Source organism: Artemia franciscana, chromosome 12 (assembly GCF_032884065.1).
Source record: "Artemia franciscana chromosome 12, ASM3288406v1, whole genome shotgun sequence".
Lineage (NCBI taxonomy): Eukaryota > Metazoa > Arthropoda > Branchiopoda > Anostraca > Artemiidae > Artemia > Artemia franciscana.
The window spans coordinates 16669607-16813785 of NC_088874.1; the positions used below are offsets into that span (position 1 = coordinate 16669607).

Here is a 144179-nt window from a genome sequence, read left to right on the forward strand (position 1 = left end):
AAGTCAAAAATGCCTCTTTTTTCAATTTTTCTCTCTATCCAGCAACCCGGATGGTTGAATCGAAGAAACGACTGATATCAAGTCAATTTGTGCGGGTCCCTGACACGCCCAACAATTGTCATCGTCCTAGCAGGTCCAGAAGCACCATTCGCCAAAGCACTGGAAATCGCCCCTCCAACACCCCCAAAGAGAGCGGATCCAGCCCAATTATTCCAATCACGTATCTAGAATTTGTGCTTCTTCTTCCCATCAAGTTTCCTCCCGATCTCTCCACTCTATGCGTTTTCCAAGATTATCAGTTTCCAGCATTTCTGTTTCCCCCTCCAATCCCCTTTGTCTCTGGATCCTATTCGAGTTGAAAATGAAGAATCTGAGGCATCATGTATATATCAATATATTCTATATATCAAGTTTTATTAAGGTCCGATCACTCAATCATAAGATAAAGATACCTCAATTTTCACGTTTTCCAAGATTTCTAGTTTCCCCCTCCAATTCCCCCTAATGTCAGCGGATCTAGTAGGGATTTAAAATCAAATCTTTGAAGCACAAGATACTTCTAAATATCAAATTTCATAAAGACCTCATAACCCGTTTGTAATTTTTTTTTTATTTAAGAATGAACGACGCTTCTTGACTACTATGGTCCCTGCGTCGGCCCTGCAGTGCATTCCTGCAGCGTGATTCGATCTCTGGGTCCCGTATTACCAAGCTAAGGTCAAATCCACTGCGCTACCACAGGACTAACCCGTTTGCAAATTACAAATACTTTATTTTTTCAATTTTTCTCGAAATATACCCCCCTCCAACTCCCCCAAAGAGAGCCAATCTAGTCTGGTTATGTCATTCACGTATCTGGAATATATGCTTATTCTTCCCACCAAATCTCATCACGATCTCTCCACTCTAATCGCTGTCCAAGATTTCCGGTTTTCTCCTCCAGCTCCCCCTAGTGTCGCCAGATCCAATCAGAATTTAAAACAAGAGCTCTGAGACACGAGGTCCTTCTAAATGTCAAATTTCATCAGGATCCAATCACCCACTCGTATATTTAAAATCCCTAATTTTTTCTAATTTTTAAGAATTACCGAATTAGCCCCCCCCCTCCAACTCTCCCAAAGAGAGCGAATCCGGTCTGGTTATGTCAATCACGTATTAAGGACTTGTGCTTATTCTTCCCACCAAGTTTCCTCCTGATCGCTCCATTCTAAGCGTTTTCCAAGATTTTCGACTCCCCCTAACTCCTCCCAATGACACTGTATCCGGTCAGAATTTAAAATGAGAAATTTGAGTTACGAGGTGCTTCTAAAGATCAAATTTCATTAAGATCTGATTACTCCTTCATCAGCTAAAAATACCTCATTTTTTCTAATTTTTCAGAACTAACCCTCCCCCCAACTCCCCCAATGAGAGTAGATCCTTTCCGGTTATGTCAATCACGTATCTAGGACTTTTGCTTATTCTATCCATCAAGTTTCATCCCGTAAAAACACACACAAAAATCAAGAATATGCATAAGAACTTAGGACAGTATTAATGGCGCAACGTTGCAATCAAACAGTTCGAGGTAACGAACTGTAGTAAGGAGCGACCCGGCTCAATAGTAACCAAAACTCTAAAAAATTGCATTTTGATATCAATAGCTACATCAAAAGAATCGCATTTCGATGCTTATTTTAAATATATAAGTTTCATCAAGTTTAGTCTTACCCATCAGAAGTTACGAGCCTGAGAAAATTTGCCTTATTGAAGAAAATAGGGGGAAACACCCCCTAAAAGGCGTAAAATCTTAACAAAAATAGCACCATCAGATTCAGCGTATCAGAGAACCCTACTGTAGAAGTTTCAAGCTCCTATCTACAAAAATGTGGAATTTTGTATTTTTTGCCAGAAGACAAATCACGGGTGCGTGTTTTTTTTTCCCCAGGGGTCATCGTATCGACCAAGTGGTCCTAGAATGTCGCAAGAGGGCTCAGTCTAACGGAAATGGAAAGTTCCAGTGCCCTTTTTAAGTGACCAAAAAATTGGAGGGCATCTAGGCCCCCTACCACGCTCATTTTTTTCCCAAAGTCAACGGATGAAAATTTTGAGATAGCCATTTGTTCAACATAGTCGAAAACCATACTAACTATGTCTTTGGGGATGACTTACTCCCCCACAATCCCTGGGGGAGGGGCTGCAAGTTACAAACTTTGACCAGTGTTTACATATAGTAATGGTTATTGGGAAGTGTACAGACGTTTTCAGGGGGATTTTATCTTGTTTGGGGGTGGGGCTGAGGGGAGGGGGCTATGTTGGAGGATCTTTCCTTGGAGGAATCTGTCATGGGGAAGAAAAATTCAATGAAAAGGGTGCAGGATTTTCTAGCATTACTATAAGAAAACAATGAAAAATAAACTTGAAAACGTTTTTCAAATGAAAGGAAGGAGTAGCATTTAAACTTAAAACGAACAGAGATTATTACGCATATGAATAGTTCTAAAAATACTTTAGCATAAAGAGTGAGGTATTTAGGAGGAGATATATACCTCGCTCTTTATGCTAAAGTATTTTTAGTAGTTTCAACTATTTATTCTACGGCCTTTCTGATTCAGGGGTCATTCTTAAAGAATTGGGACAAAACTTACGATTTAGTGGAAAGAGCGAGGTATTAACGAGGGTACAAACCCCCTCGTATACATAAAAAAAATATAAGATTATGAAAGTTTGTTACGTAAGTTAATTCTTAAGTTACGTATATTTTTTACTAATAAAAAAGTTCGTTAAAAATTAAAAGTTCTAGTTGCCTTTTTAAGTAACCGAAAAATTGGAGGGCAACTAGGCCTCCTTCTCCACCCCTTATTTCTCAAAATCGTCTGATCAAAACTAAGAGAAAGCCATTTAGCCAAAAAAAGAATTAATATTCAAATTTCATTTTAATAATTTATGTGCGGAGAGCCAAAACCAAACATGCATTAATTCAAAAACGTTCAGAAATTAAATAAAAAAAACTAATTTTTTTAGCTCAAAGTAAGGAGCGACATTAAAACTTAAAACGAACAGAAATTACTCCGTATATGAAATGGGTTGTCCCTTCCGCAATCCCTCGCTCTTTACGCTAAAGTTTGACTCTTTGCCACAATTCTACTTTTAAAAACAATTAAAAACTTTAACGTAAAGAGCGATGGATTGCGGAGGGGACAATCTATTTCATATACGGAGTAATTTCTGTTCGTTTTAAGTTTTAATGTCGCTCCTTACTTTCAGCTAAAAAAAATAGTTTTTTTTATTTAATCACCTAAAGGAATATTCAGTTTACCTGTTCATTAGGAATCATATTACCTGTTCATTATGAATCTGATGGAAATCTTCTTAAAAATACATACTAAAAAAATACTAGTTGAAAAAAGGTCAAAAAACTATTGTTCACCCAATAAAAGGAATGCATCTAATTATGACATAATATAAATTATACCAGCCCATTATATTTATTAATAGAAATTACAATTGCTTTTTGTGAAGCATCTGATTATGAAGCACAACTCATTTTAAAAACCAGGCTTATTTTTTTTAACCCTGTGAACTGAAGCAAGTGGCTTGAAATAAATTGTTTCTAAAAGAATGAAAACAAATCTGAAATAAATAATGAAAATTGGCTTAAACTTATTAAAAACTAGCTGTTGGGGTGGCGCTTCGCGCCACCCCAACAACTAGTTGGTGTGGGCACTTCGCCCCCCCAAGCCCCCCCGCGCGCGCAAGTCGTTACGCGCCATATTAGTTACGCGCCATTGTAGTTGTGTCCCCGTGTCCCACCTGTGAATATATATATATATATATATATATATATATATATATATATATATATATATATATATATATATATATATATATATATATATATATATATATATATATATATATATATATATCTATATATATAAAAATAAGTTGTCTGTGGATCGTGGATCAGGTGACGTCATGTTTGTCCGCATATGACGTCTGAATTATTTCACACTAATACAAAAGAAGAAAAAAACTAAAAAAGGTAAAAACTACAAAAAAAACTAAAAAGAAAAAAAAACTAAAAAAGCTAAAAAACTAAAAAAAACTAAAAAAAGGTAAAAATCTAATAACTAAAAAAAAACTGAAAAAAATAAAAAAAGGCAAAAACTACAAAAAAAATAAAAACTAATAAAAAAACTAAAAAAGCTAAAAAACTAAAAAAACTAAAAAAAACTAAAAAAAGGTAAAAAACTAAAAAAAACTAAAAACTAAAAAAGAAAAAAACTAAAAAAAAGGAAAAAACTGAAAAATAAAAGAGAAAAAGAAAACTAAAAAAATATGAATAAATATATATAAAAATAAGTTGTTTGTGGGTTATGTCTGTCTGTCTGTCTGTCGAGTGACGTCGTGTTTGTCCGCATATGACGTCTGAATTATTTCACACTAATACAAAAGAAGAAAAAAAACTAAAAAAGGTAAAAACTACAAAAAAAACTAAAAAGAAAAAAAACTAAAAAAGCTAAAAAACTAAAAAAAACTAAAAAAAGGTAAAAAACTAAAAACTAAAAAAAACTGAAAAAACTAAAAAAAGGCAAAAACTAAAAAAAAACTAAAAACTAATAAAAAAACTAAAAAAGCTAAAAAACTAAAAAAACTAAAAAAACTAAAAAAAGGTAAAAAACAAAAAAAAACTAAAAACTAAAAAAGAAAAAACTAAAAAAAAGGAAAAAACTGAAAAATAAGAGAAAAAGAAAACTAAAAAAATATTAATAAATATAAAAAATATAAATATAAATATAATATAAATTAGCAATCAACAAAGCACCGAGACACAAATGACGACCGGGACACAGGGAGTATAAATGACAACCAGGACATAAGTAAAAAAAAAAACTAAAAAAACTAAAAAAATGGTAAAAACTACAAAAAAACTAAAAACTAATAAAAAAACTAAAAAATCTAAAAATCTAAATAAACTAAAAAAGAAAAAAAAGATAAAAGGAAAAAAATAAAGGAGAAAAACAAAACTAAAAAACGAATGTATATACAGACCGGGACACCGGGATACAAATGACGACCGGGACACAGGGAATATAAATGACGACCGGGACACAGGGACACAACTACAATGGGGACGCCAGGGGGCACAGGGGGATATAAATGACGACCGGGACACCGGGACACAAGGAATATAAATGACGCCCGGGACACTCAAAGAGAAATCACAGACTGGAACACCGGGACACAAATGACGACCGGGACACAGGGAATATAAATGACGACCGGGACACAGGGACATAACTACAAAGGGGACGCCGGGGTGCACAGGGGGATATATAAATGACGATGGCGACTCAGGGAATGGTCGATTAGCAATCACCATCAACAAAGCTCAAGGGCAATCATTAGAATCATGAGGTATAGATCTGAATACGGATTGTTTTCCCATGGACCATTATATGTTGCATGTTCAAGAGTCGGTAAACCTGACAATCTATTTATATGCACAGACAATGGGACAGCAAAGAATGTTGTATATTCGCAAGTTTTACGTAGTTAAAAACATATATATATATATATATATATATATATATATATATATATATATATATATATATCTATCTATATTCACAGGTGGGACATAGGGACACAACTACAATGGCGCGTAACTAATATGGCGCGTAACGACTTACGCGCGCGGGGGGGCTTGGGGGGGGCGCGAAGCGCCCCCACCAACTAGGTGTTGGGGTGGCGCGAAGCGCCACCCCAACAGCTATTATATATATATATATATATATATATATATATATATATATATATATATATATATATATATATATATATATATATATATTTTAACTACGTAAAACTTGCGAATCTACAACATTCTTGGCTGTCCCATTGTCTGTGCATATAAATAGATTGTCAGGTTTACCGACTCTTGAACATGCAACTTATAATTGTCCATGGGAAAAACAATCTGTATTCAGATCTATACCTCATTATTCTAATGATTGCCCTTGAGCTTTGTTGATGGTGATTGCTAATCGAACATTCCCTGTGTCCCTGTCGTCATTTATATATCCCCCTGTGCCCCCCGGCGTCCCCGTTGTTGTTGTTTCCCTGTGTCCCGATCGTCATTTGTGTCCCGATGTCCCAATCTGTAATTTCTCTTTGAATGTCGCGGTCGTCATTTATATTCCCTGTGTCCCGGTCGTCATTTTTGTCCCGGTCGTCATTTGTGTTCCGGTGTCCCGGTCTGTAATTTCTCTTTGAGTGTCCTGGTCATCATTTATATTCCCTGTGTCCCGGTCGTCATTTGTGTCCCGGTGCTTTGTTGATGGTGATTGCTAATCGAACATTCCTTGTGTCCCGGTCGCTTTCTCTTTGAGTACCCCGGTTGTCATTTATATTTCCTATGTCCCGGTGTCCCGGTCGTCATTTGTGTTCCGATGTCCCGGTGTGTAATTTCGTCAATCAACAAACATGACGTCAGTCGACACACAAACATGACGTCACTCGACACACAGACAACTTATTTTTATATATATAGATGTCCCGGTGTCCCGGTCGTCATTTGTGTCCCGATGTCCCGGTGTGTAATTTCGTCAATCAACAAACATGACGTCAGTCGACACACAAACATGACGTCACTCGACACACACAGACAACTTATTTTTATATATATAGATAGATATAGATAATACCAAGAGCAGAATCTTGGAGAATGGGTCACAAAAAAAACACGCGCGAAAAAAAAAAGAATATGCACAAGAAAGTTGGATTATCTAAATTGAGAGAATAATTTACTACACCCTACAAAAACGTCAAATTTAATGGATTACTTATTCATGAAAAATCTGATGAATATCTTCCACCATAATTAAGAAAAAGTGGTACTATGAAAAATAAGATAAAAAAAATGAGAACTCTATAAATTTTGTTATAAAAGGATTTTACCTAATTATGACATACGATACATTACACATACACATCAGATTTACTTATACAAATTACAACATTTTTTCATGAGGCATTCCATTATTAAGCTGTTATTCAACTAACACAAATGATGAAAAAACGCTAATTGTAAAAGCCTCATGAACCAAAAAAGTCATTTAAAAATGCTGTTCCACAATATTAAAAGTTCTTACGGATCTTCTACGAACGCAAACAAGTTAATTCAAACTTGAATCAAATAATTCGTGGTAATGACCTGTATAGAAGGAGCGACGCGACTCAATACTAACCGAAACCCTAAGCAAACCCTAAACAAGAGCTCATATGGCACTTGTGACGAGGTCAGAAGAGTTAAGAGCCAAGAGCTCATATGGCATGAGCTCTAGTAAAATTCTATGAATCAATAGAATGATTTAACCGGAAAACCAGAGACGTAATGCCGGTCATGATTTTAAATAAGAGCTCTGAGACATGAGGTCCTTCTAAATATCAAAATTCATTAAGATCCGATCACCCACTCGTAACTTAAAAATACCTCATTTTTATGTCTTCTATCCCTTCAGCCCCCTAGATGGTCGAATCGGGGAAAATGACGTTATCAAGTCAATTTGTGCAGGTCCCTGACACACCTACCAATTTTTATCGTCGTAGCACGTCCAGAAGCACCAAACTTGCCAAAGCACTGGACCCCCCTAACTCCCCCAAAGAGAGCAGATCCAGTCCGTTTACATCAATCACGTATCTACGACATTTGTTTATTCTACCCACCAAGTTTTATCCCGATCTCTCCCCTCTAAGCGTTTTCCAAGATTTCCGGTTTCTCCCTCCAACTTCCCCAACGTCACCAGATCTGGTCGGGATTTAAAATAAGAGTTTTAAGACATGAAGTCCTTCTAAATATCTAATTTCATTAAGATCCGGTCACCCGTTCTTAAGTTAAGAATACCTCAGTTTTTGTAATTTTTTCGAATTAACATCCCCCCCAGCTCCCTCAAAGAGAGCAGATCCTTCTCAATTATGTCAATCACGTATCTAGAACTTGTGGTTATTCTTCCCATCAAATTTCATCCCGATCTCTACACTATAAGCGTTTTCCAAAATTTCCCGTTTCCAAGATTTCTGTTTCCCCCCTTTAGCCCTCTATGTCCCCAGATCCAATTCGAATGGAAAATGGAGTAGCTGAGACATAAGATCATTCTATATATCAAGTTTCATTAAGATCTGATCACCCAATCGTAAGATAAGGATACCTCAATTTTCACGTTTTCCAAGATTTTTGGTTTCCCCTCCAACTCACCCAAATGTCACCGGATCTGGTCAGGATTCAATCTAAGAGTTTTGAAGCACAAGATCCTTCTAAATATCAAATTTAATTAAGATCTGTTCACCGTCACAAATACCTCATTTCTTGTAATTTTTTCGAATTACCCCCCCCCCCCCTCCAACTCCTCCCAGTGACATTGGATCCGTTCGGTATTTAAAAAAAAGATCTGAGATACGAGGTCCTTCTAAATATGAAATTTCATCAAGATCCAATCACTCCTTCATAAGTTAAAAATACCTCATATTTTCCTTATTTTTCAGAATTAATCCTCCCCCAACTCCCCCAAAGAAAACAGATCTGCTCCGTTTACGTCAATGACGTATCTAGGACTTGTGCTTATTTTCCCACCAAGTTTCATCCCAATCCCTCCACTCTAAGCGTTTTCCAAGATTTTAGGTTTCCTCCTCCAACTCCCCCCCAATATCACCGGATCAGGTCGAGATTTAAAAAAAGAACTCTGAGACACGATATACTTCTAAATATCAAATTTCATTAAGATCCGATCACTCGTTTGTAAGTTAAAAATACCTTGTTGTTTCAAATTTTTCCAAATTAACCATCCCCCCACTCCCCCCAGATGGTCGAACCAGGAAAACGGCTATTTCTAATTTAATCTAGTCTGGCCCATGATAAGCCTGCCAAATTTCATCATCCTAGCTTATGTGAAAGTGCCTAAACTAGCAAAACCGGGAATGAGAGAAAGACCGACAGAAATTGCGATTGATATATGTCCCTTGGTAAATACCAAGTAACATAAAACTAAGATATAAACTCCCAGCATTCAGTTCTATTGAGCAATGCCAAAGCGTTGGACGGATATTTTTTTTAAAATATATAGATTTTTAAACTCGTTTGTCAAACACCAAATTATTCGATGCCTTTAGACAGTGCTGATAAAAAGTAACGCATTATCAACGTAGTTTGTTCAAAGTAAAATTTTGAAGTCAATATTTTTAATTTAATTTTGGATACCGAAAACCAGTATATTTCACACCTTTATGTTTCATAACTGTGAAAAATTTAATCTTTTTCAAAGTGACAACTAAATAAATAAAATCCCTCCTGGAAAAAAATTATAATAAAACACAAAAAGCGTGTCTGGTCAGTGGGAAAATACGGAAACTCCCAGCATTCCGCTCAGGGGAAACATTTCTGATTATAGTCGCTTCGTATATAAGCTCATGAGTACTCTTTCAATGCAAGTAAAAGTCGACGGCATGTTTTTACCGAAATTGCCCTTTATTAAGTTTTTTTTCCTTGTTTTCTCTATAATTATACGAACTTTCTTGTGTACAAGTAACAGGACTAATTACTAATAAACAAATGCATATTTAAGATCACCATAAAAAGCTGTTTCTTTGATTTAATGTTATCAATAGTTAGGCTCTTATGATTTCGTTATTGACAAGGATCAGTATCTACTTACCATTCATTACTATTGTTGCTCCACCCAAATCATATAGAACAATTTTTGTGGAAAACTCGAAAGGGGTGACTCAGTCACAAAAAAGAACTTTTATTTTCCTTATTTATGGTAACAATCTATTGGTAGGCAGCCAACAATGGGGCAACACACATTTTTTACACGTTATTTCCCTATTCAATTCTCTTTCCCTTGGTTTCCTCATAATTATTTTATAATCCCTAGTTTTCGGGAGGACCACCCACCCTACCTCCCTGCCGGAGAAAGGGTGGGGATAGTCATGGCGGTGAAAAGCAGGGTGAGTTGGATAGTCAATGTGCCTTATTTTCTTAAGAACTACGAAGATCTTGTAACCACACATATGTAAGTAAAAACTTTTAATTTTACAAGAAAATAATATAGTTTCCTAGTCCTGACCCAAAAGATAGTTATATCCCCCCCCCCAAAAAAAAATATAGAAGTACAGGAGAATTTATCGCTAGTGCTGGAGTGCTATTTTGGCGTTATTCCCCGTCCTATATTTGAAACTACTGTTTTTTGGTATTTTTACTGAGAAAAAAGGAAAAAAATTATGTGGTTATACGACATATGACGACTTAATATTATTCATCTAAGAAGAACCTGTTTCTCTGACGCTAAATCCCAATGAAATATAACTAAGTATGAAAAAAATACAATACTTTAGAAACACATTTCGGCTACATATTTGCACATTAGTTCATTCAAAGCATCTCCACATGTTAAATAAAGTCACCGACGAGAAAGTAAGACCAATAAAACGAATTCGATATATCAGTTCTGGCAAATTCCTACCGTGCAAAATTTTTCCAAAAGCATCTTTACATTTAAATCAAAGCCTACTTCGCAGTAAAAGAAGCTGCTAGTCTGTCAAGTGATTCGTCCACCTGAAGGCTCTTGGTCTTATCGTTGTCTATGCCAAACCCTGACCGGAGCCTTAAGTCAAGTAGTTCTAGCCTGATGTTTGATAGTATCTAATTGTACTTCAAACTCTATTTTACAACCCTTTTAATACAACTATTTGTAAACGCTTTTCATGAAATATCTTTCCGGATCCTTTTTTTTTAATTTCGGTTTAATTATTGATGATATACAGTTGATTCAAATGTAAATATGCTAAAAAAAATTTAAGGTATTCTGTCGTTTGGTTCAGAAGGAACATATTTAGAGGGGGAAAACATATTTTATAAATTAATTGAATGGGCTATTTCGACGCTTATTTTTCAATGAAAATACAAGGGGCATTTTTTCAATGAAAACTGCCTAAAATATAGTTTTCAAATCTGATCAAAAGGGAAGAGTTTCCTCCCCCCATTGACGCCACTGCTTATTAATGTCCTATATAACCATAATTTCATTTGTATACACAAACATTTTGGGCTTGTCAACTTAGTTGTGTTTCCCCTAAAAATCAAAGATCGACCTAGTAAATCAACCTTCTAAATCGAAAAGTAAGCATTTTTATAAGGGGATGACAGGGTTCTTTTCGTAACTAGAGCTTGAATTCAGTTGAAAATGAAACTGTTACCAGAACAAAAATAATTTGGCAAAAGTAAGAAGTAAAAAGTAACTGATTAAAAATGATAAAAACAGATCCTTAACAGAAGACTAATCAAAATTTTACCATACAAAAAAAAGAAGGAAAGAATATGAAACGGTTCATTGTAACAAACTGTAAGTAAGGAGCGACCCGGCTCAATAGTAAGCGAGACTCTCAAAAAGGAATTCTAATACCAATAGATAATGAAAAGATACCAGATTTGAATGCTGATTTCAAATAACTAAATTTGTTTCATTAGGATTAGTCTTACCCATCAAAGGTTACAAGCCTGAGAAAATTTGCCTGATTTTCGAAAAAAAGAGGGAAACATCCCCTAAAATTCATAGAATCTTAATGAAAATTACACCGTTAAATCCAGCGTAACAGACAACCCTACTGTAGAGGTTTCAATCTAATAATATTTTAACATAACTTCGGGTTTATACCAAAATGCTTTATCAAAATATTACACCCTGGAATGATCGAGATGTTATTCTAGTAATTGGATTACAGTTATTTCATTTTTTTCTTGTAATTCCAGCCTTTTACAAGTGAGCCGGTAAATGTTAATTGATGGAGAAGTTGTATTCCAGGGCGAGGGATAATAAGCACTTCTTGTGATGACTTAGGATTTTAAAATCCTTTTGGGATTTCTCCCAGCCCGCTTTATACACCTTTCTTATTTCAAATCCGTTGTCCTTCTTAAGGTCAGAACCATAGTATTTGTTATTCATTGCTTCTTTATCAATTAAGGACACCGAAGAAATTACCCCAAAGCTAACACGGTGATTAGAAAAAGTAAAAATTACCTTAAGTCCAAAAATGACAAACTGAGCGTCCGTCATGTCAAAATAAGTATTAAAAATTTAAATTCCACCACAGAAAATCCAACAATAGTCTTAGGTTACTAGGGTATCATATATTTGATTTATTACCGAAGTTAGATGAGACGATCCTATATAAAAAAAAAATCTGTATCGAATTAGCAAAGATAGTAAAGCATTCATAGTTTATCAATGGAAACTACTTATTTAAACAATGCATTCATGATCATTAATGCGGAAAATAATGCCCACTTTTAAAATTATATAACCAGAAATGTAATTTTTGGGAAATCTATAACTTAAAGTTTCTCTTAAAACTAAAATCCCTCTTTAAATTTATTTTCGGAATTTCTAAGTTTTGGATGCAACGAGGAAGCTCTGTAGCGTAGACTGAAATAGCACCATCTATCATTAAAAATGCTCTTTTCCAGGCAATTCTAAATTTTACGTAAGCAAAGGGGCTAATACAATCAAAGCAATATTTTCAGACAATATTAGTTTCAAATCAGGCAGAATAGCGGATTTTCAATCAGGATCATTCAAAAGCAAGACAACTTAAAAGTGGTTTGGACACACTAATCAGTATAACAAGTCGATAGCAACTTATTAGTGACCCCAAACACTATAATTATGTGTTTAGAGTCAAAAGTATATGACACTTTTTTTTTGGGGGGGGGGGGGGTGGCACACTCTCTTTATAGTATATGATAAGTTAATAGCTTGATGAAATAATGGATACAACTGTCACAATTGGTTTACCTGCTAGCATTAATATCGAAATGTAAAATGATCATTGTTTATTTATCCATCTTTTTAATTATTTTCATAAAATCCGTTGTTTCTTTACACTATGATGCTTTAATCCAATATATCAAACGATTCGAAGCTGGTTAAACGCCATTTTCTCAACATCATACAGACGACAAATAACACGAATAAACAACTGGACTATATCTTATACAGAAATTACAACAGCAAAATTACAGAAATATATTAAAATATTACAGTAGCACTTCGAATTCCCTTCCAAGTTCTTGAAAGCATCTCCCTGAGTTAATAACACTGTAGCGCTATAAGTGGCTGGGTAAAGTGCATTATTTGTCTCAGTAATTCTGAAGGTGTTGTGAAATTTTTGTCGGATGAAGACACCCCGAAGCCTTATCCCATAAGATATACATTTTGAAAAATTATATGAGGTCAAACATTTTTTGTGTTCTCTTATGGCGTGAAACGGCACTAGAATGTAAACAAAGAAGCTTTAGCCAAGGGCATGGAGAAGGTACCTCAAACAGCACTGACGTGGGCAATTGGATGCAACTCGCTCAGTCAAACGTAAACATAATTATAAACAACGATTTAATCTTAGTAACCTCAAACGATAAAATTTAAACTTAAAACAAAAAAACTCATACCGAGAAAGCTCTTACGTGTGAAACGCCACTAGAATGTAAAAAAAGAAGCTTTAGTCAAGGACATGGAGAAGGCACCCCAAACAGCATGACGTGGGCAATTGGATGCAACTCGCTCAGTCAAACGTAACCATAATTATGGTCAACAATTTAACCTTATTACCCTCAAACGATTAAATTTAACTTAAAACAAAAAGCTCTTACAGAGTCTAACAAGCAATTATTTTTGATCATTCGAATAACTGACCTACTATGAAATATCTATCTTAGGTCCTCTGTAGTTATCTGGTTTCTTGTATATATTTGGAGCCTTCTTTGCAGCCGCTTTCTTAAGTTAGACCTCATTTTGTGATTAAGGGTTTTAATCACAACGTTAAAAGCGGTATCTAATTCCATTACTGTACCAAAGAGGGAAAAGAAGGCTTGTAAAAGTGTTCGCACTTTTTTTCCTGATTTAAATAAATGAAAATAAAACAAAAAAATAACAATACATACGGGAACGATAATGGCTTCATTGTAAGTATTGTAAGTATGTAATATAGTATAAACCATTGATCTAAATGTGCTATAAAAAAATGTTGTCTAATTCTCCCCAACAATTTATGAAGTTAAATCCCATTTGTAAACACACGCCGTTACCAAAAACCAAATAAAGATCTTTAAGGCGTACAAAAGCATTCAGAAAAAAAAATTAATGTACAGTTATGCAAACACGTTATTTGGTTTACAAATAATGATAAACATCAGCATAGTTGACAACAAAATTCTGAAGTTTTAAGTCTACACCTTCCGGCACTGTTGAATTCATACTTTCATGCAAATGATCTATATATGCAGCCATATACGCAGAAATTTATTTCGGGGGAAATCCTGAATGAATAATTTATTTCACATAGCCTAGTAAATAATCTATTTCACCGAGGGAATGTTTCACGACTTCGAAATAACGATGAAATTGACCAATTGCATATCTCAAGTTACCGATCACAATCAGAGGGGGCATGAGGCCTTACTTCTGCACACTTGATCCTTGGGGGATGAAAAGTTGACTTAGTGAAGAATTTATAGTCTTGTTCTGTGGTTTGTTCAATGAATGCTGCTAAATCTGAAGTGCTTGTATTCAAACCGGATTTAAGTCTTTGGCATGACGATGCAGAAATGAAGATGCAAACGGATTTCCACACACACATATAGACCAAAAAGTAAATTATAAATAATTTGCTATCCTAAGAATGGATTTAATCAGTTTATGGTATAATTTATTTAACATTATTCAAGCCTAAAAACCAACTAAACATTAACAACAAGAATTGACTTCCAATAAAAAAAAAAGAGATTTATAGACAAATGTTAAAAAAAAGCTACAATTAAACATTTACGACATTAAAGTCTGGGTTCACACACCTACAGTTTTTTCCCTTTTCTTAAAAAAAGAAAAGATTCCAATGTTTTGTTGTAAATCCATGCGCCACGACGGTCCATCAAGTTAACAGAAAATTTGTGAAAGCACCTCTTTTCAAATTTTGAAAAAGAAACACTTTTTGATTATCAGAGAGTGAACCTTTCATATAATTTAAGCTATCTTATTATTCCAAGTCAAAATGCCAACCTTTCTATCTTATAAAATACATGTGAATCTTTCTTATATTCCTATTCTCTTTTCGACATTTCTGTTAGATGAATAGGAGGGACCGATTTGGTAAGAATAACTCTGGTTTTAGTTGTATCAATTATGAATGTATCGTACTCTGACACAGAGAGAAGCAACTTTTCAAATTAAGGTAGTCACTATAGTCTCAGAACTGGCAACGGCAGCTCAAGCACTGGCACCAGCAGCTCAAGCAGAAGAAAACATCTAAAAGCCACTGATCAGTAAGGAAGATAAAGGTGGTGCCGTACATGGTATTCGTAATCAATATTAAATTTTAACACTATATCAACGCTACAGCAAATTTATCCTGCTGTTGTTTGACCATGCTAGTTAACTTTCTTTCAATCTGTTTTAATCTCCCTGACGAAAAGAAGAAAGAGGAATGGAGCTACTGTTATACTAAGCTAGGTCAGCAGAACCAATTTTCACCATCAGTATATTCACGATTCATACTGTTACAATAAATAGCATCAAATTCCGTCTTTTTCCTTAGTGTGATTGCATTTTGACAACCAAAACGAAGAAACCGGAAGACAAAGACAGTTTGGTTTAACGAAACAATTATTAGCCTTTCCTTACAAAATCTTACGTTAATTCCGAAGCGTAATCATTTTTTTCCCATAGCTTTTTTGAAATTTTTTTTTGAGTTTTTCGCTTTCAAAAGTAAGAAACCCTGCTTTTAGTGGGTCTGTACACGCGTCCTTACTGTTACCAATCATTATTGTATAACAAATTGACTTTAAATTTGGTACATTCACAAAAAACATGACGGATAATGTTGACAAAGATCTAATTAAGGAGAATATCTGTTCTTAGTCTAGAACATTTTCTAATTCTTCAGCGTTTTCTAACAACGTTTGCTTCTTATCCCCTCAAGCCTTTTTCTAAATCCAGCCTACTTATTACTAATACAATTCTTTAACTCTGATAGCCTATACAAAAGAAAAACAAACATCAGGGCTGATAAACTCTTTGGTGGTGAGAAACACGTAAAACAAGTGTCTGTGAAATTGAATACCAAGGAAACTGCGATGATTCATACATAAATTAAAAAAGAGGCAGCATACTAAGCACGAAGGATAGCATCGAAAGCTTGATAGACTCCTGGAGCCACATCCAAAGCACGAGTTTTCACAGACAGCTGAAAGAAAAGAAGGTTATTAGAAATCAGGCCTTCTTTTTGCTAAAATCACGTGGCTAAAGTAACCTCAATTTACCACCAAAACTTCAGCGCAAAACTTTGATTCAATAAGATCTATAATCTACCTGAGTTTTGAATGAGTCAAAGCAGAATAACACGAGGGAGTGAATACTACCTACAGGGATCTTCTTTCTATATGCATACGGATTGATGATGTATATGACGTGGGCCCTACAGATGCCTTAAGTCTAAGTTACACTTCTTTCAAATCAGAGATGATGAAGCAAATGATTTCTAGTGCTAATCAGCCATACCCACACTTCAAAACCACACTCAGCAGAAAGACGAAGATGTTACATCATGTAACAATAATCCTGTCACAATTGATAATCTGTATAATTTGAAAGCACCGTTTTAGGATCGAACAAAGAACGTTCACAGGGTAATTATGGCGATGTTGAAATCCAGATTCACTTACATTCTATCGAACTCACACTTCGTAAATCAATTTATTAGTATTATTGATTTGTTATGGCTCGTTTAAACCAGAGTTGCCAGGCTGATAATTTGTTTAGTTTGTGGGAACCTGTTGAGGAATCATTCAGAATGATCCCTGACACTCAAGCACCAAAAATTCATTCTCCCTCATACTCAAAATCGATTACTCAAAGACTCATTCACCTAATTCTTTTACATACAAATCTGAGTCATCAACATCTCTCTATTAAATGTAAACTCACCAACTTAAGACAACTCAGCACAGGTAGTTCGATATAGACAGCTCAATTTAGTCAACTAAACAAAGACAATTCAATAGAGTCAAATCCAAACAGGAAACTTGGCACAGGCAACTAAAGTAATATACAGCATTTAATCTTGTCAAAGAAAAGCAAAGCCAACTTCGCCAGCCAGCTCGTCAATATGGACATAATCAGCCCGCCATTGATATATATATATATATATATATATATATATATATATATATATATATATATATATATATATATATATATATATATATATATATAATATATATATATATATATATATATATATATATATATATATATATATATATATATATATATATATATATATATATATATATATATATATATATATATATATATATATATATATATATATATATATATATATATATATATATATATATATATATATATATATATATATATATATATATATATATATATATATATATATATATATATATATATATATATATATATATATATATATATATATATATAATATATATATATATATATATATATATATATATATATATATATATATATATATATATATATATATATATATATATATATATATATATATATATATATATATATATATATATATATATATATATATATATATATATATATATATATATATATATATATATATATATATATATATTCACAAGCTGAAACTTTTATCTTTGTATTTCTCTATTTTCGCTGTCAAGCCAGGGTGGTCATACCACTTATTTAATCCAGATTATTGTTTGTAGAAAAATTGTTTCGTAATAAATGACACAAAGACTTACCGTGATACTAGGAATTCCTGGCGATATTTTCAGTTCTGTAAGCACCCAAATCCCATTATTAAGCTGTAATGATTGGTACAACATGTCTTGGCCTTCCACGTTACGTTTGGCAATAGTGAAAATGTTGTTTTGCTGGAGCTTTCCAGAAATAGCGTCTGCAAACAATACAAATGAGAAAAAGGTGATAAAAGTGAAGATATTAAGCCGTGTTTGAAACTGGAGCACAGAATCAAAGCCTTAAATGGGTCCCAGGTCAGCATTATCATAATGCTTATTAATAACGTCTGCTCCACGTCATCAAATAATAAATAAAAAGTTCCACACATTCTTTTGTTAACAGTGGTTGAGAACGCTAAATTAACCGACAATTTCATATTCATTTCTAGGAATTAGAAAGACAGCGATAAGCTTTATCAGCAAAGAAAAGTCCAGATTCTTTCATATAGTTTAGCGTCATTAAAAAAAAAGACCATTCTTGAGAAAACTGTGTAGGAATATGTGTTTTTTTCTTGTGAGGGGTTGGGGTTAATTAGATTATTATTTCTCATGATAAACGTGATTACTGGTTCTGCCTAAATGAAATAGAAGTGGCGTAAATTTTTGCTGTCTTGATTACATAAGTTCTCCCCTTTAATTGTATATATAAATATTTTTTTTGGCCTGTTTTAAGGTTATTATATACTGGTTGCTTTACAAAAAAGATAGACTGATGGAAATTGATTCTTATGAACTTACAAGTCAATTTTGTCACATACAAAAAGCTTTCGGAAAATGATCTACAGTCAGACAATAGTAAATTTGGTACCAAAACTTTTTTATATAGCAAATTTTACACTTTCCCAGAGTAGCTTATATTCCAAAACATTGAAGTAGACGGAAGACAAAAAAATTTAGCCCCTTCCTCTAAAACAAAATTTGAAGTTGTTTGGCCGCTCCCTCATACTTTTTAAGAACCACCTGAAATTTTCACTCCATCACCGGATCGAGATATTGCGGGTATGGTATTTTTATAACTTTGATTCATATAGTGTCTTTTAATTTACCTTAACCTCTCTCCAATTCACTTCCAATTCCAATTCCAATTCAAATTCCACATATCCCCCACCTCAACACACCCCAGAAGTTTCAACTTGATATCCAAAGTATTATCAAGACATTGTAGAATACTGAACAAATATTTTAATAGATCAAAGACCAAATTTGACACTCCATTGCCCTGTCTCCCCCATGACTTTTCCCAATAGTACCTAAAAGCTTTGACTCCATCTTCTGAATCACCCCGACATAGTGATATGGATATACACAGTATCTCTTAATTTACATCGGCGTCCTCCTCAAAGTTAAAATTTAAGGTTCACTTACGTCAACTCCCTAAAAACTCCCCAAAAGTTCCGACTCAATCCCTCAAGTCATTCACTAGTTCCATTCCAGATAATTTCAAGAACATGAGTACAAATAGCAACTTTAGATGTTCCCAGGAAAATTATATAATTTAAGGCTATTGCCTCTGGGGATATGGCAATGATACCTACCCCAGAGGCATATTTATTGGACCTGACACTTGCATTAAAAATGGTTATTTCAAAATCATGTCCAACATTATGGCGACTAGGAGAAGATGTTTACAGAAAATGGTACAGTCACCCTCCAGTCACTTTTAGGCTTGAGAAAGGGTACTAGAACTTCCACTTCCAATCGAATGAACCCTTCCTAAGTTTCGACAGTCGTTCTTTTCATACGAAAAAGCTGCGAAAAAATTTCAAGGTAATTCATCCCCCTTTTTCACGTCTCCATTTTTGGAGCAATCAATTTTTTGATTTTTCTTTTTGAGCGGGGGTCCCCTTAACCCAAGGACTTAAGAATAAAAGTTAATTTTGGGCCGAACAAAACAGATTCTCCTATCCTTTTTTGGGATCCATTCTTATTTTGGAGGGGGGAGGGTGCATCAAATATTTTTTGTGCGCTAGGTACATCTTAGCCAATGAATTTATGGCTGTAAATAACAATTTGACACTTTTTTACAGTTTTCTAGGCCCGTTCCCAGGCCCTCTGCCCCCCCCCCTTCACGACAATAAAATTGGTTATCATTTTGACTATCCCAGAGAACCATCCCTGAAAGCTTTGAGCAAACCGGACATCCAAGATCAAACAAGTTCCCAATTTACATTATTTACAGCTTTTGCCCCAGAGGCTTTAGGAGTCAAGGCATCCCTGGACGCATATTAATTGGAGGCTTCAACTATTCTAAACAAAGTAGTCATCTCAAGATATTTATTGGATAACTAGGGGCATCACCGGGTGGTGGGTATCAAAAACAGGCATGGACGGATATATATATATATATATATATATACTAGCTGTTGGGGTGGCGCTTCGCACCACCCCAACACCTAGTTGGTGGGGCGCTTCGCGCCCCCCCAAGCCCCCCCGCGCGCGTAAGTCGTTACGCGCCATATTAGTTACGCGCCATTGTAGTTGTGTCCCTGTGTCCCACCTGTGAATAGAGATAGATATAAATATATGTTTTTAACTACGTAAAACATGCGAATATACAACATTCTTCGCTGTCCCATTGTCTGTGCATATAAATAGATTGTCAGGTTTACTGACTCTTGAACATGCAACATATAATTGTCCATGGGAAAAACAATCCGTATTCAGATCTATACCTCATTATTCTAATGATGTGTCCCTGTGTCCCAGTCGTCATTTATATTTCCTGTGTCCCGGTCGTCATTTGTGTCCCGGTGTCCCAGTTTGTAATTTCTCTTTGAGTGTCCCGGTCGTCATTTATATTCCCTGTGTCCCGGTGTCCCGGTCTTCATTTGTGTCCCGGTCTGTAATTTCTATTCGAACAATCCCTGTGTCCCGGTCGTCATTTATATATCCCGCCTGTGCCCCCGGCGTCCCCGTTGTAGTTGTGTCCCTGTGTCCCGGTCGTCATTTATATTCCCTGTGTCCCGGTCGTGATTTGTGTCCGGGTGTCCCAGTCTGTAATTTCTCTTTGAGGTTCCCGGTCGTCACTTATATTCCCTCTGTCTTGGTCGTCATTTGTGTCCCGGTCTGTAATTTCTCTTTGAGTGTTTTTTCTTTTTAGTTTTTTTTTAGTTTTTTACCTTTTTTCTTTTTTCAGTTTTCTTTTTCTTCTTTATTTTTCAGCGTCACTATGACGAACCTTTGTTTTTTTTAAACTTAAATCTGGTAGGCATTGATGACCTTATCCAAGTCAAAATCCCAAACCCAATCATCATCGCTATCATTTTCAGTTTTGATATGTTTTGACTCTCGCTGTCCAGGTGGATTTTCATCTAACTGCGCGGTTTTAAGTTCTTTAGCCGCAAGCCTGTTTTCTTGCTGTTCTTGTGATTCCCCGGCACGCTTTCTTTTCTTACTTTCTCTATCAGCTGCAAGCCTGTTTTCTTGCTGTTCTTGTGATTCCTTGGAACGCTTTCTTTTCTTACTTTCTCTATCAGCAGCAAGTTTTTTTACATAAACTCTTTGAGCAGCTTCCTCGGCTGTTGCCATTGTAGGTTCTTCAGTCAATTTACAATTAAACATTTTTCCGTGAACAAATGTCTTAAATACCATTAATGACGTCACCGTCAAAGCAAAAATGACGACAACTAATTTCATGACGTCAGTCAACACAGAAACATGACGTCACCTGATCCACAGACAGACACACAGACAGACAACTTATTTTTATATATATAGATATATATATATATATATATATATATATATATATATATATATATATATATATATATATATATATATATATATATATACATATATATATATATATATATATATATATATATATATATATATATATATATATATATATATATATATATATATTGAGTCTACTGAAATTGAGAAAATTTCAGGAAACTACCTGAAATTGAGTCTACTGGGAGCTTTCCGTTTCCAATTGCCAGCAATTGATCTGAAAATGTTTGACCAGAGTCATCCTTTTGGAATCGGACACGTATATTTGTAGTTAATTTTAATATTTTTACGTGTGCCCATAAATTAGAATTTTTCAGGCAAGCATTCATTTCGTCTGCAGGAGTTGATCTAGGTATTATAGGTAATGTTTGCCTGAAATCTCCCGCAAGCAATATTAATGTGCTGCCAAAGGGTTTCGACTTCCCTCTCAAATCTTTCAAGCATTGATCCAGAGCCTCGAGCGATTTTTTGTGTGCCATTGTGCACTCATCCCAAATAATAAGTTTGCATTGCTGCAATACTTTACCCATCCCAGATGATTTGGAAATATTGCACGTGGGAGTTTCTGTAGAATGCAAATTCAGAGGCAATTTCAAAGCGGAATGAGCAGTTCTTCCACCAGGCAGCAATGTTGCGGCTATTCCGGACGACGCAATTGCCAACGCTATATCATTTTTTGATCGAATTGATGCCAGAATCAGTTTTATCACAAACGTTTTACCAGTTCCTCCTGGCGCATCCAGAAAGAAAATTTCTCCAACGTTGTTATCGACACAATGCATTATCGTATCATAAATGTCTTTTTGTTCCGACGTTAACTTGGAAATGTTATTTTGTACATACGACAATAGATCACTCGTACTGTAACTTTGTTCACGATCCAATTCTACACATGTCGAAACAGCAGCGATACGGTTAGGTGAAGGCATTCCCAAATCCTGAAGAGGTTTGTTTGCCATACGTACGCACAAATCTTCTATAATAACTAAAGTGTAGTTATAAATTTCTGATGTAAAATCAAAAGTCATATCTGACGTCTCTAACTGTTTTCGATGGAGTATATCTTCGGACATTTTTGACTTATATTTTTCCCATAAATGTGTAGGAGCTGATGGAGAGCAAGTTGTTAAAATGATGCCAAACAATGCACGAATTTGACTTGGAGTTGACGTTTCGCACGCGTCATTGATGCAGTTATCCCAGTGTTTGTCATTCTCCAATAAATTGAGAGCTTGGCATGCACTACGGTAAGTGTCATGTATAGTACCGTTTACAGTTCTCAAATACTCAAAGGATGTCGGACCGGGTACATTCACCAAAAGCAGGCGTAGAAAGAAGCATTCATGTTGATTGGGGTGAACGGTGTAGTCTTCCTATCGTGGTATGTTTGAAGATGGTAGGTTGGCCGTCGACTGACTTACCCTGTTTTCGACGTTCAAATACTTTATTTTTAGTATTCCACGTGTAATACGAAGGCACTTCAGTATACAGCAGTTTTTTGCAAAAGAATCATTTTTGCAAAGCGAAAAAAAAGCTGTTAATTTTGTATCCGGTGGATTCAGGGCTCTTTGTTGCACGTTGGTTTCCGAGAAATAAACACGTTGACCATTCTGTAAATGTACCGCTAAGTGAACAACAGCTGGACTACGTTCATGTATCGGAAATGAAAGAATTCGCCAAACAGCTTCATTACTGCTTATGTATCTTCCAGCCTGATATTGTACGATTTCGTCGAAATCTTTTATTTCGGGCTGCTGTAGTTTTTACCTTTTTTAGTTTTTTTCTTCTTTTGTATTAATGCTAAAGCTAAGGTTCAAACCTGGAGCCTCTCGGACCTAGAACCTGAAACATAACGCTTTACCAACTCAGCTACTTCGGCTTGAATACATTCGTTTTGAGCAACTTCCTCGGGTGTTGCCATTGTAGGTTCTTCAGTCATTTTACAATTAGAAATTTCTCTTTCAACGGTCTTCTTACAATTAAAAATTTGTCTTTGAATGATATTCTTAAATACCTGTGTCCTGGTCGTCATTTATATTCCCTGTGTCCCGGTCGTCATTTACGTCCCGGTATCCCAGTCTGTAATTTCTCTTCGAGTGTCCCGGTCGTTATTTATATTCCCTCTGTCCCGGTCGTCATTTGTGTCCCGGTCTGTAATTTCTCTTTGAGTGTTTTTTCTTTTTAGTGTTTTTTAGTTATTTACATTTTTTCTTTTTTCAGTTTTCTTTTTCTTCTTAATTTTTCAGCTTCACTATGAAATACATATCGCCGAACCTTTGTTTTTTTAACTAAAATCTGGTAGGCATTGATGACCTTATCCAAGTCAAAATCCCAAACCCAATCATCATCGCTATCATTTTCAGTTTTGATATGTTTTGACTCTCGCTGTCCAGATGGATCTTCATCTAACTGCGCGGTTTTGCGTTTTCCAAGCCTGTTTCCTTGCTGTTCTTTTGATTCCTCGGCACGCTTTCTTTTCTGACTTTCTCTATCAGCAGCAAGTTTTTTGGCATAGACTCTTTGAGCATCTTCATCGGCTTTTGCCATTGTAAGTTCATCAGTCATTTTAAACTTAAACATTAATAGATTTCTACGTGAACATATATGTCTTAAATATCTTTAATGAAGTCACCGTCATAGCAAAAATGACGACAACTCACTTCATGACGTCAGTCGACACAGAAACATGACGTCACCTGACAGACACACAGACAGACAACTTATTTTTATATATATATAGAAGATATATATCTTCTATCTATATATATAAAAATAAGTTGTCTGTCTGTGTGTCTGTCTGTGGATCAGGTGACGTCATGGAACAGGGAATATAAATGACGACCGGGACACAGGGACACAACTACAACGGGGACGCCGGGGGACACAGGGGGGATATATAAATGACGACCGGGACACAGGGAATGTTCGATTTACAATCACCATCAACAAAGCTCAAGGGCAATCATTATAATAATGAGGTATAGATCTGAATACGGATTGTTTTTCCCATGGGCAATTATATGTTGCATGTTCAAGAGTTGGTAAACCTGACAATCTATTTATATGCACAGACAATGGGACAGCGAAGAATGTTTATCTTCGCAAGTTTTACAAACCTATATATATCTATCTATATTCACAGTTGGGACACAGAGACACAACTACAATGGCGCGTAACTAATATGGCGCGAAAAAAGCTAAAAAAAAGAAAAAACCTAAAGAGAAAAAACTTAAAAAAAAGGAGTATCTATCTATATTCACAGGTGGGACACAGGGACACAACTACAATGGCGCGTAACTAATATGGCACGTAACGACTTACGCGCACGGGGGGGGGGGGCTTGGGGGGCGCGACGCGCCCCAACTAACTAGGTGTTGGGTTGGGGCGAAGTGCCACCCCAACAGCTAGTTTATAATAAAACTTCAAAACCTCTTATTGATCTCTTTTTTTTAAGCTGAGATTGATTACATGAGAGATTGTTATTGTTTTTTTATTATTTATAATAAATATTGTATATGTATATATACATTATTATTATTTTTTTTTATTAATTTGCTAGAGGTGGAAAATCAGGAGCTTGCAGCCGTCGCTCATCATCTTTTTCGTGTCTTCCTCAAACACTCAAAGCAAATACCAACTGACATTTCTAACCATAAAGTAATTTGTAGTATGAAGAAGAGGAGGGGCGAAAGAAGCAACTAAATGCTTCGTTTTATCCTTGAAAAGTAGACTTACCGATTTCTTGCATTTAGCACCTTTTCCACTACCCTTTTTGGGATAGAATACCTCTTGTTTGTCAAGACACTTAGAAATCAAAAAATTCTGAGACTTATAAATGTTAAATTTACAAATAATTAAAGAACGCACCGATAGAATAAATAATGTTGATAATCTTTGCTTACCGGACGCTAAACTTAAATTGTTGAGAACATATTGAACTTCATTCTGAGCTGGTATCTCCTTCCAAGTTTGAAGAAAAAGTCTCTTTTCCATTTGTCCTTCTTCAACGAAAAAAATATGCAGTGGCATGAGGGTAGCAAAATATAGAATGTCAATATTATTCTTCACAGCAACCTAAAAAGGTTCCATTTATTACAAGAGGCAGGATAAGCACATCTATACGTGTTGTTTAGAGAAAAATAAGAATTTCAGAGAAGAAAATTTGGCAAAAAGCACTTAAAATTTAAGAGGGAAAGAAGGACTAGGCTCAAATAAAGGGATTCTGATGGACTTCGTCGATCACCCTCCACCTCCAATCCAATGCACAGACCACTAATTGCATATCCTTCTAAATAATGATAAAAAGAGTATGGGGTACTTATGAGAGCGGAAAAGTGCGGATTAGGCAAAAAAAACATCAGCACCATCTAGTATTGGGCAACATTTGGCAACATCTTTCAAACTCTGTAACCATTTGCTGCCATAAATTGAGATCAGGCAATTATTACTACACTAATTTTACCAACTCTACAAACTAAATCAATTATTCTTATTATTACACTGACAATAAGAACCAAGTGTCACCAAAGGCTAAAAGGCATCTTAAGTTTTTTGTTGTCAAACACTAGCGCCAGTTCTCAATCTTGTAAGTTAACCATACTCTTTACTATGAAACTTTTTTTGTGCTTGAGATAGGGGTAAAAATTACGTTCTCAGTGCCAAAAATAAACACATACTCTATCTACAATAACGATAACTATCGTTTTTAAGATTTAATTTTTTTTACAAGTAAATCGTCCTTATAAAAGGAAATTAATTAATGGAAAGCTTGCATTCCAAAAAAAGGAAAGACATTAGATTTTTCGTATTTTTTATAAAGAACAAAACAGAAATTATTACATAAATGACCTATAAATGCATTTATTTATACAAAATAACAGTTAGCTGGCTTCAACCTAATATACAACCAAAAATCATGAAGACGTTTTCAACCAGTGTGAAAGAAAATCTCCCTCCCACTCCACCATCAAATTTTGATAAAAAAAATTAAAAACTACTGACAAAAAAAATAAAGCTGGTTAAAAATCGGACTGAATGTTCCAAGTTCGTGTTAACTTAAATTGTAACGCGACATTTTAATCCCTAACCAGAAAATATTTGAAAAAAAAAAACTAGACAAATGTTCCTCCAACTGACACGTAATAAAATTGTATCAACCAAGTATTTTTAACTAATTTTTTTTCAAAATTTAGCGGGAACAGCTTTACAAAAGAAATAAAAAACAAAGTCATAAAATAAGTCAAATTTAAACACAAATTGCTGTAAATGAATAAATGAAACTCAAAATTAAAGGATTACAGCATAAAAGTGGGATTGCCTTCCCTCCGAACATCCAAAAGACTAGCATCATTTGTGCTTTGCACAAAACGATCCAAATTTTGTACATTTTTTATTATTTGTCATGCAATAAAAAACTATAAAAGAAAAAACTAATAGTTTTTTTTCCTTCTGATACTATCTGTTCACTATCGTTTCTTTTGGTTCCATTACACTGAAAATTATAGAGCAGTAATACTTGAAGAAAACTTTAAAATATCAAGTAGTAATTTTTGACACAATTTATTTAATTCGCAGAATCAATATCTTGAATAGGCGAATTAATGAATGATTTTTCAATTGATTTCTATATATTTGAAAGGAATGGATATAAAAGAAGAAAACACTGATGAAACTCTATCACATATTTGACAAATGAAATTAGATTTATTGCTTCAAATATACTAACAAATAGAAAGAAAAATAACGGAATTTTGAGGACCATCTTCTTTTCACCCTTATAAAGCTTCGATTTCATTTAATCTTTTAATAACATTTAAGAACAAATTTCATTTATGATTTCATTTAATAACAAAGGAAACTGATCAAAAAATATTTGATTTTAGTAAAGGAAAAATGACATTATAACCTTTGAGGAGCCCCCTCCCCTCATTAAAGCTCCAATTTAATGTGATTTCATTATTTTATTCTTAGTAATTTTTATTGGTTTTAAGCTCGACCTAATAATTCGCTTTAATTTTAGATCTTTCGAGGGCTTCAATTATCCTTTCATAGTAACTCCTACTCACTTCTAGTTCTTCCTTCGCTCGGTTTAAGTTTGAATTTAGTTCTTTACTTTTCTATAAAATTATTTTTTATACAGCCGTTTTTGATAATTTTTAAGCTTGAACTGGCACTAGTAGACAAAATATCAGCGCCATCTAGCGTCAGGCAAAATATGCCATTTATTTTAAGCCTTTTAATCGTTTTCTATCAGGAACTGATATCAGACACTTATTACCAATCTAATTTTACCAATCCCGCTAATTTAATTTATTGCCCTAATTATTACACTAAAAAAAATGCAAGTGTCGTCAACGTTAGATGGCGTTGGCAGCTTGTTTTTTTTGTCGATACTAGCACCAGTCCCCAGTCTTAAAAGCTACCCAAAATCTTAGTTGCATACTACAAACAGCAGGATAGTCATTCAGTGGAAATTATAAAGATCTTTAATTATTCCGTACTACTAAATCTATAACAGTAAAACATCTTCTCTTTGCTTTAAAAAGTCATTTGAAGACAAGGAAAAGAATTATCTTAAATTTGTAGTCCTCACCTGCAAATTGGTAAGTGGTTCCATCCTTTGGATAGGTCCAGTAGTCCCTAATGGTAAGGACGAATCCGCTGACTGACCAGGTTGTAGTGGAATTACTTGCAAGGGTTGAGTAGGCACGACACCAAAACTATCGATGAAATTTGGCTTGATTAAAATCATTTGGCATTCAAGATTGTACACACACACAAAAAAAAGAATAGGACAAATAAACAGAGGGTGAGACATTATGAGGAAAACTAAAAAAAAAAAAACAACAAGAAACAGAAAGTGAATTTGTCAAAATACGAAAAGTAGGGCGAGGGAAAGAGAAAGAGAGAGAAAAATACAACAGAACTTACAAATGGGGTAAAAATGTCGCAAACCGTTCACTAGCTACACGCTATAGACTCGCCTGAAATAAAGAATCTATGCATGATTAAGTAGCGAGTTGTATCAAAAGACGCTAAGTGTAGCAACTTTATAAAAATAATGCATCAGTAGGCTAATAGCTAAAAAACGGTTTGGATGGGGGATCGAACTGAACCTTTCACGCAGGTTAGAGAATAAGTTGACCCAGGATTTTGTAAGTAGAGGTGGGGAAGGATGAGTGTTTGACACCTTTTAGGATTTTAAATCTTTCCCTGAGCCAAGGGGAACTAAATGCACGAAAAGTGAGATTGGGAGTGCAAGCCCCGCCCCCCAGAAATGGGCCAAATACTTTTTTTCGAGTGACCTTGAAAGCTTACAACTCGAATACATTGGACCAGTTACATCCTAACGCACGAAACATAATTTTTCAGCCCAATTATTACAAATTTATCCTATCATTTCAAAGTAGTTACCTATTTTTGTTCAGTTGGATAGCAAAACCACTCATTGCTTGCATTGCCTTGTTGCTGAAAGTCATATCCATAAAAATTTGTCCATTCTTTCTAGCAAATGTACCAGAAATTTCAAGCCCTTTGCCTTTTGCAGCAGGCAGCCATATGGTTTTCGGTGCTACATAACTCGAGCTACCACTTGGCACAATTCCGAAGAAGTCACCTAGGAGACCAGAACCTACGGGTTGAGCAGGGACGGAGGGTACAGGAACAGTTGCCGTAGTTGGAATATTAACTCCGAGCTAAAGAGGAAAAATATTTTTGAACACATGTGCAACAATGACAGAACTCTAGGATTAAAGAACGAGAATTAGTGTGACTACAAAAGTAACACATTCAATACCATGCTAGTCGTGCTTAGTCGTGTCACTTAATTTCTGAAAAACAAAAGGGAAAGTAATTTTTGAAAGAACATGAATACCCATAAATAGACAATCGTAGAATCCCCCCCCCCTCTTTAATATTGCTTCAAAGACCACCCGGAAAATACAAGCACACAACCTTCCCCATCCTCAAAGCCTGATACTTGACTGTTTTTCATAAAACTTAAGATAAATATTTCCCTTTTTTTATGCAACAAGAAATACTGATTGTACTAAAAAAATTTGACATTATTAAATTATTTCATTTCACAGCAAACAACAAATGAGATAAATAGGCAACATCATAGACGGCCCTACACACCACCTATTTAACAGATGCTACAGACTGTTTTCTTGCAAGCAGAATATAATTAGCAGTGTGTAATTTTTATATAGAAACCCTAAATTACAAAGAACAACCTGATGCCTGTCAACTCAAAAAATGAGCATCAGCTTCTTTCAGACAGGGCCATCACAATAAAACTGACTCGAGAAAAAAACAACTTTAGCTTCAAAAATGACAATTAATTTTAGAAAATATATGGCCAGAACTTCTTTTTAAGGGCAATGCAGAAGGAATGGAGGTAGGGAAGGCACATAGCAATTGTGACAGACTTTTACTGCTTCTTAGGTAAATTAATATAGTAAAAACAAAAACAAAATTAGGCCATAGAATGGCCTGCCAGTTTACATATTAGAAACATGAGGGCAAGACAACCAACCTAATTGAATGTTATTCTAGATCGAAGACAGACAGGCTTGATACGAAACACAGGGGTACTTGAAGGTGATGTTCTTAATGCTGAAGTAAGGATCCCATCCTGCAGTATCCAATCTGAATTCAAAGCCGAAATTTAGAAAGAATAACTACTCACCTGATAGTTACGCCTTTAGTAGAATTCAAGATTTAAATTTGGGATATATCTTCCATGAGCAGTTATATAAGAAAGAGCAAGGTATAGAATATGATAATAAGGCATAAAATCTGATAATCTGCAGCATGTAGAAGGAAGGATATCAGGAAAATAGTTTGTGAATGAGCAAATGATGCTTTAGGAAGATAAGTTAGAATAGTAGCAAGAATTACCTAGAATGCTTTAAATTTGGTAGAAGAGAGAAAGGTTTTTAATTGAAATAATGCCAAAAATTTAGATCAATTATTTTAATCATTCATTAATAAACTGGCAGAGGATCTGAAAGATAAAGTTACACGAGACAATAATATACCATTGTACGGGATGACAGAAAAAAAACAGGAGGTTTTTAACATCCAAATAAAACAGTAGTGGTGGAAGAAACTACTCTTTATGCTTAGTAATAATTACTAAGTAGAAATTACTTAATCCCATAATGCCATATCAGAGCGTCTCCTCGCAGACCGCCTGAGACACCATCATGGTAATTTCTTTGTAGTTGTATGCTATGCACCAACAAATGTGACTGACCCCCATGTTAAGGACCAGTTTTACACAAACCTCACATAACTGATTTCTTCTGCCTATTCCCATGGTATATTGCTTCTTCTTGGGGACTTCAACGCTACCATTAGTGATCCCACAGACACATAGAAAGACGTCATGGGGCGTGTTACCTCAGACGAAACAAACGACAATGGGAATCGTCTTCTTCAGCTTCCGCAGCACCCATCAGCTTGCTACCTCCAACACAGTTTTCAAAAAACCTCGAATTCATCAGTGTACTTGGTATAGTAACGACGGCATCACAAAGAAAATGATCGATTATATCATCTTCTCTCGACAATAGAGGTCGTCGGTTTCTAATTGCCGCTGGTTTCGTGGTGCTGACCTGGGTAATACTGATCGTCGACTAGTAGTTGCAAAAATTCGTCTTGAGCTGAAATTTCACAAGGTCGACAAGCGCATTGCAACGCTAAATCTCCGCAGTATTGATATTCCTGCGATCAAAGAGTGGTAAGCAGTTGAGATTAAAAACCATTTTCGAACCCTGTATCAGCTTTCGGATGTTGAAGCCACGTGGGGCTCGTTTAAGACTGGAGTCACCGACGCAGCTAGAACAACCCTTGCCAAGCAGGTTCAGGTCAAAAAGCCTTGGCTGTTATAGGAGGCGGTGGACGTCATTACACTCCAAAGGCAGGTCAGGCTGCGGAGGGGAATGAACACCAATCGACATCTCAATGGCGTCAGGAATAAGCTGACACATAGAGATCTCAAATCGTTTCCTGACCCCAAATCTGATGAGCTACAAGAAGCTGCCACGAGGAAGGACGTTGGAGCAGCGTACAAACTCTTTCGTGACCTCTCAGGCCAGCGCGCTTCACTAATAGAAAATGCACTCTCTGTGGACGGTGTGCGCCTTGAAGACATAGTGTCCAACCTTTCAAGGTGGAATGAAAATTTTTCACCTTTACTTAATACGTCCCTCTCTCTCCATCTGTAGCGACTCCTGTCATCCCCAGCCTATGATTTATAATACCTTCTTTAATGTTGAAATTAAGCCGTTCTCAGTGGTAAAAATTCAAAATAATGTGAAGAAATTGAAAAACCGCAAAGCTCCTGGCACCTGTGGAATCTCCACGGAGCTGTATAGAAACGGCGGTGGCACTATCCTCTGATGGCTCCAAATACTATTCAATGCAATACGGGACTAACAGGTCATCCCAAAAATTTGACGTGCGGGAGTGATCCTATCACTGTGGAAGAGAAAAGGTCCCAGGAGGGGGTTCAAGAAATATAGAGGGATAACGCTACTCTCGGTACAAGGCGAGCTATTTTCTATGGTTTTGTTGCAGCGATGTTTTGCACACTTCCGATGAAAGCGCAGAGTAGAGCAGGCTGGTTTTATTCCTAGCCAATTAACGACAGAGCAGATATTCTCCATAAGATAAATCATCGAGAAGGCGAACGAGTTCCACCAGCAGGCTTTCATTGCTTATGTCGACTTCAAGGCAGCATTCGACTCAAGTTGATCGAGATTCTCTACGGAATATCCTTTCTAATGCTGGTCTCCCGTTAAAATATATCCTGCTTAGGGCTATGCATCAAGAGACAGAAAGCTGTGTGCAAATGAATGGAACCTGGAAGTTGAGCTTTGGACTCAAGTACGGGGATAGAGTCGTCACTGATTGTGACTTTGCAGATGACATAGTGGTAGTCACTAACTCCAAGTCAGAGCTGCTCATGGCACAAAACACGCTTCTAGGTGAAGCGGTCAGGACAGGACTATCCATTAAGTGGAAGAAGACGAAAGTCATGGCAGTGCAGCCAAAGTCAGACCCCGACAGTTCGAATTACTTTGTCACCGGAAACCAAATCGAAGTGGTTGATCACTTCACTTATATTGGTTCTATTATACCATCAGGTGGTTGCATCAATCATAAAGTTGCTTCCCGCGGGGCCAAGGCCTCTGCCGTCTTACTGAGCCATGGTAGACTGAGCCATGTTTGAAAGAAACCAATGATCAAACGAGTCACCAAAATGAAGATCCTTTGAGGGTCAGTCTATTCGGTCCTGCTATACGGAGCTGGAACTTGGCCTACAATTGCAGCTGTCCAGCGCCGTCTCGACGCTCTTCAATCTAAGTGGCTTCGACAATCGAGGATATCCGATGGACAGACTTCGTCAGCAACGACCGCCTACGTAGTATGACTTCCCAGTCACCTTTGTTACACCTGGTTGCCAAGCGGACACTTCGTTGGTTTGAACATCCTTTGCGATTGCCTACCAACACTCCGACTCGGGTTCTTTACGACTTTGAACCAACTAGTACTGGCTGGAAGCGTCGAAGAGGAAGACCCAGGTTCTAGTGGAGTGATACTCTTGAGAATATCCTGAACCAAGCTGAAATTTTGCTGTCTGATGCAGAGGCCCGTAATGCAGATCGCCCCACGTGGAGAAGTCTGACGACGCTCTCAACGCCACCGCGGCAAGAAGTAAGTAAGTTAGTAATAACTGAAACTTTAAAACTGGTCATTTTAATCCGAAACAGTTTTCGGTTTTGGTATTATCTAGATGCCTTTATATAGATAACAGGACTGTCTGTACACTTAGTACTTGTTACTACTGGATTGTTAAAAAATTCCCGTTTTTTTTTTTTTTTTTGTGTGTGTGTGTGTGTAATGCACTATTGGAAAGTTCAAACAAAGAAAGGACGTAGTAAATTTTCAAATAGTCTCAATTAAAGAGAGGAAAGCAGCCTCGCTTAAATAAATCAAGAAAAGAAAGTGAAGTATGGAAAGCATTGAAAAACAAAAGGTTTCAAGTCCAGAAAGTATAGGAAATGAGTTTTGAAATATGGTTGATAGAAAGATAGAAATACAACATTAAAAATTATAAATCTGATTTTTGATAAAGGGGAGCCGCCTATTAATTTTCCTTAAACTATAATTAGTTCTCTACATTAAGAAGGTGTTGCCGGCAATACCAGCAGATTAGAGCCGTTATCTTGAATTCAAAAGAAATTAAACTAGTTGGAATGTATTAAAAGGGGCTGTAGAAAAAAGACAAGTTTTAGATAAAGCTCTAACAGCATAACCGTATTGCTTTTGTAAATAGAGATGGCACGTGGACTATGTTTTCACGATTAGGTTCATAATTGAGAAGTATCTAAATTGTAAGAACCCATTATTCCGGCGTTGTATAGATTACTAGCAGCACTTTATCCAGCTAATTAAAATACCATCATTATTAGGCATACCTGATAAGTGTGTGAAAGCAACTCGTGTTGTGTAAAAATTAGTAGTGCTCTGCTTAAGATAGAAAGCAAGCCTATTTATAGAATTGACATAGAATTAACTGTTAGGTAGGGCTCTGTTTTCTCCATTCATATGGATTATTATTGATAAATTTGTGGTTTAATGCTACTGTCAACATCTAACATTAAATAGAGATTAAGATTGGTTAGACCAAGCAAAGGATAAAGGAAGATAGATCACGGTGTAATTTTCGGCAATCCAGCTGAAATAACAAGAGCTAAGAGCTCATATGGCACTTGTGACGAGGTCGGAAGAGCCGAGAGCTCATATGGTACGAGGTCGGAAGAGCCAAGAGCAAAGAGCTCATTAAGATCTGGTCACCCTTTCGTAAGTTACAAATACCTCAATTTTCAAAATTACCTCCCCCCTCCCAATTCCACCAAAGAGAGCAGATCCGGTCCAGTTATGTCAGTCACGTATCTTAGACAGGTTTCTATTCTTCCCATCCAGTTTCATCCTGATCTCACCGCTTTAAGTATTTTCTAAGATTTCCGGTCCCCCCAACTGCCCCCCCCCCCCAATTACGTTTGATCCGGTTGAGATTTAAAATAAGATATCGGAGTTACGAGGTCCTTCTAAATATGAAGTTTCATGAAGATCCGATCACTCCTTCGTAAGTTAAAAATACGTTATTTTTCTTATTTTTCAGAATTACCCCCCCCCCCCCCCGCAATTGAGCAGATCCGTTCCAATTATGTAAATTACGTATGCAAGACTTTTGCTTATTTTTCCCACCAAGTTTCATCCCAATCCCTCCAATCTAAGCGTTTCCCATCATTTTAGGTCCCCCACCCCAACTTCCCCCAATGTCACCAGATCCGGTCAAGATTTAAAATAAGAGCTTTGAGCCACGATATCCTTCTAAAAATCAAATTTCATGGAGATCCAATCACCCGTTCGTAAGTTAAAATACCTCATTTTTTCTAATTTTTCAGAATTAACCCCCCCCCCCCCAACTACCCCAAAGAGAGCAGATCCGTTCTGCTTATGTCAATCATCTATCTAGGACTTGTGTTTATTTTTCCCACCATGTTTCATCCCGATCCCTCCACTCTAAGTGTTTTCCAAGTTTTAGGTTTCCCCCTCCAAACTCCCCGCCCCCATCACCAGATCCAGTCGGGATTTAAACTAAGAGCTCTAAGACACGATATCCTTCTAAACATCAAATTTCATTGAGATCCGATCACCCGTTCGTAAGTTGAAAATACCTCATTTTTCTAATTTTTAAGACTTACTCCCCCCCCCCCCAACTACCCCAAAGAGAGCAAATAAGTTCCGATTATGTCAATCATGTATCTGGGACTTGCGCTTATTTTCCCCATCAAGTTTCATCCCGATCCCTCTACTCTAAGTGTTTTCCAAGATTTTAGGTTTCCCCCATCCAACTCCCCCCAATGTCATCAGACCCAGTCGGGATTTAAAATAAGAGCTCTGAGACCAATATCATTCCAAACATCAAATTTCATTAAGATCCAATCACCTGCTCATAAGTTAAAAATACTTCATTTTTTCTATTTTTCCGAATTAACCGGCCCCTACTCCCCCCCCCCCCCAGATGGTCAAATCGGGAAAACGACTATTTCTAATTTAATCTGGTCCGGTCCCTGATACGCTTGCCAAATTTCATCGTCCTAGCTTACCTGGAAGTGCCTAAAGTAGCAAAACCGGGACTTTAGGTTTTCCCCCTCCAACTCCCCCCAATGTCATCAGATCCAGTCGGGATTTAAAATAAGAGCTCTAAGACACAATATCATTCCAAACATCAAATTTCATTAAGATCCAAATACCCGCTGATAAGTTAAAAATACTTCATTTTTTCTATTTTTTGCGAATTAACCGGGCCCCCACTCCCCCCCCCCCCCCAAGATGGTCAAATCGGGAAAACGACTATTTCTAATTTAATCTGGTCCGGTCCCTGATACGCTTGCCAAATTTCATCGTCCTAGCTTACCTGGAAGTGCCTAAAGTAGCAAAACCGGGACCGACAGACAGACCGACAGACCGACAGACCGACAGAATTGGCGACTGCTATATGTCACTTGGTTAATACCAAGTGCCATAAAAAAATTCAGGGCCTCCTTGAATGGTTGCAAATGGGCACGAGAAAAGATTTAACAAGAGCTGGGAATCGAAAGGAAGAGAGAGTAAAATTCCAAATGAAACGAAGTGGAGGAGAAGCTTGCACAATCATGCGGGCTTCAGGCAACTTGCAGGCTTCAGGTGCTATGACGAGCTGTTGGTATTATTAGTAGTAGTAATAGATCCTGAAAGATCTTATGACCATTGCCTCATCGACATATCATAAAAAAAATAATAAGAATATCAAATAGTTCCTAGCTTACCAATGAATCAAGTCCACCACCAAGGAGGTCAACAGGCGCACTACTAAAGGACGGCGCAGCAGCAACTGGCGCTGATGGTCTACCTCCAAGATCCATGCTCAGCAAATCACCAATTAGTGAATCTTGGGACGGGATAATTGAGGGTTCACTGCTAGGACTTCCTTCATGACCGTCAACACCGTTCCTATGAAAATTAATGTCCATCAGGCCCATAACCAATAGGCTAATATTATTTATACTGAAATCAATCACGCACAAAAAACAATCCAAAGTAGATTGCATCTCGAAAAAGTAGATTGCATCTTGAATAATTGAATTTGTACTACACCCAGTGTGTCTGGGAGTTAGTTCTTTTGCCAATAATCTTCGAAGTCTACTACCTATTTAATGGAAACTTCCTCTTTACTCAAAAATTATCCGACATCTTTAACCCATAAAATGCCTGTCCAAACAGGTATTCCCAACCCTGAATAATATTTTTAAGTTAACTTAAACCTCGTGTTGAAACTTCATGACATCTCCACCAACTTTGCTACAACAGGCGAAAGAGAGTTTTCCAAGATCATTTTTTATCCTACCAAAAATTTATGACGGAAAGCTAACTACGAGAAATGACTTTTGTCTCTCCGCCACACACTTTATATTCCTGATTCAGGGACGCGCGTTATATTCAAGGATGCGCGTGTTTCATATTTGGCCAGTGTTGCAGCGAACCAAAGAAAAACATTTAATCAGTACGTCTATTTTTATTTCTCACTCTTCCCTGTCGTTATTATTGTTATTACCATTTGACAGTACTACTTCTTGTTAGTACGTCTTTCTTGTTAGCAGGATACCTCAAAATGTTGCTTTATTTTGTTATTTTTTACTATTTTTTTAAAGAAAAGACCCGACGTCATGTCTGCAATATGGGTAAGCAGCTACTTAACACTCGTCAACTTTCTGTTATTGGCCAATAAATTTTACAGGTTCCAATTTATTGCAAAATCCGTAGCATTCAGGAAAATTATGACGCATTTTGGCTTAAGACTTTATAACTCTGCTATCTAAACCATCGAGTAACTGAATTTCCGTTTGTGCAAACCTCCCTCCCCCTCCTTTCTTAAAAAATCTGGGGAACTTGGTTCTGAGTACAAAGGATTAACGAGAAACCCATAAATATTTGGTCCCTAATGTTAGTACATTTACAATTTGGCAAAAATGGCGTTGTGGAATGGATTTTCCTTTTGAAAAAAAAGGAGCAAAGTCTCCCTTTCTTTACTAGTTCTATCTTTTTGCTTGACTTAGCAGGAGCGTCAGATATTATAAAACAAGACTTGGTTCAAAAGGCTATGAATTGTTTTACGCGCATCTTGCACGACCCTCCCCCCTCCCTATAATCTATCCAGACTCCTAGTCTGGGAGGCGTCCATCTTATTTTGGGATAGAAGTTCAACCGTGGTACATGTATTTTTGTAGGTGTTCGAATTCCGTATAAGTATGTACTTCTGTATGTTTTTCCAGGTTTTCCAGTCAGTCTTTTTCCATCATCACAAGCAACACCGGAACACAATGTATAGATAGTACAATTCAGTTCCATACACAACTTTTTTTGTTTCAACAGAACGCCCAAAAATACCTATCTTACTCAGCCCAAAATAAGTACAAAACCCTTATTACTAGCCTGCTTGAGAGCCTGGTTTACACTTATGATTCAATTGCATCGTAAAATGAGCTTCTATAAATTTATGATCAATCTTCAGAAAGAAAGATACCTTTTGTGAACCAGTTTTGGAGTCTCAATACGTTACAAAATTAGCTGGTAGGAAATCCAAATCCAAAAGTATGAAGTTCATGCATAGATGGGTATTGAAGAAGTCCTCTTGTGAACGAGGTTCATTCTTGTGGAACCAAGTTTCGTGCAAAGTAAATATAAGACAAAACTTCAGGATCCTCAAATAAAATCGTAAATAGTCCCCTAGAAGCGACATGTAGACGACTTTTTGTTCAACGTCAACGAATACAAAATTCACTAAGGATGGATCTTGTCAAATTCTGCCAACTGGAGAGCCAGAGTGTAAGGCTCACAACTATCCCTTGTAAATATTTTCACATTAGAATGGATTGGTGACACAAATACACTACCTAGACATAAGTTAGCTGTTGATGGCTTACCTCACCGGTAGTGACTTCCTGACACCTCCAAGACCCCTACCTTCAACAAACGCAGATGGGGGTTTATGATAAACCGATGCCAAAGAGGAAATATGACAAACAAGCTCATCTAATAAAGTTGGCTCTATGAGATCCGTCTCCTCCGAAATCAGGGGTTTCTCAGCAAGAACAACGTCTCTGGCAGCAGCTGGATCTGTTGATAAAAGACGCCAGTAGATGAAGCCTCGATCACGAAGATCTGGGTTATCTGAATCTTGTGTAGCCAGACTTAACACCTACAAATTAAAAATCAAACATACAAAATGCAAATGCAACTAAATAGCAGAGACAGTCAAATAGACAAATTCTGATAATCTTTTCAACAAAAACAGCGTAAAAAGTCAATTTCCCGACGCAATGAGTATTTCCCTAACGACAGATAAAGACCACGATTGTAAACAGAGAGGGGGGGGGCACCATCCTAACAAAATAAAAATCTAAGTGGTTAAAATATATGTTTTGCTTTAGTTTTTATATAAAAATAACACGACAACAGTAATATTCAGATTTCAGTTGAGGTAATAGCATCATATTTCTTGCTAGAACTATTAAAATTCAATCTACTTTACAAAAGACACATTTTAAAGTAGTTTTAAAATCTATTGGTAGTAAGCTGTGGCTTCTCCATTAAGCATTTAAACCAATTGAATCCTCAACAACCCTCTTAAACAATGAAAGTCCCTACTTCAGACAAGCTATGCTTTTGGTAATGATCATTCTACTGAAAACGTCTACCGCTACCAATTAAAATATATATTAACTAGTTAGCAGTTTTAGAAAACTTTTGCTCGATATAAGGTTTTAGTGTTCGCGAATAAAACCAACTCATTCTTAGAGAATGAATAAAAATGAAGAATGAATAAAAATTCATTCTTCAAAATTCTTCAAAATTGAAAAATTCAAAGATTCTTCAAAAATGAAGAAGAATGAAGAATGATTGAATAAGAATGAAGAAGAGAATGAATAAAAATTTTAAAAAATAATAAAAAAAAAACGTATAAAACCAACTCATTTTATTAAGAATGGAATAAACTAAGAACAAGCTGAGACAGTTTTTTTATGCTAAGGAAGTTATAATCCGATCTAAAAGCACCTTTTAAGTCTGAGGAATCAGAGAAAAGCCAGGTAGTTGGTATTAGACATAATCCAGATGCAAGTTTTGACCATCTATCATTTGCTCTTTCCCGATTTCCAGACTAAAAACTGATAAAAGAAAAATATATAACAACAAAACTGAATTGTGCTTTATGTGTGCGACCCCTCTAAAAGGCTGTATTTTTAATATTTATTTTCCGGTAAATATAATAGCCTTACAAGCTTTCCCCACTTCGAGAATTCTTGGGAACATGGCCCCAAATAAGCAATGGCACTATTTCTGTTTTGAGACAGCACAAACAGATGACCAGTTTTTTTTTTTACCTGTTCTGTTTATAATTTTATAATAGCTATTTTGTTCCGTTTCTGTTTTTTTTTTTACCTCTTTTTCTTCTGTTCCTGATTTTATCTTAGTGATACAAGAATGAAAGATTCGGGAATTTCAAAGTTAAAGTCAATATAGATTAAAAGTAAGTAAAATGACGGCACTCAGTGTGTCTAATATACCAAATAGTGCTGCTAGATTGTTTCAGCGCGGCAGAATCAGGGCCTAGGATTCAGATGAAAGTAGGTACGCGTGTAATCGGAAGAAAAGTAAAGGCACAGTTTAATTCTACTAAAACAACTTGTTTCTTACTGTATATTGTTCAGTCAATTGAGCAGCAAATTTTCACAAACAGTGTCACAAGTGCAGCAAGATGCAAATAAATCACTTATTACAGTGTATCCTGGTTCTATTGGTAGAGCCTCTGCATCCGACATCACAGGGGAAAGTAATTTGCACCTTTAACCGGGAAATTTTAATTAACTATTTTCATGGACTTTATGCTGCTAAAAAGCAGTGACTAGCTATGACCACCACACTAACCGATAGATGATAAATACTGATTATAAAATGCAAACTTTCTGAAATGCTTAGTCAGAGAGGAATGTAAATGTAATGAAGTCTTGTCCAGTAGAGATATATGTTTTTGCTGGCAAATCCTTATTGCATCAATAGAACAAGATAGCCAAATATACTTTGCTCATGATACTATAACCCTCTCTAAATAAAATCAATGGAAACCTTTTCAAGAAAAAGCCAAGAGCTGAAAGAGTGGCGTAACTGCTGATTTTCAGGAAGGGTCAAAGTTCTGGAAAATACTGATAAACTCTTCTCATTCAGTAGGATACTAATCTTCAGGTGAACACGGTATTTTTTTTTTGCCATGCAGCAAAAGAAATTAAAACCAGTTATCACTAATCATTATATTATTTATTGTTCATTTCTCTCGTAAATACCTTTTATAGACAAGCATATTCCCGTAAAATTCAATATTATGCAGCAAAGAGTCTAAGTTTTTAGGAAACCCTAGTTGGGAACTTTAATTTTGCTTTTATTTTCTGAAAAATTCTCTTTGATCGTTGTGGCAACGAAATCACTTAGGGGACTACTTCCTCCTTTCCCCAAGTTACACCACTGAGGTGAAAGAGGTCAGATATTTCGGTGGAGGCGCAATTTTCAAAATAGTAGGCTACTGAAAGATGCTTCTAATTTTGTAAGAAATAATAAAATCAACCTTTGTTTTAAGAAAAGCATGACACCATGTTTTGATAAATGGAAACCTTTTGGATTGGATGTTCTAAGCGAAAATTCAAAGCTATCTCTCCGGGTACCCCACGAGAAAAGGGAAGCAAAGAAAGCATTATGTTGGCCATCTACAAAGCGTCTCTAAAGGCTAATATTTGATATGCACTAAGACAAAGTATATGACGCTGGTGCAGCAATAACAAGCCCAGGTCAACTCAAAGACATATATAAGGTCAGAGGGATTCCCTAAAGAAAGCTCTAGATAGAAAGGTAAGGAACACCAAGAAAATGAAAATGAAATAATGAAAGCTGGAAAAAGAAGAGCAGACATAACATCATTCTTTATTCCCTATCGATCAAAACAAGCTGCACCGCGGAAGCTCTGCTGCAAAACACTGTTATAGGACAAATTGCCACTTTTTGTGTTTCATAAGCCAGATATGAAACAGCTTATTTAAAAAACAGCAAGGGTTTGAAAGCATCATCTCAGGGAACTATCCATCGTCATATAAGTGAATTTAAAAAAGAGGGAATAGTTGTGGGAAAAGTGGAAGTCATGGCCAATTGTAGAAAAAAGCCAAGGCTAGCTCTTAGGCTAGCTTGACTTTTGGCTATTGGTCTGCAAAAGGATCTGCCTTTGTAGGTATCACAACCTTTTACCTCAGGGAGATGAAAATGGGTAGAAGCTGCACCCGTGCGTTTCACATTTCAAGAGGCGTGAGCATTTTTATACAGCTACTAAGATCCTTTCAGCAATTCAAGTTGCAATCAGCAAGTTTTTACTACCAGATACGATGTTCTATGTTGTGACTGTTTCTTGGATCAATGTCACAAAACTTGTAGGCCATGAGCAATATCCCGAAATGCACATTGTCTTCATTTATCTGGAACACGTGCTCTTGGATTTTGGCCACCTCAAAACTTAGTCAATGATATTCGTGAAGAAGATTGCGTGAAATCCTCTGATAAAGTAGAAGATGGAGAGCCAATTGATGAAAATGGTTCAGACGGAGTCAAAAACTCCAGAAGTGAAGCTAAGATTTCTGAAGAATCTGATGAAACTGATGCAGTGTCTACGGAAGAGGGTGGCAAAAGTAATGAAGAAGAAGAATGGGGAGCTGGGAGACAGTAAGAACACGAAGTTGCAGCACAGGCTATCCGAAGACACGTTGCACTTGCTCAAACATTGATAAAACTGCAAAAATTATACAGAAAACTAGAAGTTTCCACTGTTCAGCGTTTAACCTTTAAAAGAGGTTGCAAAAAGAGTAACTTTCGTTTTCATATCCCTCTTGACCTGAAAGTGCGATAGAATAGCATATTGGAAATGATTGAGTCAACAAAAACGTAGGGAGCCTGGAAATCGATTTTTTTTTGCCTAAAGATCGTTTGAGGATAAACTCCTAGTCTAACTTTCAGAGTGACATAGAGCTTTCCAGTACCGTAAGATTTTTCTTTTTTCAATTATTTTACATAAACACAGTAGCACAAATTCATATGAATCCGGGGGGCCAGGAAGTGCATTTTTTTTTATCATATTTACACATTTGAAATATTGGTAGATCTACGTTTTCTGAACGGAAGATGTGCTTGGCTGAGAAATCAAATTATTCTTCTTGGATTACATAATCAAAACTATGTCCATTAGTATTCTTAAAACAAAAGTTTGAAATGGTAAAAATTTCTATAATAGAACAAGCGTATGGGCTGAAGAAAGTATTTTCTGCTCCAAAGGGATAGAGATTTTTGAAATAAGTTATCAAAAAGGGCAATTGTCCTTATATTTGCATCACTTTGAAAACCGGTTTAAGAGAAGCAAATACTTAAAGTATTATGCACCAAAGGGTCTTAGTTTCTTTGAAATTCAGAATTTGAGAAATTTAATTCAAATACTTCGTGGGAACGAACTGTAAATAAGGAGCAATGCGGCCCAATAATAACCAAAACTCTAAAAAATGGAATTTTGATACCAAAAGACTTATTATGTTGTATGATTACAAATACACTTATATAGATATGTTGTATGTTGTATGATTCCAAATATACTTATTATGTTGTTGAATCTAAATATATACAAATCATTAAGTTTGGTGTTACCCATCAAAAGTTAAGAGCCTGAGAAAATTTGCTTGATAACGACATTTTTTGAAACTATTTAATAGGCGTGCAATTATTTAAACAGTTGTTAGTTATTCTCAACAACAACAGCATATCATTATTTGTTTCGCTTATTATAATTTTACAGCAAAAAAGGAATTTCATGTATTTATGATTTTAGCTCTTAGAAACATAATTTTAATCAATATGTAAATTTCATTTTAATTTTTACATTTTAAATATGCAAAGTACCCTTAAACCATGAGTCTTTCTTTGTTTTATCTCTCAGACACATTTTCCAGGAAATAATTAATCTTAAGGTTGTTTTAAGCTGCGAAGCAACGAACATTTTTGAATCGGCGATACGAAATACCTTTTTCCCGTGCATTTTCCTTCTTTCTTACTTTCGTTTAAGATGGTTTATGAACATCAGGATAGGGGAAGGGTCAAAGCATGGTCTGGAAAGGAGAGACTGTCCCTTCCCAAAGCAACTATGGGCTTTGCTTAAACACTAATAACTTTGAGCTGACAACATAAATTGGTGAAGAAAATTATTTTATAATCAAAATATCTCAAATAACTAGTATGCATTCCCATGAAGTTCGAGGAAAGGCTGTATGCATAATAGTTCATTTTTGGAAAATTTGAACGGGAAAATAGAAGAAAATTAACATAGAGAAAAAAAAGGATGGTCATAGACAGTTTTTTACCCCTTTGTTACACCAACTGTTTTTTTTTACGGAAAAAGTACTGCAATAGTACAGTTTTCTCAAAAACGTTACCGCCAGAGAAAAGCTCTATCGTGGCATGTAAAAACCCTGACGAGAAGTTAATGAGAGGATGAAAGTTAATGTTTTCAGATTGGAGAACCATTCATTTTCTGGACTTAAAAAAATGTGGTGCAGTCAGATATGGCTCTAAAGCATCTTAGCGTACCCACTATAATATGTCGAGTGAACTGGTATTTGTGATCGCTGGTTATTTCATGCGAAATCATTATGGCTGGTTAACATCCAAAACGCTGGAAAAGCACATATTTTGATTGATAAGCTTTAAGGCTTGAACAAATGATGCTATTAGCTTTTTGATAATAAACCAAAACTTATCGTCAACAAACTTTTTTTTTTCTTTAAGCTTTAAGCGCTCAAAAAATAGCTGTTTCCTGTTTTTATCAAAAACAAGACAGAAACAAACACGGGTCTTCTGTTTTCGATTGACCTGTTCTGTTTCTGTTCTGTACAACCCAAGCCCTGTTTATTTTTTTTTTCTGTTTCTTCAGATAAACAGAACAGTGCCCATGCTTAATCTCAAAGTGTGCGTCGGGTGTTAACTAAACCCAAAATAGACATTCCTATGCCAGTATAATGACGTAAGCAAAAATAAAGAAAATTAAAATCTCTCAAATTCTATAAGATTTTTTCTCTCTTCATTTATTATTTCCTTTCTTGTTTTCCTAAGTCTCAAATTCTATTATTGCATTTCACTGTTTTACATACGAATGGAAGAAGCTATGTAACAGTCGCTTGCTCCCTTCTTTAACTAGTTTAATAGAAAAAAGAAATATTTAAATACTCTTTCTATATCCAATAAAGCTTTATATTTAGTATAATGTTAGATTAACATAATATAAATCTAAATAAATCTAAATTATATAAATCTTTATATAAATCTAAAATGTTAGCCAATCTTTATAGCGACACGGAAATAATTAGTTCGATTTTATATATTAGATGTTCACATAAAACATATTCTTGGACAATACAAAATACCATAATACAAATAAAATTACCAATGACTACCAATAATCAATACCAATAACTACCAATAACCTCAGCAATTACTACCAAAAAGTCCTAAACAAGCACCAGATATCAAAAATAAATTTAGGACCAGGGTTGGTTGGCCTCCTTCAACTTTCGACTTATGAAAAAGGACTAGATTTCTCAATCTCCAATCGAATACAATGGAATAAGCATACTCCAAAGTTTCTACGACCACAAGGGAGAATTTGGGAATGAAGAAGGGGCAGCCCCCCCCCCCCTACTATTCAATTAAAAATCTGGTCATTTGGGGCTTAATATTACTCTTTACTTTCATAATAATAGCATAGACCAGAAATATTCTCGGAAATCAGGAGGAATTAAATATCAGTATCTACCTCCAACCTCAAGCTGTTTAAGAACAACTGAGATAGAAACAAGTTTCTATCCCAAAAATCTTTAAACTTTTCAATAGCTACCCAAAAGCGCAAAACAAGCACCAGATATTTACTCTATCGTCTTCTTTTATGAATCAAGTGCATCATAGTTTTATCTTCAAAATCATAAAGGTCGAAATCAGAGTCTCTATTTGACGAGTTACACTTTTTTGTTAAATCCATAAAAAGTCAGAGTCGGAAGTTTAAAATTACCGATCGGAGCAACACTATGTAATTTCGTACTTCGACTTACATTCGATGATTCCACACATTCATCATTATTAAGGAGTAAAAGGTTATTCCATCTTTATTTATTTAGATTATAGTTCAATTTGTTAAAATGAATTTCAAATCCAAGAGCCTAGACGTAGGTATTTAAAATAAACCATCCAAAAAATTTCAATTAACGTGTAAATAAAAGAATTCAATCGATTAATAAAAAAAGGAATGATTCTTCAAATCAAAGGCCCTCATCCTCACAAACTCTAAAAGAATCCTTAATAGCACGAAGAATGTATGTCCATTGTTTTGTAATTGGAAAGGTGTCAGTTAATAAAAACGTGATACCTGTTGAACGAGCTCTTGAGTGTCAGTAGGCCTTTTCAAGAAAAGTTTTACAATCGCTGTCAGAAGTTGTAGCTGGACTTGCGTATTTTCATCTTGGAAGCCTTCCAAGAAACTTTCCAGTAATTCGTCAGCATTGTCAATCCTCTCCGCGTACTCTCCAATAATCCAGATCATAGAGGCTCTATTTACAAAAGAAAAAGAAAAAAATCGCTATTTTTTTTAAATAAATAGACTATTTTTGTCAAATTACCTTACAAATATCCTAAAAGGAAATAGGAGCTTTTGCAAACCTTAAGTCTACAAAAAGAACCCAAACAACATGAAAGCTTAAAATTATATTAGTTTATGTCATCCAATTTATATATTTTGGGAATGTTAAAGAAATACTGAGAAGAATGGCATATCTTTGTGGAGGGGGAGTATAGGCGCTAGAGATTTCTGCCCCCCCCCCTCCGAGTACTCTTTTCTTGGGAATGAGTCACAACATAAAAAGAATATGGCAGTTTGCTAACTCTGATAATTTATTCTCACCTTTGATAAAAACACCTCCCAACAGTACATATTTGTATATTAAATAAATATTAGTGTAGTAATTTCGGCTTTTGTAAGCTTTAAATTCAAACAACAATTTTTACACAAGAATACATAAAAATATAAATTAAAAGTGCACAAAAGCAAACAAATGTCCCCCCGTCCCAATCTGGAAAAATGTTTTTGGGTTCATTGCCCAGGACATCTGAGATTTTAAACGTTTTACAATAGAGGGGTAGACTTGCTACATAGTTTCGCTTGACATTCAGTACATAACAGAGATCTACCGAGCCCTAAATTTTTTGTGTTTCTTGCACGGTTTGAAAAACAGACCATTGCAAATTGGATCAGCGACTGAGGACTTTTTAGAACATTCAAACACTTCAAGAAAGTGTGCAAGATCCTTCATTTGGTTTTTAATTAAGTAGATGTAGTAGCAGTAGAAGGAATGTGAGTTTTGAATACATGTAGGGAACGCAATTTTAGAATTTCTTTACACACATATTCAAATATTGAGTTAAAAAAAATATGTATATTTTTGTAAAAAAAAATATTTTTTTCTTTTTTAACAAATTCACACACTTTGAGAAAGTACTATATCCGCCATTTGGTTTTTAGTCAGAAAATGCAGTAGCAGTAGAATCAATTTAATAGTTTTGAACATTCAGATTTTTAACAAAATCGTTCATGCACAGCTAAATGATGTTTAAGCTGGCTTCCCATTTTATTTTGACAACTTTCAAAACAGAAATTAAAAGGAATTGTTTGTTATAAATACTTATTTCATTGAATAATGAAGATTTGTTGGAAAGTTTATTTTTAGGAATAGGAAAAGAAAGCTCCCTTTCTTTTTATTTGGCAAATTTTGAGACTAAAGCAACAAGAATAATTTAAGAATACCTGTGTCACCGAATAGTATGGATTTGCTAGAAAGCTACCTTTAGGATTATTAAAAGAAAGCTGCCTTCCTTTTCATTTAGACAAATATTGAGGCAAAACCCAAAAAGAATTACTGATTACAACTACTCGTCTCGTAGAACAAAAATCGAACTTTAGTAAAGATCTGTTAAGATGACAACAACCAAAGAAAAAATGAAAGAATGAATCAGAAGATGGTAAGAAAGAAAATACACTGAACTTGATAGAATCAATTGTGAATAGATCTATAGCGCTAGAAGGAAAGATAGTTGAAGAAACATAAACTGAATAAGAGAAAAAACGAGAAGATAAAACAAGTCAAAAGTCTCGCCACCATAAATCCTTGTAACGAAGAGACATAATCAAACAAGTGAGAGAAAAAAATACAAAAATTTCGACTGAGAACTGAGAATCAGCCATTCGGTTTAGCCACTTGAAACCTTTAATAGTCTCTTTTGGACGACATTCAATCGTCCTACTTACAGGTTTTGTAGTTACTTGTCCCCTTTCATCCGTCCTTTTTCTACCTTGCCTGACACTGTCCCTAGTTATAAGGACTGGTAGCGCTTTGCTTCAACCAAGCCCATTAACTTTAATTATTTTGTCAAATTAAAAATTAAGGAGACAGTAACAAAACTTTTATGATTGAGAAAGTCTAAAACTCCTATTGAAAGTTCAGCTATCCTATATCAAAACACATTCTCAACAGAAAAAGCAAGGTTTTGAAGAATTGCAATTATTAGCTTCTGGGTTATATTAGTAAACAAAGGTTAACAGTGAGGTTTAAATCAAGAAAGGAGACAAATTTAAAAACAAGCTCAAGTCCGGATCTAGCTTTATTATTGATTTGTTCGTACGAGAAAAATTATTCTCCTTAACCAGGTTGCATTTAGAATACTTTAGTCGTTCGGCAAGTTCCGTTAGTTTCAATTTTATATTATCTGAAAGATGTGGAATGAATTCCTACGACATCTTTGAGCTGTAATTGAATAAGAGTACTTGCCCAGAGTTGTACTAAAAATACTATCAGCATTGATAGCTGATAACCAAAAAGAATCCATTTTTGAAATCAGTAATATCTGTAGACAGATACCGAAAACAGAATGAAATCCGTTTTCCATTTAAACTAAAATTGTGTTAAAGGATTAATGCACATTCGAAACTTTAACTTTTTTTAAACTTTCAGGGATCAATACACTGGGACCAGTAAAGATATGTGCGCTTATAATTCAAGATTGTCAAAAATGTGCACAATATATTGGATTGGGGATAAGGGTCGGGCTGAAATGAAGGAAACCTGAAGAAAGCGAAATGATGACAAAAATAAGAAACTAAAGAGATGATGACAAAAATAACATTGAATTTTGTTGTCTAAGCCTTTCAAAGGCCAAATTAACTACGTCCATGAAATCAAAACAAATGAAAAAGATATACAGCTGGATTTTGATTTTAATATAGTATTCTTCTGATATTAAAAACTTCAAGGATTTTCAAGTACTTATTTATTGAAGCACACATAATGTATTTAAGTATATTTAGCACGGAGATGGTAAAATTTGTTCAAAAAAAAAACTTTTTCAGTGGTTTTGATGGTCAAAACTTTGTTTAATACTTAGTTCTTATTAAGAGAAGAATTATATTTGTTATTTGACGGATCCTAAATAATAAACAAAGTTAAGAGTAAGTCAAGTGCTTCAAAAGTAGTCTTTTTTCATGTAAAGATACCACTTAATCCATTTGTCCATCGAATGGCTTATTTGATACTTTTAACCTTGAATGGGTTCACATAAAAATAAAAACATGTAAACAGACTTACCTGGCCTCGGGTTCATCCAAAGTGTCCAAATTTTCACAAAGAGTGCTAATGATGCTTTCATATCTATTCGGGTACTTTCTGAATATGTCTTTAATTACAACTATTGCTTCTTGGACAACGTAGTTTACCTAAAATTAGTGTTTTTCAGCCTGAATTTCGAATTTTTGAACCCACTTTCTTCAATACATCGATGGAATACAGAAAAGGTATATTCCTCTATCAGTGAGGTTTCCGATTACAATGTCTGGTCTGCTTAGTCCCAGTGCTCTTTTAAATATTCGGGGAGCAAGAATCAACACAAACAGGAACTAGATAGACGTTTAGATAGTTTCATTCAACAATTAACCTGATAATTAATTTACATAGCCAATTAGTATATTACCCACACAAAACACCAGAATTTCCTAGCATTCTCCGCAATTTACAGTTTGGCCATTGGATTCATTACATTTACTTGGAAATTTAATCTAACTTATCTAGGGTATTAATAGAACAATATTACTGTGAATGAGGTAAGAAGTGAGCCCCACCAACCCATCGCCTATTGAACATACAGAATCCGACGAAAGGAGCATTTCAGATCTTCATTTTGACCTTAAGTTAGGTTTACTCTTATACAGGGTTGCAACTGAGATTACGTTCGTAACATTTTTAGTATGTTTTAAATAAACGGTTACTTTTTATGTTGGTTAATTTTTCTCCCCGTTTATATTAATTCCATAAGAGTTTTGATTTGTACAAAAGAATACAAAATATATTTCACGTATATCAGACAACAAGTTGCACAAGAAATCGTTTTCAATTTTGCAGTCAAGGGCTACAGTGAAGGAAAGGTTAAGGTGTTTAGAACGCGTTTTATGGATGAAATCCTAAAAAATAAAATTAATTTGCTCATCTAGAAGCTCGTTTCTTTGCAAAATTACAACGTGTAAGAAATACCCCATTCACAACGATATTTTACTACCGAGAGATAGCTAGCGCTAATTTAAGCCAATCATAACTTTTTCTTAAGTTAGAAAATTCTAAGAAAAATCTGATTGGCTCAAATTAACGCTAATTAAATCTCAGCATTATTAAAATCTGATAATAAATGGGCTTTAATCTATTCCTACTGGTTTTTCTAAAAGAATAACCAAGCGCGGGATATACATCAACAATAAGAGGAAAAGAAGAGGCTCGCGCTGTAGTACAAATCCAGGATATAAGTAGCTAATCTTCTCAATAAAACGCTGTAACCACATTCAATAGGGTTTCAGCGAAACTACAACTACTACTACTAAAACTCACCACAGCACCAAGCCGCCTGAGGCCGACACAGCTCCACACGCTCCATCTGAATCTATTCAAAGCCTCCCTCTTTACAGCCTCCTAAGAGGTTCCCACTTCCCTTAGATCTTTCTTTATGACATCCTCCCATCCCAATTATGGACGTTTTGCTTTCCGTTTAGCCCTAGACAGTGGCCAAAAAAGAAAATCTTTGGCAATCTGTCATCTTTAATCCGCATAACGTGCCCAAGCCATCTCAACCTTTCTCTCATATAGCCCTAGAAAGCGGGAAAAAAACCGCACTTTCCATACAGCCTAGTGTTTGAAATACGGTCAGTCAGTCGGGTATCCAGAACAATCCGTAGGCAATTTTTCTGGAAAACATCCAGAAGACATCTCCATCCGCTTTTCGGGGCACACATGCTTCAGAACCATATTTCACCACTGTCATCACTGTAGCTTCTAGTATTCTCTAATATAAGCTCTAATCAACGCACCTTTTCATTTTTCCTTGTTCCTAGCCTAAGTGACTTAATATTCTTAACATTAATTTTCAAAACCTACTCTAGCACCCTGAACTCTCAAAATCCCTAAAAGTTTATTTAATTTGGCTCAAACTTTCATCTAGAATGCTTAAATCATCAGCATAATCCAAGTCCAGGAAAGTTTTTCCTCCCATTGGATTCCGTGTTCTGCCATTACCTTTCTTGTTCTCCTTAAGACAAAGTCCATCAAAATGATCCATATAGAGGGTGATAGAATACAACCCTGTTAAACTCCTGATTTAATACGAAACCAGCTGCTAACCTAATTATCATCTTAACTGCAACAGTTTTGTTCTCGTACATAGCAATAACCGATTTAATGTATTTTTCTAGTATACCATACAAGGATAAGATCTTCACTAAAGCTCTTCTATCAAAAGGATTGAAATTTTGCCCATAATCTGTAAAACTTAGGACTAAAGGTGTTTGATGACTTAAGTACTTCTGAATTATTAACCCAAGACTGAAAATTTGGTCGACACGTCCTCTACTCCTTCTAAAATCGCGCTGTTCTTCTCTTAAAGCTTTGTCTACCGCATCTCTCAGTCTAAAAAGTATCATAATTAGTAAGTAAATTGCTACCTAAAGAGACTAGGCTAATACTTCGATAATTACCACACTCACTCTATCACTTTTAGTGGTTTAATTAGGGTTTTCCTAAAAATAGCTACGTACTTTCCCTTTTCAAAAATCATATTCATAGTCTTCATTAACTAATTTCTAACCTCAGAGCCACCATATTTCAGAAACTCATTTACCTCTCTACCAGAACCTGGAGCCTTATTATTTTTGAATCCTTTTAGTACTGTCGCTAAATCTTTCTTTACGTCCAAGCTGTGACAAGCTTATACATTTTCCTCAATATCTTTTCCTGCAGCTTTATCTTGGTTTAGCATATTCACAAAGTATTCTACTCATCTCTGTTTAACTCTTTCCTTCCTACTTATTGTGGCTCCATTCCTATTTTTAACTAGGACAAGTCCGGATTGACTACTCGCTCTCAATTTATTAACACGCCAGTACAATACTTTACTATTATGCCGCCTAGCTGTATCTTTCGGATCCACGCCAATTTTATCCATGGCCTCTGTTTCACATGTTCTTTTTTCATATATTTTAATGCTTTCACCACTTTCTTCACATTCCCCTTGTTTTCATATAATATATCACTCAGGTACCACATAAGAATAACTTTCATTAAAGAATAGATGAATAATTAAGGAAACATACTTTACAATATGAAGTGTGTCCCATCACAGATTTGTTGAAAATGCATCTTCGAAGGACAAAACAGGGCACCCAATTCCGATCGTACCAGATTCATAGCTTAAAATTTATTACTTGAAACAATGAACGAATCGCATCCAACAGTTTGATGTGTCATTATTACCTCTATGGCTATAAAAATTGAACTCACCTTAGTTTGGATTAGCTCTAATAAGGTGCTCACACACCTTTCAGCGGAGGTTTCAACTTTAATTGCACATCTACCTATGGCTCGGACAGCCTTGCGCACGAAATCAACATCAACTTCAGTGGCATACTCTTTCAGTTCACTCAGGACCTACAAAATAAACAAAAAGATCTGATTCATCAAAAGAGAGATCTATCAAATATATTGAACAAAACAAATATTTAAATTAAACATACTGCCTAATAGATATCGTTCATTTTGAGGAATCAGTACCGATTCTGCCCCGATCTTAGCAGTGGGGTGAAGAACGAGTCTACAAAGCTGTGTTGGCCTCCAACAGTTTAGTACTGTGATTAGTTATTAATAGCAATAGTATCAAAAATATTGGACTAGTCAATGTAAATCAATTCTGGCAAAAACATTAAATATTTGAAAAATACAGGGCGCGAGACCAGTGGCGTAAACTAGTCAAAATCTTGGGGGGGAGAGAGTTGGAGCCAATTTTCGCAAATCAAGTGAAAATGACAGCGAAAACTGATAAATGAGCCATTTAGTACCATAACGGTAAAAATATTCTAAAAAAAAAAAACTGGCCTGTTTCTGTGGATGCTTGAAATTATGTACGTTTATCTTAGTTTTGACAAGATTTTTGGAGAAACCAAATTTTAGTTCGGGGGGGGGAGTCTGGGGGAGGCAGTTGATTTGAATAAACTGACCTTGTGTACGGACAATTGTTTATTTTCCCTTTTCTTATTCTGTTGACTGTTGAATCAAAATCAAATTGGTGGAAATGATGAAAAACTTGAGAGCCACGGCTAATTAGAGTACAGTCAAGACAGATAGTCTCTGTGAGTGAGTTAACTGGGTCTGAGTCCTCTTAGTAGTAACAATTTAGAGCCACAAACAATTATTTTAAGAGGTAAAAGTGCGCTTACTTGGGAATGACTTTGCGTACATGCGTACCACCTAGCTCCAAGGAAAACCATGATCTTAGCATCCAATCCTAATTGTTTTAGACTTATAACCAAGGAACAATTTATTTATGATGATTTACGAGGAAGAAGGATGCCTGTGGGTGACATTCCCGTCATTAACTGCATAACATGAATAAAAACACGTGCGCAGCCAAATCCCCATACTAGATATTAATTTTTTTTACTGATGAAATGAAATAGGGAGAATAATTATTAAGTAAATTTGAATAATAAGAGAGTAAATAGATTGGAATGAATTTCAGAAATAATTTTTGGGCCAAATTTTTAAGTTTGGGAATAGGTAAACAAATAGATTTTCCTTCTTGATATTTTCGGTGGGTTTAATTTCCGAGCGATTCGAGACTTTTGGCTTAAAAACTATTGATTTTTCCTCTTAGTTAATGTTCAGTTTTTACATTCGGAAATCACTTATATAGGTATTCATGAGCAATAAATATGTTCTATATTCAACGTATTTTAAGCATCCAAATGCCCAAATTCCTGGGATTCTCCAAATCCCAAGGTCTTGAGATTTCCCCCTGAGCTTGGAATTTTGAGAAAAGTATGAACGCCAATAAAAACAAAAGAAGTATATAAGGTGCATAATCTTATTATTAAGTACTTTCGAATTTTTTCTTCAAACAATGGGAAATTCTGCAAGTGAATACTCGAGATATTATTAAATTCTTATCTGCATTCCTTAGCCACATCTTTTTCCAGTTGCAAACTATGACAAATTTTAAATTTCAAATATACTTGGTTAAGACTCGATTACTTTTCAGTGTCGTAAAAAAAAAATCAATTATAATGGACAAATAACAAATTTGAGAAGCACAAAAATAGGTGGGAGGAGAGGGGGCTTCGCAAAAGCAACCTCTTCCTCCAAAACAAAAAGATTATTTTTCGATTTTATCCGAGTCATTCATTCCATATTTTATACGTTCCGTTTTATTTTGTATGTTTTTTTTCAGACTTTTCCTAACAAAAAAAAATTGAACTTCTTGTATAGCTAATAGTTTATAATGTTTTCGTGATTTCAATACAAGCTAAGACACTCTTTTCCTGTTCTCCAAAGCTTTTGCTACAAGAAGCAGTGTTGAAGTATCTCATTATTACCACAGCTGAACAATCCTATGAAGGAATGGGTACGAGACTTTGTAGTCCATTAACTACTCACATACTTATGCATGTCTTCAGAATTTAAAAGAAAAAACCCTTTTCAGTCATAACCAGGAATAATTTTTGATTTTAAATAGTCAATGTTACTACTACTAACACCACAACGCAGCCCCTAGCCACCTGGGTACGGCAACGCACGCTCCTCTATCCTAATCTATTCAAAACCTCCTCTTTACACCGTCCAAAAAGTTCCCATTTACCTTGGATCTTTCGTTACGAAATCTTGCCACCCCAAACATGGACAACTGATTTTCTGTTTAGTTCTAGACAGTTGGCAAAAAAGGACAATCTAGTAACAAATAATTACACTACTCAGAGAAGAACAAATCATTTGGGCTAATATTTAGTGAGGGCGAAGAGCAGATGATAGGTAACGAGAAAGTCGATCAGGTGGATGGCTTCCCTTGCTTGGGTAGAATTGTAAGTAAAGATGGTGGATATTGCGAAGATGCAAAAAGCAGAATAGCCAAGGCCCAGGAATTATTTTTGGACTTGAAAAAAAATTCTTGGGAAACATGTCCGCGAACGAAGACTAGAATGTTGTGCATGACAGTGGTCAATTGAAAAGCACTTTGCGCTTTAAAAAGCTTTTTTACCTATTTTTTACACATTTTTTACGAGGAAGATTTTTTACATATTTTTCCAGAGGAAATTTTAAAGGGTAGTTATACTTACTTGCTTGACTGACCGTATATCAAACAATGACCTGTACGAAAAACCTAGTTCGATCCATTTTCAAGATCTAGAGCTACAGAAAGAAAGGTTAAGATGGCTAAGCCACGAGTTAGAGATGAAGGATAACAGATTCCCATCCATCTGGAATCAAACAAAAATCGAGTCATCCCCCGAATAGGACGAGAAAATTTCGTAAGAAACGATTTAAATGAAATTGAAACCACATAGGATGAGGTAAAGAGTGAGGTTACAGATGAACTGGGATGAAAGCGGAACGCGCTCAACTCTCCTGGCTTCTGGCTGCTTGGTGATGCACTCAGTTTTTAGTAGTAGGGAGTATATAGTACTTCCCAAGTAATGATCATTCAAGTGACTTTTCTCATTTAACAAAAATCTTTCCTATAAATAATTGTAATTGTTACATTACACAAGAGAATTACCTCAACAAAAAGCGTATAGGTCTTAGGGTCGGGGAAAATTTCAGAACAAATTCCTCTATCGATCAATCAGTAAAAAACTATTACAAAACGTAAAAAAGGTAAAGAACATCGTATCGGACTTTGCAATTCCTACCGACGGTGCTGAATCCCACTTCATGGCCCTTCAGCCAGAAAGTGTAACAGAGTTGGGGGGCCAGCCATCCTGAGCTTCCTTTTTACCTTTCCTCGATATCCCCAGGTGCACCAATTTTGATATGGGCCGACTATGGCAAACTTACACAGTTACGCCAATGACTCCTCTAAACAAAATAACCAACGACATTAGGAATCGAACCCCTGTCCTAACAGACAAAAATTTTCTTGTCCGACCAACAGATGTGTTTTAAAATGAAGAATGGAATGTCCTAGCTTGGGACAGAAGGATCCATGAATAACTTAGTTAAAATAATGGTCAGCTTACCTGACTGATGTTAGACTGATTTGCAAGGCGTATCATAATATCCAGCTTCTCTAGCTTGACGTAAATAGGATCGTTGTATTTTACAAAGAACACTTTCATTTCGGACTTCAATATGTCAGGTCTTTTTTGAACTATTAGGTTAATGTTTCGTAGGGCTACGTATTGAACCTGGAAAAAGAAAAATTAGATCTCCCAAGAAAAAAAATAAACAAATTGATTAAGAATTGTTTCCTTAATTGAAACCTAATGTTTCCGTCATTTTCCTGCTCTTGGTATAAAAACCCAAGAACGTGAAGATACCTGAAATTTCTTGCTTTAAAATTTCCAGGAATCCCCTCTAAATTATTTTCAATTCAGGGAAAGACACTGAATTTTATCCTGAGCTTGAGTTTATAAAATTCATTGTTTTTTCATAGTTTTGAACAGAGTATCGTACATTAAAACTTCTAAAATAAAAGATTTTTGGACACAAAACACCTGCCAAAAATACGCAGTTACAATCTATGACCTATTGGAGCTGAATTGCTATACCCTTTTGGGGAAAATTTGATCTGATTCCCATTAATTTTCAGGTGAAAATGGCAATCGTATAATAAAGAATACCAGAGCAGTTGAGAAAGCTTGTACAAGCTACAGACATTTAAAAAAAAAAATCTTATTAGTCAACTGGGAGTTGCAATCAAGCCCATTTATGATAGGCCTCAAAGAAAGGACATAATTCTTTAAATTCACCTAAGAGCCCATAATAGACCAAATAGGAAGGCGTTCATTTGGGGAACTCAAAGCATTTGGAAGTAAGGAAGCAAAAGGGATGAAGGGCATTTATGGTAAACAGATATTTTGAAGGGATTGACAAAATTGTTTCTTCATTTTATTGTAATTTTGGTTCCATTGTAGAAAGCGCCTCCTGTGACAGAAGGGTGTCCTAAAAAAAGGCTGACGTTAGACGATGGTCATTGGATTTAAAAAACAAATAAATGAAAAGAATAAAAAAGTTAAATCTGAATACTTTTTAGCAGCAAATATTTTGGGATTAAGTTACAAGGTAAAGATTTCACTTTTGTTTGTTTTTAAGCATGGGCGGTAAATGCAAAGAACCATTTTAAATATGAAATCACGGCTTAAACCAATCTTGACTCATTTAATTCCTTTACCTTTTGACTTCCGAACTTTTGTGATTGCACGCAATTGTAAGATAAGGAAGTATACGGTCTCTTGATTTTGGTTTTCCTTTTTTAGTTCTTTATCTTTTTTTGGTCTTTGTCTCCTTTATTCTTTGTTTGCCAGCTTTTACTATATTTTAGTAATTTGTTTCCCTAGTTTGTTTGACTGCAGGAGCGAGCGTCTCGCAACTAACCCAACTGTAATCTGGAGATTTATCGGGGAAAAAGTCAAAAGGAGTCGCTTCAGAGCTTTCAAGTGAGAGTGACTGGATCAACTATTTCACCAGCAAATTTTCTCCACCTGATACAGTGTCAGAAATGGACTATGAATCACTACTAGTAGATAGTCTAGTTGATACTGAATCAGATATTTGCTTCATAGTCACGACCTCTGATATTTATAGTGCTATCATTCATCTTCGAAAAAAGTTTTCATGTGGTTATGATCAATTATGTGGTTTTCATTGATACATGCAAGTGATAAGCTGCTGCAGTATCTACATTTACTTTACCCAATCATTTTTAATCCTGGTATTGTCCCTGATTCTTTTTGTGTTGGTACATTGATGCCTGTTCCGAAAAAAGATAAAGATAGGTTCTTCTGTTCTATGTAAATGGCTGGAGTTACTAGTGATTAAGGACGAAAATAAGGCTTGTTCAACTCCTGACAACCAGTTTGGATTTAAGGAAGGCTATAGTCAGGAACACGTGCATTATATACTTGCCAACGTTCTGATGGATATATAGAATAGTGGCGAGTTTCTCGTCCTTGCGGCTCACGATGTTTTTCGTGCTTTTGATTCTAGTTTGCATTCCGATTTGCTGTATAGTGCGCAGCAGCGAGTTCTCAATCGTCCATTTGTGAAGGTATTTAAAATCTGTACGCGAGATTATGCGTTGTCGTGACAGTACCTACTCGTCATGGTTACGTAATGAGTAAAGCCGTAATTTGAGTTTGGAAAGGAATCCGCAAGGGTAGTGTAACTTCGCCACCATTGTATAATAATAGTGTAGTTGCACCCTAGAAAAAGGTTAGAATTAGTTTTGTTTTGGACCTTTCCATATTCAATTACGATGAAGACATCCTGAATTTAAGTAGAACTCTATCGTTTGTGGAGGAGAATTTTTCTGTGCTGAGTAGGGATTATGCCGAAATAGGTCTTGACTTTAATGCATCGAAGAGCGAGGTCCTTGCTTTCGGCAAATCCGTTTGTGATGTTGGATGCGTACAGTTAGGAAATCAGAGTGTTGTTCAGTTATCTGCTTGTATTAAGTATCTCAGTCTCCAAATAGGGGATAGTGTAAAAACGACAAGGGCTCTCCTTATCTCTCATCTAAGTGAAGAACTTAGAAAAGCACAGGCGTTTTCTCGTCCATGTGTACAACGACTTTGCGATGCCTCATATCCTAGCATTGGCTCCATTTTGGAATGTGTTTACGGCTACTGATAAAAAGACTATTAGATCCATATATTTTTGTTTTGCGAAATTTCTCTTGTGTATACACCTATGGGCTAGAAACAACAGACTAGTGTTAGGCTATGGGTTAACTGAGCCACAAACCGTGGCTAAACAGGGTCGTGGTCGCGCTATTTTTCTAATTCGAAAGAATCTGGATAGCTAAAGCAAAAGGTAAATAGGACATACAGCCTCCGTCCTGCTATGTATTAGTACAAATATTTGAATCTATTCTTTGTAGTATATATTTATATTTCTTTGTGAGTGTCTTCTTCTTTTTTCTTCTTCTTCTTCTTCTTCTTCTTTTTTTGTCTTGTCAGCTACTCCATATTGAACCCTTGTGTGTTTTTTTTGGGCAATAAATATATTGATTGATTGATTACTTTATTGATTGATATTCATTTTTATATTGATGACATGAGTTTTTTTGGGGTTGAATACAAATCGTGAACACTAATCCAACAAATTGTCAATTTTTTTCGCTATAAGTGGTAATGTATAATTTTTCGACATTTATTAGTCTTACCTTCGGTATTAAAAAAAAAAAAATCGTAAAAAATTATATAACGCTTAATAAAAATATATTCTACCTTTCTTTTTTAAATAAATAATTGTCTTTAGGAAATATCTTTGTGACTGCATAGAGTTAATATTCCGCCCAGTGCTTAAATACTAATGCAAGAAAAAAAATTTCAAGTGTTTTTATCAAATTTGGTCTACTCAGGCTTAATCAAAGATTTTGTATCTATTCTAAGATCCAATCCCGAGCTTACATTATAATAACAAAATAATCCAGGATAGATCCTTTCAAAAATACTGGTTGAGTTGTGAACACGTAGGCTCGGTTAATGATTGCTGTCATTCAACATGTTTTATCGATAATTGAATCTTTACAGCCAGTCTAGGATTTGAGAAATCAGCATCTGAACATGAGAAAAACAGAAAAGGTATCAACACGCAAGTCCTTCTTAACGAACGCAAATTCTAAATAAAAGAAAATACATGAAAACTAAGAAACTAAGGAATTTACAGTTAGTGAAACAAGGAAATTTTTTTAATTATTTCGGCTAATCAAATTATTTCGGCTAAGATCTCCACTCAGATGTCATTGGTGCAAATCCAAAAAAAGTAGATTGGAGTCCATAAAATGGAGTTTTTGGACTTTCATCTACTTTTTCGTAGTCATTGAGGTTCCACCAAATCCAGGTCTAAAAAATTAGGTTAAGTACCAAAATTTCAGAAAGTCCTACCATTTTTACACCCTTATACTATTAGACATTAAATAAGAACAAAAAAAACTAATGAAAATGACATTATCAAAGAACCCGGTATAAAAATATTGCGTTCAGACTAATGGCATTACTTGTTATGCAATATTCCAGGCTATATTTAGGACGTTTTGTCAGAGGCATATATGCAAGGATTTAGGAAACAAATTCGAAAATTTATAAGCAATTAACAAGCTGTAAGGAGAATATAAGACACTATAAAAAATTATAGATCCTACAAATTACAGAACTAGGGAAGGTGGAGACTTGGACTCGAAGGTGAACAAAATATGTAGGTGTAAGGTCTATCGAAGGCACTTATGAATGCAAAGCAAGTTTGCTTTTGTTTTTTAGAGCGGAAATAATTCTTACTCGTTGTTATTTCTTCTTATCGAATATGAAATTCATGGACGAGGACATGGACTAATACCTTCATGGACAGGATTACAAACAAAAGCAACCTTACCTCAGGTTCTGTTGACAAAAGAGTGACAAGAGGGGGTGCCAACTTCTTTGTAAGGTTTATAGCGAAGTCCGCATCCAGGGACATCATTTCCATCAGTTTCATTAGAACTTTGACTGCCGATAGGACAACTGCGGCATTTGCGTGAGCTAAACGAGGTGTGATTCGCTCACAGATGCTTTGAACAAGAAAATATTAAATTAAATTTTTCACAAGAATGTATACAACATATATAATCAAAAATCACAAAACAAAAAGAAAAACTTATTGAAGGCAATCACAAGGATGGGATACAGAAAAAAACACCCCGCCCATTAAACCTGAAATTAAAAGAATTAGGCTATATGATTTAAGATGGATGAATCACTTTCCAGCAGCCTTTGGATTTAGACAAAAGTTTTTTCATAAGATATAAGTGCAGGCGCGCACTCACAGGAGGGGGGATAAAGGGGCTCTATCCCCCCCTCAAGACAAAATCCCTTGCTGTTTTCAAATCTTATATAATCTGCTCAGTTTTGTTATCCATTCCTTAGTCCCTACTCAAAACTCGCATTCAAAGAGCTAAAATAAACTTATAAGTAATGCCTTAAAATACCGTTTTTCCAAGGTGTTTTTAAAGTTTTCTGTTGGTTGGCCCAGGGATCACCGGGCACCCCCCCCCCGAAAGTTATTTTCTGAGTGTGCCACTGTACGAGTGGTATCCGTTTTTTTTCCAAATGTGAAACCATATCCATGTCTTAGCATTTTTGCATAGTTCTGGTTGGACGAGGCTGTTAGTCAATTATATTTTATCTGTCTAGTTGGAATAATGGAGAATTTAGGCTGTTTCATCAGTTAAAAGGAAAAGTAGCTATGGTTAATGCTTTATCAGAACTCTTTTTCACAGATACAATATCTATCCAAAAAGCGATAATTTGCCATATACAGAGCACGAAGTATAAATCTACAAAACCATTATCTAATCTTTTCCTCCAAGTGACAACCTATTAGAAGCTTAAATCTTCCACGGAAAGAATTGAGCATTATAGGTTGTAGAAATCGCAAATTATAAAAATTTATTCTTTTGTAACAGAAGGACTTAGTTTTAAAGTTCTAATTTTTTAATGGATGTTTCAAAAATTATCAATAAAATATCCTGTTGATAATTCTTTTTTTTATAAGTCATAGATCTAAAACCATTATAGGGATGTTATTTTTCAACTTTGGTTGTACGCAACGTATATCATATTTTACAATGTATAATACAAAACCAATTAAAGTTTTTCCAGCAAGGTTATGCGAGTACCGTAGGTAAAATATCTTGGAGTTTATCTCGATGAAAATCTATCAATTACGGAGAACTTACTCTTTGAGGTCTACCTGACTCATATATATAATGATGATAGGTGGTAATAAGCTTACCTAAGCTATGGATGTCAGGTGATTGAGTTTTTCAAACGAAGGTCGACTGTTTCTGAAGACAGGCAAAGGTCCTGTGGAAATTATCGTTTGAAAAAATCAATCACCTGACATCCATAGCTTAGGTAAGCTTATTACCATCTATCATTATTACAATTAAGGAGCGTTAAAACCTTCTAAGCAGAAACATAGCTAGCAATATCGGTGTAATACACAAGCTAAGGCGTTTTTTGTTTTTTTTTTTGTTTTTTTTTTTTCACTGAAAAGTTCTGCGACTTCTTCACTTTTCTTTATTGAAATTCATACATTCTGCATTGTAGAAGCATTTGGCTTAAAATATTTCCACCTTTAGTAAAGCAGATAAGGGCAATCCAACTAATACTGCTCAATTTCTGACAGTTCGGTAACTAGATGAATCGATTAGGAGGTGTTACAAGGAAATTAATACCAGCTAAGGAAACTATATACTCTTTTATATGTTCACCAATCTATATTTCTCCAAATTGGAGTAGCTGAATGTTTTGAAGGAACAAAGCATCGTCATTGCAACATCATGTTATATATTCTTGTAGTGATTTAGTTGTCCCAAAGATAATGTCAACCTGATCATCTTTTTCAATTATACACCATGCAAACAAATTTGTTGAATACGGCTGGACCTGCGCTCACAGTACCAATGTCATCAAAATAAAATATTGCTTACTCCCTCGGTCCATCTAGGTCTATTCACATCTGAAAACTGAGATTTTCTAAGATATGTTTTGGTTTTTATAAGATTGTAAATATTTAGGGCAGATCTAAATTTTCGTCAATGTTGCCACGTTGAGTCGAAAAAATAAAAGCAAAAGTAATAAGTTGAATTCGAAGACGGCTTTCGTTTGTAAAATCAAATATTGACAGTCTGTTGAATCCAAAACGCAACTAGGACCTTTGAAGAAAGGCCACCCCTTCGGAAAATACTTACAGCCATTAGATTTTAGTTTATTTTTTGCTGATTTTCGCCCTTGTTTCTCATTTTTAAGTTGGCACTTGTTATTATCAAAAACTGCATAACAGCATATGGATGTAATTTTCATTTTTTTAAATTTTCCTAATTTTTTAATATATATATGACTGTGCAATTTTCCACTTAAACAGTTCAGCCAGATTTCATTTTTCACTGTCCTTGGTGCTTGATGATTTGATAGAAGATTTTTAGTCTTTCAAAAGATTAAATAAAAAAAAAACAAGTTTTTTCAACTGAAAGTAAGAAGCGACATTAAAACTTAAAACGAACAGAAATTACTTCGTATATGAAAGGGGCTGCTTCCTCATCAACGCCCCGCTCTTTACGCTAAAGTTTGACTCTTTCTCTCAACTCTTCTTTTTAAACCAGTAAAAAACTTTAGCGTAAAGAGCGGGGCGTTGATGAGGAAGCAGCCCCTTTCATATACGAAGTACTTTCTGTTCGTTTTAAGTTTTAATGTCGCTCCTTACTTTCAGTTGAAAAAACTTGTTTTTTTATTTAATTTCTGAACGTTTTTGAATCAATGCATGTTTTGATTTTGGCTCTCTGCAGAGAAATATTTAAAACGAAATTTGCATTTTTTTTTTTTTTTTTTTGGCTAAATGGCTTTCTCATAATTTTGATCGAATGATTTTGAGAAAAAAAGAGCGAGGGAGGAAGCCTAGTTGCCCTCCAATTTTTGGTTAATTAAAAAGGCAACTAGAACTTTTAATTTTTTACGAATCTTCTTATTGGTAAAAGATATACGTAATTTATAAACTAGCTTACGAAAAGAATGTTTTATTCTCATGTTTTTATTACACATATGAGAGGGTTCACCCCCTCGTCAGTACCTCTCTCTTTACACTAAATCTTAAATTTTGTCCCAATTCATTAAGAATGACCCCTGAATCACAAAAGCCGTAGAATAAATAGTTGACATTGCTAAAAACACTTTAGCGTAAAGAGCGAGGTATTAGGAGGAGGTGAGCCCCTCATATGGTCAATAATTTCTGTTCGCTTCGAGTTTTAATGCTGCTCCTTACTTCCAGCTGAAATAAACTTTTTCATATTTATTTTTTCATTGTTTTTTTTTAAATAATGCTAGTAAATCCTGCGCTCCCTTCATGGAAATTTTCTTCCCCCATGACAAATTCCTCGATAGAAAGTTCCCCCAGTATATCCCCCTCTTCTCAACCCCTCCCCCAACCAAAAAATCCTCCTGAAAACACCTGTACACTTCCCAATAACCATTACTATATGTAAGCACTGGTCAAAGTTTGTAAATTGTAGCCCCTCCCACGGGAACTGTGGAGGAGTAAGTCGTTTCCAAAGACATAGTTATAAGGTTTTTCAAATACGTTGAATAAAATGGCTATCTCAGAATTTTGATCCGTTGACTTTGGGAAAATAATTAGCGTGGGAGGGGGCCTAGGTGCCCTCCAATTTTTTCGGTCACTTAAAAAGGGCACTAGAACTTTTCATTTCCGTTAGAATGAACCCTCTCGCAACGTTCTAGGACAACTGGGTCGATACGATCACCCCTGGGAAAAAGAAAAAAGAAAAAAAACAAACAAATAAACACGCATCCGTGATCTGCCTTCTGGCAAAAAATACAAAATTCCACATTTTTGTAGATAGGAGCTTGAAACTTCTACAGTAGGGTTCTCTGATATATTTTCTATTACTTTTAGGGGGTGTTTCCCCCTATTTTCTAAAATAACACAAATTTTCTCAGGCTCGTAACTTTTGGTGCGTAAGACTAAACTTGATGAAACTTATATATTTAAAATCAGCATTAAAATGCGATTCTTTTGATGTAGCTATTGGTATCAAAATTCCATTTTTTAGAGTTTTGGTTTCTATTGAGCCGGGTCGCTCCTTACTACAGTTCGTTACCACGAACTGTTTGATTAGTAAATCTGAATGTTCTGTCTAGTTATGAGTTTCGAATTTAATAATTAATTAATTCAAAATTATTATTATTATTATTGTCATTAGTTTTTGTTTACAATTCGTTGAATTAAGGTTAACTGAGCTGAGATGCTAATTTTGGATTGTGTGAACTTAGAAGAAGAAGAAAATATAAGGTTGTGAGCTTTTTTTATGCAGGTGTATTTTCAGTTACGAAAATAAATGTACTTCGGAGCTTTGAAGTGTGCTAGCGTGCTTCGAGGTGACCATGACGAATTTTCTTTGGTTGTTAATTCTTTTTTTTATTACCAGGAACAACCCCTTAAGAAAAGCAGTAGCTTTAGGGATTTTACAAAAGTTTTGTATTTTCTTTTTTGAGCGTTAATGGAGATATTTCTCGCTAAAGAAAAATACATTCAATCAGATGTACGTTTCACGGGATTCAGAGAATTTCTCCTAAAATTCAAGTATGCCAACAGTTATGTTTAGTTTGAAATATTTAATTACAAAAACATTAATATAACAAGTAGGCAAATACATTCAAATCAAATTTCAAGATTGGACATTTAAAGAGATCAGATGTCTCCTACATAGCTAGAAGTGTTTCATAGAAGTAAGATTATACTTGAACTTTTGGATTTTTCTTTCCATACCAGAACCATGCAATTTAACAGAATTATAAAGCTATTATTGTAATTATTTAAACAAACACGCCTGATTTACGATGTAAACGCAAACAAAAGAGCTGAGATTCTTAAACTTTTTAAGTTACCCTTTATCTACAACATTTGACAGCAAACAAAAAAATATTTAGTTCAAAACAAATAATGGACCAGGCCATTTTCGATGCGTAACACTAGTTCTCAACCGGCATCATACGCGTTCTGGATTACACGACAAGTTAGTTGAGGGCATACGCAAAACATTTACTGGAAATTGCAGAAACTTGTGACATCCTTGCCGAGCGTATTTTACATCATAGCCAAAAAAAGCTGAGAGATGACCGTTGAAACTTGGGAGGATACTCCTTCGTATAGAAATCGAAATTTCTACTACCCTTTTGAAGGACCAAAAGTAATCGGAGGGCAATCTGTCCACCTTCTTTGCCCTTTTTCATTAAGACGCTTTGGTTGTAAGATCACTCTGAAAACCAAAAAGTTCAGAATCTGTCTTTGGGGAGGGACATGCAGCCCCAAGGGTAACACCCGTAAGATAAGCAATTGATCCATTCTTCACTGAAATAACTTAGTAGGACAAATGGGTATATTCAAATAGCTAAAACAAGAATGCATAGAATTTAAATGTGTACGATTTAATATAGATTGTAAGTAAAAATTGGTTCTGTGATCTCTGCAGCTTGCATCCCTCCTCAACACCAGCTTTTTAGCAGAGAAGTAGGCATGTTGCACCATGTTTGAAACAGGGTCATGCGAGAATTCTAAATATCATAGGAAGGCCTGACTAGGTACAAAACAAGCCAAATCGTGATTAAGATCAAAACGAAATTAGTTATACTAGAAAATGACAAACACAAAAACAAATGTACTGTCCCGATGTGAAAACGATCCAAGTCCTGACTCTTGCAATATTCGCTGAGCTATAATCAGGGTAAATATGAGCTAAGTCCAAGCTGTGGACTGACTTGATATGAGTAACGTAAAACGAGCCAAGTCGAAACTTGATTGAAAAACGAGTAGTGTTTAGACTTGGTGCAAAAGCGATCCAAAATTCCAATGGGCACACAGCTTAGGTCAAACAGACCTTCACATAAATTTGGGACCGCTAGTTTTTTTTCAATCAAGGCCCTAGCAGGCTTCAAGGATTAAAAATTCGGGTATAAAAACCTAAAAAAAAAAAAACTTTTTTCGCATGCTGGCCAATAGTCTGCGCTGCGCAGGTACCGATCTCCTGGTTCGATGCCTACGGTCGAGAGTGAAATGCGTGGTTGGGGGCAACATCCGGCGTCCCGTTTTTTCCCCCCAAATTTCTCCAGGTATCCATTTAGAGCTGGGTCGACTTCGGCTGAGCTTAAAGAGTCACACTATTGACTCCGTCTTAAGCCAATAAGCAGCAACGCCAGGACTCAAACCACTGACCTCAGGGTTTCAAGTCTGGAGCATTAACCATTCGGCTAGGAGGGCTCAAAATTTGGGTATTCCTAAAATAGATTCTTTAAAGGCAGCTAGCGCACCTAGGCTGTAAAGGTCATTAATATTTTTTATAAAAAGTTTTTTTTGGGTGTAGATACCTGAGTATGAAATTCCAACCGAGTCTCAGCAGTTTCAATATGTATTTCACTTTCTGAGCAACCTTCCACAGAGAATACCAATATCAGACAACTGGCCTAAAGCAAATCAAGTCAAAAACTTCCAAAATTCCAAATTTTGTCTATCAAACTTTAGTCTACAACTATTTCCCTTGGCAGACTGGCTGTATCTTCACACTTGAATCTCCTTATGATTGTACTGTATGATTGAAGACCTCCTCTGACCCCCCCCCCCCCCAATAGCACCCAAAACTCACTTCACCGTTTCTTGATCGAAACTACTACTACTACTGCAATTAACAACTCACCGCAGCACCAAGCCACCTGAGGCCAACAAAACTACCTCCTCCATCCCAATCTATTCAGAGCCTCCCTCTTTACACCCTCCCAAGAAGTTCCCATTTCCTTTAGATCTTTCTTCATGACATCCTCATAAAAATTTACTAACATTTTTAATTAAAAATTTTTAAATAATTTTTTTTTTAATAATTTTTTTTTAAATAAATAAAAGGTTTTAAATACAAATTTACCTACCTCCCACCCCAAACGGCGACGACTTGCTTTCTGTTTAGCCCTAGACGGTTGGCCGAAAAGGACAATCTTCGGCAATCTGTCATCCTTCATCCGCAAAACGTACCCTAACCATCTCAATCTTTCTTTCATTATAGCCCTAGAAAGCAGGATTGAACCACACTTTTCATACAGCCTATTGTTGGAAATACGATTAGTCAGCCGGGTACCCAGAACAGTCCGTAGGCCATTTTTCTGGAAAACATCTAGTAAATCTTCATCCGCGTTTCGGAGCGCCCATGCTTCACAGCAATATTTGACCACTGTCATCACCGTACCTTCCAATATTCTAATATTGGTTTGAAGACATATTTTCCTATTCTTTCAAACTTTTTTTAATTGTGAAAAAGCACCTTGAGCCTTGGCTATTCTACTTTTAACATCTTCACTGCTCCCACCTCCTTTACTAATTTTACTACCAAGGTAAGTGAAGCTGCCCACCTGATTTTTTTTTCGTTACCCAACGTCATCTTTTCATTTTCACTTATTTCAAGCCTTAGTGACTTATTCTTCTTAAAACTAATTTTCAAAACTATTCTAGCACCCTGAACTCACAAAACCTCTGGGAATTCATTCATTTTGCTCACACTTTCATCTAGGATGCTTAAATCATCAACATTATCTAAGTCCAGGAGAGTTTTTCCTTCCCATTTGATTCCGTGGTCTCCCATTGCATTTCCTATATTCCTTAAGACAAAGTCCATCAAAATGATCTATATAAAGGGGGATAGAGCAAAACCCTGCTTAACTCCTGATTTAATACGAAACCAGCTGCTAACCTCATTTCCTATCTTAACCGCAGCAGTATTATTCTCGTACAGAGCACTAATCGCTTTAATGTATTTGTCTAGCATACCATATAAGGATAAGACCTTTGCTAAAGCTCTCCTATCAACAGAATCGAAAGCTTGCTCATAATCTATAAAACCCGGGACCAAAAGTGTTTGACAACTAAGGCAGTTCCCAATTATTAGCCAAGAGTAAAAATTTGGTCGACATATCTTCTACCTTTTATAAAACCGCACTGTTCTTCTCTAAAAACTTTGTCTACAGCATCTCACAGTCCAAAAAGTATCATATTACTAAGTAATTTGCTACCTACAGAGACCAGACTAATGCCTCGATAATTCCAATAATAGGATTTTTGTCTTGACATAGAAGCTTGTCTTCGCCAAAGATAATTGTATTGATTTAATTTACATATTATAATGAAATGATACTGCTTAAGGGTACCTAATTTCAATTTTAGTACGAGATTAAACATTTCGGTGCACCATACGCTGTAATATGGAAAACCCCGTTACCTCTGAGCTTCTCTTTCATCTTTTGGTGTATATGTAGCAATAGCATCTAAAATGAATACTTGGCCCCACTCAGTGCATTCGTTTAGAGCAGTGAGAAGTTTATTGATGATTTGGGTGTTCATCTCAACCAATGGCGCACCAGTGCTGCTCGCCTCATTGATCTCGGATATAGCAGCCACTGCATTTGCAACAACCTGTAAAAACATACATTTTTACAAATATCAAATTAACCCTGCGGGAAGACAAATTGCTACTGCAGCACAATGTCAAGACCTTTTCTGATATCCAGCACGATAGAGCAAACTTGCATATAAGGGAAGGGGATGTCTCAAAGGCACAATCTTCTATAAGGCTTCCTCTTCCCACCATTTGTTGTTATTTCCGACATTCCTCCAGAAATTTCCTTTCAGCCTCTGAACAGTGTTGCACTACCTGATTGCTTACACTTTTCAGTTTTAGATTTTTGGCTTTCTTGTTTAAGTCATTCCGTTTGGAATGCTAAAAGCAAAATGCTAAAATCTAACATGTCTGGGTTAGTTCAGGATAATTTGAAGTTCTTGTTTTTTTGTCAGATGGCAACCTTAAATCAAATAATCGACAACCTCCCATATTTCCCAGCTAGTCGCTAATGTGAAAACAATCACGTATATTTTCTTGCCTTTTTATGATTGAAGCAAGAAGGCAATCGAGCTCTGCATACGGTTTAAAGAGATTGTATACACACAACAGCTTTCATTAATGGGTCTGTGTAGCTAATTTATCACATTATGCTGCTTTGCCAAATGATTTTATGCAGTGGTGTTGGTTCCGCATCCTTTTAGTTTAGGCCTAACTTACTTAAATCCTTAAAAAAAAGGGATACACATGAATGTTCGTCACACCAACCAATTAATCTTTTTTTTCTGCATTTGCTAAGGTATTTGAACTGCATATGATTAAACATTTACGCTACTTGTAGGACTCCTTATCAGTTTCGACACAATCCTAAGGGCCGATGTGTTTCTGCTTTAATATGTTTGGGTAATTTATTGGGAAATACGGATGAGCCAGATGGGACCCTTGCCCTTTAAACGTATAACGACAGTAAAGTACCTGATTCGTCTTGGCATCCCCTAGAAATAGATGAACTTTTGAACGGTGGAGTATCACCATATTTAGTTGGCCTATTCTTTAAATGTAGTACCAAAAAAAAGCTACAATGCGCATTCCTTGAAATGATTTACTGTCGAAAGAAATACCAATTCACGTTGGGTTCAAACAGCATGCAATTACTTCACTCATTTTGTGCATTAATTCAATACCACAGCTCACTCCCAACTGCCTTCAGGTTTTATGTATAAGGGTGCTAATTTACAGATAATACGTTACGCAGATGAAGTTTTTATGTTAGCGAGACATCTAATGGAGTTGAAAAATGTTTCCAAGACATTTATCAAAATCATCGTGAAATTAGACTTCCACTAAATAACGTAAAATATGATGTTTGATTTTCAACGAATTCTAGACACGAGTTGTCATAAAACAAAAGACACGGGCTATAGATGCGGAAAGAATTTATAACAAATCTATTGATTTGAATGGTACTGCATTAACACCTGGTAACAAGCTCACACGCGCTGGTCCCCCAACTGGAAAAAGAGTATGAGAAAGCTAAGCTACTAATGTTGGAAAAGATTGAAATTAAAACCCACTGTTCCTTTGGTACGACTGTAAGTTCACAATTCCCTTTGAATAGGACCTTATTTTTGCAAGAATTCATAATATTGTAGCCATGCCACAAATTATATATTTAAGGCCGTTTTACCGTATATTTAGTGACCTAGCAGAAAATCCTGTCACATCAGAAAAGCGAAGACAAAAAAACCCTAGCATACACTCTTTTGTACGGATCGGAGAAAAACTGTTTTGCTCCCTCCTGTGACAGAAAACTCTCAAGTTGTCTTGCCCCCCCCCCCCCAACAGTAAAAACATCTGTCATTGGAAGTTTCAAACAGACCCCAAGCCATGATACAAAATAGAGTGGACTAATCAAAACAACAACTTCAGAAATATTCATTTCCGAAGAGAAAATAACCCCCTTTCCATCTCTCAAGAAATTTGTATCCATCTGGATAATTGTAACGGTCTAATATATTTTTTTCGCAACAACCACAACTTTTACCCAAAAAGGAATACGTTCTAAATATTTAACTTTTTAGCAACTGAAAAAAAAAAGTCAGACTCAAACCAATGATCTACTTGGTTTCACAGCTTTAACGCATTATATATACAAGGAAAAAGGTTTGCTATAAATCAGTTTTCTCCATAATTACTAACATTACAAAGCTATACGAGCTTGAGACTCACTTAAGGCTTGCGAGCTTATTAAACCAACAAAAATATATTAAAATGGAGCAAATTTAATATTTGGTAAGTGTACCATGTTTTCTCTCACGGCAGTAGAACCAAGCTGAAATTACCAGGAATTTTTTTGGGTGAAGGGTAAGGAAAATCATGATTTTGTGCTTGATAGATTGGGACGAAACATTCTTTGATGCTCCTCACAAATGAATTAAATAAAAAGAATTAAATAAAAAAAAACAAGTTTTTTCAACTGAAAGTAAGGAGCGACATTAAAACTTAAAACGAACAGAAATTACTCCGTATATGAATGGGGCTTTCCTTCTCAACGCCCCGCTCTTTACGCTAAAGTTTGACTCTTTCTCTTAACTCTACATTTTAAAACAGTAAAAAACTTTAGCGGGGCGTTGAGAAGGAAAAGCCCCTTTCATATACGGAGTAATTTCTGTTCGTTTTAAGTTTTAATGTCGCTCGTTACTTTCATTTAAAAAACTTATTTTTTTTTTTTAATTTAATTTCTGAACGTTTTTGAATCAATGCATGTTTTGATTTTGGCTCTCTGCAGAGGAATAATTAAAACGAAATTTGTATATTTTTTTTTTTTTTTTGGCTAAATGCCTTTCTCATTATTTTGATCGAATGATTTTGAGAAAAATTTGCGGGGGAGGAAGCCTAGTTGCCCTCCCATTTTCGGTTAATTAAAAAGGCAACAAGAAGTTTTAGTTTTTTACGAATCTTTTTATAAGTAAAAGATATACGTAACTTATAAATTAGCTTACGTAAAGAACTTTTGTATTCTCATGTTTTTATTACATATATGAGGGGGTTCGCCCCCTCGTCAGTACCTCGCTCTTTACACTAAAGCTTAAATTTGGTCCCAATTCATTAAGAATGACCCCTGAATCATAAAAGCCGCAGAATAAATAGTTGAAATTACTAAAAATACTTTAGCGTAAAGAGCGAGGTATTAGGAGGAGGTGAGCCCCTTATATGGGTAATAATTTCTGTTCGTTTTAAGTTTTAATGCTGCTGCTTACTTCCAGTTGAAAAAAAAACTTTTTCATATTTAATTTTTCTTTTTTTTTTTTTTAAGTAATGCTAGTAAATCCTGCGCTCCATTCATGGAAATTTTCTAACCCCATGACAAATTCCTCGATGGAAAGTTCCCCCAGCATATACCCCTCTTCTCAATCCCTGCCTCCAACCAAAAAATCCTCCTGAAAACGCCTGTACACTTCCCAATAACCATTACTATATGTAAGCACTGGTCAAAGTTTTGAGCTTGTAACCCCTCCCACGGGGACTGTGGGGGAGTAAGTCGTCCCCAAAGACATAGTTATAAGGTTTTTCGACTACGCTGAATAAAATGGCTATCTCAGAATTTTGATCCGTTGACTTCGGGAAAATAATTAGCGTGGGAGGGGGCCTAGGTGCCCTCCAATTTTTTCGGTCACTTAAAAAGGGCAGTAGAACTTTTCATTTCCGTTAGAATGAGCCCTCTCGCAACATTTTAGGACAACTGGGTCGATACGATCACCCCTGGAGAAAAAAAAACAAAACAAACAAACAAACAAATAAACACGCACCCGTGATCTGCCTGCTGGCAAAAAATATAAAATTCCACATTTTTGTAGATAAAAGCTTGAAACTTGTACAGTGGGGTTCTCTGATACGCTGAATCTTATGGTGTGATTTTCGTTAAGATTCTATGACTTTTAGGGGGTGTTTCCCCTATTTTCTAAAATAACGCAAATTTTCTCAGGCTCGTAACTTTTGATGGGTAAGACTAAACTTGATGAAACTTATATATTTAAAATCAGCATTAAAATGCGATTCTTTTGATGTAGCTATTGGTACTAAAATTCCATTTTTTAGAGTTTTGGCTACTATTGAGCCGGGTCGCTCCTTACTACAGTTTGTTACCACGAACTGTTTGATATGAAACATATGTCCGCTTCTTATCCAAATATTAAAGAGCATTTTAAGTGTTTAGTTTCCTATCAACTGAAAGTTTTCAAAATTGGATATACCAAAAAAAATGGCATTAACACTCAATATCAAAAATAAACATAAGAAACTATTGAGGCCACAATTTAGTGAAGACAGGTGACTAAAGAGATAGAAAAAAACTGCATGGTGACGCATCTACTATTGTCAGCCAGCGAATTGGATGAGGCGGCATATTGGCCTCTTCTCTGTACCTCGTATACAGCCAATCAATGTGTCTCAAAACAGATGTTTCGAAAAGCTTTGCTCCCTCATTTGTAAAGTTTTTTAATGTTACTGCTAGTAAGCAAGAACAGCTACAGCTGTAGTTCGCTAGTTATATTACATTTTCACTAGTCAGTTATTGTGCACTGGTTTTAAGTGGACGATTGGATTTATTTCAAATTATTTCAAAAGTGTTGACTATGGATTGTACATGTATTTGTGTTTTGACGACTAACACGAATATTTGGCTTGTCTGCTGCTTTAGTTCGTTAGTTATATTTTATTATATTTTGACTAGTCAGTTATTGTGTACTGATTTTAAGAGGATGATTAGAATTATTTAAAATTATTTTAAAAGTGTTGATATTAGATTGTATATATATTTATGTTTCAAAACGAATAGTCGGCTTGTCCGCTGCCCGTTTCGGAAATAAATTGAACTGAATTGTCTAGTTTAAGGCTCTGTTCCATTGTTACAAAAGTTTGTCCAGCAAAAAGACGTGACACTCAAAACAAGTTAAAGCAAAAGAAAATTCAACATATCTTTGTGCGAACCTTGCAGTTGTCTTTATTTTATGTTATAATAATGTTCCTATTCACTCACTATTTCATTCCTTTTATTTACTACCTTCCTCTCTAATTTGGTACAAGATATTGTCTCTGAAGAGAGAAAGGAAATATCTCTCTTTAAAAAACAACAACATACGTTTCATCAGTTGTCACACACTACTATTGGGGGCTATGTAAGTAAGTAAATAAGACAGCACTAGACCCTTAAGATCCAAACTGGCGGTGCTGATATCCGTTTCATGGCCCTTCACCCAGGAAGTGCAATGGGGGGCTGGGGGCCAACCATCCTATGGTTTCACACACCCTTCCTGCTTACCTTCCTTAGATTTCTCCATGTACCCATTTAGAGCTGGGTCGACTCTGGCTGAGCTTACAGAGCCACGCCACTGACCCCCGTCCCAAACTAAATAACTGGTGACAACTGGGATTGAACCCGTGCCCCTATGTAAAATAGGGAGCTATATAAAACAAATATAATAATAAGTGCGAACGTTATCTAATGTTCAAGTTTTCAGCATTTAGGACGAACACAGAAAAATACAGCCCATGTTCAAAAACAAAGATCAACAAAACTAATGGCTGTAGAGCTGCACCAAGTTTTCAAGACAAAACACGCAAGATTTCATCACAAGTTTTGAACAGGTAACAGTTTTTCTTTTTAAATATGTTTAGTGGGAGAAATATTGTCAGAATACCGTTTTGGCAGGCGTCAACCACACTTTGGGCGGGGGGAGTGAGTTAACCACTGTAACCGCATTTTTATATATGTCATATACTTGGAAAATATTTATATTTCTACAATGATTTCAAATTCCAGAGCGGGCGGGGAGCGAGTCTCCGATTCGATCCTGTTGCTATACCATGGCATCAAGAAAAAAAGATTTGAAAAGAAAACAAAAAGAACAGATAAATCAGCAAAAACACGAGAAATACCATAGGGTTAGAGTCTGAGAGCAACTCTTTCAGCTGATCTAAGAATCCTTGGTCTTCAACTAATGTTGCTGAGATGTCATACAGTTTTGCAACACAGACAGCTGCAGTTTTTCTCACATATGGGTCTTCATCTTTCAAACACTTCCTTAAGGGCTCGCAAAGGTATTCAGTAATTTTATCAACTCGAATACAGCCCATGGTTCGAACAGCAAGTGCTCTGATCAAAGGATTTGGGTCTTCACAATCCTAAAAAATTGAATAGTATTATGAACAGAAAAATATACGATGACGAGTTCACACAAACAGGGAACACGGTCTGTCACCCATTAAAAACTGTTACTTTCCTTGAAAATACCCTACCTAAGTTGTCTTTAATAGAAAAAAAATTTAAGATTATTGTTTTCTTTCTTGTATCTAAACACACTTCAACTGTTGTTATCCCAAGGGAAATGATTAAAATTACTCCTCCTCTGTTTTTCTCCTGGCCATGGAGCCTTACGGGGGAGTCTATTTGAAGTGTTTTGTTGTGAATTTATTGGTTGAATAAATTAATTGATTGATTGAAGACAAAAAAAACATATTGAGACTGTTGCAAACCATCCAAGAGGGTATTAAAAATGGTTTCTGAAATGGTAAAAGTAAAAGAAAGGTATTAATTCCAAAGTGAAAATGTTAATGATTCCAAATACAACAAAAAAAAAATTAAGCTTCCCAATTGGTGACTCAAAGCAGCTAGAAAACTCCTCATAGATCAATTTCAGTACTAGAAATCCAGAGCCTACTGCGGCCAACTATCCAAAAAACTGTTTTAATCCATGGCTAATAGATAAATTGTAGTGTATAACGCATGCATGTTTCCGAATTTGTTTATTAAATGCATCTTTTTAGCATACATTTTCGGCAATAGAAATAAAAAAACTTAGGCAAATTTGCTACTTGTATACAACGGATCTTCTTTGCCTCCTATCTTAGGTCATTAATTTTTTAGGCCACCGGGAGATATGATATCATAGATAACGCATGGGAAGAATGTCAATTTCCAATCAAATAACCTTCCTCTGAAGTTTATACAGCCGTCCCTTACATAAAACCTTAATATGCCCTGGGGCATAACTTACAGCCTTTTCCCCTAAGCTCAGGTGGGAGGATTGTTTCAACCCTGGAGGCACTGTTATATGGTCTTTGGACTACCCTGAACAAAATGACTATCTCAATGTTTTGTCGGATGCATTTGGGGAAAAGAGGACCGGGGGACTATGTACCCCACAATCACTTTTGACTCTTAAAAAAGATCTAGAACCTCCAATCGAATTAGCCCCCTCCGAAGTTAATATGACCACCCCTTCCATATACAGTGCCTCTGGGAACAAATATAAAATATTCAAGCCTCATGGCCTTTACTATAGGCACTGCTATAGTGTGGTCTCTGATCTTATGGACCATGGCCTTTACTACAGGCAAAACTGTAGCGTTACCTCTGATAAAGTATAAGTAATAAGAGCCTGTTTTTAAGGAGCCTGTGTACCCAGCCAAAACTGAGCTTGTGCATCAGTTTCCTTAGCTAAAGACTTATAGGTATACATTTATAACCCATCAGAAATAAAAGAAGCTAGGCTTTTTCAGGTCCCCTGAAACTCTTTTCCCTCCCACAGACAAATATAAAATTCCCTTGGAACAAAGAATAGTACCTAAAGTTTCAGTCTTACTGTAAAGCCAAAACCAAGGACACGTGCTTTTTTCTCCTAAAACCACTCTGTGAAAAATGAAAAATCTAGATGCCCATGACCCAGGTACTGTGTGCATCATGCCATCCTCAGAATTATTTTATTAGGCTTCTTGACTATTCTAACCAAAACGACCATATGCAAATTTTGATCTGATTCCACATTTGGTTACAGGAGAGGGGAGTCTGGGAACAAAAAGGCTCAGAAGGCCTCCCTAAGGGTGCACGCCCTTATAAGGGGAAGTAAGTCTTTCACTAATCAAACAAGCATTCTTCTAAGTTTCTACAACCACCCGTTCCACACAAAGTGGCTGGATAAAAAATACATATCCTTGATTAGGATATATTGGGATGACTATTGAGGGGACCAATTCAAGTTCACAGTCAATGCCAGTCTTAAGCATAAACAAAAATAGAAGAAATTTGAAACCAGACCCTTGATTTAACATGGGTTGTCCCTATTTATACATGACTTAAAAGTCACTCCAACTCTTCTCTCTCCCTTTCTCTACACCTGGGGATGTACCTAATTCATCTTCCTTGGCCACCTAGGCAGCAGGCCGAGCATCTTATCACCATTATCTTTTGCACCCACCAAGGCTTTGTCCCTTGTGGTGTACCAGATTACCAGAATCAGCTCTCTCACCCACCTTAGCTAAGAAAAAACTCCATAAGCCTACCAATGTCTGGTTCTTAGTCAAAGTGTTTCTTCCTTATCTACACTATAAATATAGAAGAGCTAGCAGAGCATGTCCCTTGCTTCTCCAATAGGATTTGTAGTACCATAGCAATGAAGACACAAGTTGAAGCACACCAATCAAAACAAAAGTGCTATCTGAGATTTAATCAAACCCAAGTCCTCGTCAATCATTTAAGATCAATTACAAATTTTCCATTTTTACTCCAAACAATGATTTCTTTTTTTTTTAATGCAATCCAAGAGACTAGAGAAGAAGAATTGAAACTTACAAAATATTAGAATTTGAGCCTATCAATGAAATTTTTTCTGGAAACAAACGGCAGCTATCCCTCCCTCTTTTGGAATAGAATAATACTATTAATCCCCATTTCATCTCCTTACTGCTAAACTTTTTTATAATTTAGACCTAATGCTTACATTCAGAAATAAAATTAAGCTGTCTTACCTTGACAAATGTATTGACAGCCATAATTGCCATATCAGGTTGGCTTTTTGCATAATTCATCAAATACAAGTAGACCAATTTTTTCAATTCTAAATTATCAGTCTGCATGCAATTAACAACATCTGGAAACAATGCTGAGACATCTTTGCCAACTGTCATTGAAGCTATTACTTTCTTGACTGCTTCTCTCTTCTTTTCTTTCTTGTCACTATTCAGCTCTGATTTAAGCTCAAAAATCTCACCTTTTTTGGTGGTTGTGAAGTATTTGGCATCAGTCATCTTGTCTGAAAATATGGAGAAGTACTATTTCTGTTATTTCAAATGTCAATATACTAGTGTTGGGCGATAATTTGTTTCAACGATATATCGATATTTTTACTTTTGATATTCAATAATCGATATATCAATTTCCGCATTTCTGATCAGTTTCTTGCTCAGGTTAACTTTAAGTTTTGGCAAAATTCGATGACAAAATTTGTAATAAAAGAATATTTTGCACAGTCTTTTTTTACAAATTTTGAAAAAATACAAAAAAAAACTTCTATTACATGAACGAATATTACAAAAACCATGATTTGGAATTACTTGGGCTCAGGGTAGAGAAAAATAAGCTACTGGTTATTTTTGGCTATTCTAATCAGCAACATGTCAATATGTTTCCCTGAAAATTTGTTCAGCATTTCAGTCGTTAAATTAAAACTGTTTTTTCAACTAAAATTAAGTAGTAACACTTAAAAAATGTTCCGAATATAAGGGATATATCCCATCCTCAACACCCTACTCTTCATGCCAATGTTTCCTTTTTTATGTTAATAATTTCCTTACTCTAATTAGATAGCTCTTACAGGGGTGGATCTACAGCAAAAGCCTTGGGGGAGGCAAGGGGACAAGGGTGCCAATGAGCAAAATGTTGGGGGGGGGGGGGGGGGGGAACGTGACAAAGGTAAAAAAAAGAGTAAAAAAGAAAAAACAGGATAAGAAGGCACCAGAAAAAACCTTGGATACACCCCACCCTCCCTGGATCTGCCAGTGAACTCTTGTGTTTGGAGTTGTTCATAATAATTGGGACAAAAAAGTCAAAATTATCGTAAAGAGCAAGTTGTTGAGGAGGGGGATCGGCCCTCATATATGTGATAATTTCTGTTCGTTTTAAGTTTCAATATTGCTCCTCACTTGCAGTTGAAAAATTAGTTTTTATTTATATAATTTCTGATTGCTTTTAAAATAATGCCAAAAAATTCGCCTTTTCCCTCCATGAGAAATCTCCCCAAGAAAATCCCTCCTTGGAAAGTTCCTTCCGCGTAAGCTCTCCCATCTCCAGACAATTCCATCCCTGCTAAAAATTCTCCCAAAAAACTTCTTGTGGACAATTCCACCTGAAAAAATTTTTAAACCTACTTTTGTCTAAAATAAGAATTTTTTAAATTGTTTTTAATTTCTAGCTGTTTTTCAAGTCATGCCGAAAATCCTCCCTCCAACAAAAATTTTCCTGGAAATCTCCCCTTCCAATGTCTTGATGGAAAATTTTTCCAACGTAAAATTCCCCCGTAGAGAATCCCTTCCGCAGAAAAATCCCTTCTATGGGAAAATCTCCCAGACAATCTCAACTCCTTTGAAAATTTTCCCTATGCAATTTTTCCAGAATATTTCCACGTGTAGAATATTCTAGTAAATTCCTCCGCCCTTGTGTATAGTTTGCCTTTGAAAGTTCTTCTCAAGAAACTTCCCTCGCCACAGAAAATTTTTCCCTTAGAAAATTCTCCCGGCATAAAAATTCACTCTCCCCCAAAAATATATGTTTACTTCCCGATATCAAATATGCAATATCTTTTTCAAATGTCCTTTTCTCCAGGGACTTTCAGGGTCGTGTCATCCCTAGAGGCATCATGATACTAGACCTTCCAACTATGCTGATCAAAATGGCTATTTCTAAATTTGATCGGATGGCTTTGGGATAAAAGGACCATGGGAGGGAGGAGGACTCTAGTTGCTCCTCCAATCGTTTGTCACGAAATGGGGAACTAGAACTGTAATTTTCGTTCGAACGAGCCCTCTTCCAATCTTACATGACCATCGGTTCAGTACGATCACTCTGGCAAAGAAAAAATACACACAAACACAAAAAAGAACAGAATAAATAAACACTTATTCGTGATCTTTTATCTGGCAAGAATTACAAAATTACACATTATTGCAGACAGAAGCTAGAAAACCTTGAGGCATGGTTTTCTGATATGCCGAATCTGGGGGCGTAATTTTTATTTAGATGCACTGACTTTTTAGGAGCGTTTCCACTCTCTATAAAAATCATACGAATTTTCTAAGGCTCTTAGCTTTTGATGGGTACATGAAACTTGATGAATTTCATATATCTGGAGTCAGTATAAAAATCCAATTAATTTGGTGTATCTACTGTTATAAAAATTCCATTTTCTAGAGTTTCTGTTGCTATTTGGCCTAGTTGGTCCTTACTTATGCTTTGTTACCATAAACTATTTGATTAACTAATCACACTTGGGATCCACTCTCAGAAAGGTGGCAGGCATAGATATTAATTTCATGAACCTCTTATAGGTATATCTTAGATCTATATTACAGGACTTTCATGACTTGAGTGGATCAGTTTTTCTTGGAACTAAAGACTCCCTACTGAAAATCTAGACAGCGTGACCGATACAGGTGCTGATGAAGCTTGCCTGACATTGACTATTGAAATTTCGTCTTGTAATCCCCACGAACTGGCTTGATCCTGCAGTGGCTGAATCATGGAGACTGTCACGGCACTTGCATCTACTGATAAAGATTTCAGAAAGGCACATTCCATGTCTCTAGCTATTTTACACTCAACTCAGAGAAGATCGTCAGGTTTAATATATGGTTTCTAGAAACACAGATTAAGGTATGTGGCAATTTTGACTAGTGTGATCTGAACAAGGCCTATAAGCCTAGGAGGTATTTTATCTATCCAAGCCTTTTGGAGGTTTTCAGTAACATTTGAAAGTCCACCCGAACTAAACGTACTTTGAGAATGGGTTATACCATCTTATGGATATACCTATGCATGCTGTGTATCAGCATATAAAATTCAGTATATTGAATTCTTCTTCTCTGCCATTTGCAAAACAATTTTCCATGTTGGATATTTTCTGTTGAACGTTCACCGGTAGATACCAGAAAAAGCTGAAGTAATATCGTTTTTGATATCGACATTTATGTTTCGATATTGATATTTAGTGCGATGTATCCATATCGATATCTAATATCGCCCAACCCTACAATACACATCTCATTAGTTTCTAGGAATCAGGGGGCAGGAACGTTTGAGTGCATGAATCTACTCATTTCTTAACCAAAGCACTGAATTATCCACCACTTGCCTATTTATCAGAATTGGAAATTTTTGAAGGCAACTCTCTGTTTCTTTTGGACTGTAATTTTTGGCAGAAGAATTTAAAAGATTTTTACCTGAATTTTGGTTCCAGATACATTTTTTTAACTGACTTTAATAAAATAATTTCTAGTCTTGCAAGTAGGGAAGAAGTAGAGACAAGACATGGAAATCCTAAACAAGCCCTACCCTAGCCTAACAATTTTCCTGGCAAACAAAGTGCTGCTGATCAACAGGCTTACCCAAGACTTCAACTGCATTTTAAGTTGAGTTTTCTTGTAATATTTAACCTTTTGTTGACAGTTTTATGTTAAACCTGGAATATGCCCCATCACCTACTGAGCCAGGTACTGAAAACAACAATGTCCTTAACTTGTGTGTAACTATCCTAATATTGCCTGAAAACACAGTTTTTTCCATAGAGTCACAAAAGCAAGATCTTTATTTTCTTCTTTTACAAAAAAAAAACGTCCATAATACGGAGCATTTTTTTAAATGAAGTAATGGTTTTGAAAGACATTTAGCCTAAAGGGACTTCTTGTCAAATTATCCATTGAAGGATTCAATTTTTTTTTTTTAATTAGAATTATGAACCAACCGCCGATAGGAAATAAGCAGCCAACAAAAAAGAATACAAATCAATGAAATTCATAATATTATGCTATAGCATAGATATCAGATAACAAAATAAAAATATATCTATTTAATACTCGGTTTTATCATAATAATTGGTGTTGTTCCAAACCTTAAATCAGCAGTAAACAAGCACATGCTGAGACTAGACTTCACTTGTGCCTTGTGATAGTTTGATAACTTCACAATCAGTTTTTTGTATTTATCATTGCACTGTTGGTCTTGGGCCCCTTATATGTTGATTACATAAAAAAAAACTAGTTTTTTTTAACTGAAAGTAAGGAGCGACATTAAAACTTAAAACGAACAGAAATTACTCCGTATATGAAATAGATTGTTCCCTCCGCAATCCCTCGCTCTTTACGCTAAAGCTTTTAATTGTTTTAAAAAGCAGAATTGTGGCAAAGAGTCAAACTTTAGCGTAAAGAGCGAGGGATTGCGGAGGGAACAATCTATTTCATATACGGAGTAATTTCTGTTCGTTTTAAGTTTTAATGTCGCTCCTTACTTTCAGTTAAAAAAAACTAGTTTTTTTTTATGTAATTTCTGAACGTTTTTGAATTAATGCATGTTTGATTTTGACTCTCCACACGTAAACTATTCAAATGAAATTTGCATATTAATTCCTTTTTTGGCTAAATGGCTTTCTCTTAGTTTTGATCATACGATTTTGAGAAATATGGGATGGGGAAGGAGGCCTAGTTGCCATGCAATTTTTCCGTTACATAAAAAGGCAACAATTAATTTTAATTTTAACGATTTTTTTTATTAGCAAAAAATATACGTAACTTTAGAATTAACTTACGTAACAAACTTTTATATTCTTTAATTATTATTATGTATATGAGGGGGTTTGTACCCTCGTTAATACCTCGTTCTTTACACTAAATCGTAAGTTTTGTCTCAATTCTTTAAGAACGACCCCTGAATCAGAAAGGCCGTAGAGTATATAGTTGAAATTAATAAAAATACTTTAGCATAAAGAGCGAGGTATTTATCTCCTCCTAAATACCTCGCTCTTTATGCTAAAGTATTTTTAGAACCCCTCATATGCGTAATAATCTCTGTTCGTTTTAAGTTTCAATGCTGCTTCTTCCTTTCATTTGAAAAAACGTTTTCATGTTTATTTTTCATTGTTTCCTTATAGTAATGCTAGAGAATCCTGCGCCCTTTTCATTGAATTTTTCTTCCCCCATGACAGATTCCTCCGAGGAAAGATCCTCCAACATAGCCCCCTCTCCTCAGCTCCACCCCCAAACAAAATAAAATCCCCCTGAAAACGTCTGTACACTTCCCAATAACCATTACTATATGTAAACACTGGTCAAAGTTTGTAACTTGCCGCCCCTCCCCCAGGGATTGTTGGGGAGTAAGTCATCCCCAAAGACATAGTTATTATGGTTTTCAACTATGCTGAACAAAATGGCAATCTCAAAATTTTGATCCGTTGACTTTGGGAAAAAAATGAGCGTGGGAGGGGGCCTAGATGCCCTCCAATTTTTTTGGTCACTTAAAAAGGGCACTAGAACTTTTCATTTCCGTTAGAATGATCCCTCTTGCGACATTCTAGGACCACTTGGTCGATACGATGACCCCTGGGGAAAAGAAAAAAAAAAAAACAAACAAACAAACAAATAAACACGCACCCGTGATTTGTCTTCTGGCAAAAAATACAAAATTCCACATTTTTGTAGATAGGAGCTTGAAACTTCTACAGTAGGGTTCTCTGATACGCTGAATCTGATGGTGTCATTTTCGCTAAGATCCTACGACTTTTAGGGGGTGTTTCCCCCTATTTTCCTAAATAAGGCAAATTTTCTCAGGCTCGTAACTTTTGATGGGTAAGACTAAACTTGATGAAACTTATATATTTAAAATCAGCATTAAAATGCGATTCTTTTGATGTAACTATTGACATCAAAATTCAATTTTTTAGAGTTTTGGTTACTATTGAGCCGGGTCGCTCTTTACTACAGTTCGTTACCACGAACTGTTTGATTTATCAAGAAAGGGGTCTTTTCCAGGAAGTTTCTTTTAAATGTCAGTTTGATGAGGTATTGTAGGATTAGGGAAGGTATTGTAGGTCTTTCTATTGTAGGTGTTGTTAATTCAAGTAGAAGTATTTTCAAGCTATCTCTCTGTTTTAGAATTGTTTTCTTTTCTTTAGTGCTAGTAATTTTTTTTGTATGTTTATTGTAAGATGTGTATGTGTTTTCTTTGTGTTTATTGTATTGTCTTTTTGTTATGACAGGCACTGAGTGTTTACCACTTTGGGTGAAAATAAATAAATAATGAGTTGATAAAAGAAGTGAGCACACCATATAATTAGCAATGTATGTCATCAAAAGGCATGAGTACCCCAAGGATCCTTTCTTGGGCCATTCCTCTACCTCATCTATGTCAGCAGCCTCTACTGGCTTTTTAGCACCCCTAACTTCCAGAGTCTTCTGTGGATTGTGTCAGAACATTAACTCTCAGGCTGCATTGATGTCTGCAGCTGATAATCAGAAAGAACTGGTGGCAGCATTCATAGTACTGGGACATGTCCCACTACATACCACTTGTGGTATGTACTCGGACATGTCCCAGTACCAAGGGTGGTCATTCAAAAAAATCATAACAAAAAAACCCTTGGAGATCCCACTCTGAAATTTTCACCAGTTGTTTAGAACAATGAGAGCTTTGTATGAAAAAAGGCACATAAAATTCTGTCTGGACAAACTGACCCAGGTGAGGGTTACTAGATTGCATTTGCTCATATTTTGCTGGTTAATTAAAATAACTATTTCTAGGTGCTTTTTTCAGAAAGAACTTTCAAATAGCTTTTATTTGGTATTTTACTTTTGTCTCTAGGTGCAATAGGAGCTGAGATACAGCAGTTTAATCATTGGCCAGTTGGTGTAGATGAGGCAGTTTGGGTTGATGTTCAATGACCCATATCTTAGACAAAAAATGTTCAGCAAAAAATCTAAAATTTTGGTTTTGGGAGTTTCTCATAGGGGTCTATCACTGTGCCCAATTTCATCAAAATCAAAGACAATGATGCAGTATTTTATTCTAAAGTGTGTTGATTTGATATGGAATGCCCCTATTGTAATTCCTGTTCGTTTTGAGTTTTATTTATTTATTGACAGCGATTTGAAGTAGTTTTATGCTTGGAAGATTATTTGCCTTTATTTTTTGCTCATTCTTAACTTAATGAAGCTCTTTACTTTTCTTTGAAAAACTTGTTTTGTGTAGAAAGTTTTTTAAATTAATTTCTGTTTGTTTTTTATTGACATAGTCTTTTACATGGAAAAAAAATAATATTTTATATCTTTTAAGTTTTGTTCAATAAGAATCCATAGTATGGGTTGCTATTTGCATGTTGGAGAAACTTTTTCAACAAATTTTGATTCTGACACAAACAGTATTTTCAAATTTAATTTTATAGCTTCTGAGTCTGACCTAATAAACAAATCTTAATATCAATCTCAAAATATTCAAATTATGATCTTTGACAGCCTGGATACAATTACACTCTTTTATTTATTCATAATTGTAAGAACAGAAGTAGTAATAGTAGTATCCACAAAAGTATCAATATAATACCCCAGTTGTTCTCAATATAGTACTGAAGTGTCTTATTGGGAGCAATAAATACAATGCCTTTTGATTTATTTTAAAGCAACATTTAGTTTTAAAATATAATGGCCCAACTGCATAATTGTGAGGGGGGTTGGCATGCCTTACATATCTAAAGACATAGTTGCTGGACTGTTCTACTATGCTGCACAAAGTAGTTGTCTCAAAATTTTGACTGGATGTTTTTGGAAAATGAATGGGCTTGAGAAAAGGGCTGCTTGTTGATTTTGAATTGGATTGACTCCTTTAAAGTTTCAATGACATTTCTAGCTGTCATAGAGTGGTGTTGCCTAAAATTTTTGCCTAAATATCCTTAGTTTTAATAGCAGTAGTAGTAGTAGTAGCTGCAGCATTAATTGTAATAGCCTAAGCTTTAGCAGCAGTAGTAGTAATAGAAGCAGTGATAACAGTAACAGTAGCAATAGTATGAGTAGAAGCAGCAGCATTAGGATGTAAATATTTTCTTTTGGTTAATTCAACATCCCTGACAACAAGCACCATTAGTTTCAACTTTGCACACCAAACTGTTCCTAAGATATTGCTGTTATACCCATTTGACAACCTGCATACAGAGGGCGTATTCTGATTCAGTTCATCTTCCCCCCTCAAAATTTCTTGAAAATTTCACCTTCCTGCCCTTAGGCATAATTGCAATAGTAGTCACAGTAGTAGTTTTATCTACAGGTAGTATTATCTGAAGTTTATATGATCACCCTTCCCATATAAAACTTATATGTGCTTGGGGCATAACTTATAACCCTTGCCCTGAGGGCTGTAGGGGGGGGGGGGGGGATGTCATCCTCAAATACATAATTTCTGGACCTTTCAACTGTGTTGAACAAAATGGCTATCATAGAATTTCGATTGGATTTGTTTGGGGGGAAATATGGGCGTGGGAGGGGGTTAATTGCCCTCCAATAACTTTTGACAATTAAAAAGGGCACAATTCCTTTCAATTTCCAATCGAATGAGCTGTTTCTACGACAACAAATGGCCATCTCATAATTTTTATCACATGCATGTTGGGGAAATACAAGCTGTGGGGGTGAGGGGTAGCCACCCTCTGATCACTATGAATCTTAAAAGGGCACTAGAACTTCTGATTACCAATCCAATGAGCCTCCTCCGAAGTTCATACGATCACGCTCTCTATACATACCTTACATGCCCCCAGGGCACAACTTACAACCCTTGCCCTGAGGGATGTGGGGTTGTCATCTCAAACATAGTTTCTGAACCTTTCAATTATGTTGAGCAAAATGGCTATTTGAAAATTTTGATTGGGTGTGTTTGGGGAAAAGGTGGGCATGGGAAAAGGGGTTGGTTGCCCTCATATCAGTTTTGACTATTAAAAAGGGCACCAGCCCTTTCAATTTCCAATCAAATAAGCTCTTTTCGAAGTTTCTACAACAACAAATGGCAATCTCAAAATTTCCATCAGATACATTTCAGGAAAATATGAAGTGTGTGTGGGGAGGGGGAGTATCCACCCACCTATCACTCTGAATCTTAAAAAGGGCACTAGAACTTCTAATTAACAATCCAATGAGCCCCCTCCAAAGTTAATAACGATCACCCTTTCTACATATAACTTATATCCCCCAGGCCATAACTTACAACCCTTGCCCTGAGGGCTCTGGAGGGAGGGGATGTCATCCTCAAAGACATAATTTCTGGAACTTTCATTTACGTTGAACAAAATGGCTATCTTAGAACTTTGGTTGGATGTGTTTGTGAAAATCGTGGGCGTGGGAGTGTGGTTAGTTGCCCTCCAATCAATTTCTACTAATGAAAAGTGCATTAGCCCTTCTGAATTTCCAATCGAATTAGCCTTTTTTGAAGTTCCTACCACAAGAAATACCCATCTCAAACTTTTATCAGATACATTTTGGGAGAATACAAGGTGTAGGGGATGCATTCTAAAACCAAAATAAAAATAAAATAAAATAAAAATTAATATTACATTGTGTCCACATTGCTCTTTCCTTAGACTGCCTATTATTACTGTTTTTCTATGTGGATGTCCACATTTGTATCTCCACTTGTATCTGTTCACTGCCTTCAAGAGAAAGTGCCTAGAGTTCTACAGTTGACTATAAACATTTCTATTGATCTCCTGTAGACAAAGGGTATTATGATTTTGTCCACATCTTTGCTGGTATATCAATATTTCCATGGTAAACTTCCATCATGCTTTTTTGGATTGCTTCAACTGATAAGGATATAAATCTGCATGTAGCTCATCACAGTATATTGTAATGGTTCCAGCCACTTTCTTGTGGTTTGCTCAGATTTTGGTCAGACTATCAATGCAGGTCATCCTTGGAACTCAATTCCTGCTTAGATCCAGCTGTCACAAACTCTTGGTTACTCTAAGAAACACTTTTTGTAAGTGGTTTTGTTAAGAGTAAATGTTATACATGATTTAGTTATATATTTCAATTTATTTGCTGAGTAATGCTTAGTTAGCAATAGTTCCTTGAGTACATTGAGACTATTTTGGGATGATTTTGACTGCTGGGTGATGGGGAGATTGCCATATTTGTGGGAACAGGTGACAAGTTGATTTTTTATTCTTTATTTATTTATTTTCAGGTGTTTTTTAATTGAGGTATGTTTCAGGTTAGGGCTTAAGTCTAATTGCCACTCTCATAATACTTGTAGCCTACAAGGAAAGAGCTGTCTACTCCAACTTCTATTACTGCCAGGTTTAAGTTCTGGTTTATACATCAAGGAACTAAATGGCTTGATAAATGTTTTTTTCATTGACTCAAGTAGCAGCTCAACAAGAAAAAATGTAAATGGTGATTTGCATTATAATTAGTGATTGCATAGTTAATTCATGCAAATAATGCACAAACATAAACTTGTTTTATAGACAACTTGTTTTTGCAAGTTCTCTATCTGCCCTCTCAGAAGAATCTCAGAAGTATCTATGTATCTGATAATTTCAGCTGGTTCACATTCATTACTTAACTGTGTAGTTTGGTTATCAGTTAGAAATCCAACTGAGAAGGTTTTCAGACAATTGCAGACAAATGGATAAAATGTAATTTTATCCGTTTTGGATAAAAGCATTATTACAGAATGCATATAGAAATGCATTATTACAAAAAAAAATTGAAAAAAGGAAAATCTTGCATTTTGCACAAAAACTTCAACCAATTAAGCAATTGATTTTTCATGAAAATCTTCAGGCTATGGAACAAAAGACCTCTAAATGATGTCTGTTTTCCTCCATATTTTTGAAGAAGAAATGAACAAGTCAATCATCCAGAGCTTGAGACTATTGAACCAGAAGTCCTCATTTCTTAGAGTCATTTTACTTTTGTAAACATGCATGGCCTGATGTTTTGAGGTTTCTGCTGGAAATTCTCTGTTATCTTAGGAATGAAGTATAAGTTTTTTGGGAAATTCAAAAGATGATTTGGCAATTGACTGTTAAACAAAACACACTCAAGAATTATGCTGTTTAAGATCTGACAGAAATTGATTTGACTCTCTGGGATTGGTCATTATTTGCTTATTTTGAGTGAGAAAAAACTATGATGTATGTATATTTTTATTAAATATTTAACATATAGAGCTGGTTAGGGTTAGGTATTTAAAATATTAAGTTCTGCCTGGCCTGCTTTCCATAATTCTCTGTTGCAGTTTCAATAATTTTGTCTCTAAAGCATTATAATATCATCATGTTTTGGTATGTTTAGTTAGGATTAGCATAACTTCACTTATTGGATGTGCTCTATTTAACAGACAAGTACTAATGATTTTTCATTTGACTGAAAAACAACTTGTCAAAGCAAGTGCTTTTTGAATTAGTTTAATATGTCCTGTAAATTTTTTCCTCTCCCCTTTTGAAGCTTCTTATGATTTGGAGTTGCCATCCCTTTATCTTACTCAAGTTAGGTGTTCAGCACCTTTGCAAACAAGGCAAAAGAATTTATTGGACTGCATAATGTATTTTTTAGATAGTCAGTTGGCTGGTTTGAAACAGGTTTGAAAAGAAAGCCAAAGTAGAATTTTGTGCATAGTTAGAATTCTTCTGAGTAATGTAAGTAAAGTAAATAAAAGACCCAAAAAAAATATCACTCATGGAAAATATCCCCCTGTAGAAAATACCCACCTCCTCCCATAGAAAATAAGGCTTTCCAAATTTGTAAACTTCATTTGAGTTATTTTTCTGTAGGGGGAAACTTTTCTATGTAAAACTTGAGAAAAAACCAGTTTCTTTGTTAGGTTTCTTTCAGTTTAGCACAAGACAATACAAAGATAAGTGACATAATAGATGGGAAATATATTTTTCTAACTTTTTTAAAGCATTGTAAAACAGAGCCTATTATTCTAATTAAACTGCCATTGTGCTTCAGCAGGTGTAGCAGGTCTGCATGCAAAATGTGTTAGGTACAATTATTCTGCATATTACAAAGTAAGAATTTTTTTGGACAACAAACTGTCCAAATGCTTTATCTCCCCCCCCCCCTTATGTGCAAATATATAGCCAAAATTATACATTTCTCATATATTCTTTATTATTTTCCAAGCATTATTTACGGGGGGGGGGCTAAAACAATTCTTACTTCATAATATGGTGAATAATTTTAGTTAACAAATTTTGCAGGAGGAGAGCATTTTGCAATTCCCAGTTTTTCACTCTTTAAGCAATTTAATGTGAACTTTTCCATGCATGGAAACATTCAATTTTTTCTACATAAGTGTGATAACATCATTGCAATACTGCAATAATGTATACAAAATTACATCACTGACATAAATCTTTTTTCCAAAATTCTGGCTCTTAACAAATTTTCTCAAACTTCTGAACTTTATAGATCTTTTTTAGGTGAGAATATCTCAGGATACCAATATCCCTTAAGAAATATGGAGGCTTTTCAGGAGAAAAAAGTAAGTATATAATTAGTGTTTGTTTATAAAGATAATATATATATATATATATATATATATATATATATATATATATATATATATATATATATATATATATATATATATATATATATATATATATATATATGTATATATATTATTTAGTTGTAGTATATTAATAGATGAAATGAAATCTGGAATTATGAACCAAATAATAATGAGAAACAAGCATAAACAGTAATACATATCTAATCATTTCATAGCAAAAACCCATTCTTTGAATACTTGCACACCTAGCTTAAAAACTATCCAAGGTAGCAAAACACACCTTGTCTAGAGTTTACCAAATAAAATTTTACATTTTTGCTACAAAAGTCTTGCAATTTTGTTGGCCCCTTTGAAGCCTTGCTCAGGGTATTTTTCCCTTCTTGTTGACCCTTCAAAGGCATAGTACTTGGCAGAAATATGATAGGAGAAAAAGAAAAATACTATTAGATTCTCTGTCAAATGTACTTTCTAATATAATGCTTTTCAAAAGACTTTCTTGGGGCACAGTTTAGGCTCTGAAAACAGTTCTGTTTTTTCCATGGTTCAAGAAGAATTACAATTGGGGATACAATTTTAAGGGGTTGTCATTATGGTTACTACCCTCTCTCCTACTTGTTTTGTTATGGCTTGATCTATACTTTACTGAAAGGGTTTGGGGGTTCAATGTACAACACCAGTTGGTGCTTGCAAGGGTTTCATTATTCAATTGGATTTTACTGCATTTTGATTGCATTTTCCACAAATCCTTTATTAAGAGAAAAAGTAGTAAAGTGGATGACTTATAATCCATATAGGGAGCTAAATCTGAATGGTAGTTGTATGAATAATAAAAAATGGAAAATCCTGCTAGTTTTGTTCACCTAACTTAACTGTTTTCCAAGATAACAGAATCCCCTCATCTAAAATTCTTTTTCTAATAAAGATAGCCTAATGGAAAACCCACAAAAAAAACTTTTATGCATAGCCTAGGGCTATACCTGCCCCCATTAGGGTGGGGATGGATGGGTCTAGGACACAATTGTGAAATCAGTGATGATTATATTTAGACAAAGGATTGAATCAAAACATAATGGTGATTTGCTCTATAGAAAATGTTACCTAGTATTCAATCAAATTTGTCACCAAGGCCTTCCCATAGCCAAAGCATCTTTTCTAACAAATTGAATCTTGAACTGAAAAACTGTATAATTTCCATTGCACTGAAAGGCATTTCTTCAAATCAACAGAACATAAACATAATATTTAACTAATTGTTTTGATTCAATGGGTAGTTTAAATTTGAAAATGAATAGCCTAATCAGCATTAATGGATGAGTTTTTTAATTATCTTTTGACTTACTAGCCTATTATAGAGAAACTACCAGTGATGACTCAAAATAGTTTTTAAAATATAATTTCATTAACATTGTACAAGCCCAACATTTCCCTTGGCTTTAAACCACTGCCCACTTTACACATTTTTAGTTTGTTGGAGGGGGATTTTAGAAAGCCAAAAAAGGGATGCTCTTTTAGAATTAGGCTAATTCCAAAATATTTCACAGCAGCTTATGACAAAACTAAACATTTACCAAATTTTTCAAATAAAACAAGTAGGCTATTATATTTGGAAAGTACATAAAAAAAAACACCAAGTGGTATGTTTATCTAATTCATACCTCAGTTGGCCTAATTGAAATAGGTTATTTTCAGATTTACTTTTTCCTTCTCAACAGCCCCAGCTCATGGCTTTTATCTAATAAGAGAAGGGTAGACATAACATAATAGCCTAGAGTGTAATGGTAGGTTTTCTTGTTTATTTCTTTTTTTCATATATGACTTCTACCTTACACTACCCAACCTATAACATTATCAATGACCATAAGGGAAAAATATGAAACTCTCCTTCTCTAGGGAATTTCTCTTCATGGAAATTTAGAGTAAAATTTGGAACAAACAGAACTGACATGAGGTCCATCCCCTTTCCAAGAAAAAATTTCATTGCTCAACATTAATCTAGAGTAAAATAATAAAATCAAACCTGGTTGTACTAACTTACTTTCAATCTTTACAATTTAACTGGATTTTAGTAGTAAAAATATCTAAGAGGAAGTAAATAACCAGATAACTTCTATAAATGTTTAGTTCTCAGGAATGACTTTGTTTCTTTTACAAATGATTTACTTTTTAACGATCACTTTAATAATATCGATTTTTACAATAGATGGCAAAGCAGTATTTCGTTACTTCACACATTCTTTTTATTTTGCTTCTTTCGTGCCTGTTTTTTCCACGTATTAATCACGCTCATAACCATATTTCAAGCATTCCATTAAGATTTCTGCATCTTACAATGAAGAATTTGAGACTTCGCCTTCTTTCTGTTGAATTCCAGCTTAGATTTGTCACACGAAAGTAATTTACAATATTGTAACATTTGAAAACTTTCTGACACCAAAAGAGCTTAGTTTGAGCTCTGTACTTAAAGTTATCAACGGCATGGCTTTACTGTTGCCTGAGTAAAGACCCAAGTTTAAATATAGGAGCAGTCCACCACATAATGAAACATGTTGAGAAAATAATTCTTATTTCATAGTATACATAATAATCCCAGTTAGCATATTTTGCACTAGGAAAACCTTATCATTATTTGTTTCCTTGTATTCCCAGTTTTTCAATCACATTTTTCAATATTGGGTCTATTCACCAAGTCTTGAAAATCGTTTATAGATGAACACACAAGACCCATCTAGCTAATCTAACCTAACTTAACCTAATTTATCAGTATTTGCCCATAAACACCTTTATGTTAGATGGCAGTGATGGTGTTTAACTTCCATGTATAGACTATTTGAAAACAAATAAATATAGTCCAATCTGTTTATTCTTCTGAGTTTTCTTTTAAAAATTGTACAACAGTGAAAGAAGTGAAGGCAAAGATTCTCCCACTGTAAATTATATCAGATTAACGACGCTTCTTGACTACTAAGGTCCCTGTATTGGCCCTGCAGTGCATTGCTGTAGCATGATTTGATCTCTGGTTCCCGTATTACCAAGTTAAGGTCAAATCCACTGCACCACCACAAGACAATTAACCAACCTAAAGCCGTAAATTATCAACATCGCTTTCCTGGTGACACATGCGATTGAGCCTACCAATCTTCGATCAGAAAGTGTAGCTCTGTCCACAACGTCATCACAAGGTCTCCCACTGTAAAACATGTTGACTAAGATTATTTTGAATATTATAACACAAGAATTGTCTTCTTAACATGTCTCCTTATGTGGTAGACTGCCCATACATTTATACTAAGATCTCTGGTTGATAACAAAAAACTCGCATCTGCTAATGTTAAATTTTGAGAGAAAACGATTGAAAAAAAAAATTTTTTGAGCTGAATGTATGGAAGACAGAAAAAACTAGATCTACGTTGCATGGGCAACATTGGCGTTGTGGCAGCCTTTATTCGGCTTTTCCGAGTAAATTATTGCGAAAGCAAACTTTGGTTTTGTTTCCTCGCTTCGATTAAACGCTGAAGTTGTTAATCTGTAAGGATCGTAAAATAAATACTAGGTACACCAACTCACAAAAGTTGCAAACCCCTCATTGCAACTAGCAAAAGTTGCAAAACCCTTATCACTGAAGATGATTGTAGCCTAACAGCTATTTATTACTTAAAAGTCCCCTACATGTCTTGCCACCAGAACAATATTGGTCTTACCATCAAATACACCGGAAACAAGTAATAGGTACACCAACTATCAAAAATTGTAAACCCCTCATTGCCGAAGATGATTATGAGCTAACAGCCGACGGTTGCTTAAAACTCCCCTATATGTCTCACAATTGGCATCGGCCTATTTCTGGTTTCAGCGTCTACCTTACTACTGAAGTTGTCAACCCCTTTAAACTTTCAAACTGGTATATATCATGAAGGTATTTTTTTTACCAGAAACTGGATGACATATACTTTGATCAGCTCATCAAGAGCAATCGGCTGCCGTCGAAAAAAAAAATCTATCTTTCTTAGATCACAAGTTGACTTTTTTGTTGTAGGCCAAGTTTCTAACGTCGTCACTTAGAAAGGAGCAAAGGATAAACTCTCTTTTCCTTGGCAATGAGAGAACTTTCAAAGTTTAAGAGGCTTATCTGATACCATTTCTGTATCAGCCTATTTTTGGTTTCAGTCTGTACCTTACTACTGAAGTTGTCAACCCCTTTAAACTTTCAAACTGATATATCTCATTAAGGAATTTTTCTACCAAAAAATGGATGACACATACTTTTATCAGCTCATCAAGAGCTATCGATAGCGTCGAAAAAAAATGATCAGTTTTGGTTCAAAAGTTGACTTGTTTGCCGTAGGCCAAGTTTCTAATCTCATCACTTAGAAAGGAGCAAAGGATAAACTCTAATTTTTTTTAGCAGTGAGAGAACTTTTAAGGTTTAAGAGGCATTTCTGATACCATTTCTCTACCGCAATCCCAAATGCGAAAAACTCAGCTGAAATCACGAACAGAAATAGGTAGAAAGAATAAATTTTAGCCCCAGGCAAGAGTTCTACGAAGCCTTCCGAAATGCAAAGTCATATTCGTCAACCTGGCCTAAGGTCCACACTTTCTGTAAAAACTGCAGAGGTAAGACCCGTAACACTCTCTAGGAATAAGCTGTAATCAGGGTGCTAGAAAAAAAAAAAAAAACGACAAAATCAAAATGTTGCTCTCGCAACATAATGAATTAAACTTCGGTTTAAAGCTGTTAGTCTGGGGGGTAGGCTCTGAGGATTTTTTGTCTTGTTGATTGAATGTTCACTGGTGCACTCCCGGATAGAGCTTTCTGAATTTGTTCCCAGGAATTGTGGTATTTGAAGGATATTCTATTTTGTAATAGATACCCGATTGAATTCATTGATAGAATAATACAAAATGGACACATTAAACACAACAATAGGGTTATTGGGTTTTCAAAGTGCACAGAATTAAATATGCCGAAAAGTTTCATTTCTTTGCCTTATATACCTACGTAAACATAATGCTGATACTTGTTTCCAATCAGTGAGAGCATTAGGTAGTTTGTTTTAATTCTGGGAAGGATTTAACCCGGGGAGATTTAGTTAGTGGGGTGTATAAAATTCCTTGTTCTTGTGGAAAGTTTTGTATTGGTAGAACCCACCAACAATTTATTGGAAGATTTATTGAGCATCGCAAATCAATAGAAACAACCCTACAATTAAGAAAGTCTCCTGAAACTTTTGTTTCGGCTCTGGCTGAACATATATTCTTTCATCCTGAACATTTTATACAATTTGATGAGGCTACTGTTGTTTCTAACGATAGGGTTTTTCCTAGTGGACGTAGGAAGCTATTGAAATTAAAAAACATATGTTTGCTAATCTTGCAATAAATAGAGACACAGATAATTTAAATATTTACCTAATTTATGATTGTCTTCTGAAAAATGAACCAATAGTCAATAAGGGAATTAAAATTTTACACAATCAACCAGGGGACAAGATTACATGCTAGACCAAAAAGAGTTGCTTCAATGTTAGCTAACAAGAGGATTATTTCGCAACAGAATAGTTAACTTAGTTTAAATTCTCATAATTTTTCCTCGGGTGCTTTGATGTTCTCAATGAAGTAACTCTAATAGCTTCTTTTCCCTACGTGGATCAGTAGCGACAATTGTATTTATTATTATTGGTGGTGGTTTTATTTGTTTTTAGTTTAGTTTTCTTTTTATCTTGTGCTGAGGCGGCCTAGTTTGGATACAGGCGAAATATCCGCGATATTTTAGTTTTTTCTCTCTATTGGCTGCAGTCTCGTTTGAAGTTTTTTTGTGGAGTTTTATCTTTCTTTGTTGTTTGTTGATTGAAATATCCTGGGTCAAGTGAAACACGGATAAGAGATTTTTGCTCCTCTTTTCTGTTGCTAAAGTAATTATTTAAAAAGTTTAAGACAGTACTTGGAATCTTTTTCCTCTGTGTTACGACAATTTGTCGCCAGGGATTTCTCATTAATATTCAAGGTTTGTCTTTGGGATTGGGTTCATTATACATAATTTAAATTAATATGTAAACCGTGTCATGAATAAAATGTTGTTACCTGGAATCTTAAAGTTTTTCTTAAATCTTTCTAGTTAACTGAAGGCTCTCTCTTCCAATTCCATTGAAAAAAAAACTTGCAAAAAGCGTTCGTGCAAACCTACTACAATGACCTCTACTAATGGCAAAGCATGCTTGAGAGAACGGATATTCTGAAGTCCTTTTAGTTTAGTCTCCAAACCATAAAGTACTGGCAAAACAGCACCAAGATAGCAATTTTTTTCGCCTTGTCAAAAATTCAAGGCTAGGCATAATGGGTCTGTAATAAGCACATAGTCTTTAAGCAGATATCTTTCCACCGGCTTTAAACTTTTTGAAGTTTCAGTCCATCAGAGGCACCGGATAACTTTCACCCATCGGATATGTCTTCAACACGCTTCACTGCATCGTGGAGAGATTTCCAGCGTGTAGCATTCGGTACGACTGGGCACCTTCCAGTAATTTCCAAAACTTGTCAGCAACTTTTGTGCTTTAATTTTTCACATTCCATATGTTTTGGCAGTTGGACATGGAGGATTGATAAAGTCTTTGAAATGAAACAATAACAAAGGCTCGCTCACTATCTTTTGTGCAACCAGATTCAGTGCATGACTTCAGCATTTCAAATGCTCTGGGTGATAAAAATGTTCACGGTGGATATCATCTATGCTGTTGTCAAGAATGTGACCAACAGATTTTATGGCAACAGTGTCTTCATCACAGTCAAACCCATCATCAAAATTTTCCCAAAAACTAAAAAAAGGCAGTTCATTCTCTTTTTCTGTCACTGACAGAGGAGCATATTCCCTGAAAGCTTTAACAAAATTGCTGTAATTATCCGTGACTGTTTTGAATATATCTGTCTGGCATAAGCTACAGTCTTCGTTGATTGAGTCTAGATGAGAAGCACAATCAGAAAAAAATAGGTTTCAATAAAAAGCCTGCCCGCATTTGCAGCCAACCTCCTTACATAATCAGAGTCGAGCCAATGGGCTGTAACACCTATGTAGCTTTTGTGTTTTGTGCTCCAATTTTGTCCTCAACAAAGGTGCAAAGGTAATCAGTATAAACAAATAGTTCAGTCAAGGATCTTTTCATTGTGATCTACTTCGATTCAACACACAATAATAGCACTTTTCTTGTCATTACTTTTGCATATGGAGCCAATCCTTGAACCCGTTTTCTGAAGGCAGGTTTCGCAATTGCGCTTAAAGCGCAAGTAGACTGAATTCCATAGTTGAAAATCAAATTATCAACTTGACTTTAACTCAGTTTCACAAATCTCTTATTCTCCACTTGAAGTTCCTGCTCTTTCATAATTTGACAGCTTTTCAGAGCTACTTGTGCTTGGAAAAGAATACGAGATCTTTCAGTGCCTTATATTCCATGCTGTCTTCATTTCCTTCTACATCAATTAGGAGTCTTTTACTTTCAGAAGACTTTTTTCTACTTCCTTCTTGTATTTGACAAATGCCTGATGCGAGCGAGGGTGGACACGCTACAAAAAAAACAATTTCTTAAATACAAAAACGGAAGACATTGCAGATACATTAAAATAGCATAAGGGTATGTTGGCATTTAAAGAATATGAAGATTAAAATGTTTAAGTTGGTAATAAAAGAAAAGTCGGGACAAGCACGATTAAACAGCCTACGGTCTGCTCAAACAATTAAATATTTGATGGTAGTAGCTGATATAAAGCCTCTTCGTCATATACCTATTTTCATCAAGTAATTGAAAGATTTCCGCCTTTATTTTAAGGCGGAAAATTATGCAAATTTTCAACCTAAAAGTATATTTTTCTATAATATTTACAAAATAGATACAGTGGCAGATCAAGGGTTCCAGGAAGGGGGAGTGGCTTGGTTACGATATAAATTATACTCTTGTCCAAAGTACTTATAGTTGTAGTCAAAAGTGTCACTATCCCTTTTCTTTTGGGAGAGGGATGAAAAATTGTGAGACTAAATCAAAAACGTGACGACTACATTATATTTTAAAAAATGGTTAAAAGTGAAGATAGTTTTCTGTTAAAGGGCGAGTGAACGGTTCGAAAACAATATTTTTCTGCTGCGAAGCGGCGGAAAATGTAGAAATATATTATTAAAAAGTGTAATATTCCTTGTATATTCCTTTTAAACAATTATTTCAGAGAAGATAAAACTTAAAAGATGAACATTGTGCAGAAAGCGGGAGGGGACGATTGCCTCCCTGCCCTACAAAAAATTTCAAATCTTTCTAAGAGAAGAAAGAGAATGTCCCAAATAATGATATGAATCCTAAACCAAAGTGTGTTTGGCAACATAATAGCCAGCTAACTGCAGGAAATTATTTATTCTTGGCAATTAGCTGGAAATACCCGAACTAATATAAGTAACTATCTGCTTTGGCCCTGGTGTGATTGAGCTCCATAGCCACGCTGCAGTTTACCTCTTTCTGAATTTTGTCTAATTGTCAGCAATTGTGCTTCTGAAGTGTAAACGCAGTTGTGCATAATTACTAGACAGTTAAGGCTGTTGAAGGGTCATGGTAATTAGATAATAGTTGTTAAACAAAAGCCTATTTTCAAAAGCCTGATGTGTCCAATAATTCCAGAGACTTAGAATATCTGTTTTCTTCACCACACACTCACCTTCGGATGCTTGTGATAGCAGGTAGTGAATTGCTCACGAATTTATTTTAATTTCATGACGACTTTTGAGAATTTCAAGACAAAATGTACTTAGTACATTAGTACCGATAAGTACACGAAAAGTGTATTTAAGTATATAATTAAGGTACTCTTCAAAAATACCCTTAAGCATGCATATAAGTACTTAGAACTGTACTTAAGTACTGACGCAACACTGCCTTTACCAAGCCGAGGTCAAACTCAGTGCGTCACTACAGGACCAGTTTTTAGTGTATGAGTGTAGTAGCTACCATAAGGGTTATTTTTTGCTCAAAGATCTTTCACCTAAGATCCCACATCTTTTGGCAGAGGTTTCTGTTCTTTTTTCATCTTTGTTCTATGATCTTAAGCTCACTGACGTTAGCAAAAAATGCGAGGAGCCCTATTTTTCTGCCACATAGAACAATGATTAGTTCTATGTTTTTGAAAATGATTTGAACATGACGTCAACAAACAATTTTTTGCCACATAGAAACATGAAATTTGCAAAGGAATTGCATAAAATGTAAAATCTTTGTCTCAAGATTTCTCTTTTAAGTGTTCTTTTTCTAAAGATGTAAGATCTTTAGAAGCAAATGAGCGTCCTTAAAATCTAGTATGCTGCAGTGCCATCTTTTTATCAACTATAAGAATCACCTACTGCTTTGTCCTTCAAGGTGAAAAGAATATACAAACATAAACAAAACAAAAAGTATAGTGTAGAAAGTGTAAATTTATCTTGGTGGATCGTCTTTACATCGGAGAGTCAAGCATTCTGTTCAGGATTTAATGGCAGAAACAGACAAGCTCAATATAGATAGTATAATTGCAAGACTGCTAGAAGGTATTAAACATGATAATTTGATTGCTCATCTTTTAAGCAAAGATGCTACTTTGCTAGAGACACTTTTTTTGGATGTAAAATGGATTCGGATGCTAGTTAAACACCTATTGATTGATGTTTTATGGGATATATATATATTGATAGCAGTGTAGCTGGTAACTGTTCTGAGTAGAGGCTCTTAAGAATTAGATGTACTGAAATAAAAAGACAGGCATCCTTAGATTGTCATTTTTGCTCTCTTATTTGTTCAAAGTCATATTTGTGATATTCACCCCCTCCCCTTACAGTCCAATTTGTAGCCTTTGGATATATAGACTTTTGAACTTAAAAACACCACTAAAACAATGATATGTCACTTTATAATGTGCAACATATTTACATTAGTCAAATGGTAAAATTATACATTAAGAACTTGTGTTGACATTAGATAGCATGCCTTGGTGATCTAGGTGGATAAAATTTCCAAAACAAATCTAGAGGCTGTAGGCTTTATTACCCTGGGGAGGTATTGCTTGGTTATTATCTTGGCCCTTTTCTTGTTTTTAGGGGTCAGAAGTTTGCATAGGCTAGGCTGTATTCAGGGGGAGCATTATGGGGTTTGACCTGTTGGTATAATTCTAGTTTAGTCACTTTTGTCTATCTCAGAAAGGGGTTAGGCGAGGAAAATGAAACTTTCAGGGATGGGTCTAAAGGCTAAAGTATGTTCCAAAAATGTATTGAAGTACTTATCTCCACTCCCTCTCCCTCTAGAAGGTCCTGACCTTTGATGACCTTTAAAAATATGTGTATTATAAAAGTGAAACCCTGCAAAATAGATCTTCTGCTTGAATGAAGGGTAAAATTCTAGTTAATTGACTTCTTGCTATCTTGGAAAGGGTTTAGGTTAGGAAAATGAAACTTTCAGGGATGGGTCTAAAGGCTAAAGTATGTCCCAGGAAGTTATTTTAAAGTACCCACCTCTACTACTCCTATTGAAATTTTGACAAAACAACATTTTAACTTAATTTTCAGCTCCTAGTTGCTTTTTCTCTGCCTTTAGTTCTGAAAATGCAATTCCTGTTATTTGAGTAGAATTCTGAGCCATATCAATGTTTTTTTCTTCTTCAAAATTTAGGAAATGTATTTGCCTATCCTTAAAACCTTATAAAATGGAATTGAGCAAAGTTGCAAAGCTGAAAACAATTTTGTTGTACTTCAATTAAGCAGAAGATCTATTTTGCAAGATTTCACTTTTATAACACACATATTTTTAAAGGTCAGGGCCCTCTAGAGAGAGAAAGGGTAGAGATATTTGCTTCAACATCCTATATAACCCCAATCCATAAAAAGGGACAAAGAGACTCAGCAGAAAATTACCATCCTATAAGCATCACATCTGCAGTTGTTAAGGTGCTTGAGAGATTTGTTAATAAAGCTCTAATTGAACATCTTGAGGTCAATAATATTGTTTCCACATCACAACAGGGATTCAGATCTGGTAGATCTGTGGACACCAACCTCATCCAAACATATGAATTAGTGACTATACTGCTTGATAAGGGTTTTCCTGTCGACATGATTCTTCTTGATCTGTCCAAAGCATTAGACAAAGTTTGTCATGAATTCCTCATAACCAAATTGAGGGCTGCAGTTGTCAATGAAGGTGTTGTACAGTGGATTACAAGTTTCCTTTTTGAAAGATCACAGAGTGTTGGAGTTTTTGATTCACAGGGAACTCCTCATTTCTCTTCTCCCACAACTGTATTAAGTGGCATGCCCCTGGGCACTATTCTTGGACCAACACTTTTCAACTTCTATGTTAACAAACTACCCACCCTTCTTTCAAATCTTGTTACCCTTTATGCTAATGACAAAACTTGTTGGAAAAGTTGCTACTCCCTCTGACCAGCAATCAATTCAAACAGATCTTGACAGTCTAGGAAGATAAGGTAACATGTGGCTTCTGACTTTCAATGTTGACAAATGCCATGTAATCCATTTTGGCAAACACAACAAGCATCATAAGTATTTCCTTCAAGACAACTTCCTTTCTGCTGTTTCTGATTAAAGAGATCTTGGGGTTATTGTAGATGACCAACTAAAGTTTAGCAGCCATGCTAAGTCTTTTTCATCTTCTGCAAATAAAACCCTTGGTATCATAAAAAGAACCATCTCCAGCCAACACCATAGAGTTCTTATTAAGTTATATAAGATGCTTGTACATCCACGCCTGGAGGCTGGAATGTCATTGGCAGCCCCTTTCTTCAAAAAAGATAAGAAGTTGCTTGAGGATGTCCAGCATTGTGCCACTAAGATGGTTAGCAACATGAATAAATTTCCATACAAAGAAAGACTACATCATTTGAAGCTGCCAACGCTGACATACCAACAGAAAAGGGGTGACATTATTTTAACAAAAAAAATCCTCTCTAAAAACACCCTTCCTGGTCTCTTTGCACAGCCCTTGCATTCTGGTACTAGAGGACATTCATTGAAGCTCTCCATGCAGCATTCCACGAGTAGACATAGAAGCCACTTCTTCAGTCAAAGAATCATCAGTATGTGGAACCAGCTCTCTGAAGAGACAGTTTCTGCTACTCCAACTGACATGTTCAAATCCCACCTTGATAGGGAATGGCTCTGCCAGGAGTTCCTTTACAATTGGGAAGCTGCAGAGTCCTCCACAAGAGTCTAGTCTAACAGCCACAATCTACACCCAACAAATTCTTTTTTTTCATGGAGCATCACAAGGATGGATAATCCTTATATTGCTCCAAGTTGCAATTAAGGTAAAATACCTTCCTAGGACATACTTAGCCTTTAGATTCATCCCTGAAAGTTTCATTTTCATAACCTTAACCCTTTCTGAGATAGCAAGAAGTCAATTAACTAGAATTTTACCAAATGAAGTACAAAAAAAAAATGTTTTCAGCTTCACAACCTCCCTCAATCCCAATTTATAAGGCTTTAAAGAAATGCAAATACATTTCCTAAATTTTGAAAAAAAACATGATACAGCTCAGAATTCTACTCAAATATGTTGTTTTGTCAAAATTTTAATAGGTATAGAGCAAATTTCAGGGCCCTCTAGAGGGAGAAAGAGTAGAGGTGGGTACTTTAAAATACTACTACTAATACTAATAACTCACTGCAGCACCAAGCTGCCTGAGGCCAACACAGCTACACACACTCCTCCAACCTAATCTATTTAAAGCCTCCCTCTTTACACCCTCCCAGGAAGTTCCCATTTCCTTTAAATCTTTATTTTGACATCCTCCCAACCCAGACAAGGATAACCTGCTTTCTGTGCAGCCCCAGATGGTTGGCCAAAAAGGACAATCTTTGGTAATCTGTCATCCATAGAACATGGCCTAGCCATTGCAACCTTTCTTTCATTATAGCCCTAGGAATTGGGATTGAACCACATTTTTCATACAACCTCCTGTTTGAAATACAGTCAGTCAGCTTGGTACCCAGAACAATCTGTAGGCAATTTCTCTGAAAAACATCTAGTAAATTTTCATCTGCTTTTTGGAGTGCCCATGCTTCAGAGCCATATTTGACCACTGTCATCACTGTAGCTTCCAATATTCTAATCTTGGTTTGCAGACTTATAGTTCTATTCTTCTAAACTTTTAACTGTGAAAAAACACCCTGAGCCTTAGCTATTCTACTTTTAACATACCTTCCTGGGATATACTTTAGTCTGTAGACCCATCTCTGAAAGTTTCATTTTCCTAACCTAACCCTTTTCTGAGGTAGCCAAAAGTCACTAAACTGTAATTTTACTGACCTGTTATGCATAAAATCTTATAAGCTATAGAATTAAGAGAAACGAAGGCATAGTCCCTTGGCAATATCTTCCCAGGGCATATTTTTGGTGCTGGATTCAATCCTAAAGGCTTCTTTCATCCATCTTCACTCTCTAAGGTTATAAGAAACCCATAACCTGTAATTTTACTGATCAGATTTTTATGTTTCCTTCCATTAATGTTCATATTTTAACTCATTTAGATAATATTTCTTTTGTTAAATATTCAAAACAATCATTCAAACTAAATTGGACATTTTCAAGTCTATACATCATAATGTATGTAGCCTATATATTATCATGAATGTCCAAAATCTTGTTAATATCAGCATTCACTAGTGAATATCTGAAATTCTTTTTCCTGCTTTGATTCAATTAGCTTTGCAAGTCAGCTTTTATAGTCTTATGCAAGCTGTGATGGTAAATCTTAGTTAGGTTAGGTTAGATTATGTTAGTTTAGATCAGTTTAAATTTGATTATAAACATTAAAAATGGGTTAAAAACATATCCCAACCAAATCTAACCTGTCATGATCAAACCCTGCATTAAATTGAAAAAGTTGACTGGCAATGCTGACTAAATTCAAGGTGAAAAAAAGGTATTTTAGAGATTCACCATTGAATGTTGATATTCACCAATTTCAGACATTCATGATAATGTATATAGAGGTAATTAATGATTTTTAAATGATGTTTGACTTAAGTCAAAAGTTTGATTATGTCTATGTTTTTTGTAAGGCAATTTACAAGGTATCAATACCTCTACTGTTGAAAAATGACAAAAGTATGAGATTGGATTAAGAACTTTGCCTTGGATTACAGATACCTGACACATAGGTTACAGAATGCTAGGGTTGATGAAGCCTTATCTAACCAGTGTAGTATTTTGATTGAAGTTCCTTAGAGTAATTGCTTGTTTTGTATATTTATAAATGATTTACTTCAGGTAATTCAGCATAGTGAAATCAAAATGTTTGCACATTATCTAAAGCTTTCTTCCCCAGATGATGAGGATCTTCTATAGGGTGATTTAAATGCATTTTTGTAATTTAAATTCAATGACTTAATCAGGGAAAATACCATGTCTTGAATTATGTAGTAAATGCAGTAGCATACCAGTATTCTATTGAAGTTGGCATATGTTCTGTTGATTCCATTAGGGATCTTGGTATCATGTTGATAATCAATTGAGGTTTGGTAAACAAGTCACAGCTGAGTCATATACAACAGTTACAGTTTGTTTTGTATTAAAAGAAGGTTTAACCTGCAAAGCTTTACTATGCGGTATAAGACAATAAAACAGCCAATAGTTGTAAACACATATCCAACAAGAAAATCTGATTCACAGCTTATTGAAAAAGTAAGAAAACAGATATCAAAATCTGTTCTTTATTTGAAGTGCTTGTCTTATGAGTGTAAACTATAGACTAAGGTGTTGAAACCTACCATGTTTATAATTCAGGAGGAGTAGATTAGACTTAGTTAATGTTTTTTGAATAATTAAAAGTGTTGATAATTTGCGTTTTAGTGATTTCTATCAGTTTAGCCACTATTCACCACCATGGTAGAATTCATTAAAATTGTATTAAAAAGGGTTTTAAGAAAGGTTAGGCAGGGTTCTTATGTAAATCAGTCAATTTGATCAGGAAACATAATACCTCACCATGTTGTTTCAAGAAATAATGCCACAGTTTTGGTTGGAACCTCTTTTTATGAAGGGCAGTATGTCCTTAAAAAGAGTTTAAGAAATTTGTCTCTTTGTGTATTCTGGTGTATTTGCTCATTTTTGTAATGTTTTTAGTCTAAGAGTTTATTAATTAATTGTGATATCAATCAAGACCTAGGGGTTCAGTTCTTGTCTATTGCATTTTGTTCATTGTTGTTTATTGTTTTGTTAACTGTTATTTTGTAACAAGACAAGCCTATGACTTTCACATTTTTGTTTAAAAAAAATATATATTTATTGCTGTGAATGTCTAACATTGGCAATTGTTCAAAATTGGTGAATGTTGACATTCACTGGTGAATATCTAAAATCCCTTTTTTTTTCTTGGATTTAGTCAGTATTGCCAGTCACCTTTTTCAGTTTTATGCAGGGTTTGATGGGGACAGATTGAGTTAAGTTTGGTTTTAAACCTGATTTGTAACTTAACTCAGCCAAACTTCAAGTTTTACCATCAAAACTTGTATACAACTAAAAAAGCTGATTTGCAAAGCTAATTGAATTTCAGCTTTGAATTTCAGATATTTACCAGTGAACATCAGCATTAACCAGATTTTGGACGTTTACAATAACATCTACAATTACGTTTACAATAACACACACACACACACACACACACATATATATATATATATATATATATATATATATATATATATATATATATATACACACATCTATATATATACATTTATATACATACATATATATATATATATATATATATATATATATGTATATATATAAAAAAGAGCGTAAAATTTACAATCTGGAAATGTCTCTTTGTTTTAGCATGTCTCCTTCTGGGGAGACTCTAGAGGAAATATCCCCCATCCCCTTCTAATGGGACCAGGTATTGCTAGACAAATATCAATTTTTTTCCAAAATATCAATTTTTTTTTCACCCCTTTCCTGGCTTATATATTCTACAAGGACCAGTTTCTACTTGGATTTTTTTTATACCCCCTTTGAGTCTGCTGATCTTGGACTGTAGGCCTTATGTGTTTGTAGTAATAAACTGTAAGTAAGGAGCAACTCAGCACTTCTTGTACTGATTCTAAATATAAAAAGTTCTTTAAGTTCATTATTATGCATTAAAAGCAACAAGCCAGAGAAAGTATGCCTGATTTTCAAAAAAGGGGAGGAAACATTTCCTCTCATTCTAATCATGTCAAGTGATTTTAATGAAAATCACTTCACAAGATCAGTATATCAGATAACTCAACTTGTGAGGTGTCAGGCTCCTTCTATAAAAAGTGGAATTTTATATTTTCTACTTTTTAAGTCACCAAATAGTTTGGAGAAGGGCAGCTAGCTGCCCAGCTCCTCAATGACATCTGATCAAAAGTTATAAATTGTTAACAAAAGCCATTTGATTCAGTATAATTAAAAAGTCCAACAACTTTGTCTCTGGGGATAATATGCCCCCCCCCATGGTCTGTGAGGAAAGGTCTATAAGCTATGCTAATTGCAGATTGTTTATGCATAGTACTTTTTATTGGGAAATGTACAGACATTTTTCAGGGGGTGGATAATCAGATATAAAATATAATGTTTTTTTTTCAACTGAGAGCAAGGAGAAACAGTAAAATTAAACAAACAGAAATTGTTCTGTTTATCAGGGAACCTGTCCCTTCCTCATTCCTTGCTCTTTATGCCAAAGTTTGAATGAGATGAATTTTTTGAGAACATTAGTACTTTAGCATAATGAGCAAAGGTTGAGAAAGAGGCACTCTCCCTCATATACAGAACAATTTCTTTTCGTTTTAAGTTTTTAATGTTGCTCCTTACTTTTAGTTGAAAGAACTTTTTTTGTTCATGGTATAGTGTGATGAAAATGCACATACTTATTTATCAATAAATAGAGATAATGTAGAGAAAAGAGGTAACACAAATAAAAATTTTTATTTACAAACAAAGCATCCAAGAATAAACTTAGGTAAGGGAATAGAAAAAAAAAATTAAAAAGGAACTTAGTCAGTTCCTTGGAGAGAGGAAAGGGGTACTGGTGGGTTTTTAAAGAAATACTTAAAGTTCTTAAGTTAATAAGTAAGGTTCTATTCCTGAAAATTTTCTTCACCTATCTCAACAACTTTTAAAATAGAAAAAGCCCCTAGCAATAATGTACTCGCAGCTCCTTCAGCCAATTAAAAGTTTGTATAACATTAAGTCTTTGTATATTCAAAGTCAGATCAGTACCTTTTTGACTGGTATTGAATTATGGAATTTTGGGCCCTTTGGATATTATTTTTCTGAAAATATTGAGGCAGGAATTTAAGGGATGCTTAATTCAATTTTCTCATATTTTTGGTTATTTCCTTCATCTAGTAGATTCTTTCAGTTTGTTTTAGCGCCTGGTTGGCTTTGACTATAGACCCTCGGCAGGATGGTGCTCAAATACCCTAATTTTGAGTTTCAAATCTGTTTTATAAAATCTTCATTGATAGAATTTATTAAATGATGAGAAATTGACTGTTTCATCACTATATTCACCACTGCCTAAGCTTCTGATACCTCTTTTAAGCATTGTACCTGTGTGGAAATATGAGAATTTTGATTGTTTTTTCTTTTTAATCATCACCAAAACTTTGCCTTGTCTTATATTAATATTTTTACTTATTTTGTAGTAAACCTGAAGCCTGATTGGTTTTTGGTGTCTTCAAGGTATCTAGTAAACTTTTTTTTGTTAGGTCTATTGTGGATTTATTGCTATACAGTAAATAATATATCTGGCTTTCATCACTATATTCATCATTCACCATTTCCTAAGCTTCTGATACCTCTCTTAAGCATTGTACCTGTGTGGAAATGTGAGAATTTTGATTGTTTTTTCTTTTTAATCATCACCAGAACTTTGCCTTGCCTTATATTAATATTTTTACTTATTTTGTAGTAAACCTGAAGCCTGATTGGTTTTTGGTGTCTTCAAGGTATCTAGTAAACTTTTTTTGTTAGGTCTATTGTGGATTTATTGCTATATAGTAAATAATATATCTGGCTGAAAGTATTGGGTGAAAGACATTTAGATGAAATTTATTCAGGCAGCCAGAAGACCCTAAAAAGTTTGATGTGTCACAACTAGCAGATAATTATGACTTCCATTGTATGCACAATTTCATATTGAAGCCTGGAAATTATGTCCCAGGGTAGTGGGTTTTAGTCTCCAGCAAACTTTTTTTTTGTTAGATATATAATGAATTTATTGCTATAGAATTATGAATGTACTGGGCTTAAAGAGTTAGTTTAAAGATACCTAGATAAAATGTATTTAGGTAATCAGAAGTCTATGTGCCCAAAAAGTACAGGATGTGATAACTAGCAAATGGTTTTAGCTTTCATTTGGAATATAAGCTAATATTAATACCTGGAAAACACTGATATATAGTGCAAAAATCTAGTATTAGCTGACTTGTGCATGTACGTTTATAGGTTTGGTTTAATTTTCCTTTGCTATTTTGTTTGATTGTTGAGTTATTCACAACAAATATAAACCATCTTATTTGGTATCATTCTAATTTTTGGACAAAGCTGCTTCCCTACCACAGTATTATTTTTGATGCTGCTAATGTTTCTTACTCAATTCTCTCATAAGTCAGGTGTGGTGAACAAGACTTGTCCATCACTTATAAAATGAGTAGGTAATTCTATGAATACAGTTGATATTGATTCTAAAATAATGTATGTAAAACAGGCTAAAATGTCATTAACTTCCAAAATTAAGATAGTTTTGAGTCTACAGGGAACTTAGAATGATATACAGAAAACTTTTAAGTTTGTCCTGACTGCTTTTCCACCTGGATATAGCATGATTCTAGGTGGTAATCTCAACTTAAATCTTAACAATTAATCTAGCCCTTGACTGCAACCCATTTATGCTTAAGAATTTCTAATATTGGAAAAATGACATCCATTTCATATACACTCAAAACTCAGCTCAACCTAATGGCTGGGCTTCTACAAATTGCAGTATTATGCTATAGTGATAATTGATATTAATGCTTTTGACCATGGTCCTATTTTCAATACATTTGAATTCTTTTGAAAAGAAGTGGATGAATAAAGTTGTTAAATAGACGTTATTGCTATCCCAACTGAATCCAGCCCATAATGATAAATTTGGCAATATTAAAGTGCTATTTCAGTTGCTAGAAGAAGCTCCACCATTGTCTTTGTCCAAAAAGAAATTAACTATTTGTGTTCTTGTGCTGGTGCTAAAGTTGGGTCACATTTCTCTTGATTCTCAGATTATTGTCAGTTTTGTCTTATTTTAGAGGAATAAATCTACATTTTGACACTGTTATTTTGGAAAAAATGACACACTTTGTGTATTTGTCTTAGATAACAAGTATTCAGTCTGATAACAAGCGTTGAGTAATATCAGCCCAAGTTTTATTTGTTTAGTTTTCCATAATTATGTATGCATTGGCACCGTGTGGTGGAGGGGGGCAATGGGATTTGGGAAAATAGTATACTGTTTATGGTTACTGACATTTTGTAATTACGTTTAGAAAACAGGAGAATCTCCCTTTCCTCCCAACAGAAGCCTTAGAATTGTAACCGAGGGTTAATTTTTGAAAAGCAATGCATAACTTTTTAATTTTTTGTCCTGTGGTGGTGCAGTGGGTTTGACCTTAGCTTGGTAATACGGGACCCAGAGATCAAATCATGCTGCAGGAATGCACTGCAGGGCCAACGCAGGGACCTTAGTAGTCAAGAAGCGTCGTTAGTCTGTTACAATACAATACAATTAATTTTATAAGTGGCATCAACCGAAGAGATCAAAGGTTGTATACCAGAACAAAATTATCCTTGTAGATCAAAAATCAACCTCCAAAGCTCTTTCATGCTTGCAGAAGTGTTTTATATGGTACCTTTTTTCAGTTTTTTTTTGCATTATCTCTTTTTAATGCTTGGGGTTTTGTTTTGCTGAAATCATCTGGTCTGCATGTATTTTTAGCAATTAATGATATTTTTTTATTTCAGTGAGAGGCTCAAAACCAGGAAAGAATGTTCATTTAACTGAAAATGAGATCCGAGGCCTTTGTCTCAAGTCTAGGGAAATATTCTTATCCCAGCCAATTTTGTTGGAACTAGAAGCACCTTTAAAGATTTGTGGTGAGTTTCTTTTACACTCGTTAAGTTTCTCTAAGGATGATTTTGGCATACAAATAAGCCAGTCCTTGCACAAAGATTATGGCAGGGTACTATACTTAATTTTATGTCTCCTGTGAAAGTTGATTTTTTGCAACAAGTTTGCAGCTGTAAGCAATAAGGTATTTATATTGTTGGATTCTTTAGTTACAGGTACATCCATTAACAGGGCCAGAATTGTGATTTTACTTAAAATTTGTCTTCGAGATTGGTCTAAAATTACTTTAAAGCTAGAAAGAATTTGTCTTTTTCCACATATTTTCCAAGGTAATTAGAAATGGGAAAAATATTTCAACACTTAATTCGGCAGATCAACAAAAGTGAATCTCAGCTATTGAATAATAGTAAAATTGTCATCTTGCATTGCATTTGAACATCAAAATTCTAGGATTGTAGAAATATGGCATGGCACACAGTTGTACAGGGAATGTAAACTTACAAATAGTAATATTTAATCCAACTTGTTCTATTGATCAGATACTGTATTAGTTAACTACTTATGGATTCATCTGGTGGAAAAGCAAGGTAATGAGAAGATCGCCTCAGGACTGGCCCTAAGGTCTTCATTAGCAAATTATGGGGTTTTATCTATACTTTTTGCATTTCAAATTAGGAAAATGTGTGTTTTCAGTAATTTTATTGCAAGTCTTGCATCACAGATAGTTTAAATATTTGCTGAAGATAGGATGTTTTTGAAGATGAAAGAAAGAACAAATCTAGGGTAATTTTTAATGTTGAACTGAATTGTAGAAATCTTGAACAAAATTGAATGTTAAGCTAATACTAATTTATTTGTATATTAAAAGAAAATTTCAAGAAAAAAGGATTTCAGAATTGTCTACATTTGATTGTATTAACTATTTTACTAATGAAACTAAATGAATGGTTTGTTTGAATTTTGAAGGATCCAGCAAGAAAATGAAGCTTTTCCTTTTCACAAAAGGATATTTGTGATAAACAAATATGATAGGCATGGTATCCTATTGTGCAGGAGCTCCTTGATACGAGCAACTTATTTCACGAGTACTGCAAGAGTAAAAAGGTGTTGATGAGACGAGGAAAAGGACATTTCAAAGGACCAGAATTGATTAATTTTTTTTTAGTTCTTAATAAAGTTTTATTGTTCAAATCAGCTTTTCATCAGAAAAACGTTCCACTAGATTTTTTTATTCAAACACAGCTATTATATGAATTCTTTGTGACATGTTAATCAAATTTACATTCTGACATAGGCTACTACTTGATCTACTGTTTTACTATGAAACAGATCAATTGAAAAAGGTAAAAATTGTTTTTGTCTGTTTTTTCTTTTCAGTCATTACGAAGGGCTTAAGCCAGCTTAGAACTGGACAACATGAAGTCCCTGAAACCTTCTGTTTAATGGAGGCTTTGTACAATCCTAGGCTCATCTTGATCACTATATTGTTTTGTATAATTTTTAATGCTTTGCTATCAACAAGAGGTGACAATATGCACAAGCAATCTCTAACCTATTACATCTGGCTCATATATTCACGCCTATGAATATTATGCTACAACTGGAAGGCAGCCCATAATCGGAAGCTTAGCTAGGAAGCATTTTTTTAAGCCCAAAAAAGCAGACAAAACCCAGATAAAATATCCATTAATTAGAATTCATTGCAATGCAATCCTGTGTCTTTTGCTTAGCTATAATTTCCTTTGGGGGTGCCACTCCTCAAGGTCGCCCTACAATACTGTTTGCGGTTATGGCTATGATGAGAAAAAAATTCTGAAAGATCCACTCTGATATCCTTGAAATTTGTCTCGATTTGTGAACCTGCTTGATTTGTGCAAACAACACATTTTTGGAGACTATTTTCTTTACTGGAGTTGATTGAAAATCAACTCCATGGCAACAAGGTGACACAGCATCGGCTGATTTTTGAAAAATATTTTGTGGGATGAATTCAGAAGTTTTGAACCAGGCTCGTTAGGCATTTCAGAAATTCATCCCAGGGATGGGCAACAGGAAATTAGGTGATAGAATTCATTTTATTTGGCAGGAAGGATTGGATGCATAGTCAGGGAGTAGGGCTAATGATGAATAAGAAATCTTCTAAATCTTGCTTAGGCTGAGAAAAAATTAGCAATAAAATTGTAATTGCTCATTTTACAACTAAAAAGTCGAAAATATCAATCAAAGTAGCATGTGCCCTTGTAGATTTGACTGACCAAGGATGTAGTAACTCTGATGATTTTATCTACAGTTACAGAAATAAATTGACAGGATCTCAGGTTGAAATATGATATTTTTATAAGCGGATTTTATTGTCCAGATCCTCAAACAAAAGCCGTTACAACCACAACGGTTTGTGCATGATTTATAAAGCTTATTGCGCCCCTGTGCTTTTGTTTTTTATCAAGCATGGCTCATCTGTTTCAAACAGTTCGTGGTAACGAACTGTAGTAAGGAGCGATCCGGCTCAATAGTAACCAAAACTCTAAAAAATTGAATTTTGATATAAATAGCTACATCAAAAGAATCGCATTTTAATGCTGATTTTAAATATATAAGTTTCATCAAGTTTAGTCTTAGCCATCAAAAGTTACGAGCCTGAGAAAATTTGCCTTATTTAGGAAAATAGGGGGAAACACCCCCTAAAAGTCGTAGGATCTTAACGAAAATGACACCATCAGATTCAGCGTATCAGAGAACCCTACTGTAGAAGTTTCAAGCTCCTATCTACAAAAATGTGGAATTTTGCATTTTTTGCCAGAAGACAAATCACGGGTGCGTGTTTATTTGTTTGTTTTTTTTTTTTTTTTTTTTTTTTCCCCAGGGGTCATCGTATCGACCAAGTGGTTCTAGAATGTCGAAAGAGGGCTCATTCTAACGGAAATGAAAAGTTCTAGTGCCCTTTTTAAGTGACCGAAAAAATTGGAGGGCATCTAGGCCCCCTCCCACGCTCATTTTTTTCCCAAAGTCAACGGATCAAAATTTTGAGATAGCCATTTTGTTTGGCATAGTCGAAAATCTTAATAACTATGTTTTTGGGGATGACTTACTCCCCCACACTCCCTGGGGGAGGGGTTGCAAGTTACAAACTTCAACCAGTGTTTACATATAATAATGGTTATTGGAAAGTGTACAGACGTTTTCAGGGGGATTTTTTTGGTTTTGGGGGTAGGGTTGAGGGAGGGGGCTATGTGGGAGGATCTTTCCTTGGAGAAATATGCCATGGGGGAAAAAATTCAATGAAAAGGGCGCAGGATTTTCTAGCATTACTATAAAAAAAAAAACAATGAAAAAATAAACATGATAACGTTTTTTCAAATGAAAGTAAGGAATAGTATTGAAATTTAAAACAAACAGAGATTATTACGCATATGTAGGGTTCTAAAAATATTTTAGCATAAAGAGCGAGGTATTTAGGAGGAGATAAATACCTCGCTCTTTATGCTAAAATATTTTTAGTGATTTCAACTATTTATTCTACGGCCTATTTGATTCAGGGGTCATTCTTAAAGAATTGGAACTAAACTTACGATTTAGTGTAAAGAGCGAGGTATTAACGAGGGTACAAACCCCCTCGTACACATAATAAAAATATAAGAATATAAAAGTTTGTTACGTAAGTTAATTCTTAAGTTACGTATATTTTTTACTAATAAAAACGTTCGTTGAATATTAAAAGTTCTAGTAGCCTTTTTAAGTAACCGAAAAATTGGAGGGCAGCTAGGCCTCCTTCCCCACCCCGTATTTCTAAAAATTGTCAGATCAAAACTAAGAGAAAGCCATTTAGCCAAAAAAAAATTAATATACTAATTTCATTTCAATAATTTATGTGCGGAGAGCCAAAATCAAACATGCATTAATTCAAAAACGTTCAGAAATTAAATAAAAAAAAAACTAGTTTTTTTTAACTGAAAGTAAGGAGCGACATTAAAACTTAAAACGAACAGAAATTACTCCGTATATGAAATGGGTTGTCTCCTCCGCAGTCCCTCGCTCTTTACGCTAAAGTTTGACTCTTTGCCACAATTCTACTTTTTAAAACAATTAAAAACTTTAGCGTAAAGAGCGTGGGACTGCGGAGGGGACAACCCATTTCATATACGGAGTAATTTCTGTGCGTTTTAAGTTTTAATGTCGCTCCTTACTTTCAGTTAAAAAAACCCGTTTTTTTTATTTAATCGTAAGAAAGATCGCCATACTCTACGTGCGGCTTATTTCAGATATTGCAAATTCCTCCTCCGGCTTCCTAGATGGCACCGAAAGAAAAGAAAAATAATTGCTCGAGTTGGTTTATTAGATGTGCCTTGTCGGATTTGGTCTTTCAATGATGATTTATGTAAAAAGACTATCAACTTTATTCACGTTTATGACCCTCTGCAGTCTTTTTTCCATATTAATACTGGCTAATTAGTCCATGTTGTCTTTTGTTAGTTTTTTTTTTCACTGTATCGTTTTTGTTTTTGTTTATTTGTAATACTCCGTACTTTGTGTTTTTTATACTTTTACGGGTAATAAAGTTCATTCATTCATTCATCGGTAGAAATAGGGATAGGTGGTTTATTAGCATAGGTAAATTTGGTATAGAAAACAAAACTAGCAATGATTAAAGACTGCAGCAGCAACATAATTACAGCCAATACAGTATTGGGGTCGTAAGAGAGCCAATAAGTTAGTGCTTTTGTTTTGATCTGATACCATTTTTAGGAGCTTCGGATATTTTTCAAAATTCCCTTAAATTTGTTTTCAGAATAACATTTTCTATTAAGACTGATTTAGGTAAGAATTACCATTCCTGAATGAGCTAGAAATGACAATTTTTTTCATTTTCTTGTGTTTTGTTTTTCAAGCAGTTTTTTTTTATTTTGGGTTACTATGGTCCAGAGTTCATTCCTTACTAGGTTACAGCTGTTGCTGCAACCATGAGGAAAATATATTTGTTAATAAGTTTTTGTCATTTTTTGAGTGCAAATAATGCCGATGGAAATGAGCAATAACATACCCACAAATATTGGAAGAAAAAGAAAAAATTTCTACTTTTCAGGCTTAATTAACAAAATATATGTTAACTTATACTATGCAGACAGATATGTAAAACTCGATTCATCTCCTTAATCATAGAAAATAAACCAACCATAATAACAAAAATTCACACTTCTAAGAAGAGAAGAAAAGAAAATTTGCATATATGAGCCATAGGTCACTTTAAACTAAGGAACAATATATTATGAATTTTGGTTTATATAGTGAATATTCATTCGTTTACCTTAAGTTGAAAAAAGATATGCCATGAACAGTAAAAAGTGAATTGGATAACTTAAAACTGAGTAGAAATTAATATGTTTTATGATGCCAAGCATAAAGGAAGCAATAGATCCTACCAAAATGAAATCACAACGAAAACGAACTTCAATTAGCAGAAACAATGAAGCCAGCCTGAAACAAACGGAAATTGCTGTAAATAACTATGTAAAATAATTACATTTTCTCTAAAACAGACAATTTAAGACCATTTACTAAATATTCATGGAAAGGTCACGTGTCAAAAGAGATTTAAAGTTTGTATATTAGCAAAGTTATTATTTTTATTATTTTTTACGCCGTAAATTTATTTGCGCGATTAATTTTGTTCGTTTATTATAAGTTCAAAAATAAAAATTTTCCCAAGATGAGTAAAAATCGATTTGAAAACATAAAAAAATAGTAATCAGCACATGTATTGTAATGTAATCGTACCTGTAAGCGAGAAAATAGCAAAAGCCACGTCAAATAATATACCAGGATTCAAGCTTATGGCGAAATTATAGGCACCCTATTTTCCCTGTTTGTCACGGGAGTGCTAGGCAGCAGAATCAAAAAGGGATTGTATCTTGGCAAGCTTTTTCAGTACTCTGACTAAACTGGTCGTAAAATAAAATTCAGGTTGATTCTTACCCTCCTCCATGGAAGTTTCGTCCACTAACTAAGGCTGAATTTTCAACTAGCTAGTTCTGAATTTTTCAGGAAAATAAACTACAGAGTTCAAAGGTCATCTGCATGTTTATACTGATGGTTTCCTAGTTGAGAAAACCTGCTGCAGCAGCACTAATCCTACAGACCTCTGACCATTCAAAAACCTCTTCGACTCAGCTCCTTAGTTTTGACGGCTGAATTGGTAGCTATAGTTGAATCATTGAAGGTGGCCAAAAATATACCTCCCATTTACGTAAAGTAGCATTCTTCTCGGATTCTCACACTGTTCTTAAACTAATAAAGACTTTAAACTGGAACGTAAAAGACACTGATTTGCAGGAGATACGAGAACTACTCGATTTTTTGTATCCTAGATTGACATAGCAGTGACTTTCCAGCATATTCCTAGTCATGTAGGTATGTGTTATAACGGAAAAGCGGACAGTCTTGCTGCAGAGACAGTGAAGTCTATCAACCACAACTTGCTCAAAAGTGTTGAATGACGCTTACAGATAGAATTAGAAACCGCTATTCTTATAGAAAGCTCCCTCCTGTTCTGGCTCCAATTTTCAAAGAGCCTGAAAACAATCGAGCCCACTTCATACTTTAAAGCTTGGCAGTGATACTAAGAGATTCTGCAACTCGACTGAACAACCTTACAATACTTTCTCCTCGAGTTCTCGACAAGTATTCCTGAATTTATAAACTGCATGCCCTATCTCAAAAATAAAAACTTCCACCAGACATTAACCTGATTGCATGTGCTCATTTCCCTGCTTCCATTGAAAAGGGGTTTTACAAAGACGCAATTAACATCTTAAAAGATTTAGATGTGCTTTGAAGGATTTGAATTGTGTTTATTTCGTCTATTGTAAACTCGTGCAGAAAATAGCTTTAATGGGCAGGAAGAGTCGTATTGGTTCTAGGCGGCCTTTAGGCCTTAAACTGCGGGGAACAGATAGGTCGAGTACTACAGAGCAACGGCTTGCAGTAGCTTGTTTCAATTCACTGAGTGGGTCAAAAGGAAAAGAGTTGAATAGTCTTCGACTGAAAAGCCCACGCTTGCTGAAACAGAAGAAGAAGTTACATAAAACCGAAACGAAATTAAGTTAGAACGAGCAATGAAACCAGCTTTAAACAAACTGAAATTACCACACATAACTACATAGAATAATTACCACATTATCTACGAAACATAATTTAGGATCATTTCTTAATTATTCATTCGTTGATCATGAGTCGAAAGAGGTTTAACATATTTATATCTGCAAAGTTAAAGAGGGAAAAGTGTTTGAAGGGTACGTGCCCAAAGGCACTACTTTCGGCTTTTTAACCTTGGTGATGCATAACAACTAGCACTGCTGTTGGTTTAATAAGATCCAAGCTGCTCGTGTTTATTTTTATTTACGCGACGTATTTTGATTTGGTCTTGTATTTTGCAGCCTTAGCCTCAGATTTTTAATCACTATTTTCATATGTAATAGATATACTTAATATCGTAGCAACATTTGTCCTAGATTTGTAATCAGTAAGCTCTGAATCTTTCAATTGCAAAATTTAATGTAAATCAAACATCGTTTGTAAAAAATATGTATTTTTGTTTCTGATTTTGTACAATTACGCTGCAATCCTAATGATCAGGATTAGGCTGCTTAGACTATTCTCAAAATGCTCGCCGAAAGAGCGTGGTTCGATTGAGGTATAATATATCTTTGTTTGAAGTTGGGGAAGTGGAGGGGGCTCTTGTTTGAAACAGGATATTTCATTTCCATCATTTGGGAAGGATATAGCCTGTGCTAAAGGTTTTGGTTTCCAATATTTGTATATTAGCCTCGGATTTGTAATCAGCAAGCTCAAAAATCCTTTTAAATCGTACCTTTGGTGAAAAAAAAAACATTTAAGAAATATCTGTTTGGGAGTTTTGGTTTGGGACAGTTATTCTGCAATCTTATTGCTTTTTGATTGATTAACAATTAATCAGTATGGACTACTACCCTATATATATATATATATATATATATATATATATATATATATATATATATATATATATATATATATATATATGGTGAATGTCCGAAATAACTTTTTTTCTTCTTGGGTTTAGTCAGCGTTGCCAGTCAACTTTTTCAGTATTATGTAAGGTTTGGATTTTGAATCTTACCGAACCTAACTTAACTTTTAACTTTCACCATCAAAGCCTATATAAGACTAAAAAAGCTGATTTGCAAAGCTAATTGAATCCAAGGAGATAAAATGAATTTTCGGATATTCACCGGTGAATCGACACTAACCAGCTATCGGACATTGGCAGCAACATATTTATATATTTTTGCATTTGCCATGGTTAAGATTTTTTCGCCATATCTCCAGTCTTTTTTCAATGAATCCACATCTGAAATAGCTTTCCAATATCTCTGTATTGAAGCTGAAAGCTCACTCATTTAGAATGGGCACAGATGACTGTCTTATGATTCTTATCACATCAATGTCAATTCTACCGTAAAAGACAAGCATTAATTGACTGAAACTAAAATAATGACGTGTTGTTTTTATGCCAGTTTGGTAGTTTTTAAATATAGATTGGATCCCTGAAAGCGGCTCTAAGATTCTAACCAAATTTTTTAGTGTTCACGGTTTATAGGGGCAGTAAGTTTTGCTTTGCCTGAAACACCAACAATTCAAAAAAAAGATCCAAACGTCTTAAATTATTGCTAAAAGCACTAGTTGTTAGAAAATCAAAATCTAGTTGTTAGAAAATCAAAATCTGATATCGTTTTGAAATGTGATGTAAATAGTTGCATTTCCAACACTTTCTTAAACAATTAAAATATTAGTCAAGATTAAAAAAGTCACATTTGGCAAGGGGAAAATATATTATGGAAATATCGTGGGCAGTAAAAAGCAAATTTCTGCCTTAACTTTTTGAACACGAACAGAAATTGAATGAGAAAAGTAGTTATTTTTATTTTAAATAAAATAATTTTTGACGATTTATTAGTGTGTAAAACTTTGGCGAAGTAACGAAACCTGGCGTATTACAATTTTCGGGAAGAAAGTGGAAAAATTCTATCGGTGGTGCGCGGATACTTCTTGAACAAGCTTTGGAGTTGGTACAGGCTAATCATTTACGCAAATCAAGTCAAAGCTTCTGTCTGCGCTTTATTTTATCAGATTGAGAAGCCTTGGTGTAGTTGCATTGTTCAATTCTTATTAGCTTCAATGCCATAAGCTGAAAAACGAGAAAAAACTTGCTTTTTTACTCTTGTATTGAAATGCAAGTCACGTAACTACTACCTGTGCAACACGTAGTGGTAGTTAATGAGACTAGCACCACATATGTAGTTATACATGCAGTTAATAATATGGCTGTGTTTGTAATATATAATCCATATATTTTTTTAAAACGTGATCTTCAAGTAAACTTGGCTTATGTAAAGTTAGAATAGCTGGAAAAAATCCGAAAAACTTATGTTTATCTCATTTAGTTTGGTTTATCACCCTTTTTCTAAAAAATAAAACACAGTTGAGATGTATCGTACTCTGTTAATGTAATAGCGCTTATGTTTGATATTGTCTCTGAAGACCTAATGTCTTTATTATATGCTTACTGATAAAGTTAATAGCTCGAACTCCGTTGCTAAGGCAGCACAGTGTTACAGCAACAGTGACCCCTAGATTGGTGTTGTACAAGTCATAATATTTATCAGATGGACTCCAAATTTCTCCTAAGCACCATTTTCGGACAACACTACTTTTAACACGGAATTGGACTCCAGTTGTGCATATTTTTTCAGGTAACCGCTATCGGGTCTTTCAGAACCCGTGTTCAACCATGCTGTTCTGGCATGGTCTAATTTTGAAGAACCCTTATCCAACGCGCTTGGAACCATAAGATGATAATACTTTAAGGTTTCGCTGGGTTGAACACAGAGAACCTGAAAACGATTTTTTGCTTCAAAACCGGTGCTTGAAAAAGGGACTTTTTATTCAAGTATCCTTCTTATTGGTGCGGATGACAAGAATGTACTGGTCGCAGAGGTTGCTCCGAGTTCTGATCTCTAATTGGCAAACTAAAATGCCTGTTATTATTTTTTTGCGAAGTTTGCCTGAGATCTTGTAGGCCATTCGGGTATATGTGCAAACGACCGAATTTTTATTCTTATCCAAATTCCATAAAAACAACATTTGGTTTTCAGATTGATTTTTCCGGAAATGACTTGACAAGACTCGGAAAAAAGAGGGGGAAAAAATTAGAAACTGAATATTTTGTTATATCTGGTTTTTTTTTAATGTCTGAACTATTTCAGAAGTAAGAACTAGAACTTCAGTTTTATTTAGGCTCTAAAAGAAGAAAAAAAGTCATAAATAATGTAAAAAAAAGAAGTTATAAGATATGACAGTGTTAGTTCTTTGTTCTTTGGCTGCCCAGCGTGTGAATCTATTTATCTTCAAGTTTGAAAAACTAGATTAAAAGCCGCGATCCCGACGGTGGTCCACTTTACAGGCTAGTGGCCTGCATCTATGGCAGATTTGTAATCCAGTAATTCTATGATATCAGAAGACCTGTTTTTATCAATAATGCGGACAGGAAGTTATTATGGGAGTTTGGGGCTTTTACGGTATTCTTTAATGTTTATGTTTTGTCAATATTAATAGTAAATTCCTTTTGCAGGTGACATACACGGACAGTACTACGACTTATTGCGATTATTTGAATATGGTGGCTTCCCACCCGAGTCCAATTACTTATTCCTTGGTGACTATGTAGATAGAGGGAAACAGTCCTTGGAGACAATTTGCTTATTGCTGGCTTATAAAATTAAATATCCTGAAAACTTTTTTCTGCTCAGAGGAAACCATGAATGCGCTTCTATCAACCGAATCTATGGATTTTACGATGAATGTAAGACCCTTGTTTTTGAATATTTTTTGTAATTTGTATAATTATCTATTTGAATATATGCAAATTGAATCATTTGTTCATTTGTATATATCAATGGGGATTGTTTGCTTATGTAGCTTTTTTTTTGTCCGTGCTGTTACGCTTAAATGTTCTGCTGATATTTATTAATCAAGCCCCCATCTATTTTTGGTTTCGAATTGATTTGATATTCATCTATCGAATTGGCCAGTGGCCTCACGTGGAATTTGAGGTTTATTCCTTCCTTTCCTAGATTTGGGAAAAAAAAATTCTATTTTGTGTACTTACTTTGGAAAAGTTGTTCCCTCCCTTGATTTATAAATTTTGTCCCCTCCCCCAACATTTCTATTAACAGCTGCCACTGAAATTGGCACACCGTGAACGTGCTTCGGTCAACCAATCTTATGTATATTTTTTGAATATCAGACCACTTTTTTTTTAATCTCAGATTAATAGAAACCTAAAAGTTGTAATTTGCATACTTCAACTTATTCATCTACTTGTTCTTTGTGTGTGTTTTTTTCTCGTTCTGTTTCAACTAAATTACATGTGCAGAAACCTGTATGTTTTGGTAATTTTTTGTGGCAGAAAGCACAAGAGGATCAACCGCAATAATACTGATTAGATTGATAACTGGGTGATTGTTGGATTTTCTTTTCTTTTTTCTTTTTTAATAGCACAATATTCGCAACTATATCAACAATGATGATAGGTCATCCTCATTTTCAAACAGTTCGTGGTAACGAACTGTAGTAAGGAGCGACCCGGCTCAATAGAAAACCAAAACTCTAAAAAATGGAATTTTGATACCAATAGCTACATCAAAAGAATTGCATTTTAATGCTGATTTTAAATATGTAAGTTTCATCAAGTTTAGTCTTACGCACCAAAAGTTACGAGCCTGAGAAAATTTGTGTTATTTTAGAAAATAGGGGGAAACATCCCCTAAAAGTCACAAAATCTTGACGAAAATCACACCATCAGATTCAGCGTATCAGAGAACCCTACTGTAGAAGTTTCAAGCTCCTATCTACAAAAATGTGGAATTTTGTATTTTTTGCCAGAAGGCAGATCACGGATGCGTGTTTATTTGTTTTTTTTTTTTTTTTTTTCCAGGGGTGATCGTATCGACCCAGTTGTCCTAGAATGTTGCGAGAGGGCTCATTCTAACGGAAATGAAAAGTTCTAGTGCCCTTTTTAAGTGACCAAAAAAATTGGAGGGCACCTAGGCCCCCTCCCACGCTAATTATTTTCCCAAAGTCAACGGATAAAAATTCTGAGATAGCCATTTTATTCAACGTAGTCTAAAAACCTTATATCTATGTATTTGGGGACGACTTACTCCTCCACAGCTCCCGTGGGAGGGGCTACAAGTTACAAACTTTGACCAGAGCTTACATATAGTAATGGTTATTTTGAAGTGTACAGGTGTTTTCAGGAGGATTTTTTGGTTGGGGAAGGGGTTGAAAAGAGGGGGATATACTGGGGGAACTTTCCATCGAGGAATTTGTCATGGGAGAAGAAAATTTCCATGAAGGGAGCGCAGGATTTACTAGCATTATTTAAAAAAAAAATAATGAAAAAATAAATATGAAAAAGTTTTTTTTCAGCTGGAAGTAAGGAGCAGCATTAAAACTTAAAACGAACAGAAATTGTTACCCATATGAGGGGCTCACCTCCTCCTAAAACCTCGCTCTTTACGCTAAAGTATTTTTAGTAATGTCAACTATTTATTCTACGGCTTTTGTGATTCAGGGGTCATTCTTAATGAATTGGGCCAAAATTTAAGATTTAGTGTAAAGAGAGAGGTACTGACGAGGGGGCGAACCCTCTCATATGTGTAATAAAACATGAGAATAAAAAATTCTTTACGTAAGCTAGTTTATAAGTTACGTATATCTTTTACTAATAAAAAGATTCGTAAAAAATTAAAAGTTCTAGTTGCCTTTTTTATTAACCAAAAAATTGGAGGGCAACTAGGCTTCCTCCCCCGCTCTTTTCTCAAAATCATTCGATCAAGATTATGAGAAAGCCATTTAGCCAAAAAAAATAATAAAAAAATATGCATATTTCGTTTTAATTATTTCTCTGGGGAGAGCCAAAATCAAAACATGCATTGATTCAAAAACGTTCAGAAATTAAATAAAAAAAAAACAAGTTTTTTCAACTGAAAGTAAGGAGTGACATTACAACTTAAAACGAACAGAAATTACTTCGTATATGAAAGGGGCTGCTTCCTCATCAACGCCCCGCTCTTTATGCTAAAGTTTTTTACTGTTTTAAAAAGAAGAGTTGAGAGAAAAAACCAAACTATAGCGTAAAGAGCGGGGCGTTGATGATGAAGCAGCCCCTTTCATATGCGAAGTAATTTCTGTGCGTTTTAAGTTTTAATGTCGCTCCTTACTTTCAGTTAAAAAAACTCGTTTTTTTTATTTAATTATATACAGCTTTGATGTGTTTGTTGTACCTCGGATTGAATGCTTCAAGCTAGGGATTTTCAGGATTACATCCGCTGAGAGGTTATTACCGGAGGTAACGGATCGTCTGGCGAAGCTTATTTTTAGGTATTCCTGACGGGATGTACTCTGCTCAAGGTAGTTGGTGTAAAAGAGCTTTTTTTGCGAATGTAGCTGTTATGAAGAATTTATTAGACTTTCTTAATCTTCAGTCAATAAGAATTTTATAGGATTCGATGTCTTTTAGCATAACGTTATCTGTTGCGTAGCCCCAAAATGCCAACTACTTAGCCCCGAATGAAATCACGTTATCTTTTGCGTAACCCCAAATTGCCAACTACTTAGCACTGAATGATATCACGTCATCTTTTGCGTAACCCCAAAAAGTCAACTACTTAGCCCTGAATGAAATCACGTTATCTTTTGCGTAGCCCCAAACTGCCAACTACTTAGCCCCGAATGAAATCACGTTATCTTTTGCGTAGCCCCAAAATGTCAACTACTTAGCCCCGAATGAAATCACGTTATCTTTTGCGTAGCCCCAAACTGCCAACTACTTAGCCCTGAATGAAATCATGTTATCTTTTGCGTAGCCCCAAAATGTCAACTACTTATTCCTGAAGGAAATCATCTTCATAAATGGATTGCTATGATGGTGCTCTTGTACCAGAACCAAGTAGAGTTGAGATTATGACTATGACTTCCTGATATTTGATTCTTCTTTTTAATAATATATTTTACACGAAAATTCTTATCATTTCAAATGTATTGTCATGTAAAATTCCACCTAAAAACTTACTGTCGAAGACAGCCATGTTTTGCCTATATGGTGATAATCATATGTGAATTTGGTTTTATTACTTTAATTTCTCTACGCTCTTAAGTGTTGTAAAAACTAATTACTCGCACCTGCTCACTTTTTTCAGTATCTAATAGGGCATAAAGTTTCACTTTAATTTGTTTTTCACAAGCACTCAGTGGGTTTATATATTTATTTTTATAAAATAGAGAGTTAATCATGCTGCATTGTTGAAGAACTAATATTTATCTGAAATTAAAATTGCCTAAGTTTTTGAAAGAAGACGTTTTGTTGTTGAATTAAACATTTTTATTCTTTTTCTTTCCCAAGCTCAAATCCACCCAAATTGTGAAAAAAAAACTAGTACATTTTGGTTTCTATCTCATTGGTATAAGCAACATCTTGTATTGCAAAAAGCTAAAATAGAGTTACTGAATATAACTGAAATAGAAATATCTATAAATAACCTGGGTTAGTTTGTGCCGTGGTCAATATGTATTTTTAAACTAATAGGGGTATTCTCACTCCTGGAACATTCATTTTATTATCATATCATGGTAAAACAATTGTTCATTTTCGCTCTAGTAAGATGGATTTCGGTAAATAGATAACTTGTTTGTATCACTGTTGATTTGAGCATCCAGTTCTCTAAAGTCATAAAAGTTGCTATTCTCATTAACAAGAAATTAAGTATCTTTATCATGAAAAGTCGTACAATAATAAGTTTTTACACAGTCTTCAAAATTTTATCATTTCTGTTTAAGGGCTTTTATCAGCATATGTCGAATAATGCCAAAAATAAGTTGGACTGAAATGTTGGACATTACTAAAGCTAAAAATCCGCCTTATCGGGTTTTTATGGCACTCTAATTTTTATGACAAAAATTAGAAAAAATGAGGTATTTTTAACTTACAAACGGGTGATCAGATCTTAATGAAATTTGATGTTTGGAAGGATATCGTGTCTCAGAGCTCTTATTTTAAATCCCGATCGGATCCAGCGTCATTGGGGGCAGTTGGGGGAGGGGCGGAAATCTTAGAAAATGCTTAGAGTGGAGAGATCCGGATGAAACTGGATGGGGTGAATAAAAACAAGTGCAAGATATGTGACTGACATAACCGGATCCGCTCTCTTTGGTGGAGTTGGGAGGGGGAATAATTCGGAAAAATTCGAAAAAATGAGGTATTTGTAACTTACGAACAGGTCACCAGATCTTAATGAAATTTAATATTTAGATGGATCTTGTGCTCTAAAGCTCTAATTTTAAATACCGACCAGATCCTGTGACATTGGGGGAGTTGGAGGGGGAAACCCGAATTCTTGGAAAACGTGAAAATTGGGGTATTTTTATCTTACGATTAGGTGATCGGATCTTAATGAAACTTGATATATATTTAAAAGGATCTTATGTTTCTGATGCTCCATTTTCGACTCGAATTGGATCCGGAGACATAAGGGGTTGGAGGAGGGAAAATGAAATCTTGGAAAACGCTTAGAGTGGAGAGATCAGGATGAAACTTGATGGGAAGTAATAAGCACAAGTTCTAGATACGTGATCGTTATAATTGGAACGGGTCCGTTCTCTTTGAAGGAGCTGAGGGGTATTAATTTGGAAAAAATAGAAAAATTGAGATATTTTTAACTTAAGAACGGGTGACCAGATCTTAATGAAATTTAATATTTAGAAGGAATTTATGTCTCAGAGCTCTTATTTTAAATCCCGACCAGATCTGTTGACATTGGGGGGAGTTGTAGGGGGAAATCTTGGAAAACGCTTGGTTGGAGGAATCGGGATGAAGCTTGGTGGATAGAATTAGCAAATGTCTTTGATACGTGATTGACGTAACCGTACTGGGTTCGCTCTCTTTGGGGAGTTGTGGGGAAGGGTTCAGTGATTTGGCGCTTCTGGACGTGCTAGGACGATGAAAATTGGAAGGCGTGTAAGGGAGCTGCACAAATTGACTTGATAAAGTCGTTTTCCTAAATTCAACCATCTGAGGGGCTAAAGGGAGAGAAAAATTAGAAAAAATAAGGTATTTATAACTTACGAGTGGGTGATCGGATAGCGCACTCTGAACTCCCCCCGGTGAATATTGTTACTAAGAAGGATTTTTGCTTCTTTTTTTTTCAAGCACAATAATAGCGTGTCCTTTTCATTGGAAATAAGTCGAGTGGGTTTATTTTCGTTGTGTAAAATTGCGTTTCTTGAGCTCATTTCATTGGTGAACATTTTTCTTCTTTATTGTTAGCCGTACTGTTTGTAATTTTCTTTCATAGGGTTACAAATTAAAATAGGATGTTATGCTGACTGAAAAACCGACTGTAGTACTGTGCAGAATAAATGATTTTATTTTAAGAGGGTTACAAAAGGTTGGTATCTACATAAAATGATTTTTGATAGTTGTATTAACCAGTGTTTTATTTTATACCTTAAAACCATTTGAGCCCGTTGACTTGTAATCTCGGCTCGCAGTTTCTTCCTTTGCCGCTTAGTCTAGGTATATATTACTGTATTGATCTGAGGCTTGTATCTGCCATTGTGTATTGATGCAATAAGTAAAATGCCAGTTGCAATCATACACTATTGAAGAAAAATGACTTGAAATAAATTTATTGTATAGAGTAAGGAACCTGAGATCGTAAAATCGGAATTTTAAAGTGAGATATGGTTCGACAACAGGGATCCCCTGCTTGCAGTTACCACCATTCTATTTCCTTATCTGTTTATAGTCCCCCTTAAACTTTCTTTATGTCGTTCCTTGTGATGTGTGGTTGCCATTTGAAGCACACGTTCCTTTCCTTATGGATTCGTAATATCTGAGACAAGGAGTCTGAGTTCACTTCATGCATTTCAGATAATGAACGTGTAAATGGTCCACATTATTCGTTTTTTTTTAAGCTATATGGATTCCGCTAACTCAGGTCTTAAGCAGGCCAGGGCTTAATGCATAGCCCCAGTAGGTCCGGGTCTAGGGGCGCAATAAAAAACAGTGAATGATTTTTTTCTTGTTGTGATTTTGATTTTGGTGTGATTTATCGTCAAAGTACCAAGTGCACTTTGCTGCTGCGGTGTCTATTCACAGAAAATTGATTTTAAAACAACACAGGAATTCCGTAGCCGCTTATAAACTGACAGATGTCCCCCAAGAATGGCAGCTGAGAGTTCCAAATTGCCTCACTCTTGCATTACTTTTGGCTCATCACTCATCAGCTGCCATCTGTCCAGGGCTTCCACTATTCCCGAATTTCAGGGGATTTCTCAGTAAATCTTGGTGTCTCCCCTAGGGGCGCCAAAGATTTGGGGCCTAAGGGTGCAAAGATTTAAATCTGACTCTGGTCTTGAGTAAAGACCTGGGGTATTATTTGGGGGGGGGGCAGTTGCTCCTCCCAATAATGTGGAGAAAAATTATTATATATCCCATGCCCCTTGGTTCGTCCCTGGTAAAGACATTCCAGATGAGTGAAAAACAAGTCCATAGTGGAGGGTATCTTTGTCTTCATTGATTCCGATGTTTTTCACGGTATTAATTTCCTAGCTTCTTGAGCGATATAAAAATACAATTTGTTCCTAGGTAAGAGAAGATATAATATTAAATTATGGAAGACTTTCACTGACTGCTTTAACTGCCTACCTGTTGCCGCCATTGTGGATGAAAAAATATTCTGTTGTCATGGAGGGCTTAGTCCTGATCTTCATAGCATGGAACAGATCAGAAGAATAATGCGCCCAACTGATGTACCTGACCAGGGACTATTATGTGACCTGTTATGGTCCGACCCTGACAAAGTAAGTCTATTTCCTTGTATTTATCGTGTCAGGACTTGATCTGAAATTGTGTAACAGTTGCTTGAAGGTCAGTTATCGAAAGTTGAAGCACATCCTCTGTCGTTTTTATGTTTTGTTAGATATATCGTGTGTACATAGTTACCAACATAGATACTCACAGATCTGACACTTCGGGAGTGTGTTATGCGATTATCAGATTTTTTTTTCTAAAGAAAAATGGGTGTCAAAATTAGAGATATTAGGCCTCTGTTTTTCCAGAGGTGATTGTCTCTTGGGTCAAGTTGAGGATTCCTACTTTGACTGTTGATAGTGCTAAAGAAATGTACTCTTTTTGTTTATCCAACATATAAAACAAAATGCATGCTCCTGTAGGTTTGATTTGGGATAGACGAGGCTGTCTTAAGATACAGAGGGAGCCCTGAATATAACTCTCCCCCCTACTCATATGTTCTGGGGGAGTCCGTTTTTCATCTTCTGTCAGATTTATTATTGTATAATAAAAACCAAATGTAATCTATCCAATTTTTTTTGCGCTACATGTGTCTTGGTTTGACAAACTTATTGATGAATCTGCATTTTTCATTTGACATCAGATAGTCCGATTCTCTCTGAGTTGCGAAATCGGCAGTATATCATTCTGGGAATAAACCTGGCATATTCGTCACTTCTCATTTATTGGGCACCTCTCTTTTATTTCTCCCGGGAAAAAGGAACTTCGAAATATCTAGATTTTGGCATGGTTAAGATTTCCCATTTGATAAATAGATTTTTGATAATATGAAAACTGATTTTCTCAAATCATCAAAGAAGACACGTTTGAAATCATGGATATGCACCTTAATCGCTATTTCGTAATTTCTCTCATATTAGTATTCGATTTGCTTGCTTGATGGTCCTGTAGCTTTAATTTTTATTGATCGTACTTGGCCCAATGCTCGATTCTAGTCTATGACTATCTTACAAATCCCATCCTTCATTGTAGCAAGGGTACAAGTAATTCTGGCAAATTTCAAAGGAATTTGAGGAAAAATACATATTGCAACACGGTTTTTTAACTGACTTCTTTCATTTGTATTATATATCTTGTCCAATTAAGTATACTGTTTTTAAAACTGATCTAGAATAGTTCAAAATGGTTCCGTTGATATTTGAATTAAAATCAAAATCAACTGGGTGGAAGGGATGAAAGACATGAGAGCCATGGCTAATTAGAGTAAAGCCAAGGCAGATAGTCTCTATGAGAAGTAAAGCTGGCATAACCCTTTTTCAGAATTATTTAAAATTAGACATCTCGCACACAGTAGAATAAAAAGAAATTGCATTTTGCCTATTAATTATTAAGTTAATTATAATCAATGTAAATAACAAATTAAGGTAAAGTATCACCTGAATGCCGAACACAATTATGGGGCCCTATGAAATACTTTGGAATACTCTACTCATGCTTATTGTTATTGCAAAGGCAGAGTTTATAATAAGCTGTCGATTTAGAGAATTCCGCAGGGGCTGCATATAAGAGTTGTTTCGATCCATTTTTGCTGTGTTTAGAAGCGACTCTATGCTAATATGTTTTCAAAATTCAACAGTCAAAACTCCGTTGCCGACAGAATTATGATTTGTCTACACGCATAAATTCACAAGCAGATAATTTCTAGCCCCTCCTCTCTTCAAAAAAATTTGACTTTGAAGTTCATTTTTATTATGTTACGCCCCACCCCCTCGCTGTTGCTCAAATCCGTTGGCAATTCAGTATACTTACGTGATGAGCATATACGTTTTCAGATAGAGTTCCAGCCAAAGAGGCAGAATCTGGTTCAAAAATCAACATAACTTATTATAACATTGCTCGTATCCTGCTTACAGCCTTATCATTTTCTTGGGAGATTTTTTTCACAATTGCTGCCCCGTCCTCCCTCAAAGAAAGTTTTGAGCAAGACCCGTTATTGTATAGATATTTATGTCCTTAAAAAAGCTTAGTTAGGTATTACGTTCCGCTGAATGATTTGCTAGAGTTCCCTTTAAGGTTTACAGGTGTGAGTTCCATTGACGTTTATGTGACATTCAATTGACAGAACCGTATTTTGGTGCGCCACAATTTTGGATAAGTTTCAAATTATGTATGGTCTGATTAAAGATAACGAACGAGAGATATGATTATGACAGAGTTCACATAGTTTTCACAACTGATGATAGTAAGAATCTTTTTTAAATGTTGAAAATATTCTAATAAAACTCTTAAGTTGCACCCTAATAGAACAAGAAAAAAACGCGACTCTTGATTGAGACTAGGGATGAAAGAATACCTAACACCTTCTTGCCAAAAATCGCATGATCCTTCTAACTTCACCTGGAGTGGCGAACTTTGTTTACAGAAGTAATGTTGCATGACTTTCTGTCACTTATCAGAATTTACCACTAAGTAATTTGAAAACACATTATAATGTTGAAATAAGTTAAAATTGACAAAGTTAGACCAAACAATGAATTGTACCATTTTTAAATATTAATAAATTAATTATTTGGCAAATAATAGAAAAGATTATCAGTTTATACTAGTGCTTTATTAAGTACTATAATGCTAACGGGTTGTCCCATTCTCATAAAAGGTATATTTTCATGTTAGATTTTGGCACCTCATTGAAAAGTAGTAAAGACAATTTAAATCGTTTTTGGAATTTACCGCAATTTTAGACCTCAGTGAATTTTTATTCGTCCCGTTGTCACACCCATCTATAAAAAGCCAAGATTTATGGCCATGTTCTTCGTTATTTTAACGTCGCATTTTTGATAAAGAATCAGAAAATTGAGTTGCTGAGAGGTTGGTTTGCTTAGCCTATTTAAACGCTAATTCGTTCCCAGGTATTTTCTACTAATACTGAATCTGTTATCTTTTTTCAGATTCATCATACAAATAAAACATTTCTTCTCCAAGTTTTTATGTTTTTGAATTTAGAGATATCGTAACTTAGTTACGTGACTTCGAGTAGAGTAGCTTTAAATTACTGTTATTGGTAAATAATACAAATTAACGTACCACAACTGGACAAATTACCAAATTGCACACAGGGTACACTATTGGCGAAGCAGGATTTTGCTTTTATTGACAGAAGTGACTATGCTTTATCTCAAAGATCTGTCAAATGTCACACAACTTGCGATCTTGTGTTTTAACCGAAATGGAGAACAACTGGCGTCATGCCCGTTGAGTTTTAGGCGGCAAGAAATGCTGGTTAGTAACACTAATTCCACGATGACCACGGGCTTAGGTTGTGCATGTGACTGACCTTGTTCTTGTCATACGGACATCTAAAAGTTATCGTATTTCAATCGTATTTGGTGGGAAGAAGGGGTCCTAGTATGTTTTTCATTTTGTTTTTTTGGGGAAGGGGGGATGGGACTAAACATGAACATGCATCTGTGGAATGGGAAGGTCGCTAAATTCGAGTTTTTAGAATGTTTATTAAAGGAGGTTGTTAGTATCCGCTTAAGCTTTGTGGGAGGAAGCAAGAGTCCCATGTGAACCATTTGGGTCTTAGAACAAGGTCTTTCATCTTCGAGAGGTGGAGTATCCTTAAGTTTATATTATCATGCATTATCAAAAAAAGGTAGTCAGGCTCAAATAAACTAATTGGGAAGGGGAGGTGTAAGGGGACCTTCAGTTTTATGGCCAAAATATTTTGGTACTTATGCACTATTCATAATAATGGTAGATGGAAATATATTATGTGCATTATTCGGTACACGCTCGAGAAATGAAGTTCGGTTAATCATAATGAAATATATCGAAATATGATGGAAATATAATACTTTATTGAATACTACAACACATAATTATGGATGGGGGGGCTGCACAGAACGTAATATATTAAATACATAACCCAATCAAAATACCATCTCTATATATTAAATATTTAACAGAAATATATACCTATAATGTAAATTTCAACTTAGCCTAAGCTAATTTTCTTCTGATACTGACAAAGTAGAAACTGGTTATTGTCTTATCTGTAGATCCACATTCTCGAGTGTGAATCGAATGATGCACAAGTACCAATATTTTTTTTGTCATCACAAAAAAACTATATGGTACAGTTTTTTCCCCTATTATGCATAGAGTTCCACAGGTTCTTCTTTTAGTTCTATTTTTTTCACTAATTTTCCCGACCTTCCTATTTTTTCACTACTCGATCGGATTTTAAGTTTCCTACTATCTAATAATATGGATGTATTTTTACTAAAAACATCTTTATATGGTTTACAACAAGGCTAGAAACCTCATTCAGGAAACTAATCATCAAGGAGCTATCCTTATACTTGATCTCGAATCATTATATGTTCTTTCATATGCATGTTTTACCTTTTCTCAGTTCCATGTTGACCTCCATGAGCCCCTAAGTACTCCACTGTCTTTTAGTTCGGATCAAACTAATTGTCATCTTCATTCCTGTAGTTTCCCATCTAAGGTCGGACTTCACTCCTGTAATAGCGAGTCATTACGGTGCTGTATGGTGCTCGAATCAGCTTGAGGGTGTCACTCGTTTAGCTTCTTTGAAAATTGTTATGATTTTAGGTCTTCTCTTTATAAGTTTTTTTCGTGTGAAGGATTGATTGGAGTGTATTTATTATTTGTCTTTTAATTTTTGATCAATTTTTTTTTGCTGAGTGATCTTATAATCTTTATAACCCTCTTTTTTCTCATTCCTTTTCTTCTTTCCTTTCTTTGGATTCATTCTAAGTGACTCATGTAGGTTCCCCCTCCTTTACAGGCCAAGGAGCTTTTGACAGAATTTGTACCGTATAAATATTATAAGTTTAATTGATTATGTTTAAATTATATCATACCATCACTAACATTTAGCTGAATGATTTGCTGTGTTAACACATCCAATTGTTAATCGGATGGTATTAACGCCGATGGTATTAAAAGCCTTTTCTGATCACCTTGCTGAAGTGGAAACAAAGATATGAAGAAATAATATTTTTAGTAGTGAATAATCGACCGAGCTTCCTTAAATTTCCCATAGCCAGCTCGAAAGTGTCAATTCACTGTAAACTAACACAGACTTAAAGCAAAATTAATGGATATAGGCTGCCATAAAATGCAGGATTCAGTCAACATAAATTATTGTGGTGGCGACCGCAAATGTCATTTGTTTGAGTATTAAAACAAGAAATGCTTATTTTGCCTACTCAAAGAATGCAACAACTTTTGTTTCGCCCTTTTTTTGTCAACAAGTGAATTTAGAGTACAATATTGATATTTTGCCGTTAACTGAAAGTTGTTCTCTATCTGAAATGGGAAGGGAATACGCTCTTTATTTGGAAGAATAGGAAAATAAGTTTGGAAGAACAGGAAAATAAGTCTACGAACCAAGATTAGAATATTGGAAGTAATGACAGTGGTCAAATTTGGTGCTGAAGCATGGGCGTTTTCCAGAGAAATAGCTTATAGATTGTTTTGGTCACCCGACTGACTGACGGTATTTCAAATATTAGGCTCTACGAAAAGTGTGGTTCAATCCCACTTTCCGGTGCTATAGTAAGGTGCTATCCCACTTCCCGGTGCTATATTTACTAAGGCTTACGATACACTTACATGCCTTTCCAGCACTGTGGAAAAACAATCAAACCTACTGATTGTTCAGCGGTCTATGTCGTTTTCAATAAAGGTAGCCTACTTGTCTATTATATAAAATACACTCGAGAAGTGAAGTTTGGTGACAATAAAGTATGATTAGCAAAATTGTGAAGGTAATTTGTGAATTATTGAATTGGGAGCTTTGGCGTCGGCTGACCGTCTCAAAGACAAAAAAAGTTCATTATTTGCGCGATTCTTGAGGACACCGGTAAGTTTGCTTTGACTTGTGGTAGAATATAGTGTCTCACCATGGATGTTCAAGTTAAGATTTGGGATTTGCCAAGGACTGAAGAACAGGCAATATATTTTTCCAGGATAAGGGGTTGTTGCCCAAAATAAAATACTGCGTCAATGGACACACCATGACTTTGTACTATTACTATAAGTGATATTTTTGGAAGTGTAACAATGCATTTTGGGAACATATTTCCAAGTTGTAGTTTTCTCAATTTTGCTAATAAAGCATTCTATTTTCATCATATTTGTTAATTTCATTAGCATTAACCAAACTTCACTTCTCGATTGTTTTTTCTATAATAGACAAGTACCTCAATAAGTGCAAAAATAGAACAAAATAATAAAACACTACATGCGAAAGAAAATACCATCTAAAAAAATTAATTAACAGACTGTTTAATAAAGAACATATCTTATATAGGTCCTCATCGGGGATACAACCAGTCTGTGTGGGTTTGATACAACCATCCTTGTTGCTATGTTATTGAAGGAATGAGCCTTGAAAATTCCTCGCAATCCAGATGCTTGCAGTCATAGCTGGAGTTTTATCTGTGAAACAGACTGGAATTAAATAAAAAGGACTTTATAAATATAACTTCTAGAAGCATAAAATTATAATAAGCATTGCCTTTTCCCAAATAGCTTGTAGGTTCATGAATACCAAATCAGTATCTTAAGAGAACTCATTGACTTAGCATTGAACTTAAAAGATACCAACAACACTGATATTTCCCCATTTTTTCTTGAATTCCCACAAGTGAATACAAGTATGATAATTAAAACTGACTGACCTAATTGTTTCTATGTAATTGGTAACTAGAGGAAACCTGTCTATGGGAAAACTGTATCTGTTCGTATAAAGGGGATTCAATACCTTAAAGGATCACCATATCTCGTCCATTATTAAAGTTTTTAGTTTTTAAGGCCAAACTGTTTAGAACAGACTTGGTGGTCTCGCAATAACTTTTAGAAATTGGATTAGAGATATGAATAAACGACAAAAAACCGACATCTTCTTTCCCAGAAAGCTTAGAAAAACCACTTAGCTTTTCTCGTTTTATGCCGGATATAGACATTCAGCTTTGATTATTCTTATATTTTTTTGAAGTGCGTATTGTTTTTTCGATTAAACGATGCAGAATTTCCCTTTCCAAGTTCAGGAAAGGACAGTCCCTAAATTTTTTCCAACAATCCTTCTATGACAACGCCAAAATTTAGCTCAAAAGAAATATTTTTGGATCAATTTTGCAGCTTTTGGAATTACCTCTCGTGCTACCCACTTCAATTGAAAACCTTAACGACACAATTTCAATAAACAACAAAGAGAGGTAAAACTCTACAAAAAAAACCTCAAACGAGACTACGGCCAGTAGAGAGGAAAGACTAAAATAACGCGGATATTTCGCCTGTATCCAAACTAGGCGTCCTCAGCACAAGATAACTTAACTAAAAACAAATAAAACCACCACCAATAATAATAAATACAATTGTCGCTACTGATTTACGTAGGGAAAAGAAGCTATTAGAGTTACATCAATGAGAACATCAAAGCAACTGAGGAAAAATTGTGACAATTGAAACTTAGTTAATTATTCTGTTGCGAAATAATCCTCTTGTCAGCTAATATTGAAGCAACTCTTTTTAGTCTAGTAGGTAGATTAATAACCATAATAATAACAGAAATAAAAAACATATATTTGCTAATCTTTCAATAAATAGTGACACACGAAATTTAAATATTGACCCAATTTATGATTGTCTTTTGAAAAATGAACCACTAGTCAATAAGGGAATTAAAATTTTACACAATCACCAGGGGACTAGATTACCTGCTAGACTCGTCTTCGCCAGACTCTTCGAAATTTTTACTATATGAGTAGATTTTTTCAATAACTACAGGTAGCCTTAAACACTTTTCTTATTCTAAAAACTAAATCTGATAGATGAATAATTTTGAAATTACCAACAAATCCGTATGCCGTAGGTATTTTTAAAGACCACGCTGCCTTTCCATGACGTACAAATAATAGTTCAATAGCGACCAATCCTTTTATTAGACAGTGAAAACAATAGCAAAATCTCCTGATATTCCGGTCCAAAATCTCTACTGAACTGTTATTTGTAATTCATATGCCAGTTTTGATTATAGAAAAATGCCCAATTTTCTCAATTCCGATTAGTCATCTCATCACTGCTTAATAAAGCAACTTGAAATAATTTCGCTCCGCATATTAATATTTTTTTTTTAGCGAAAAACGAAAATCCATATAGATTCTAGGATACAAACATTTACTGTCTGAGTTTCTAATTGAAGTACTTTAATACATTTGTGGAATAAAAAGTGGTTCGATATTAAAAAACTTCTTGAAATTTGGGCAATGAACTTGAAAAAAAAAAACACGCAACTAAAGTTTATTGTAACTGTTAAATTGTTACAAGTATATGCTATGCTTAAAGGGAACACTTTCTCAATGAAAACTAAGAATTTATCAAAATACATAATGTACGAAGTCTCCATTTGGAAGCACCTGGTGTTTTAAGCTTGAACCCCTTAATTCTAAAAAGCAGATAGCAGCTTGGGAGAAAAATCATGCCTTCAGGTTGTTTGAAGAGTAAGAAATACATGGATCTATATTATCCCTTTCATTGTGGGTCTTAAGTGACAAGGCAATGTAAAGAAACATGATTGGACTCCCTTTATTTATATCCTCCCTTGATTCATTAACCCGTGTTTGGCTTTTCTAATCAAATAACATTAGCTCCAATTTTATCTAACAAGTGTTACATCTTGAGTCCTTACTTGTAAATTTTTGAGGAGTGAAATTCACTTTTGATGTTAGATTCACCTTTTTCTGTTTTCCATCTCGATCAAAAGACAGAATATTAAGTTAATAATCGTTGTTTAAACCTAAAAGTTCTCGAAAAATAAAAGAAACCAGATTTAAAATAAAGAACACATCTTTTGACTCTGTATTTTGCTTTTGAGAACCAATATGATATCCTTTTCGAACACTGTCTGCTGAAGGGTAAGAGCTAGATAACATCACCATTGAACTTTGAAAAAGAAATAGTTCGTGAAGGGACATATACAGGTTTTCTGGGGGGGGTAGTAGTAAAGTTGGTAATATGGATAAGAAGTGCTCATGAACTGTGAAAATGGGGATTTTAAGAGGGGACAGTCCTGAGACCCCCCCCCCCCCTTCCCACTGCATACATCCCTGAATTTTCGGTTTTTTCAAAGTCTAGTTCACCTTGAAAAACCGTGATCTCTTAGTTTTCTGATTTTGGAATGATATATGACGTGAAGAAGCTAAGGTATTTTGGGGGTCTTATACCCTTTGGTATGATAGTCCACATCATGGTCCAAAAATACTCGGAAGTAGGTACATCACGCTCAGAAGGTACATTACACATTTGTTTTCATTCAGGCGCCTTTTTTATTCAGTGTTTTGTATGTCTGCCAACTTGCTAATTTACCCCATTTCTTTTAGTAGATCCTTGCGACAAGACAATCAGCCAGGTTGAGATAGGGTATTTAGATCGTATAAACTACTTTAAATATCTTGACCTGAAATGAGACTTATTTTCAAATAATCTTTCTACATCCGCTCCTGTTTAGAGTAACTCACTTTTCAGTGTAATTTGTTTTTTGTTTTTTTTTCTTTACTTTTAAAAGGTGTGGGCGATATTATGAACTGTCAAAATCCATGCCAGACTTAACTTGAGGACATTAACCCCAGTTACCATTTCGGAAAAGTGAAGTATTATTTGATTTTCTACTTTTTCTTTTTAAAAATAAAATATCAGTTAATTGGCGGCGAAAAGAAAAAGCGTGAAAGCTTCCGTTCTTTACTTGATGTATCTAGAAGTTATTTTTGACTTTGATAGGAGTGGTGCCAAACTTATTCGCATCAGTGGACGCTCTTGTGCACATTACGATACAACATAAGAGGAATCAGAGTTATAATGATGACAGGAGGGTTGGTGGATTTTCGGGTTTTATGAGAGAGAGGGGCAAAGAGCATGCACCTCATTTCAAACTTCCTCTGATTGCGATTTTAAATTAATTTGATGACAATTAATCAGTTGCTAAAGCAATTATAAATTGCTCCAGTCTCAAGTGCCAACAAGAATTAACCTAAAGCGTTAAGCTGTTTTCACGCACGTATGGCACTTGGTATTAACCAAGTGACATAAAGCGATCGCAAATTCTGTCGGTCTGTCTGTCTGTCTGTCCGTCCCGGTTTTGCTACTTCAGGTACTTCCAGGCAAGCTAGGACGATGAAACTTGGAAGGCGTATCAGGGACCGGACCAGATTAAATTAGAAATAGTAGTTTTCCCGATTTGACCATCTGGGGGGGGGGGGGGGGAATGGGGGCCCGGTGAATTCGGAAAAAATAGAAAAAATGAGGCATTTTTAACTTACGAAGGAGTGATCGGATCTTAATGAAATTTGAAGTTTGGAAGGAATGGTGTCTGAGAGCTCTTATTTTAAATTCCGACTGGATCCGGTGACATTGGGGGAATTGAGGGGGGGCTAAAATCTTGGAAAACGCGTAGAGTGGAGGGATCAGGATGAAACTTGGTGGAAAAAATAAGCACAAGTCCTAGATACGTGATTGACATAACTGGGACGGATCCACTCTCTTTGGGCGAGTTGGGGGGGGGGGTAATTCTGAATTAGAAAAACGAGGTATTTTTTACTTGCGCAGGAGTGATCGGATCTTAATGAAATTTGAAGTTTGGAAGGATATCGTGTCTCAGAGCTCTGATTTTAAATTACGACTGGATCCGGTGACATTGGGGGGAATTGAGGGGGTGAACCAAAAATCTTGGAAAACGCTTAGAGTGGAGGGATCGGGATGAAACTTGGTGGGAAAAATAAGCACAAGTCCTAGATACGTGATTGACATAACCGGGACGGGTCCGCTCTCTTAGGGAGAGTGGGGGGCAGGGTTAATTCTGAAAAATTGGAAAAATGAGGTATTTTTAACTTACGAAGGAGTGATCAGATCTTAATGAATTTTGATGTTTGGAAGGATATCATGTCTCAGAGCTCTCATATTAAATTTCAACCTTATCTTGTGAAGGGGATGTTTGGAGGAGGGGCAGAACCTAAACTCTTGGAAAATGCTTAGAGTGGAGGGATCGGGATGAAACTTGGTGGGAAAAATAAGCACAAGTCCTAGATACGGGATTGACATAACCGAAACGGACCTGCTCTCTTTGGGGGGGGGGGGTTAATTCTAAAAATTAGAAAAAATGAGGTATTTTCAACTTGCGAAAGGTTGATCATATCTTAATGAAATTTAATGTTTAGAAGGACATCAAAACTTGGATCTCTTATTTTTTATCCCGACCGGGTCCAGTGTCATTAGGGGGGGGGGGGGTGGCGAAAATCTTGGAAAACGCTTAGAGGGGAGGGATAAGGATGAAACTTGGTGGAAAAAATAAGCACTAGTCCAAGATAGGTGACTGACATAACCGGGCCAGATCCGCTCTCTTTGGTGGAGTTGGGGGGGGGGTTAATTCGAAAAATAGAAAAAATGAGGTATTTGTAACTTACGAACGGTTCATCAGATCTTAATGAAATTTGATATCTAGAAGGATCTTGTGCTTTAAAACTCTCATTTTAAATCCCGACCAGAACCGGTGACATTGAAGAGAGTTGGAGGGGGAAGCCAGATTTCTTGGAAAACGTGAAATCGAGGTATCTTACGCATGGGTGATCGGATCTCAATGAAACTTGATATATACAAGAATATTATTTCTCAGATGCTCCATTTTCAGTTTGAGTCGGATCCGGGATATAGAGGGTTGGAGGGGGGAAACAGAAATCTTGGAAACATGACATCTTGGAAAACGCTTAGAGTGGAGATATCGGGATGAAACTTGATGGGAAGTATAAGCACAAGTTATAGATACGAGATTGACATAATTGGTAAGGATTCGTTCTCTTTGGGGGAGCTGGCGGTTGTTAATTTGGAAAAGTTAGAAAAATAGAGGTATTTTTAACTTAAGAACGGGTGACCGGATCTTAATGAAATTTGATATTTAGAAGGAACTCATCTCTCAGAGGTCTTATTTCAAATCCCGACCAGATCTGTTGACCTTGGGGAGAGCTGGAGGGGGAAGCCAGAAATCTTGGAAAATGCCTATAAATGTCGTAGATACGTGACTGACGTAACCGGACTAGATCCGCTCTCTTTGGGGGAGTTAGACGGTGGAATTCAGTGCTTTGGCGCGTTTGGTGCTTCTGGACGTGCTAGGACGATGAAAATTGGTAGGCGTGAGGGAGCTGTACAAATTGACTTGATAAAGTCGTTCTCACCGATTCGAACATCTGGGGCTGAAGGGAGAGGAAAAATTGAGGTATTTTTAACTTGCGAGTGGGTGATCGGATCTTAATGAATTTTGATATTTAGAAGGACCTCGTGACTCAGAGCATTTATTTTAAATCCCAACCGGCATTAAGCCTCTGATTTTCCTTTTAAAGCAATCTATTGATTCTTAGAATTTGCTAGAGCTCATACCATATGAGTTCTTGGCTCTTCCGACCTTGTCACAAGTGCCATATGAACTCTTAGCTATTGTTTTTTTGGTATGATAAGGGGTTAAGTTACGTTAACATTTCACACTGAAATAAGTCTTCTCGCGCAAGGCCAATGTAAAAATACAAAAAAAATAATCATAATCATCATGTAAGGTCATCACCATGATCATTGACATACTGTTCAAAAATTGGAGTGTGGAATGGGGATTCAAGCCCTGATCAAGCGTAAAAGGCATTCTAGGAAAAGCTTATTATTTTATTTTCAAAATTTATCATTTGACTGTCCAGACAAGACAGAATCTGCTACTATGCTACTGTGCTGACTTTATCATAGCGTATCAGAAGCTTGTATAACGTAAAATTCTATGTAGATCTTAAGCCTACATAGCACGGTCAGCCTTACGGACAAAATTTGCTCCGTAACATTATATAATGTGACTTTAAGTCTAAAACTTTATTAGTGTGAAAGGTTCTATTGCGCAGTGTGAAAGCACCATTAGAAGAGCAGAGAAAGTAAATGACTAAAGCATATTATTAAGACTTATATTTTCTTTGAATACTAAAGAAAAAAAGGAGAAATATGAGTGAGTTTCGAAAGCAAGAAATGTCTAATTAAAACAAGAGGCAACGCCTAGCTTTATATTAAAACCGGTTTTAGTTCCATATTTGGAACTAAAACCGAAAGTTCAACGCTTGTTTAATTCATCTTGTGTTTCTGGAAAACTAAGCTGTGGAACTATTGTTCATTTATTCACATTTGTCGTCCAAAATCATCAAATTCCGATATCCCTCCTTCAACTCCTGCCAACCAGTTAGGTGTTTTTTTTGTCCCCGCGAACTAGAGGAGTTTGTGATCGGGGTGACGTAGGATGATCGTTTCGAGTATCTATCCCTCTTAATATAATGAGACGGAATGCTATGCTCGAGATTCTCATCAGTTTAAAATTATTTCGTGGACTGTAAATTTTCTGCTATCCTAAATCTTACAAGTGTACAATCGTTTTGCAACTGTAGAATAAATTAAATGAAGCTCTAATTGTGAGACAGTTGTTGGGTTACCACGTGTCCAAGATTTGAGAAGATTGATATTGACATTGGATTTTGGCTCCTTTCCCCTGTTTGCCCTAGTGCTAAGACTTAAAGGAAATTTATTCCGAAGAAAGGAATGGATCATTACGATCGAAAATCGATGACTTCTTTTCAGTAGATCTAACAAATCATGGAAAATTCCTTTCGCCAAAAGGAATCTTCGATGTTCAGTATTGTATTAATATTGAAATATTTTTCTGCTGAATAATAATGGTTCCTAAATATTGTTTTCTTTAAAAAAAAGTTAGGATCCTATTGCTGTAAGGTAAAACGAGCGAAGTACTTCATTCTGTTGAATGTATATAATAAAAGGAGCATATACGCAGAGACATCTAGGTCTGTGTCCAAAATCCCAAATCTAAGTTAACTCCGCAACTAATTGCAAGTGCTGCGTCAGTTCGTCTCTTTTTTGAACTTAAAAAAAATTTCCTTGCCCCAAGAATTACATATATACGTAGGACGTGATTTCAATTGAGTTTGAGTTCTTTCTTTTTAAGTTTATCCGAAAAACTAACATCTTAATGTGAGTTTATACTCTCCCTTAATACTCCCTTCCTCTGTATTGATGTAGTCACGGATGTATTAAAGATTTCACTGTACCGCACATTGATCCTTCACTTTGGAGTGAAGGATCAGTTAATTCTTCGCAATTAATCCTTCACTTTGGAGAATATTTGGATGATTTAGAACTAAAAATTCTCTTCGTTTTTTATTTTATGTGGTCTCGTTTAAAATAAAAACTTCGAAAACGTTTAAAATTATTTTTATATCACTCTTTTTGTTCATTGGAAACTTTTTTTTCAGGATACGCTAGGATGGGGAGAAAATGATCGGGGTGTTTCATTCACGTTTGGTGCTGAAGTTGTTGCAAAATTTTTGCACAAACATGACATGGACCTCATTTGCCGGGCCCATCAGGTAATGATATTGTCTGACTTTTGTTCCTATGTTTCTTTAGTTAGTTACTTCCCCCATTCTTATCGCATTTCTTGTAAAGGTGTTAAATTAAAGTTTTCCTATAATCTTTTTTTTTCAAAAAAGGAGTTTATAATCTTCAGTCATTTACTACACTATCAGAACCTGAGGCCTAATCAATTTTATCTCTTTAGCAGTGTCTCTAGCTGCTTGCATTATAAATGTTCCTTCACTTCGAAATTGTCATAGAATTTAAATTCTTTTCTTTTTTTCTTACAACTGTCATGGTTTATCTCACTCCCAAAATGTTCTGCCTATTTGTGAGAGCAGCACTTTGGTTTTGTCGTGTTTTTTTGTTTTTTTTTTGTTCCTAGCACCCCGATTTCAGCTTATTCCTAGAAGGTGGTAAGGGTCTAACCTCTGCGGTTTTTACGGAAAGTGTGGACCTTAGGCCGGATTGATGAATATGACTTTACATTTTGGAAAGCTTCGTAGAACTCTTGCCTGGGGCCAAAAAGGATGGTTTTTGCTTGTCCTTGAGCCAGAGCCTATAGTGTGTGAAGTGAAGAGGAGTTGTATAGCCTATGTCAGAGAGGACTATCTGAAGTTATGCAGCCAAGCTTTCGTTTCATCAAACCATGTTTCTGCTTTCGAGTGGAAAGCTCCGTTCTAGCAGGCAAGCAGGCAGGCACCAATTTCAAATTGAAGATGGACTAAAATCTATAAGTGTTAAATATATGCGACAGTTACCCTGCCCCACAGCCAATATATCTTCTTTGAGGGATAAATAGAAAAATTTAGAGAAGCAAAAAAGTGGCATTTTCCCACGGGTCCGAAAGTGCTGCCATCTATTGTTTCTACCCATTTCTGTTCGTGATTTCAGCTGAGTTTATCATTTGGTTTTTCGCACTTGGGATTGCGGTAGAGAAATGGTATCAGAT

The 144179-nt window shown here is 35.3% G+C and overlaps 2 protein-coding genes across 2 annotated transcripts in view; one reads left to right on the top strand and one right to left on the bottom strand.

Moving 5' to 3' along the window:
* Window positions 1-12853: 12853 nt before the first annotated feature.
* LOC136033763 (AP-1 complex subunit beta-1-like) lies at window positions 12854-92876 on the bottom strand. Its single transcript, XM_065714658.1, has 16 exons — window positions 92732-92876; window positions 78117-78400; window positions 75249-75494; window positions 69195-69388; window positions 60761-60935; window positions 56407-56574; window positions 52682-52828; window positions 49454-49581; window positions 46189-46369; window positions 38624-38898; window positions 36470-36653; window positions 28995-29275; window positions 28174-28300; window positions 25484-25655; window positions 17846-18000; window positions 12854-16272 (listed from the first exon to the last, which is right to left on the bottom strand). Exons 2-16 carry the CDS (start codon window positions 78393-78395, stop codon window positions 16198-16200), a joined length of 2787 nt encoding a protein of 928 aa, XP_065570730.1. The 5' UTR covers window positions 78396-78400; window positions 92732-92876; the 3' UTR covers window positions 12854-16197.
* Window positions 92877-100047: 7171 nt separating this feature from the next.
* Window positions 100048-144179, top strand: part of LOC136033764 (serine/threonine-protein phosphatase alpha-2 isoform) — a 54828-nt gene continuing 10696 nt past the window's right edge. The window contains exons 1-5 of the mRNA XM_065714659.1: window positions 100048-100249; window positions 110745-110876; window positions 121514-121744; window positions 128591-128805; window positions 143128-143241. Coding sequence (XP_065570731.1) covers window positions 100195-100249; window positions 110745-110876; window positions 121514-121744; window positions 128591-128805; window positions 143128-143241 — 747 coding nt within the window. The 5' untranslated portion in view covers window positions 100048-100194. The remainder of the gene's footprint in view (window positions 100250-110744; window positions 110877-121513; window positions 121745-128590; window positions 128806-143127; window positions 143242-144179) is intronic.

What these genes read in the sequence shown, in the direction of transcription:
- LOC136033763 (XM_065714658.1), bottom strand. Translation starts at nt 78,395, where the DNA reads ATGACTGATGCCAAATACTTCACAACCACCAAAAAAGGTGAGATTTTT. An exon ending in ATCAGTCTAACATCAGTCAG is followed by an intron (nt 52,829 to 56,406) that starts GTAAGCTGACCA and finishes TTTATTTTGTAG; the next exon opens with GTCCTGAGTGAACTGAAAGA. An exon ending in CAGGAATTCCTAGTATCACG is followed by an intron (nt 16,273 to 17,845) that starts GTAAGTCTTTGT and finishes CTTTTCTTTCAG; the next exon opens with CTGTCTGTGAAAACTCGTGC.